The 124,978-nt window shown below is 35.0% G+C and overlaps 2 protein-coding genes across 2 annotated transcripts; one reads left to right on the forward strand and one right to left on the reverse strand.

Annotated features, from left to right (window-relative positions):
• Nucleotides 1-371: 371 nt before the first annotated feature.
• Nucleotides 372-55,003, forward strand: LOC149786076 (mitochondrial carrier homolog 2-like). The gene is made up of 12 exons (XM_089976371.1): nt 372-507; nt 13,625-13,709; nt 18,739-18,845; nt 21,063-21,149; nt 26,431-26,488; nt 29,937-29,988; nt 39,127-39,186; nt 40,343-40,436; nt 44,864-44,896; nt 45,395-45,462; nt 46,437-46,503; nt 48,585-55,003. The coding sequence occupies exons 1-12, from the start codon at nt 424-426 to the stop codon at nt 48,690-48,692; spliced, it is 903 nt and encodes a 300-aa protein (XP_089832497.1). The 5' UTR covers nt 372-423; the 3' UTR covers nt 48,693-55,003.
• Nucleotides 55,004-68,763: 13,760 nt separating this feature from the next.
• LOC149786077 (cleavage stimulation factor subunit 2-like) lies at nt 68,764-110,187 on the reverse strand. Its single transcript, XM_089976369.1, has 11 exons — nt 110,093-110,187; nt 102,510-102,588; nt 97,637-97,841; nt 92,773-92,880; nt 88,116-88,235; nt 87,573-87,659; nt 82,526-82,562; nt 77,642-77,755; nt 76,508-76,746; nt 72,353-72,427; nt 68,764-69,842 (listed from the first exon to the last, which is right to left on the reverse strand). Exons 1-11 carry the CDS (start codon nt 110,154-110,156, stop codon nt 69,729-69,731), a joined length of 1,242 nt encoding a protein of 413 aa, XP_089832495.1. The 5' UTR covers nt 110,157-110,187; the 3' UTR covers nt 68,764-69,728.
• Nucleotides 110,188-124,978: the final 14,791 nt, after the last annotated feature.

A 124,978-nucleotide genomic window follows, 5' to 3' on the forward strand; every position in this document is an offset into this window, starting at 1 on the left:
GTTCTGGTTCTGGTTCAACAAGATCCCTTATATCACCAATCTCAGCACGGGCTTGATCGATACACTCTACTGCTTGCTGTTTTTCTTGCCGTATTTGTGGTTGAGCAGCAGTTATTCAGCGTTTTTTTACTCTTGTAAAATAATATTAGCATTAAATGAACCAATATAAACTCAGGAATAATTATTTTATTTTCTAATGCCTCAAACAGCATTATCATTTAGCTGTCCCTGTCCCCGTATAATGCGATGAAGTTATTAATTCAACTTTTTTCTTCTTCCCGAGTCCGTGTTTGCGATTGCGAATAGCCCCAGTCTGGGTCCGAATTCTGAATTCGATCCTTTTTATATATAGACAATTCGACATCCTTGGTTTCCTCTTCCGTTTTCAATTCCGGCCGGTCGAAACGAAAGAAAGATTTAATCATGAATAGCTGGCACGTGTATGGTGTTGGGGCTGGAGTAACCACCTTATTTCATCCAATTGGATATGCTAAAGTCCTTATTCAGGTTACACATTTTAGTTTTCTTTCGAGTTGTGTTTAGACAATGCACCAAGACCAACACAGTGCCCGACGCGCTCGATGCGAAACTTGACTTAACTTGACAGGTCACGTACGTCTACTGTGCTGTACATGCGTGTGGTACAGGCTATTTCAGCTATGTAGGCGCCATTTGGAAGAATTGTATTACACATACATTGTTTCAAGTTCAGCTTCTTCCCACGTACAATAGGTACTTGGAACAAATTACCATCAATAATTGCAGTAGTCCTACAGTGTAAGACGTATCACATGCTATTTATGTTTTAGTGCTACGTCTTACACCCCAGATAACAGCCTTGTGTAGCGTGTTCCGATGTAGTCAGAGTTTTCGGAGTATCTCACACACTTGTCAGTCCATATCGACACTCTTCCACAAATTGATATGTTATTAATAGGGTGCATAGAAACACCGAAACGCCGGAACGCACTAAAGTTATATCGTATATACCATAGTTTATATTGGTTGTGTAATGCATAATTCATATCTGTGACATTTAATATTAGCTATATAATAAATTAATATGTACTTTTCTGTAAGTGATGCAACATCAAACTAAAAAGAAGCTGCGCATTTTGGCGACAGTTCTTAAAGCAACAAATTAACAGTGTGTATTGCAATTTATACACGAGTTTAGTGTTTCAGCTATTAATAATAAACACATATTAATATTGATTTCTTAACCCTTTACCTCATGCAAGCACTTTTGGACACCTCTACTCCATTCGCATGGAAGCACCTTTTGACGTCTCTACTCCATTCGCATGGAAGCGCCTTTTGATGTCTGCTGTAAACATCAGCCATTTTAAGCCAGTTTTCATGTCACCACCTTTGGGGAAACCCCTTATTAAATACTACATACATTTCTGCGAATGACAATTTTGTCAGATCACGTGGTCATTGTTTATGCTCTGTTTACCATCAATAATTGCAGTAGTCCTACAGTGTAAGATATCTGCTATTTAAATTAACTGGTTCGCAATCTACACTCGCCAAAATAGAGGTCGCGGATTTCATTCAGTACGTAAGAAATTTTCATGATTAGAATCACAGCTATGAAAGCGTCAATAACTTAGATAAAGGCTCTGATATTGATGTAGGCAGCAATTAGTTTTTATAAATTATTAAATTCAGATGACTTGGTGATGTAGACATGGACAAAAAACTTGTAAAGTTCGAGTGTGAGAAATGGCAGCTACGGTTGGTCACGCGGTCTCACTGACTTGACGGTGAATGAGTTCTCTCAAGATTTTAATGCACATAAAAAATTGTTCCATGAAAAATAATTACTCAGTTATAACAATCGGACGTTACTCTTAAATTTTTCCACACATAATAGATGTGTACCAAAAATGTAAAATGGTTAAAATTGCTGTTAAACTAACATACACTACATTGCTTAACAGTTAACAGGCAGGCCTATACATATAGAGTCGAATAGGTAACAGTGTTCTATTTATAGCGTGCTGCACTTTGTAACTATGATCTATGAGGTTCTTGTTGTTGTTCTAGGGTTTAACGCCATTTTTCAACACAAGATAGGCTATACATGGTGGCCAGTCTAACAGGTGGATCAAGAACCCTGGAAAACCCAGGGAAGAACCGCCAACCCACAAGAAGCTACTGGCAGGCTTTCCCACGTACCCATGCTAGCCGAGCCTTGGACTCGAACCCACGCAGACAGAGGTGAGATGGCAGCGATCTGGAACGGTGAGCGCTTTAGACCACTCGGCCACTTGGGGTCCCACTCAATGAGGTAAAGGGTTAAGTTGATTATTATATTGTGGCTATTAATAATTACATTTTTCTTATTATCTTAAGTTCTGGGATGTGTAAGATTTGCGCAACCCAGCAGGAGAAACAGCTGTTTAGTTTAAGTGTAACTATCATGAATTATGAGCGACAATGATCTAACTGCAAAGAAACCTGCGAGAATGGCATGTCAAAACATTTCTGTCTTTCGTTGTTTTTCAATACCTATTCTACTATTGGAAGAAAAGTATGGAATACTGGATAGTGGCAGAAATGGGTTTAATACACAAAGACAATTTTTGGAACATTTTTCAAAATGTATTTGTTTCATATAACACAAATGTTTAAAAATTAATATAAAAATAAGGCAAGTCGGACTTGCCCACTCGGAAAGAAAATAAGAATAAATGTAGCAACAACAGGAATAAACACACCTCCTAAGTTACATCAATTACACTGATAAGGCTTTGGCCTCAGCATACAGCCTCATGAACAAAAAATGACATTGTGCAATTTTACCAAACATGCAACATTAGCTGACATGGTGGTATATATATACAGTAATACCTCATGCATTCGCATTTCTGGATTCGCGAAATTTTCATTGGTACCCTCTACGTACATGTATTCTTTATTTTATTGAATTGTACCTTCGTTATATGACTTCTGTGACATATGAAGTTTACCTAGTTTACCTTCCTGACAATGACAAAGAAAACGTCAGTCATTAAGTTTACAGTCCCATTCGTTACTTGGTTTTACCTTACTGTGAGTGCAAAAGAAAACGGCAGCCAATGAATTAGTATAGGGGTAATATAAGTATACATGTACCATACTGTAAATGCGCTAGTGTGGCAAATACCATTAGGCGATACTGTACTCTATTTTTATGTCAACCATTTATTTCTCTTTTTAAGGGTAATGTATTAAGCTAACTTTTAAATGAAATTAAAGTGCTTTGGGAGCATGATTTGGGTCATATTTAGGGTTTAAACCCTAGAAATAAGCATTTATTAGCATTTTTAGTGACTCGTACCAAACATTCGCGATTCCTCCTGATCCACGACTGGTTCTGGAACCTAACCTCGCGAATGTTCGAGGTATTACTATATATATATATATATATATATATATATATATATATATATATATATATGTCGTTTGCTAAAATATAACAAGTAATTAACACGTTCCCATACTATATATTCCAAAGGAGAATTTGCTAGTTTATACCTGTTTATATACAAAGCATCACATAACCTACCATTAAATAATGACACAAGTCCCAGAGGTCTCAATAGGATTTTAAAACTAGGAGTCCAGGATTCCCATGTTGGTAAAAATAGGAGTACCACCATCAAAAGTCGCAGTCACTTCTTTCCTACAGAATCAACAGACGTGAGTGCATATATTTATAGATGGAGAGGTTTTCATAATGTAATCACTCAATATAATATAGCTTTATTTCAACAGTCCATTGACAGGATCACAGATTTATGGATTATTTATTTGTATACGTACTTGTAGTAATTTTAGGCAAATAAATAGTATCTGATTTGCTGGGTTTTTTTGTGTATTTTCACAAATACCTGTCAAGTAAAAAAAACTTAGACCTAAAGCGCATCTCGCTAATTCCACAACATAGCATTGTCCCATACGTTTCTGACCTACATAGTTTGCATTTTAAAGTTAAATCTTTAATAAAATAATACCTAGGCTTTGGTTTCAATGATTTGTATATTTTTTCTGAATATATTTGCCATATGATTTAAGAAAACAGACAATCTAATAAACTGGTACATTCTCAAAAGTGTGTGCCATTTCTTCCTTAACATGTCCCTGTGACATGCTTCATTTTCCCTCAGGTCATGCCCCATTTTATATTTTGGACAGCCATGGATGAATTGTTGTATAGCGAAAGGCTAGACTTAAGTAAACAGACTTGAAATTAGTGGGACTAATTAACACTTAGACCTTGTTACTGTACTTACCTTGTGAAAAGGACTGCACATCTGTAGGCTACTCTGATGTGACTTCAAAGAAAAGAAACGTGTTCTGAGTGTGTATGTAAGCACTCTGGTTGTTTGGCAAAAAAAGAAGTCCCATTTTTGTTGTAACACTATTTAAATTAAATTCATGTCAACACTTATATAAATTGTGAAAGTAACCTTGAGAGTAATAAAAATTTTCTAAGAGTTTGATTCTGACAATATTATCAAATGATCAATATTTCTTAATTATAAGAACCGCTACATTAAGTTTATGTGGGGGCCCTGAGTGGCCGAGTGGTCTAAAGCACTCTCCGTTAGGGATCACTGCCATCTCACCTCCGTCTGTGTGGGTTCGAGTCTCGGATTCAGCCAATGTGGGTATGTGAGAAAGTATGCCAGTAGCTTCTCATAGGTCAGTGGTTCATTCTGGGGTTTTCCCGGGTTCTTCCTCCACCATTAATACTGGCCGCCGTGTATAGCCTATCATGTGCTGAAAAATGGCGTTAAACCCTACAACAACAAAATTTATGTGATTTTGACTTGGGCACTTACAATAGCAGTAAAATCTTTTTAAAAGAATGCAGAAAAGCATGTTAACTCTTAAAAATCCGTCTGCAAAAGCAGTTTTTATTTTTCTGGAAACAGACTTGTCATGTAAAGAATACTAATGTCAAAATAAGGAAAAAGGTCTGTGAGAGTGCAAGTGAAGACAAAATGAACTTGAACTTGGAATGTGCATCTTGTACAGACTGTTTCCTAATTCAAGTGAACTGAACTGCAAAAAGTGGTGGCAGAACTAAGGAAGTAAGAGCTTGGAGACCAGAGTGGGAGTGTGTGATTTGGATTTTTAATGTAGCTTTTTAAAAAAATTCAGTCATATCACTGATGTCTGCAGTGTGGCAGTTTATAGTGATGTCGAGCACTGGGGCATCATGCCGCAGACATGTAGCATGAAGTCCCACCCAGTCACATTATCCTGACACCAGGCTGACCAGTCCTAACACAGTCTCTTAATGCTGCACGCCAAGTGAGGCAGGTGTTAGTACTATTTTTATAAGTCTTTGGTATGCCTCGGCCAGGGATCGAACCCATGACCTCCCACATCTTAGGTGGATGCTCTAACCATTAGCCCACTGCAGCAGTCCGGAGTGGGAAAAGTTCCCATGGTTGAAAAATGTGGAAGCTGATGGCTTCTGAAAAGTAATTTGTGAGTGGTGTAAGACTGATGGAAAGCAAAATCCTTTTACACGGAAGTAGTAACTTGCAGCTATCAACATTTGGATATCACAAACTGAACTTGATCATTTACCTCGGTTTAGGGACACTGCTGTGCAAAAAAGACAATCACATATAAAGTTGAAATTTTCTGGGAAATTTCTGTGGAAAATGAGAACTGCATTGCAACACAGTTCCGTACAGCATGTTCATGATCAGTCCAAGGTCTATGCATGTGAAGGATTAAAAATGGAAATGTTACAAATGACTATTCGGGAGACTATTGAGAATGATTTTGCTGTCTTCTCATTTGATCATTTGCTGATGAAACAGCTGATTTTACAATTCACAAAAAGCGTAATGTTTACTTCCAGAGCTGATTCTAATGAGCAAGTTGTACATTTTATAGATTGTATATCCATTCTAAATGGTACAGGCGACATCGTGGTGGAGGAAATCATGAGAGAATATAGGGAATGGGAATACTTTGCAGACAATTTATGGTGAACTGGCCATAGCAAATAGTGATTGTAAAAGGGCCTAGAATAACTGACACACAAAAGAACATATTGGAGTTTCAGACAGTGTCCAGGATGGGTTGTTAATAATAATAATCATAATAATGACATTATTTAAAGAGGGTAACACAATTAGCTAAGAACTAATCTAGCTTGAGGCCATTATACAAAGGAATTTATTTTAGCTGCATCTCTGAAGCCACTGGATATATAGGGTTTGGAAGAAGGAAATAGAGTTGGCATTTCTAATCTCATCCAGAATACTACTGGATCGCAGGTGGGGAGTATTGCCAGGTAACCTTTACTGGAATAGTGATTGTAAATATTCAGGAGCACTATTATTGGATATCCTGTACATTAATTTGGCTTTTCTCAATGGATTCAGTCTTTAATAGGTAATATTTTTAACTTACCAGCTTAATTTTCCTTGCTTTCTTTCTGGATTAATATTGAAGATGTGTCAGCTTTGTTATGTTGTTATCATCTGAATTACCCCATATTGTATTACATTAGTCTAATTCGGGTTGTATGTAACTTATAAAATAGTTTTCTGATCCTTTCAGGGAGAAAGTGTCTTATCCTACTGAGAAGTGTAAACTTGAATTGACTTTTTTACTGATATGTTTGATATGTTCAGTCCATGATAGGTTATTATCTACCAAAACACCAAGTTGTCTGTCATGAGGACCATATGAATGAATGAGTCATGGACATGTTTTTCAATCAATTTTGAAAAGTTTGTTAGTATTGAGATTGGCCAGTAGTTATCAGCAATCATCCTTAGAACCAGATTTATGAATAGGAGTTACTTTTGCAATTTTCCATATTCTGGGGATGGATGAGGTTGCAATACTTAATTGATTATGAATGTTATGCTTAACAAAAACAGGTCTTACAAAATCTGTCAGGCATATTTAACAAAGACATGTCTTGCAGACTGAATCCTGTCATAATAAGAGGTAAAGGACATAGAGCAAATGAAGGGTGAGGTATGGGATGCTTATTAAAATTACATATATTTGGATTGAGTCACATTTACACACTTGCATTCATTCCCATAATTAGTTAATTGTTGTATGTAGCAGGGATGGTCCTGGCTTTTAAAAAGCTGTCGCCAAAAAAATCGCCAACCTCAATATTCTGTTGCCAATTTTCAAAAAGTGTCGCAAGAACAAGTAGTGTACATTTTTTCAAGTGTTAATTTAGTCTATTAATGTAACAGGCAATGAAAATTACAAAAGATGGGTTAGTTAATACTCTAATTACAACAAGCATTAACAAAATGTTACCAAGTGTTACATGAAGATCCATCGCGATTTTAGGGCTGCCCACTTGTTGAATGCAGTTTCAAAGTCTAATTTTTCACATCTGTACATGCTGATTCTTATTAAATTCTCGAGAGATGAGATGCAGAGTTTATTTCTGATGTCAGTTTTTATGAGGTTCATCTTACTGAATCCACGTTCACAGTCTACAGTGCTGACAGGTGACACCAGTAGTCTCTCAGCAGCCCCCACCCCCCCCTTATGGCTAGCTTCACAAAGCTTGTAGTGAATTGCTTCCTAAATCCCAAGAATGATCACTGAATGCTGTATACATTTTCTCGACAAGCAAAATAGGATCTCCATTCCCACGAATGAAACTTACATGAGTCAACACCTGGCAATATTGGACCGTATATATAAGCATAAATTCACACCCAATTTAGGGATTCTTTCACTCCTGTATTTTGAGAAATAAATAATTATTATTAATTATGCAAAACTGTTTGGTTTTTTTTAGCTGTTTCTTGTTGCGGAGTTTAAGTCTCTGCAGCCGTAACACGGATTGGTGGCAATAGGAAAAGATCAATGAGTAAAATGCTGTACGGGCGACAGATATAATTGTGATTGAGATTTTTTCCATTTGCTTTGTATTTATACTCAGTAGTCGGTACTTAAAAGGTTATCAGTTTTCTATGAAGGTTCAACAAAACTACTGTATAGGTATATGTAAAAAAAACAAAAAAAAAAACAGAAGGATTAGCCATTCAATTAATTGTATCTGTTCTATTGGCGTCTTCAGAAGTCGGTCAGTTGTAGGTATAGTTCGGTAACATGATTGACTGTAACACAGCATACAGTACTCCGCTCAGATGTCAGCATAAGCAGATTATGATGTAACAATGCACTGTAAAGATGGGGTTGTCAATACGAACAAAGGATCGTTTGTGTAACAGATCGATTCCAGTGCATTGCTTAGTCAAGTTTGTGGCTTCCTTTCATTCTCCCTTTTAATTTATCCAGTCCAAATCCATGATTGTATGTACATATTAAATAACCAAAAAGTCTGTCGCCAAAAAAATCGCCAGATGGGATATTTTTGTCGCCAATAAGGAAAAAAAATCGCAATTTGCGACATTGGCGAAGCCCAGGACGATCCCTGATGTAGCCAGTATTCTGTCCATTGTAAAAATGTAGTAATGACTGCCTACAAATTTGTTTTTTCTGACTTTGCTGATTTTGCCGTAACCTTGTGTTCTGCCTAAACTTAGTGCCCTATTATTATTTTTTTTTTTTTTATCAGTCTCAGCCATTCTCATTCAGTATTCTCTTAATCTTGTCTGTGTTATCTGTTACATGCATTACTGACAATGGGCTTAAATTAGATGGTTACCATAAGAAAACTTAAATGTGATCGAGTATATTTTTGGATTGGGTGGGAAACGGTATATACATCACAAAAATGTGATTTTCAAACCATGTACCAATTTGTTTATGTGTAATCTTGAAGGGATAGGGATAGAAATATGTGTAAAAGGAATGAAATATCAGTTACTTGTAATCTACTGTTTGTCATCTATATCATCATATTTATTGGACTCAGTGAATATCATCATTGAGTGGGAAAGCAGTGTCTGTGAAAATATTATAATCATGGATGATTTAATTGAGGACCTACCTACTCACTGTTGAGTTCATGGAGTTATGAGAGGTGACGATGTTCAGTGACATGCAGAATACAATAACTGAACCAACCCGAGTAACAGAGCTCCACAACTCTGTTAGATTCCATTTTTACATCTTCAGTCATATATGCTTACCTTTCTGGAATTATCTCTGTTGGTACAAATGTTAGTGATCACTAAGGTCTTATATTTAATTACTCAGTTGCATTAAGAATCTTCCCACTGTTATACATTAGAAGTATAATAAAATGGAATTTAAAAAATTTATAACAGATATATACTGGACAACCAAGTTAGTGTCAGTGTTGATGTCATTGACACTTTGTTGCTTATTCAGTTTTCTAACGTTATACCATAACACACAATAATTGTTTGACTGGGGCATGAATTTTGATATGATAGCACAATATGCAGACCAAGCAGGAAGCTTGATCACATGAAACAAAATAGCTATTAATTGTCATGATCCAAGACATTGGGGAAAATGCAAAAAAACTACATAAACTAAATAACCATAAAAAAGAACCAAGGAAAACTTTATTTGTGACATTGAGAATGGCATGAAAGATTATTGGAAACTTGTGCATCATTTTGTCAAAGAAAGTTTTCAACCTCAATAGCTCCACTAAGAAGCGTTAATGTGAATGGTTTGTTAGTTAGCATTTTCAGATGTTGACAGAGCAAAGTGTCTTAATTCCTTTTTTGCTGTGACAAAGAACGTTGATGATACCAATGTCAAGCTACCACATATACACTTGAAAACTAATTAGTTAACTAGTATAATATTAATAACAGAACAAGACATTTATGTTAGGTTTATTGCACATGTATCATTTGATTTTACAGTGAACATTAATATTTATTTATTTGACTTCTTCCAAACATATATTAAACAATTTATGTATAGTAATTAAGATTGCGATGACTGTACTCAAATTAATTATTAAAATTTTGATAAAGAAAGACATGTTCTAAATTTTTAGCAGTTCATTTTGGTGCATGTACTCCTGTCCAATTTTTGCTATTATCATTAATTTTTTCATCTCACTCACCCATCACCTCCACATTTTCCCTGAATTGTATATGTTTACATGTAGTTGTATGAAATTAAGTGCCACAATCCATGTAAATTTCTTACCGATGGCAGAGGAAGGATTTAATCTAGGTTGTGAGAATTTGTAGCCTGAACCCAGTTATCAACATTTATGGCAATGCAATATATTTAAACAAAAGAAAGGACCTTCAGAGACAATGTACTGATATCTAGCAAAGAGTGAATGTACATAAAACCAATAGATAAATGTCCCAGCATGCTTTATTGGGCTTCAGTACGAAGTATGAATATCTTTATATTGCATATGATTTACTATATTCAGCTGAAAAATATTTCTAGAAAATATTTGGTACTGTTTAAATACTTAATTTTAGGGTTTAAAAACATACATGTTCAGTTCTTAAATTGTGGTAGACATATGTAACAACATCATGGTAATGTTAAAACCACATTAAGTTCTTAAATTGTGGTAGACATATGTAACAACATCATGGTAATGTCAAAACCACATTAAGTTCTTAAATTGTGGTAGACATATGTAACAACATCATGGTAATGTCAAAACCACATTAAGTTCTTAAATTGTGGTAGACATATGTAACAACATCATGGTAATGTCAAAACCACATTAAGTTCATGTTTTAAGTCAACAATTATAATAATGTTCATTTTTTATTACAGTAACCAGACAATGACATTGGAAAATTGATCCAAGTTAGTACTTTGAGCCCTTGAATATCAATTATTTCAGCATCAAAATGCAATTGTTTATTTTATAGCAAAAATAAATGCTAACTCTACGTAAAAATATCTAGACCAAGCATGTAACCTTATATGGTACAGCAGACTACATGCATATTGGAATTATGCATTAGAGTTATGCAGCACTGGCACTGGAAAGGTTATACTTACCTGTGTGCAACTGTATGCAACACTTGATAATAAAACGCCTTGGGTAACATGATATTCTTCAGTCACACAGATTTATAGACAATAGTATAGTTAGAATCAGCTGTTAGAATCTTAAAGTACCATGATATGGTAGAAAATATTCTAAAGCCCTCCCCAAAATTATGTGCATTTCCTATTGCACTGGTTTTAAAATTATGGTAGGCGGGTCTTTATTTTTTAAACATATCTGTTTAATGTGACATTTTTAATCATGTGGGGAAAGAGTACTAAAATAAATAAATTGGCATCTTTTCTTTTAAAGTGAACCACAAATGTACATTTGTTTCACTTTTAAAAAAGAAAAGAACCATTATGAAAAGTTACTCCACACTGAGTGGCCTGGATTCATTTACCATTATTAACCACAAAATGGTTACTGTAAAACAAATAAGAGCTTGGAGAAAACAATAGAACTATGAATATCTCATCACTTATTGTACTTCTTTTTTATTATAAATTATTTAATGCACTATTATTGTACAGTTGCATTATGTGTATCATGAAAATAAAACCTCACTTATTTAAATTATATGATTTGCTTTGCAGTCTTGTTATTTTTATTCAATTTGTATTGTGTGTTGGCTTTTCCCCATGAATATATTTTATGTATATATTTAATTTGTACTGTGTGATTGACCTTTATCCATAATTGAGGGAATGTGTTGGGCCTGAATGTCATGTAGGATAGACATGTTGGCTAAGTTTGAGTTCTGGATACAGCCATGATTCTGACCTTAGAAATTTCTAGAAGCAATTCTATTTACAGTTTGATTGAAATTTTCTTCAAGATGACAGAGTAGTATGGATCTTTATTATATGCTCATTTTTTCCCCCATTAACTTTACATTGTCAGAATCGTTCAGTACTCTCCAATATTGAACACGCACGACAATACACATATAGCATTCACGTGCATAAAGGAACTACTTTCTATTGTAAACAAACAATAGACACAGACGCCAGCACTTTTGATTTGTACACAAATCATGTACACTTGCGTAAGAGGCTCTTTACGTTGTGGTTGTTTAAATTTGTTTCTGAATGAACTAAAACATGTTTCGTGGACTGCAAAAAAACTGTTTTGGCACATTCCGCGTTGATACAATGTTACGGATTTAGGCTAGCTACATTATATAAATTACGGAAGATAAGGTCCTTACAAATAACATACAAGTGACAAGGTATATACAGTCTTCTTTAGCTGGTGATAAGAATGGCAAAATGAAATATACTTACAGTTTTACATCCTGAATTTCCTCAAAATGTGTTTTCTTAATTCTGCAAATCCGAATTACATGAACCATGCCATAGGTTTTTAATCTGGATTACACATTTTGAAATTGTGCTGTAATTTCGGTGATAAGTGATGTTGCATCCTGCTTACTGCACTCAAAATGAAATAAGCATTAAGTTCCATAGCGTCTTTTTGATAATTGCAATTGAAAGACTTCATATTTTTCCCACATTATGATTTCAAACATTCAGTGACAGAAACAGAAACACATTTGCAGACGTAAACATGCTTCTCCCGCGCCACTTCAATCCGATGTACTTCATGTATAATTTGCACAGATGAATCCAGTCCAAAATCACAAACTTTCGTCGAATCGAAACAAAATACAAAAATATATTCATTCCAGATCAAATGGAAAAGTTGTTGCAATGCGCATTCATTCACAATATGACTGCAAATTTCAATTTTAACTAGATACACCATTTTTTTTAGAAAGTTATGTCGAGCACGCAACTAAGTTCAAATTTATCTGGGCGGAGTTATGTGTGCATTAATAATGATGTCATTGTGTAATGACAAATCTGCGCTTGTGTATTTAGTTTGGAATACAGCATTCATTCATTTATGTTGTTTCTTTTAGTGTATTTTGTTTGTATAATTAAACCTTAAACTTTTCCCTAGCCCAGATAGCCAAGACAGCCACATACATTTTGGGGTTAGTGTAATTTCATTTTGCATATTAAAAAAATGTTAAGTTATGGATTTCGTTACCACTTTACTATGCATCATGCTTATCTGGCTAGTAGATTGGAACTGTGAGCAAACTTGGCTTTAATACTCATGCTAGATATATGCACCAGCTGCACAGAGCCAGTTACTGCATGATTGTTATGTGTTCTTGACCCTGTGCAGGAGCTTCTGAACAAGCAAAGAAAATAAAGGATATTAAAAACACTATCAAGATATGGGGCCTGGCACTATAATTATGATTCCTGCTAGTAGTAGCCCATTTTTAAATCTGTGAATCCTACCTGGAAGATAAACTTTAGTCAAGAGTGTACAGTTTTGCTCAGAAAAATGTTCATGTGTCAGTTGGACTGAAATTTCTCAGATGTGATCACTTTTGTGTCCAGTATCAATTGAATATGTAATAAATGCCATCAGCAGTCTTCATTTCCTCTTAGAATAACTTTGCTCTGCAGAAAATGTTGGAAAGATGTTTGTTAGCCCTGGAAGGCATTTGTTGAGATATTTGCACTTTTAACAAAAGTATTTATCAGTGTCATAAACTTTAGCTCGTTATGTTTGTTTTGGAGTTTTTTTTTTTGGTGTTGAAGAATATTTGACACATGTCAAAATCATCTTGTTGAAAAAGCAGAGTTGAGAATGAATGTATACTTAAATCTGTGTCTTATTTTTCAGATTGGACATGAACCCATTGAACCAACTTCAAGCAGTACAATATTTGGCAAAGAAAAGCTCTACTATCCAAATGTATTTCAGTACAGTGAGTTAATTTTCTTTTCCAGAAATTTAATCCATGGCAACACGTCACATAAAAATCGGCTTTATTCCATATTGCAACTATTCTTACCAAATATGCCTTCATAATGATGATTGATCCAGGGACAGATCCAGAGGGATTGCATGGGGAAGCTTTCTTTCACACACCCTTATTTTTCCCAAATTTATTTCAACAAAGTGAACCACCTCATCTCAAAAATCAACCTTGATATTAAAAAGATCCTTTATCTGCCTCAGTGAGGATTTATTTTTATATGCCTGTCTTAAGTGAGGCATTGTCCATCCATGAATGTGTATATCCATCTGTCCATCTGTTAACTTATATGTTGTGTAAGTGTGTTACATACCTTTGCCATTACCCCTGCCTCTGTGTCAAGGTTATGGTGAAGAAAATGTAATTCCTTGACTTGATTCCTTGTCCAAAGTAGGACTTTTGAATCACTGAAGATATTTTTATGAAACATTAGCTACTTGTATAACATATATCAACAGTGTATATCATAGCCAGACATCCTTCCTCGTGAACAAGTTCACAGCAATGAAAGATATAAATCAGTTACCTGTATCCATGTACAGCTTTAACTTTTAAATCAAAGAGGCTCTTTTGAAAGAAACTTAAGCCTTTTTTATTGTTGACAGTGTCTCTTGTCTTCAGTCATGCCCAAAACCTGAAGGTCAAGGTCAAAGCAATATATAATTTAAATTATTGACCCATTTGCTTCACTTTTTGACTCTTATGGAAATTTGTAAGAAATTTACTTATGTCCACCCCTTATACAATAAATAGTCAGGTCCCTAGCTCAGAGGTCAGTGTCATTCATATTGAAAAGGTCATGCAACTGACATGTAATGTACATTGTTGTAGTCTTGTTTCAATCCTTTCATGGAGAGTTGTGCATTTTTGTATACTTCCCAATTCTTGCATCTTGTTTTTGTGCTGTCCAACCATATGTCCATACTTGTTCATCCATCTGTCCATAGAAGATTGTTAACAAACTTGTGCAGAAAAATACTCAACATAGACATATGACATTTGGCTAGCATATTTGTATGCATATGTTGATGATCTGATTAGATGTTTGGGCCATTACAACTGTTTCTATTTAATTTACATATTTAGTTCTACTGGTCATAGACCAGAAGAGCTTATGAGATGGTCTGTTGTCTCTGTCTGTCCACCTGTTAGCACAAGTTTGTTATCACTACTTCTAAGCTTTGTGGAGGATTGCCTTGATACTTTACACACACATTCATTGCATGGTCTAGTTGGTTCTAAATGAAAATGGTGCTACTCAGGCATCCATTATGGCCACTTTATCATCAAAATCTTATCACTACTTATCCACAATGGATGGTCATATCAACATGAGGTTTCCAGCATAAGACTTCTTATGATGTCTAGTTGTTCTCAAAATAAAATGTTGCCAGTCTGATGCCCAATATGGCCAAAACAGCAGCCATTTTGAAAATCTTGTTATTGCTGCTCCTTCTGGATGGGATATGCTATCATCAAAATATCACTACTTTTCTCCAACTAGATGGCTATATCAACATGAGGTTTACACCAGTAGGCCTCACTTGATTCCTAGATGGTCCTAAATGGAAATGATGCTAGTTATACATCCAATAGAGCTGCCATAATGACTGTCTTAAAAATCTTGTTGTCGTTACTCTCCCTGAATGGATGATCATCATCGTGTCGTGGGGTTTTCACCAAAAGACTTCTAATGATTTCTTTTTTGCCCTAAATGAAAATGATACTCTGCCAAAATCTGATATGTGAACCACAGCAGCTAATTTGAAAATCATATTGTCACTGAAGAATATCAGAGATGGTTTCACTACTCATCTGTTAAAAGGAAGAAATAGTCTTATCTTAAATTCCTATAAGTCTTTTTTGCCCATTAGAGGATTAATAGCTTTGAGGGACTCTTGTTTTGAACTTGTTTTGTTTATACCTTTTTGGATGGGCCCCTGGGTAGCCAAGTGGTCTAATGCACTCGCCTTTACTGATAACTGCCATCTCACACATTTTGGGTATGTTTCTTCCTCCACCACTTAATCTGGCCACCATGTATAGTCTTATCTTGTGCTGAGAAGCGGCATTAAACCCAAAACAACAATTAGCAAATTAGCAAAAACTCTATTAGCAAAAACTATTTGAGGTAGATAACTAAAAAGTTGGTGAGGTGATTTGTATTCATGTTTGAATGAACTGCTTGGATTTTTGGATCATATCAACAACTTTTTGGTTTATTTTGCACATTTTTTCACCTTGTTGGATTGAGACTTTTTTTAAAACAAAAAGCTTGCTACCAAAATGAAACAAAGACCGCTCATGGTGCATTGTAAATAGTCTGATTAGAATTTTAAGTCATTCCAGCAATTTTTTCACAAATGTCTGAATTTGTTAACTTTTAGTCTCCAGAGGGGATATACAAATTGTGCAAACACAAATCTAGTTCTTTGGTAAAGTAGATTTGAACATTGTCTCTTTCCATTGATGCTATAGTTGTTTACATCTAGACATTATTTTCTGATTATAATTAGGTCTTTTTTTATTTAATCAGTCTATCATTAACTAATTCTATGTTTTTAAAATGGTTATGCATAAAAATGTATTTGTCAAAATCATTTTAAAAATTTATAATAAAGTGAATAATTGATACAAGAGCACAAACATTTGAACAGGTAGTCAACATATGCCTCCAAACATTTGAACAGGTAATCAACATGTGCTTGAAAACATTTGAACAGGTAGTCAACATATGATTGGAAACATTTGAACAGGTAGTCAACATATGCTTACAAACATTGAACAGGTAGTCAACATGTGCCTCCAAACATTTGAACAGGTAATCAATGTATGCTTCCAAACATTTGAACAGGTAGTCAACATATGCCTCCAAACATTTGAACAAGTAGTCATTGTATACTTACAAACATTTTAACAGGTAATCAACAAATGCTTACAAACATTTTAGCAGGTAGTCAACATATGCCTCCAAACATTTGAACAGGTAGTCTATGTATGTTGGCAAACATTTGAACAGACAGTCAACATATGATTGGAAATATTTGAACATGTAGTCAGCATATGCTTACAAACATTTGAACAGATAATCAGTATATGCCTCCATACATTTGAACAGGTAGTCAGTATATGCTTGGAAATATTTGAACAGGTAGTCAGCATATGCTTACAAATATTTGAACAGGTAGTCAGCATATGCTTACAAACATTTGAACATGTAATCAACATATGCCTCCAAACATTTGAACAATGTTAATGTATGCTTGGAAACATTTGAACAGGTAGTCAGCATATGCTTACAAAAATTTGAACATGTTGTTGTTGTTCTAGGGTTTAACGCCATTTTTCAGCACAAGATAGGCTATACATGGCAGCCAGTATAACTGGTGGAGGAAGAACCCTGGAAAACCCAGGGAAGAACCGCCGACCCACGAGAAGCGACTGGCAGGCTTTCCCACATACCCACGCTAGCCTTGGACTTGAACACACGCAGACAGAGGTGAGATGGCAGTGATCCGGAATGGTGAGCGCTTTGGACCGCTTGGCCACTTGGGGCCCCAATTTGAACATGTAATCAACATATGCCTCCAAACATTTGAACAGGTAGTCAATGTATACTGGCAGGTAGTCAACATATGCTTAAAAATATGCATATTCAGTTTCATATGTCCACCTAAAGTGGTTTTTGCTTAATCCTGCTGTTAATGTTTTTGTTAATGCATGTAAAGTTGAAAAGAAATGCTCTCATGATTTGAAAATCTAATCATGCTACATGTATCTACATAGGAATACAAATGTGCCTACCAAATTCATTTGTGTACCTCAAGTGGCTTTTTGCTTAATTGTACCAGTCACATTTTGCTAAACTGATTTGTTTTACCTAGAGTGTTTTTGTGCTTAATCATGCAACTAAATACTTTTGAAAAGTCCCAAAAGTTACAAAATGTGAAAAGAACTGAACAGTTGCTGTAATAGCCACAAAATATAATCAGGTCATCTACATATGGATACAAATATACTTGCAAAATTCCCAGCCAAATCAGTCTCTCTTCTTCAGTGTAAGAATTAAATATTTCCTATACTTAATGTCATATAACAGTTTATAATTATTTATATTTTTAGTATTAAAAATTGATATAAGTTTTTAATGTTATATTGTACAGATTGTCAGTACTGGCATTGGAGAGAAAGGATCAGTGAAAACTGATCTGTGTTTGTGATAATTGAACAGAAACATTGTTGCAAAAGAATGATGTTTTGATTAAATTTGTGTAACTATGTATTTTAGACAGACAGACAATCAGAGACTGTCGGGGCATGTTAACGTTGTAAATGTAAGAATCCTGATATGCATAAACAATAATTCATGTACTAGATATTTATTACAAAGATAAAACAGACAAACATATAGCTTTTTCCTAAGTGATACTCTCTGCCACAGCGTTATGTAGATTTTATGAAGCTGCATTTCATTTCCAAAATATTAACTTATGTTGTTGACAGCAGAATTAAATTAAATTTAGCAATTTGTTTCTTTTAACCCCAGGAAGAATCTACCAGCATTGATTTAGGGGTCAGTAGCATCAAGGTCAGGGTCATTGACATAACAAATAACATTGACCATTTCATTTTATTTCCAAACAATAACTTCAGCACTACACGGTGCATTTGTAAAAACTATGTATGTTCCCTTCACCCCAAGATAGATTCCTATTAATTTCAGGATGTATCTCTTGAAGTTCAGTTTCACCGTTATGAAGACAGTTCAGTGTGGACCTAATCTTAAGTCACATCAACCAATTTTCAGCAGACATTGGTACATGAACTCTAATCTATTTCCTTAATACGTTGTACTCTTGTTTCAAGTTTAGAATAGATTTCCCAAAATTATTATTGTTTGCACTAAAGACAGATGTACGTATAACATAGAATACACTTCGGTTACATTCAGTTTGCAGTATTATTGTTTTATCTATAGTCAGTTACATCAGGAGAACAGATGGATTCTTTGGCATGTACAGAGGACTTTTTCCAAGGGTCCTTGGTGGATTGGTGGGAACTGCTGTGCAAAATACAGCAAATCAGGTAAAGACTATCAACCAGAGAATGTTTACAAGCCTTGTTTTTTTTAAAAAAATTCTGAGACAACATAATTAGGAAAATTTTCACAATTACAGTAATACATGAATATATTAAATGGTTTTTTTTTTGTGCAAAAATATTTAAACAGCTTCCATACTTGCCAACCATTACGCTTTTGGCGTAAACATTATGCTTTTTTCCACCAAATTATGCATTACACATAATTTGTTTTCTCATTTTTATTAATATCCCATTAATCCCACAGATGTATTCTGTGTAACTACGACATAAGAGTATGCTTGTCTGAAGACTTACATGCACTTTCCTAACAGTATTATGTTCTATTTAACGCAGTTGCCCTACTTCAAGAAACAAGCTGGTTTCTACTTTCAACTTTTGACGTCGGTTTCTATTTATAGCAGCTGTATGGCTTAGTGAGGAGAGAACAGACTGGTTTTCTAACTTTTAATCTTTGCTTGGAGATTCTTTGTTCTAATTCAGAACAGAACAAGTCTGTAGGTATTTGGTGCTAAAAGTCAAGTCAGATTTATTTTAGTTGGTGCTTGTTAGAGCAAAAATATTTTTCTAATAATTTCACAGATGGATTAGGAAAAGATGAAAAACTGATTCAGAGATGAATACATGAATTACACAATACAGCATTCTATTCTAGGGATCTTCATGCCCCTTGCAGGCTGTATGGAAAGGATTTTAATATTGTTTATGGTGGTAAAATAAGAAACCTTGCATTAGCTTGTTTACTAACTCCAGTACTGAGGTAACTTCTTTTTATACAGCAGAACTAAATTGTGGACACGAATTTTATAACTGCAGATGCATTATCTACTGAGTTCTTAATAAAACACGGATAACCTCTAGCAGTAGAAGACGACATTGGTCCTTTGTTCAGACGGGTGTTTCCTAATTCCAAAATTGCAGGAAATATGCATGTGCAAGAACAAAACCATCTACTATTGTTGGGTGTTTAGCAGAAGATACTTCACTTAAAACTGCAGAAGCCATGAAAATTGGGCTGTTTAGTATTGCACCAGACAGGAATAGTGATTGTGACAAAAAGTTGTACCCAGTCTGTGTAAGAGACTTTGACAACGAAAAGGACAAAGTCAGAGTGCTCTTCTTTCATTGCCAGATTTAACAGTAGATTCCACTGGAGAAAACATTTAATTTATTTGCTTGATAATACTTTGAATAAATTTAAGTTGGCATAAATGTATGGGGTTTTAAGCTGATACTGCATCTGTGATGACTGGAATTCATAAAGGAGATGCATTCTGTATTTTGAAAAATTTCTCCATCTTTGTACATATCAGGTTGTCTCTGTCATATGATGCACCATGTTGCAGAAAAAGCTGCTGATAAATTAGAACTCCTGAAGTATCAAGTTGGCACTCCACTCTTACTTGACAATGTACTTCATATGGATAGAGTTGATTTTTTCATGTTATTTCCCAGCAAAAGACCCAATAACTGTAAGATATAAATTTCCTCTTCTTTGTCAGGTTATGAAAGGAATATTGGTTCTTTACCATTCTAATGCTGACTGAGAGATTGTTCAGTATTGTTCACAAAAATAAAACTGAATTCAGATCCAGGCTCTCTAACCCAGCACTTAGTACTTTATTGCTGCAAAACTTTCATAATGTCAGCTGGTACAAAGTGTTTTGAAATGTAATATGAGAGTTGGTTGCTTTTTAAAGCTCAAAGTGTTATATATGAAAACTTGAAGCAGTAATTGATGTTAAAATTCCAGAGGGATAAATAAATCATTTTGTACATATGCTCATTGAATTTTTATCTGTTATATGTGGATTACTCTTTTTCTGCTCGGATTACTCTTTGTCCACTTTGATTACACTTTTTCCTCGCCAGGGTTTGGCATGTACGAGCTTCTCACTCAAATGATTTCACAGAATTAATATTCGTGTGGGAATTTTAAGGTAAGGTTCCTGAACATTTGAGATTTGTTAATGACTTTTTAAAGTTTAAAAATATGTTACTGTAGTATTTGTCTGATCTGTTCAGTTTCCTGGAGGCTTGTGATGGGTAGGTTGTGGTTGTGTAATTTCATACTTTTATTTGGTGAAAAAGTCATTTTCATCCATGTAAAATATCTACTATATATAGAAAAATAAATTGGAATGGAATTATGCATACTACATTTGATCTATTCATTAATCAACTAACAATTATATTTGTCAGTACTTCAAGCCTGCAAAAGAACAAAAAGAAGAAACAGAAAAGAAAGAGGAAGACTTGGTAGACTGGCTGAAAACATTTGCAAAGGAGGTAGACTGGTTTCATTTTTGTTACATCAGCCATGCATAGGTGTATCATTTTTAGCTCAACTGGTCATTGACCAGAAGAGCTTATGGGATGACCTGTTGTCTGTCGTACATCACAGCAGCCATCATGAAAATCTTGGTATTTCTACTCCTCCTAAATGAAAAGTCATCAACATGTTGTTTTTACTGCAAGATATCTGTCTAGTTGGCCTTAAATGAAAATTATTTTACTCGGAGTCAACCAGTGTGGCCATCAGAACTGCAGTGTTGAAAACTTGTTATTGTTACTCCTGGTCACCATGGCAGCCTTTTTGAAAATCTTAATATTGCTACTCCTTTTGAACAGAATGCCATTTTAGTGTGGATTTTCACAAGAAGACTTCTTTTGATGTGCATTTATTGAACATCCATAAATGCCACCACAGTTGCCATATTGAAAATGTTGTTGCTACTCTACATTAATGGATAGTCATATCAGCATGGGGTTTTCAATAAACAACTTATTATGATATATGGTTGAAAATGGTGCAAATCTGATGTCCAATATAGCCACCACAGCAGACACTGAATGAAGTCATATCAATATGAGGTTTGCACCAGGGTACATTTTATAGTGTCTGGTTTTAGTTTTAAAAAATTGTGAATTTGTTATCCAATATAGATGCCACAGCAGCGATAATTAAAATCTTCTCACTGTTTCTGCTTTATGGAAAGGCATATTAGTATTGGGCTTCCACCAGAAGACATATTTTAATGTCTAGATGATACTAAATGAAGAGGTTCTAATCTGACAGCCAGTATGAGCTCTGTGGCAACCATCTTGAAAATCTTGTTATTGCTTCTTTTCCTAAATGGAAAGTCAAATCAACATGGTATTACACTAGAAGTCTTATTGTGGTGTCTAGTTGGGCCTGAATGAAAATAGTACCAATCTGACCTCACCTATGGTTGCCACAGAGAACATGTTGAAAATCTTGTCACTAATTCTCATATCGACATTGGGTTTTCAACAAACATCTTCTAATGGTGTCTAGTTCATCATAAGTGAGAACACCATCTTTCATCCAGTATGGCTAATTTGAAAATATTGTCACTGAAGAATGTCACAGATGATTTCAGTACTCAACAGCTAAAAAGATTAAATTTTCTTATCTTGAAGTCCTGGAAATTTTTATTGAACAGTAAAGTGTTTTGTGCCTTCTAGGTACTTTCATTTCTGTGATGTTGTCATTATTGTTGTTGGGATAGGCATAGTTTATTTCATGAAATCTTGAAGGGTTATAGCTATGACAGATGAAAGTATTGTACAGTGACCTCAAGTGATTCCTTTAAGTTTTTGTGTTTAGCTCCATTTTTATGAATTTCATAATTTAAGTTAGCTATTTATCACAGAATTAAAAAAATTGTGGATTTCGTGGTTGCTACAAATTACAAATTTGAAGCCCAAAAAAGAGTGATCATGCTGTGTCAACAATATGAAATCTTATTCAATCAGTAAAAATTTACATAACAGTGATAATCTAATTTCCCTCTCCCCCGCCAAAAAAAAAAATACCTAATAAAAATATATGCTAATGAAGATAAATGGTTCATTATTTACAGCCACGATACCTGATTTCTGCATTAATGTTAAAGGTACTGCCTATCATCAACAATAGTAGCTCACAGTGACCTAACTTTAGTAACTTGGATGGTATGACCATTTGTCTTCCATCCATCTGCCTAACCATTGACACATGCTTGTGAACATTCTTCTGGAAGCTTCATTTCTGATCACATTTGACATTTGAACTTGTATTATCAAGACCTTAAATTATGTTATGAGTGACATCCATGTATATTAATGAAGTTATCTTGCTTCTAATTGGCTGAACAAGTAAAGACTGTAGAGGCTATTGATTGGGTGAGAGATTATATTATCACCAAGCTATTAAGATTGCTACCATGTTGTACCCTTAAGCATAGTACTCTACTCAAATGGCCTCAGCACCAAACTAAAGTCAATAACAGTAAGTGACAATAACTAATTAAAAATGCAATACAGAGTTCTTAACAATGGGTTTAAAGGGAAAATTATTGGATGCTTTTGGTGTGCTCAGTTATTTCTTGTTTATTTTTCTTTCTTTGTAATGTTTCCATTGTGAGTAAAATAAAGACTTAGAGATAGGTGCACATTCCTTATATTTATATAATATTCTTATAGAAAACATTCAGAACAAACACTGAACAGTTTTCTTTTTCTTCAAATACGTTACCTGATCATCATGCCTTAGAAGTACAATCACTTCCTTGCAGATCCAATGCTTCAAGACTAAAATTGTTGGCTGTAAAGCTAAAAGCTGTCTACTCTGATATGTGGCATTCACACAGAGTGATCAGTGTTTGGTATAGAGATTGGTACAAAATCCTATATGTACCCCATGTATTACTTCCATTCATGCCAGATGGTACATTGTCTTGAATGATTTTGGAGACTTGTGTCAGTAGTTTGTACTCAACTATAGAGTGTCTGATCGCAATGAAGTATTATATTTCCAACTATTTCTTGCTTTTACTATCCAAGTTGAAGTTTTCTCTGTATTGTAGAAGTACAGCTTTTGTGGTAAATATGCATATTAGGCACCCTTTTGTTGTTTCCTGTGCAGGTTGTTATGATGTGCAGTCAGATAATTGTACTAAACCTGTAATACAGATAATTTTTTTGTCTGAAGAAGAATTTAACTGTTTGCAATGTAAGTTTAAATGACAATGCATGTATGTCGTCTTCTGTGGATGTGCAGTCAGATAATTGTACTAAACCTGTAATACAGATAATTTTTTTGTCTGAAGAAGAATTTAACTGTTTGCAATGTAAGTTTAAATGACAATGCATGTATGTTGTCTTCTGTGTAATATTCTGCTTATGTTTGGATACATAAAGGTTAGTGTGCTTTTAATAGCGTCTAGTCAAAAGCATCCACTTCTTCGTGATAAAGCAATGCTAAAATGACTGTGTAATCTGTCACTTGCTTCACATGTAATATTTGATGAAATATTATAGTAGCTGAGCTTGAAAGGTGCAGACCTGCCACTTATCCTGATTTACTGTCGATCATCCCAAAATTTTCTTCAAAAATCGAAAAATCCCAATTTTCTGATTTATTTTCCCAACTCCCAAATTTTTTACAATGCCAATTTTTTTAAAAAAAATACCTTTTTGATTCATGATGGCTGTACAAAGAGAGTAAAAGTGATGCAGAAATTCTGTGAGGAATACACTACAGTCATACTGTCAAAATCTGTAATTTTTTTCATTTTTATCTTTTTTGCTGATATTTAATGTGTTAATTGAATTAATTTTATGTTAAGTAAATAGCATAATCTAGAGATATTGATTCTTTGGTAAAGCTTTTGTAAAAATTTGGTCACAAACACTAATCCTGAATTTTTTAATTCTCCAAATCCCAATCTTTTTCTATTGGCAACCATTGTAAGGTCAATCTTACCTTGAATGTCAGAGGAGGAAATCTCTTTATCCAGTATGTCTTTTGCTTGTTATGACCAAAATTTTGTCCATCTCTTGCTCCATAAACAGCTTGGTCCAGAGTTCCAACATCTGTTGATGTTTTGATCAAGAAAGACCAGCTGGCATTCAGACTGTTAAAATGGTCTGGAAAGTAGTCTGGATCATATAAAACAAGTCCTCAGAAACAAATATTTCTCACAAGTGGTGGAGAGAATCACTCAAGTGAGATGGCCAGTACTTTCAAACCATAGTAAGGAAAGTGGAGAGTTTTTGCACAGTGATACAAGCAAGGACACATTTGCCAGCTTAAGGCATCAGTACCCCCAAATGTAACTTTCTACTTGGCTTTTTGAAGTGAAAAAGTTAGATTTCATCATTATGAAAGGTTATTGTTCCACTATTTCAGATGTGCTGCATCATTATGAAAAAGTGAGGATACAGGACAAAGACATTTCCAGTCTTCTGGCTAGCTTTGATTTCTCATGACCAAAGGTGTTGGCTCTGTGTCAGAAGTGGAATCTATCATGGGTTCTAAAGGCGGTTTGAACTGCTTTAAAGAGCATTGATTGTTCACCTCTCATATAAGACCAACTTCTTGTCCAAGCTACTTCAAGTAGGATAGCGAAAAGCATGTTTTATCAGTCGACCCGAACTATCAACAGTTGTCAGATGAGTCAGTATCATCCTGATGATCACTGCTTTTGTTGTCAAAAACAGGCTCCCGCTCATGGGCAATCAGTCCTGTGAGGTGAAACCTTGTTCCAACATGGAGCCTTGAACTCTAAAAGCCATCTGCAGGACGTGGTGCCTAAAGGGAATTTGGCTTGCATGAAGACGGAAATCTCATCTGTTTTTATCTTTGAACAAGGAAAAGAGTGATATTGCAGCTCCAGTTTTGTCATCCTGGGTATGATGGGTTTTTTGTTCTGTATCCAGAGAAATAACCCAAGATCAAAAGCAGTTGTTATGCATTTTGGATGATATGATAAGGGCAGTCACAACAAGCATTGTATTCAAGTGGCATCGGTTGGAGTCATCTTTCTGTAGTTTCTACCTCCAAGATCTTTCATCCCATAAGGCTAACATGGATCTGGTGGGACCTGTTGCTGCAGTGCAATACACTACCATTCCAGGTTAATCAGCAGTTTCTTGACACAGCAATCTGACTTATATATATATATATATATATATATATATATATATATATATATATATATATATATATATATATATATATAAGGTCAGTGCTCCAGCTAGACATTGCAAACATTTAGAAAGTTCCCCACACACCTTAGGAGACTGGAGATGGCTGCTCTCGGCAGTAAGGGAATGTAAATCCCTCTTGTTCTGACCTATTCCTCTAAGGTATTTTGATCAGGTAACATATTTGAAGAAGAAACCAAGTTTTGGAGTTAAATGTTTCTTCTTTAATACTTGCCTGCTTATAATATGGATACGCCCTCCCAGCTGTAGTTACATTCTGCTTGGAGAGCACATATTCTTATCCAGTAGTAACTAAGGTGCAGCTAGGATTTGGCACCAATCCTATATAAAGGGGGAAATCACTCTGTCTGACTGCCATATATGTGGGCAAACGAGTTTAGCGTTATAGCTGGATTTGCAAGGTAGTGGTTTTACCCCTAAGGTATTATGATCAGGTAATCATTTTGAAAGAAAGATAATTGTTCCAAATAGTGTCTTTTACAATGGACATGTTTTATTGCATGGATCATATGAAAGTAATAAAAATAATATTATGAAAAGTCTCTTTTTGTTGCAGACCTCACAAGAAACAGTAACAAGATGTCTAGGTCTAATTGCCAGTCAACCTTTCCATGGTAAGTGATGCAGACATTTATGATAAGATAGTGACATTAGGAAAATATGTGAATACCTTTTTTCATACTCAAAAAACACAAATATCTGTAACACTACAGGAATATGATGTGGATAGATATGCAAAAAGTTGGATGTGTAGTCTAGAAGGTGAGGCTCAGAGGTATAAAAGGCATTTGCTGATGTTGCAGTTTAGCTTCAGGTTTAAAATGGACAGTTGGTGTGGAATGATTTATGATCAGAAATTGTATCTCTTTGTAGATTATACTCTCCAAACCTAATTAACACAGCAACGGTCAGTATTAGCCATTTCAGCAACATTTTGTCTTGAAATATGACATTCTGTGGACATCATATGTTGTAGATATGCAAAAGAAAGTGATTTATACTCAATTTATTGGATATTCTTATAATATATATGGTACAGATATTATATCCCACATATTAAAATGAATTCAATTATTCCTTTTGGCTATCCCATTCTATAGTGATTTAATGGTTAGTATGGAAACAGAAGTGTCTGGATTTGAATCCAGACCATACCAGGCTGGTTTGACTGCCATTGTATGTCTCTAGGAAAGGCACTTAATTCCATTTGCCTTAGCAGGACATAATCTTTCATGTATTAATATGTAACTAAACACAAATTGATCAATAAATCATTTCTTCCAACCTGGTTAAAATGATATCTGTGTCATAAATTTGACAAGCTAACCTTTCAGTAAATAGTCTCAGTTGTGCAATTAATAAACAGATTACTACATTTTCACAAGGACTTATAAAAATGGTAATAACAGCTGCCTTGCTAGGTGCTCAGCATTAAAAGGTCAGTGTTAGGACTGATTGGCTTCATGTCAGGATAATGTGACTGGGTGGGACATGCTACATGTCTGCGGCATGATGCCCCAGTGCTTGACATCACTGCCACACTGCAGACATTGTAGCAGTATGACTGAAACGTTTTTAAAACTACGTTAAAAATCCAAATCAGACACACACTATATTTTCATAGCTGCCTGTTTCATGGACTTCTACACTCTTAACAAATGTAGACTTATTAACAGGGTCTGTTATTTAAAGGTCACTGGCCATACTCCAACATTTTTCTATTTATATCAGAATTGCATTACATGTTTAAAAATAGTTATACTTGCACAAAAAGAGCAAAAAAATTATCAAGTGTAAAGAAGAAATAATAATTTAATTACTCGAAATAGAAGTATACAACGCTGTTACTTCCCCTTAGTTATGATTTCCCACCTATAGAGGACGCCAGCCAGAAATGATGTACATTTATCCCTACAGGATGAAGTACATGCTTCTTGTTGTCAAAAAATAAAACACTATAAACTATGGATAGGGAATATTTGGATGAAACTAATGAAAACTTATTTACTGTTCAGCCTTATATTGGTATGTGAGCATGATGGACTAGATCGTGTCGCTTTCAAAACTGCTCCATTGTTTCAATTTATTTTGAAAATTCCTGTTAATACAGGTAAAAAGAATCAATGCTGGCTTCCCTGTGTCTGCAGACTTTATAATAAAAAAGATGAAAGAAATTGGCACACTTAAAGAATCCAAAGGAACCAAACTTGACTTCCATTTGTCTGCCAACTTCAGAAGAAAATATCGGCACACTAAAAAGATACCAAAGTCAAGTTTCTGTGGTTGGTTTGCATTGTAATAAAATAACCTGTGTATTTGATATCCTATTGGTGAGTTTATTGCTCCCTGCCAGTTGTGTTTATCACCTGGGCTTCTATTTGTTTGCCATATGTAATCATAATTGATGTTTACAGGGCAAATAGTATACACAATAATAACTTGCTTTAATAATACTTTTTTAACCCATGCTAGCAGAAAGATTATCATTTGCACTCACATTGAATGTATTTTAAAATAATGATTTTTTTTATTTGCAAGATACCAATTTATAGTTAACCTGGATACAATACAATCTGGGTCAGTTTGCAATAAGTAACATATCATGCATAAATGTCAGGTGCCTTCAAGCAATCGGGTGATACTTTCGTCTCATTTGCGATTTTGTTATTTGACATAAAGTGATGCACACTACACTAAGGATGCATACGCAAGCCGGCATCTGCTACATATATGGAGTTTGTGGATATATAATTTTTTTCAATAATTTTCGCATGATGAAAAAAGAAGGAATATATGATAACAATGCAAGGTTAATTTCTTTCTTTTATTTTCAAACAAATGTATGTTTGTCAATTTATTTTGTACGGTGTGTGTATGTGTGTGTGTGTGGGCAAGTTAAACACAAAATTATTTCCTTTCTAATTTGTACGGAATAATTGAGCAAATATGATTGACGATATTGACCAGTAATGACAAGCTTTCAGTTAACACGCACACACACTAAGACAACTTGAAAAATGAAACAAACAATAAAATTAACTGGTAAGAGCTTCATATTGCAGCAACTAAATACTGACAAAATGCTCAACATTATTCTCTCTCTCTCTCTCTCTCATGTGCAATCTAGTATGGTATGCAGCTGTGTTACAATGTGAAGCCTAAAATTAAGAATATTTGTTATAATATCTTGTACACTACCCTTAGCAGAATGTATACGTATTATGTAGAATATTATCTGTTACGCATTTTTGTTTTATAAATGATTATTGATAATTTGACCGGGAGACTTAAATTGAGAATGTTGTTGTGCAGATGCATATATTTTTTAGCATAAAAAATGTATATAAATATTTTAATTAGAACAAGCAAGATATGTCAGTTTGTGTTTTCTCTCATAAAAATATGTATGTTACGAAGTATGATTACTTTCTTTCAAAGAATATCAATAGTTTTTTTAATTTAGTTTTTTTTTCCTAAAACCTATCTTACATAGCATCTACTTTTTTGTTGAAGAAAAAGAACGTACAAACTATTGTTAAGTTTGGCCAAATTGCATTTCTAGTTGGGCCGAATTGTCTTTGGGCCAAATTCACATATATATTCCGGCATAAACTTTCCCACCCCTCCCCTATTCAATCCCACAGATTAAATCCACTTTTTTCTGATAAACATGGTTTTTTGGAAAAAGAACAAATGCTTTTTTCCCATCATCACTCTTTTGGTTACATCCATATGCAACACAGTGCACCATATTTGCTGTACAAAAGCACGATCGTACACTATATCACATAGACATTTACGTGGGGAAATTAAGTACTTGAATGGCTAGGTTGAATAGAAGGGATAAATGTACTGCATATCTGGTTTTGGCACGTGGAAACTACCGATTGTTTACGGAGATTGCCGAATACTTTTTTCATTTTATAAAGTGGAGTTTTATGTCTAATTAAACATTTTTATGGTGTGCATAAAAAAGCAATGTGTTTTGTTTATGACTATAATAATATCACATGTTTGTACAATATAGGTGGCCAGTGACCTTTAACTGTTCATCTCTTACAGTGGTGATGCTAAGGTCCATGGCACAGTTTGTGGGTGGAGAGAAGCAGTACAGGTTTGAAGTGTTCATAACTTATGTTTTTTTTTTGCACCATATTTTGTTGATTGAACGCTAAATAGAATTCGGTATATAATGACAAATCAGCATGTACTGTACAAAGGGGAGTGACATAATAATTGCTTTATTACATTTTAGTTATGAAATCACTTGTAATATCTATCATAATGCTGTGAACTCAAGGAAGGATTTGAAATAGGTTTATTTGATTGTACCTACTGTTCTTCATTGAATAGTAAATAGTAAAATATTTTCAGAAATTTTAAACATTGTGTGAATGAAAATAAAATGTGTTCAGCTTAATCACAGGAAATTTTTTAGATGATTTGCAGATATGCGTTTTTCAAAAATCTAATTTCATAATTCCACTGAAGTCCTTTAAAATGAATGGTTAAAAAAATTCTAAGCCACATACATTTTTCTGTACTGAATACATTCATCAATCACATGAACATTAAGAAATAAACTCTTCTGCCTCTCAAATCAAGCCCTTCCGGAAAGAAAAATGTTTTTCATGTCTATATTCCATACATTCAAAAGAGAAGAAACCTATTATCTTCCCATCCCAGCAACCCATATACCAGATGTGTACCACTTTCCCAATGGTACAATCAACATCACACTGCATGGTCTCTGTCTTTTCATTATAAAGTGGCTTGATTCTGCACAGCCATCTAGAAGTATTTTGCAGCATTTTGGCAACCATAGTTTTGTATTTAACTCCATAATTGTCTAAATGTTTTGCAGTTTGTTGACATGGTTTTCTCAACTTCTAGTTGTACTCAGTGTCATTGGTACTTGCTGTCTAATTTGTCAGTTCCTGAATGTTTTTTTTCTTGTTTACAAGCAATTGCATTATTTTTATAGTTAACACTTATGGGTTATTATTTTCCATTGTTTTGTCATTCTTGTTGTTTCAATTATACAGTGATGACTAAATTATGTCAGTTAAAAAAATTAAGGGTCATTGAGGACACAGAAGATTTGCCTCACTTGTATAGTAAGTGTTCCTCAGCTTCACTATGGAGAGTTTATATTAGGTTGTCAATTGGAATGAGGTCCATGGTCCTGCACAAACATTAGAAAAGCAAGGAGAGACTGTCAAGAGTCAACTAACAGTGACATTTTGAGCTGTCACTCCAAGACATTGTTGATAATTAGTGTGGTGGGGAATGCCATGATTGCCTTTTTCACATTTCATGCCAACAGGGATGGTATTATGAAGCCTGCTTTTTATGTTGTATCAGTGAGCTGCAGAGCTGCCCATGCTGTGCTCTCACCCCAGGTGCTTCTGGAGTTACCAGTGAGGAAATAGTGTGGTAGATAATGTTGTGGTTGCTAACTTAGAGGAGTTTCTATTTCTCTGTTCATCACATCAGTCCAGTACATTCTTGGAATTGATGGGAGTTCGATCTCCCAATATTGATAGCCAACAGGGGCAACCCCTCCAACTGCATATCCAAGCATGGTCTCACTGCCTGTAAGTCCATGTGAATGGAGTATAACACTGATCTCCCTGGAAAGTTTTATCAGCCATCTTTGTCATACACTGATGCTTTGGTTGCCAACTTACCAGTCTAGCCACCTGTCCAGCTATTCTTTTCACTTTGTGATAAGAGGTCATGCACGTTGGTGACACATGCCTTGTACCAGGTGATTTAACCATTCTGTGTGGGGAATCTATTGGACTAGTCAGTCCACCATACAGCTGCCCATTGAGCCACTTATTAAACCACCTGACCAGCCTACCTTCTGGACATCCATCCATCCCACCAAGACAAACTGTGTCAGTTGGATAGCAAACCTATGTTCATGACACATCCAGTGGATAGATGATGTGTTATGCCTGGCAATGACAACCCCATAGAGAGTGCAGGGACAGCTTTGATCAGTTGCTCACAGACCCCACCTTGGAGCATACAGAGTTTAGCTTTAAGCAGCAGTTGAGGGACAGCTGTTGTCTGCTCTAAGTGTTTACATGCCAGGCCTATAAGGTTATAGACTTAGCAGTTGAGGGAGAGCTGTTGTCTGCTCTAAGTGTTTACATGCCAGGCCTATAAGGTTATAGACTCAGCAGTTGAGGAGAGCTGTTGTCTGCTCTAAGTGTTTACATGTCAGGACTATAAGGTTATAGACTCAGCAGTTGAGGGAGAGCTGTTGTCTGCTCTAAGTGTTTACATGTTAGGCCTATAAGATTCTAGACTCAGCAGTTGAGGGAGAGCTGTTGTCTGCTCTGAGTGTTTACATGCCAGGCCTATAAGGTTATAGACTCAGCAGTTGAGGAGAGCTGTTGTCTGCTGTAAGTGTTTACATGTCAGGCCTATAAGGTTATAGACTCAGTAGTTGAGGAGAGCTGTTGTCTGCTGTAAGTGTTTACATGCCAGGCCTATAAGGTTATAGACTCAGCAGTTGAGGAGAGCTGTTGTCTGCTGTAAGTGTTTACATGCCAGGCCTATAAGGTTATAGACTCAGCAGTTGAGGAGAGCTGTTGTCTGCTGTAAGTGTTTACATGTCAGGCCTATAAGGTTATAGACTCAGTAGTTGAGGAGAGCTGTTGTCTGCTGTAAGTGTTTACATGTCAGGCCTATAAGGTTATAGACTCAGCAGTTGAGGAGAGCTGTTGTTTGCTCTCAGTGTTTACATGTCAGGCCTATAAGGTTATAGACTCAGTAGTTGAGGAGAGCTGTTGTCTGCTGTAAGTGTTTACATGCTAGGCCTATAAGGTTATAGACTCAGCAGTTGAGGAGAGCTGTTGTCTGCTGTAAGTGTTTACATGTCAGGCCTATAAGGTTATAGACTCAGTAGTTGAGGGAGAGCTGTTGTCTGCTCTAAGTGTTTGCATGCCAGGCCTATAAGGTTATAGACTCAGCAGTTGAGGAGAGCTGTTGTCTGCTCTAAGTGTTTACATGTCAGACCTATAAGGTTATAGACTCAGCAGTTGAGGAGAGCTGCTGTTTGCTCCCAGTGTTTACATGTCAGGCCTATAAGGTTATAGACTCAGCAGTTGAGGAGAGCTGTTGTTTGCTCTCAGTGTTTACATGTCAGGCCTATAAGGTTATAGACTCAGTAGTTGAGGAGAGCTGTTGTCTGCTGTAAGTGTTTACATGTCAGACCTATAAGGTTATAGACTCAGCAGTTGAGGGAGAGCTGTTGTCTGCTCTCAGTGTTTACATGTCAGGCCTATAAGGTTATAGACTCAGCAGTTGAGGGAGAGCTGTTGTCTGCTCTCAGTGTTTACATGTCAGGCCTATAAGGTTATAGACTCAGCAGTTGAGGGAGAGCTGTTGTCTGCTCTCAGTGTTTACATGTCAGGCCTATAAGGTTATAGACTCAGCAGTTGAGGGAGAGCTGTTGTCTGCTGTAAGTGTTTACATGTCAGGACTATAAGGTTATAGACTCAGCGGTTGAGGGAGAGCTGTTGTCTGCTCTCATTGTTTACATGTCAGGCCTATAAGGTTATAGACTCAGCAGTTGAGGAGAGCTGTTGTTTGCTCTCAGTGTTTACATGTCAGGCCTATAAGGTTATAGACTCAGCAGTTGAGGAGAGCTGTTGTCTGCTGTAAGTGTCTACATGTCAGACCTATAAGGTTATAGACTCAGCAGTTGAGGAGAGCTGTTGTCTGCTGTAAGTGTTTACATGTCAGGCCTGTAAGGTTATAGACTCAGTAGACATTGAGGAGGATGAAGAACACTCCCTTCTTCCATCTACTTCTGCACTTGGTGAAGATGAAAGAAATCTCTGAATGATTGTTGAACATAATCTGTGGAATTCAGTAGCTGTATTTTATGTCATTTACCAGTGCAAGTCTATTACTGGTGGTGCTGACGTTCAGGTGGTGTCACCATGTTTTCACAAGACATCCAAATTGGTACAGAATATGGTGATCAGTAGTCATGTTGAAGATGTACAGAAGCCGGCAGTACAAGAGCTGCTTCTCAGATTTCCATACCACCTCCTCCACATTTTGGCCATATCAATCTCATCCACAATGAATTGAAGAAAATTGGTAATAAGATTAAAGGCAACATGACACTCAAGAACAATACAGTCAAAGTTAAAGCGACAGGTTACCCCTCAGTTTTGAAGGCAGTGTAATAGGTTTCTCCTTTTCCAAGCCTTCCATTGATTGACTGTGTCATACTACCCTGAAGTACCAGTGATAACCTGCCAGTAAGTGCAAGACTCTGTCAGTTTCAGTAGACATGGATCAACCATTTTATGTCAAATGGCCAATCCAAATTGTTTCAAAGGGTCTTTGGATTTCATTTATACAGCTTCCTCCTCATTAGTTTTTTTTCCTTCCATGACAGGTTCTGGTCAATTCTGCGAAGGTAGAAATTGTACAGAAGGAGATCTGTTCTTTATTCAAGTTGGCAGTGGAGAGAGTTAACACTGCAAACTCTCCATGGTTCTTTCTAATAGGCTTTTCTTCATATCCAAAGCCAATAGAAAGCTCAGACAATTTATACACCTGAGATGACTCAGTAATTACACATGCCAAAGTTCAAAATAGAAACAGCATGGTCTGTCATCAGATGAAAGGGACTAGTTTGCCATCAGTTTACTTTCAGCATAATTTCATGTCCTTATTGATCCATCTTCATGCAAGTTCAGTCAGTTTGGTTTCAAGGAACTGGATATCAATTGCGTGTGTTTTTGTCCTGGTTTCAGTCGCAGTCCATGTGTGTTCATGAAGACCATCAGCTGCATGCATTGTCATCCTGTTCAGGCAAGCCTTGTCAGCTGAGACTGCATCGTACTTGGACAACATCCATCAGAAGCACATGGTGATATATACACATGGTGGTTTCATTTTTAGTGAAGAGGGCAGGAAAATATTCTCTTCCTTCCCTCTCAGCTGGGCTTTCTAGCAAATTGAAAAAGTCAGATCTCGCCTCCTGACAGCACTTTATCCATTCAGATATAGAATTCTTCTAAACCTTATTCTTGTCCATCCTGTGCACATAGCATGGATTTTTGAGCACAGAGTTGGTTACCAACAGGGAGTGAATTTCTGTGAGAGAGTTTTTGCATTCCTTGGCTTGCTTGATGCAGAAGCAGACTGGTTCCTTCTTGGTTGCCCTGATTCATCATGGTCAGCAGCAACTGGTAGACAGTGGAGAAAGCCCTTTACATACACCATCTGGAAATGGAGTCTATAGTTAACTTTTACTTCTGGAAGGATCAACTTTGCAGAAGGTTAAGACTTGTAATGTTGGACAACTTGGTGTTGTTGGCATACCTCATATAAAACAGGAGACCAAATCACCCTACCTCTGTGTCCAGGTTCCATGTTGGTGCTTTCAGCTGAAACTTTTGGTGCAGCTCAGGCATATTCCTGGCAGGCTTAATATCCTAGCCAATTCAGTGTCAAGAAGAAACCTACATTTCACACCAAGTGGTCCATTCATCTGTTGATCTTTCAGTCAATTTTGCACTTTTGGGGCATCAAATGATAGAACTCTGCATGATGAGGTGGAACCACAAATTGCCCCTTTCATATCTCCATTCCTGGAACCTAAAGTCTAGGTGTGGATGCTCTGTTAGTTATTTGGGACAGGTTCTGGGGCTATGCCTTCCCTTCCACTGCTCTGGTACTGCTCTGCTCTGATGAAGCAAACAATGAGGGGCCATACCTGTGCAGTGGTTCTGAAAGCTCATCTCAGATGGGTCAAATCTAGGTAAATGATCTACTCATTCTAATGATACATCTTCCCAAGATAATCCCTGCATCCACTGAACACAATCTCCATCACAGGTTTTACATCTCTGCCAAACAGTCCATTGAATTCATCCAAGTTTTTCTTGACAAGAAAATATTGTTTGTTTCTCATTACTGGTATATTGAATTGATGTGCCACATGGCCATCCATTGTGCTGCCTTTGTACTAGGTTTGTGGTTTATTCTTAGGATTAGGTTATCAGTCATATTTCCATTGAAAGGTAATCACAGTAGAGGTTAGATGTGCATGCATTTCCTCTTGTTACCTTTTCCCCTAACATTATTGTGATTAGGGAATGCATTTGATGGGGGAAAGTACATTTTTATTAAATTATGTTTCTCAGAGAATCCTTACCAAGTGATATTCCTGTAAAGCCCACTCGCATCTTCCCATCAAATGTGAGCATCCTTCTCAATGTATTGCACATCATCAAATGGTAGACATCAGGTACATGTGTAGCTCACCTTGTGGTGGGAGCAAAGGCAATATGTGAATGTTCCTCCATTTGGTCTCAATGGTATAATGATGGGAAGATGAAACTTGCATCTTCCTGTGAGGGATGGCTTCAAGCGGTAGCAGATTTTGCTCCTACCATTAATGTGGTTGAGTAAATATTCTCAATAAAAACTTTATTTACTAAAAACGTTTCTTTTTTATGTGTGATAGAAGATAGGATGATGAATGCGGGATTTTTAAATATTCATTTAGCTATAGTTTAATGTGAGTTTTGTGGCAGAGTACTATTCCGTATGCTTTTGTATGTAATCTATTTAATTATTTCCTATTACCATCATTTGTGCTTCAGAGATCCCCCAAAGTTTTATTGGACCCCCAGTTTTGATGCCAAAGTTTTTTTTTAATATTCAGTCTGACCCCTAGTTCTGATACCAATGGGCTTTTTGACTTTAACTCTTTCACTCCTAAGTGATACACTGGTATTTAATGTGAGTTTTGTGGGATGATACTGTTCTGTATTCTTTTGTGTGTAATGTCACTTATTTTGCGACATATTTTATTTAGTCCAGTGCATTAAAATGTAATAAGCTTATAAATAGTGTATTTTTTGTATTTTTTAATTGCTTATACTCTTGATCATGTGAAAATATCATTTGCTTAGACTCTTGATCATGTAAAAATATTTTTAAAAATACTATAGCATTTCATCTATCATTAACCATAAGAGTAATGTAGCATCTAAGGAAACTTACAAGAATTATATGAACTTTAGTCACTTAATAATGATTTATTAATATGCTGACAGTGCACAATTGTGTTTTTTAAATGACCAACTTTTTCAGTTGCCTTATAACACAAAGAGATCTAGTTTACATTACACCAAACCTTGAGAAATATACAAACGTCATGAATATACCAACCTCTGTATGCTAAATGTGTCCAATTTTGGTCCCAGGAGCTTATATAACTTTGCCCATTTTAAGTAAAACAGAAGTAAATGCATAAAGAGTGGATGGAAAGTGTAGGATTAGTTAGTTATTGATTCATAACTTTTTTGATGTCATGGAATATCTTAGGCATTATTCAGGAAATTATAAGCTTAAAGTTTCACCAGTGCTGCTCTTTTAATCATTCAGATAATCCAATCAGGCAATTTTTAATTAAACAAGTGATTAATTGCACATTGAATGGGCTATCTGTAGAAGAGTATAATGTAGCTAATTTTCTTTAGTTATCCATTCTTCACCAATCCTGACATTTCCTCCTTTTTTCTCCCACCTTCGGTGTTATCTAACGTGTAGAATTATTTTACACCCGGTATTCATTCCAGAAACTTAAATCTTGGGGCCTGTGGTTACCTACCAGGTAAAAATGTCATTTAGAAATAAGTGGGATTGCAAATATCTTTGCCTGTTTATTATTTTTTCAAGAAATCCAAACATATCATTATCACTTGATTTCACATCATGGATTAATTAATTTCTGCAGTTGTTATGTATATTTGAATTTAATTGTTTGTTAGTTTTAAAAATTTGTTATTCCATTACATGTTGAAGTAATGTAATTTTTTTCTCTCTGGAATTTGACATTTTCCAGAAATTACTTTGACCTGACTGTTTTTCATAAACACCTAATATTAGTACTTTGTATCTTAATGCTGACCTAGTTCCTGACCTTGTTTCAGAATTAGTAAGAGTTGGAGTAAACAACTTTTTTTAAATTTATTTTTATTGTGGGATACATTGGGTGAATCGAGACTGTAATGGAGTACGTGACCTTAGACATGTAAAGAGCTTCTAGAAAGTGATCAAGTGACCCTCATATGGGAATCTGCCTTGTGTCTTAAATTAGTGTGGAACATTTTTCTATAGAGATTATTTTTGGATTTGATTCTTAAAACAGTAAGCTCTTTTCCTCATTTTTACTTGTTTTTCTAGGGAAAAAAATTATTTGTTAAATTTTAAAAAGCCTGTTATTTTCACTTTTTCCTTGTTACTGTTTATGATAGCCTAAATACATAACAGAAAAGTCAGTTGTATGCTTTGAATCAGTCATTGTGGTTTTTTGCAAATTCCTAATTCCCTAAAATAACTGTGCCAACTGTACAGGCCATGGTTATTTAAGTTGATATGGTAATTGGAGCAAATTGCGCTAAAGTCAGACTTGACAGCAACTAATTTAGAGTATGTGATTCTAGAAGTGAATATTTTTTGCAGAAATGAATAAATCTATAAACTTAGGCTGTGGTCATTTATCATCTCCTGTCATGAGCAATACTCGGACTTTGAATTCCTCATGCTCTTTGGAATCATTCATTTCTACATAGAATATTATTTTGGACATTTGAGGCTACATTTGTTTCTCTCTGTACACCACTTTAATAATAAATGCTGCATAGTTTTCTGTGCAGATTTCATCAGTGATGGTATTGTGCGTCAGTTGGCAACCAGGCTAATCAAAATCAGTGAGACATTTCTGTCAGTGGATAATTTTATTTTTCCCTGGCAATGAGCACACTTTATTAAGTAAGCTTGTGATACATTCATTTCAGTTAATTAAACTGTAATGATCTTTGATCTTTATTTTTGTGGGTCTTTCTATGCACTCTCAAAGTGCCATGGAGGGAAAATTCTTGCTCCAAAGGTGACAAATAAAAGCCATTGGCACAAAGGTGCAGCCCCAGAATGAACCATTTCAAGGTTTTGTACAAGATTTTTGATGTCTGTATTGTAAATTACTGCATGAGTAAATAGGGAGTGAATGAATGATTTTATGTACATGCTTTGGCACATGTACTTTTATGACTTAAACTGTTACATTTAATATATTTAAAAATAACATTCACCTAACCTCAGTTAATGTGATGTGTATATATACATGTTGATGTCAGTATACCCTTATATTGTATCTCACTGAATAATGTGAAATCATATGGAGTACATGTTTTATTTTTAGTGGTATCTATACTGGCCTGGTGGAAATCTACCAAACAGATGGCATAAGAGGATTTTTTGCGTAAGTTGATTTTAACATCAGCTCTTGATGATGATTTGTGTAGGTTTAAGACAGAAATAGGAGTAAAAATGTAACCAAAAGAACATTAATTCATTGTGGCAAGAATGAAAATAATGTTGCAGCAGAAATAAAGACAGATTTCTTTGTAGCCATAAGTACAAGTAGATTGAGACATTTTCTAGTCATGCTGAATCTTCACTAGTCTTCTCCACGAAGACAGACTGGTGACAAATGAATCTTTACTAGCCATTGGAGTATTAAAATTATGAAAACTACTAGACCATCAGGAAATTTACTACCCACTAGCTATCAAACTACCACTAATTTTGGGCTGTGTCTGTAACATTAAAAGTTGAAGTAATCAATCTAAAAAGATTTCATTAAAAGTTTTAATATATTTTTTCAGTAAAGCTGACCTTAGAAAATAAATATTTGTATGTCTAAAAAAATTGGAAAGGTATCAATATTTGCTAACTCTTGTAAAATGGGAGATAATTGTGACCCCTGCAATGAGATAACTATCAAATGTGAGAAAATAAATTTTTCAAAGTCATTTGTCTCAGTCAGATACAAATTATTTTATGTCGCTGGTTGATTTAACAATTTGTGTGGCATATGGTAAAACCAAGAGTTATAGATTTGTATGTAAATGAAATTTATAGAAAAGTACAGTAGATACCTGTAAATTCAGGCTGATTAAAATTGTGATCTACTTATCAATAAGTTTGTCTGATTGATATGAGATCATGTTCTGCTTATTGTCTTTAACCAGCCAATCAGATTTGAGTATTTCTAATGAGTAGGTGAAAAAGTGATATTTGGAACATTAATAATGATAATTTGCAGTTGCATGAAATGCAAAGCTTTATCTGGTTGTCAGCTAAAAATACATCTATATCTCCTATAGATGTATTTTTAGCTGACAACCAGATAAAGCTTTGCATTTCATGCAACTGCAAATTTCCAGAGTTCACAAGAACATGAATTCCTATGAGGTCTATCCTATATCAGAGGTCAGATTTCATTAAGATTTTGGATTATTTATTATGCATATTTTCTCACTGTACCCTTTGTGATGTAAAATAACACTAGTTAGAGCATCCTATAGAGTCTGCAGGCAGTCACTGCAAAAACCAGATTCACACTTTGTTTTCAGAGGCATCATCCCAAGGATAATTGGAGAAGTTATTGCGATTTGGCTGACCAACTTCATGGCCAGTTTGTTGAACAAGTATTTCATTGAAAGCAAGGTATGTGTATAATTTGCAGACCATGTGTATGGACCTTATTTTGTATCACCTAATCATACACAACTTGCGCATTTTTAAATTAGTTATTCATTCCAATAATTGATATATCAGACATAAATTGAAGTTGTTTAGGTTTTACATGTATCTGGGAAGTAAGACTTTTCATGTTATGTTGCCAAACTTATTGATAGGTTATATTTCCTTGTCATAAAGAAAGACTAAAATAATGAACATTACCTGCATATACTTGAGGATTAATTTTTAGCCCACCATACTAAAGGCCAAGTGAGTTTGTGGTATGGCCCAATGTCCAGTATCCATTGATCAACAGTTATTTGTGAACACACTAGAGGCTTAATTTGTGATCAGGATTGGTTTATAAGTTTATAACATTACGATTTTGGATAAATTTGATTACGAGCAACAGCCATGCATAATAATGAGGTGATCAAAGGTCTGATTCATTGAGCTGGTGAACACCATAGAGGTCATATTTCTAATCAGATTTCATATGATCTTTTTATATGTAAGCTTGTGTCACTAACTTAAGTTTGATTACAAGTGATAATGGATGATTTTGCATCAGGTTGACTGAGCTTGTAAACACACAGAAGGTTTTAGGTCTGATTTTTCTGATCTGATTTTTATCAGATTTAGTTTGTTAAATTGTTGTTTGTTAGCACTTGTGAAATGACAATTCATGTCTTTTTTTCATATTGAAACCATAGTATAGTGCATGCAGTTACTTTCCAGAAGTTTTAGAAGTCAAGGGAAGTACCCAATGATACACACTATCGGAATCACATGTTTTAGGTTATGAATGGTTCTTCTACTTGCAGAAAAATTCAGACAGATGCAAAAGTCACTTTTAAAAATGCATAATACATAAATTTCAATAGAATAAGTTATAAAAGGAACAAAATATTAGAAATGATGGATTATAATAGATAATTTGTAACTAAAGAAAATGTGAAAAATAATATAGCAGGTAACACTCGAAGTTGATAATAAATTGATATGTATTTATATATTTATAAGACTAGTTTGTAACATTGTTGCATATACAGCAATTGACACTGTATCCTTCATCCTCAAAGTTTTTGGAAAACAACTTGGTGGGATAAGTGAAAATAGTAGTATATAAAACTAATAATGGTATAAAAATGAGATGATCTTGGTTATACTGACAATTTTGCCACCTTGACTTTGTGGTGAGCACTGTTCTATCATATTTTCCGTGGACACTTACATCATTGCAATAAATGTTTTATCACTTGCTCAAGTAGCTGATTAAAACATTAACATGTTCGATTATCTGGTTAACCTGGAGTTATCTACCCTGGATCATGCTTTCATTTAACTTCAGTTACAGTTATTGTCTACCACCATTTATGGTAAAACAATGCCTGTGTTTTCCTAATTACTTTCCATCCCAAACCAGCAATCATTAATTAAATGACATCTTGTGTATTTTGCGTAAACTTAGTCTCTTTTATTATTATTTCAGCCTCAAAATAAATTAAGTCTTCCTAGCCATGGGGATAACAATAACAGCTGTCAAACACTTTACATTGCATCTTGGCTGATTACCACAAATCTTGAATGCTTTCATTGGAAGATGCATTGTTTTAAAATATATGTTGATTGGAATCTTAAAATTGTATCGCCTTTTGTGACAGGTAATTGCTCGCACCATCAGAAACATGGATGGACATTTACTAATGAAAAGTTGTAGGCATGTTTTTCGATTTTCTTTTCTGATGATGAAACAAAAATGCATCCATTGGGGTGCACATGATTAAGATTTGGGAACATGGGATGATAATTTGGGAAAACTGTGAGCCTGCACTCAGTCAGGGTTCTCACAGTCTTTGAAGGTCTTGGACAGTGGGAAAAATGAGGTAGCATTTTCAAGACCTTGAAATTTTGGGAAAATCAAGCAGATTACCCTGAGGTCTTTAAAAGTCTTTGAAAATTGAAATAAACCCAAACATTTTAATTTCTTTCCATAGTCACAGATAAAAGTGTCCAAGGTTGTTAGATTTAGATGTAGTTTTCTGGTTTCTTTCTTTTGATTAATTATAGTTTGAGTTTCATCACTAAACAATATTCTAGTACTTTGCATTCTTTGTTTTCTCATATAACATAACTTGTATACAAAATGTTAGCAAAAATAGGTCTTGGAAATCTATGTTTGTGGTCTTTGAAAGTTTTGGAAAAGTCTTTGAATTTATTATTCAGAATTCTGTATGAACCCTGTCAGTGTGTAAGACTGTTGTAAATACCTGTAAATTATTAAAATCTTGTGATGAAGAGTTTCAGAGGTTAGCATCCTGGACTTCTACACAGGAGTACTGGCTTGAACTGAGCTAGATTGGCTGGTTTTTTTGTGTGTCCCTGGGCAAGATGCTTCCTGGGCAGACACTGCTGTCATAGCCCAGCAAAACTAAAGCCACTAAATAAAACACTAAAGCAGTCTCAGCCAGACTAAACCAAAAATGTTTTGTCATTGATGCATACCAATCTCTTGATTCAATAAGGCAAAAAGCTGTGTGGGAGTTTACTAATAATTCAGTGTGCCTTGTATACGATAGAACCAAAAGTGTCTCTGATGCACACCAGAGACATGCCAGCAAAGAAATTCCATGACTTTAAAGTAAATCCTTAGAAGATTGATAATTAATCCTGGCTGAACAGATGGTGGGACTTGGACCCACAGTCTTCTGGTCATGATTCTAATGCTTTAACCACTGAGCCGCCTCATGTCTGTTAGATGCAGATCATAATTATTTTTAAGTTATGCTTCGAAAGTGGTTAGGATGAGGGTAAGGACAAATCCAGGAATCCATGCTGACTGCACAGATTAACTCCCTAAGTAATGTCAGCTAAGTGTGTGAGTGTCTGGTCCTCAGGGAGAAGGAGAGATCCTGGAGACTATTCTGGTTCTATAAATGACACCAACATTAACAGACTATGTAACAACTAGGTTATCCATGCTTCCCCCCCACCTTCAGTTTTAGAATATGTATGAATTTGCATTTACAAACTACCCAAATGAGTGAAACTGGGTATATGAATGAATTTGCATTTACCCAGACAAGTGATACTGGGCATATGTATGAATTTGGATTTACAAACTATCCAGATGAGTGATACTGGGTATATGTATGAATTTGGATTTACAAACTACCCAGATGAGTGATACTGGGTATATGTATGAATTTGCATTTACAAACTACCCAGATGAGTGATACTGGGTATATGTATGAATTTGCATTTACAAACTACCCAGATGAGTGATACTGGGTATATGTATGAATTTGCATTTACAAACTACCCAGATGAGTGATACTGGGTATATGTATGAATTTGCATTTACAAACTACCCAGATGAGTGATACTGGGTATATGTATGAATTTTGGATTTACAAACTATCCAGATGAGTGATACTGGGTATATGTATGAATTTGCTTTTATAAACTACCCAGATGAGTGATACTGGGTATATGTATGAATTTTGGATTTACAAACTACCCAGATGAGTGATACTGGGTATATGTATGAATTTGGATTTACAAACTACCCAGATGAGTGATACTGGGTATATGTATGAATTTGCATTTACAAACTACCCAGACGAGTAGTACTGGGTATATGTATGAATTTGCATTTATCCAGACGAGTGATACTGGGTATATGTATGAATTTGCTTTTTAAACTACCCAGATGAGTGATACTGGGTATATGTATGAATTTGCATTTACAAACTATCCAGATGAGTGATACTGGTTATATGTATGAATTTGCATTTACAAACTACCCAGATGAGTGATACTGGTTATATGTATGAATTTGCATTTACAAACTACCCAGACGAGTAATACTGGGTCCACCATAACTTCTTGTTTAAAGTTCATTGACACCTTTTTAAATTGAAGAGTGTAATAGCATGATTAGCAAGTAAATATAAATCTTTTCTTCAAGATAAAATGTGACTCAATTCTCTTTTTTTCTCCCAGTAATATGACAAGTGCATGTAGCAATATTCCATATCCATCGGTCACTCCATCCACCTGTTGATTCATTTCTTTTCCGTTTCACCACAATATCTTGCGAAACTATTATTAGAGCTTTTGATGGATTGAATTTTGTAGCTAGATGGATAATATGATCACAACACTCGTGCATGTATATTGTAAGTCATGTTATGACATGTTGAGTCTTTTAAGAGTTAGGACCATTTCATCAGTATGCTATTGTCAGATGTATCTGTGTACTATGGACACATTTTGTGTCATTTCTTTCGTACCATCTAAAACCCATGTTTCTGTGTGATGGCTTCTGATTCACCATGTATCACTAAGTGCTTCCAGTCTTCACGATTCTTTGTAGTGTAGCATAATTATATTCTGATACTTTTTTTCAGGAAATGAAGTCCTATACTCATGCATTGTGTGGGGTAAGATTTCTCTTTTTGTTAATAGATAGAAAAAATGTTGATTTTGATTTGAAGTCATTTGTTAGGACTTTTAGAATAATGTTCTGTATGGACTGATTGCTGTACCTTACCTACCCAAACAGTTGAAAGGTCTTAAATATACCAAATGGATCTACAAGTTTTAAAACATTCTTTAGTTGAAATATAAGTACAAACATGTGCATTTTATAGTTTTTATTATTTTCCCATTTTGATATTTTGTTCTTCGCTATCATTTTTATATGCCTGCCAAGAGGTCAAGAGTATATTGTTATAGCATACATCCATATTTTACTTTTTTCATTTCTGCAGAGTAACTTGACTCCATGGATGGTTTTCATTTATTGTAAGGAAAAAACTTATGTGAATTTATGAACTGACTAAAATAGTACTTTTTTCAAAAACTTCAAAAATTGATGTTTCTGATTAAATAAATGATGCTAAAATGATTTATTGTACTTTTTCTGTTTTTTATTTCAGCTGTTTGTATCAGTGATTACATATCCATTCCAGCTTGTCTCAAATGTCATGGGAGTAAATGGAGCAGAGTTAGTAAACTTTATTAAATTGTCTTAACAAGTCAGATGTGCTTTTCATTGTCCTTCTAATCTTTTATGATCACAATGTTTGTTTCTTGTACTGTCACTTTCTATGTTTGTTTTACTAATTAAAAGTATGCTACATTGTGTGCACTCCATTTATCAACAAAATGAATGGTGCAAAATGTCCTCAACAGACAGTTCTTGTTGTGAAGGACTATTTTGTGACCATTATCCCAGATTTTTGTATGAAGCTTCCTGTGTTTATCAATGTATGTATACATTGAAACTTTCCTAAACCATTCCCTTTGTAACCCAGCATCCTCTGTAGATTGACCACATAAATGTGTTCCAGTAATGGTGTCCTAATACTAGACCACTCCATCCGTAACCCAGAATCCTTTGCAGATTGACCACATATATAGGTTCCAGGAAGGCTTGTTCTAATACTAAACCAGTCGATCAGTAACCCAGAATCCTTTACCGCTTGACAATGTCTATAGGTCCCAGGAAAGCTGATCAAATACTAAACTGGCCCCTCAGTAGCCCAGAATTTTTAGCAGATTGATGACATATTTTGGTAACTGTAAGGCTCTTCTAAAAAAAAATACCTCTTTACAGTGTCATATATATAAATCCACAAGGTTTTTTGTTCCAACAGTGTTTCGTTTGGGAAGATTTACTGATGTTATAATCAAAAAATCAAGAAAGTAAATGTTTCAGAAATTTACTGGCCTGAAATACAGATTGTGTATTTATTAAGATTAATTCCTTCCTTCATGTTATGATTTTTTCACCTACTACACATATCCTTATGCCATGTGTATATTTCTAGAACCAATGCATTTTATCATAATCAGTATATTACGATATTCTGTTTTTCACAAGGATGGTTGATTTATCTGTAATAATAATACGTTGATGATGATGATGATTCTAGTTGTTCCTAGCAGTAGTAGTGTACCTACTTTTATCTTTTGTAGACTTGTAGCCTCTCCATCTCCCAAATACAAAGACTGGAGAGACTGCTGGTCACAACTCAGTCAGCAGGTAAGTTTACCTATCAGTTGTTTTTTCATATATTTAAATTTCAGACAATTATAATGTCCTTCCTTTTTTCTGAAAATATACTTCACCCAATTTTAAAAAATGGTAATAGTTCGCAATTATATATTGGCAGTGGAGAATTTTGCATATTGGTTTTAGAACGGCACAGCAAATGGTTCTTAATCAGTGGAATATCCTTTTCTTAAAATTTAGTCCCTTTTCTGTCCATTCTTTTATAATTTGAACAATCTGAAACTGGTTGTAAAGATGTGTTTTCAAATAATGACAGAGTACCAGTTATAACCACACTGTCTTAGAGAAACTTGTTTAATTAGTAAGAAATTTTCATTGAAATTACATTTGTCTGTTTGTGTCCTACTCTACCATGCCTTGTTTTTTATGAGGTGCATATAATGTTACCAGCTGTATATACTCGTTCATAAGATAAGCCCAACTGCAAATTGCACTGACCCAGATCTGCTGTTGCATAATGTACTGGCAGATCTGGTTCTGTGTAGTTTGTTGAACAAACAACATTGATCCTAATCTGAAGGTGCAGTATAATAACAGCAGATTAAGGTCTTTGGTGTTTGCAGTTTGGCTTGACTTATAAGCAAGTATATATGGTATATACATTCTTTGTGTCCTTGTGACATCATATCATGTCTAGTTTATTGCATATGTCATTCAAAATCAGCGACTATGAAAGAACTATATTATAAAGTGGTAAACAATGCCTTCTTCCTTGGATCTCTGTCCGAGGCCTTCCCAAAGGTCCTTTTCTGTTTGGAGAGACTTTGGTGATGATCTGATCCTCTGTTGCTTTCCTACTCAGCTTTGGTAAGATGCATAGTACTGAAGTTGCAGCCCCCTCTTCCACACTTTGGCTCCTTGTTGCAGCATGGAGCTTCAAATGCATTTGCCCATTTAGCTGCATAAGCCTCCTGCATTGGAATAAGGAGCACCCCAAGGAGTTTTACCGATGTGTATGCTTGGAGTGTATTGCATGAACCTTGTTTACCATAGTTTCACATGCAGATCTCATTATGGCAGCCTTGTTCACATAGAGACTTCTGGAGCCAGCTAGACTTTCTTTCGGTGTCTGTGGCACTTTCAGTGGAGATTCTCCACCTCTGTAGGTGTGTAGCTTTAGGTACCTAAAAGATGGGTTATCCTCTCTGCTTATAGGAGTGAACCTAGAACCAATGCATTCTTGGATAATCAGCTCATGAGATTAGGGCAGTTGCCACTAACATAGCATTGAGGCATAATTGCCCCCCAAGCTGTGTGATGACAGTCAGAGATGACATTCTTCAACTTTTTCTTCACAGATCTTTCATCTCAAAGAATTCAGTTATTATAAGCGCAGCAAAGCAGGCTACCTTCTCCAGAGCAATGGGGTGTAACTCTCTTCACTATTTAATGGTTCACTTAGTGTGTTATGATCAAGTAACATTTTTGAAGATTAAACAAGTGTTTATGGTTAAATATGTTTCTTCAGTAATACTTACCTGATTATATGGACACACACTTCCAGCATCACTGCAGTTTCACTAATACCTGATAGAGCATGCACATCTTCAACAGCAGCAACTGACACCTTTTGACAATACATAGCTTGAAAAATACTTTCAGAAGGATAATAAGCAGGTTAAAATGTAGTCTTCAACCTAATGGTTTCATATTCACATGTCTTCTTTGCATTTTTTTAGGATGTGAATTTATGTTGGACTACCATATTCTTTTCTGGTGTCACACTGGTAGATTTACTGACTTTTCCTCTAAGCTAGCGTTATGTTTTAAATAGGGACACCATGTGATTTTCAAGTTTTTTTTGGACAGAGTGGTATATAACACTGTTCATGTAAAGCATAAAAGTGACCTTCATCTGCCTTAAAAAAAATGGACATGTGAGATGTACTCCAACAAGTTTGTGTCATAATATTTTTTACTTTCAGATGTGGGCTATTCAGTAATGGGAAACCATGTGATACAAAGCTTAAATTAGCAAAGAACAAGAAGTAACTCAAATTTAACCAGTTTAATTGGAGTAATGTATTTATTTGAATTTTTGCCTTTTTTAGGGACAACTCAAGAGAGGAAGCAGCATATTCTTCAGACAGTACAATGGACCTGTGTTAAACAGAGGCGGAAAAATATACCCAGCCAGAGCTCACATGTTTATACAGTAACATGGTTACTTGTTATCAGGGAATCTGGACATGCATATTTAATCACTTTGGAAAAAATACATACTTTACACACCAAATATTGTGACTCGACTCAGTTGGTTAATGAGTGTTCTGAACATATGCAACCAGGGATTTTTTTAAGGGTTTGCAAGTGCCAAATGTGAGCCTGCTCTCAATGAGAAAGCTGTCAAGATCAAGAAGAAATTTTGCATTAAGTCCTAAAATTGGTTGGAATCTTTACCAAACTTTTGGTGCCCAGGCAACACTCTCACTTACTGAAGAAAAATCACTGATAACCATTGTGCTAGGAATACAAAAAATATTGCTCACAAATGCTAGAAATCTTTAAATTTGTATGCATCTATATATTTTAGTATTGTTATACCAGGACTTTGGAAATGGTATGCTTGAGCTTTTCACTTAGAGCTGAAGATCAGTACAAGTTTTGTGTATTGACATTTGAACTTTGTTAAATAGGGGAAGGAAAGGTTGAAAGTCGTGAAAGTTGAGCTGAGGCTTACACTTGGCAATTTATAAATTAGCAAAAATCATTGATCAGGGATTTTGCAGGTAGATAAAATTACAAGTAGATTTAAATCATCACTAATATTTTAAACATGATCTTAAAAAAAAATAATATTTTTGGGATAAGATAACAGAATCTGAAAAATTCTTTGTGAGGCTTTTCCTATCAGCCCATCTCCATGCTTGCCAATACAGAATGTTTCTAATCTTTTTTTTCTCTACATCTCCAGAAACAAAATAGTTTATATGACAGTGTACACGATGAAAATGTCACTTTAACTTATTTGAAAGGTTGTGGAAATTTGTGACCAGTAGGTTTGTTTTCATTGATAACAAGAGTTGTTTTATTTTGAAACTTTTCTCCCTCTAACCACTTAGTGTTATCTTTTTTTCACTTTTCTGTTTAAAGGGAATTAAGACTGTGTGAATAATCTTTATTGTATTTTTGTATAAACCATTAAGAAAGATAACAGATGGTTAGCGTTATTTTCATCCCATTGATACATATCTCTTATGAGCTGTCCATCATCAGATCTCTTGCATTGAATTAAACAGCAAATGTCATTAGCAGCAAACAGCTATTAAATATGAAAAATAACTAGTAAAGGAAGTGTCAGCAGCAGCAATTAGCCAATGAAAATGGAAAATATCTAGTAAAGGAAGAGTCAGCAGCAGCAAATAGCCATTGAATATGAAAAAAACTAGTTAAGGAAGTGTCAGAAGCAGCAAATAGCCATTGAATATGGAAAATAACTAGTAATGGAAGTGTCAGCAGCAGCAAATAGCCATTGAATATTGAAAATAACTAGTAAAGGAAGTGGGGGCCCCAAGTGGCCAAGTGGTCTAAAGTGCTCTCCGTTACGGATCACTGCCATCTCACCATGGTCTGCATGGATTTGTGTCTCGGATTCAGCCAATGTAGGTATGTGAGAAAGCTTGCCAGTATCTTCTCGTGGGTTGGTGGTTCTTTCCATGGTTTTCCTGGGTTCTTCCTCCACCATTAATACTGGCCGCTATGTATAGCCTATCCTGTGCTGAAAAATGGCATTAAACCCTACAACAACAACAACAGTAAAGGAAGTGTTAGCAGTAGCAAATAGCCATTGCATATGGAAAATAAACAATAAAAGGCATGTATCAGAATCCAGATTTATGTGCTAAAGTTTTTCAAAGTTAACATACATAATTGTACATCAATTTGCAGAAAGAGTCATCTGCAGAGCCCTAATTTTGTTCCGATTTGTCCATTTTACACTATAAATAAATGATATCGAGGCATTTTCTTGACAAGTGATTAATTATTCATTAATAGCAGTTGCTTCAGCCCATCTGAATATGAGGGACAACATATTTTATGTAGGCTATGACAGGAGAACTTTCAGGAATGGATACTACACATATTTTATGTAGGCCATGACAGGAGAACTTTCAGGAATGGATACTACACATATTTTGCAACATATTTAAATTTAGAGGCAGGTTCAGTATGAAAACATTTCATATTTTTCCTTATTTGTAAAAATTGAACAAATTTTAAAAATTTTATTGCTACCACAAAAATAGATTGCTTTATGTACCAGGCTGTTGTTGATGACATTATGCACCTGGATGAACTGCTGTCACATTGGTAGATTTCATTTGATCCTTTTTTGCACTGAAGATTTGAATCTCTCTAGGAATACTCTATTGAAAAGGCAATAGAATATTAGTTTTGCTAATTTGAGAAGGGACATCTCAAACATGTTAGTAATGATGTTTTTTATTATTCTGTGGAATTCTTTAAATTATGTATTAACTGTTATTCTGCGGAATGCATTTTTCAAGTAAATGTATTCATTTCTATAAATCAATTACACAAATTACAATATTGATTATATGTACTTTGGACTGTCTTTGCTATTTTTACAGAAGACTCATTTCAGTGTAAACATCTTAAGAAAACATTAGATGACAGTTTCCTATGCACAACTAGCTCAGGTAACAAAGATTTGTTGTTGGCCATGTCAGCTTTTTGTGAGTTTCGCCTGGGTTTTTTATAGAACCAAATACTAATTTGAGATGGCTTTCTACACATCCTTATTCCTGGGCTAGCAGGTCAGTATTGGAATTGCTGCTTCCATTCTTTTAAGAATTTGTACATTTTGATTTACTGTTGAATACAGACTGGGTTTCATCTCAGTTTCTTTTTCATGCCAGTCTTTAGTTGTTATTAGGATCAAATATGGTTTGTTAAATATACATATTTTAAGGAACACATGTTTGGGGAGATTAATGATTATAAGACTAGTCTGTATAGATCATACTCGTGTTGCTGCATGCAAATGTTTCCTGTAACTAAATGGAAGAGATTCAGCTTAAGCATTCAAAGGCATTTAAAACTTTTCCCAAGTGCTTGGGTAGATATTTGCAAAAAGTACATTATAAATGATGGTTATTCTTCTATGATCGGTCACATAATAAATAAATTGTACCCCAAATATCTGTTGTAAAAACATCCCAAAAAATTGACTCAAGCAGCTTTGTGATTCTAATTTAAGAATGTTCTGGCAAAATTCTGTACTTATGAACATGCATATGGTTGTACTTCTTACATGAACATGTGATTCAGTGAAAATTTAACTTTTCATAGCCAAAGAATGAACAGTGATCTTGTGTAAATGTAATTAGTGATAGGCTATGGAATAAACAGTGATGCTGTGGAAACTACTAATCCTACACACCTATAAATGATATTGTTGTCATTGGAATAAAAATGATGAAAGTTTTGGGAAGAATTCCATACAATATGATGCATTGCATTTTGAAGTCACTGCTTTTTTTAATATACATATTTTATAACTTTTATTTTGTGCAAGTCACAAAGAGAAAATAAATATGCCAGTTACCTGTTTTGGGGAAATGTTATTGGCACTAGTTCTCTGAGGATACACTGTTAACTTGGATGGTAAATAAAGCCCGCCTTCTTACTGTCACCCTATAATTCCTAACATGATCATTAACTGTGCTTGATTTGATAATTGGAACATTGTTTTCTTCTTAGTTCATTAAAGCAGATGTTAAAAGAAAAACTTAGAAATGTGTTTTCGGTTTAAATTTCTGTACCATTTGAAAAAAGAACTTTTTTCTCAATGTTCCATCTCTCCGTTTTCTGCTATCTTGAAGAAAAGATGACACCAAGGTTGCTATGAAATCTCTCTAAATTTATTCTCAAGTTTAAAAGGATTAGTGATCACTTTAATTAGGCTTGGAATTAAATTTAGAATGAGCAGTACTAGGATAGCTTTAAATGATTCTTCCCAGTTAGACTATTATTAAATCAGTTAATCAATATTTTCTCTGCCACTCTTCCCAACAAGCTTTCAAAAAAAGCAGTTGCTGCATTTTAGATTATTTTATCACAGACCACAAGAAATGTTATTTGCACTAAAATGGTTATTCCATCAATACACAGATGCAATAGTAGATGCTTGTCTCATTCTAAATATTGCTCATAATACCAAAACTTAGTATTAAAAAAAGGGTGATGGTGCCATCATTAATTTTGGACAGTCTGACTTTTCACTAATTTTAACACTCCATTTTTGGGATTTGGGGATGTATATTATGTGGGAGCAATGAATTTTGATTCACACAGTTTAAAAAAAAAAGTTACTACAAATTTTCTAATCAAATGTTTTCTCCATATTTGACCTTTCAATAAGGAGGCCAGTTTAACTTGATTGGCATGTTATGTCACATCTACTTTACTTGGAAACTGGAATCAAAAATACCAATTTCACCTGGCCATAAGGTTAAGTGAGCTTATAAAGGGCTTCTAAATTGATAAAAATTATGCTGATCCATGGTCAGATTGGGTCAATGGTTCCTGAAAGGAAACCTAATTATTTTTCAAAATACACTCTACAGTAATTTACCAAAGCATCTTAGCATGTATGGCTTTCAAGCATTTACCAATGATGCCAATCTGCCATCAAATATGGACATAATTACTACAGATTTAAAAAATACATGTAGACAACACTTTCTTAGAAACTTGCTGAACAGAAATTGACCTTGCTTGGTTTGAAGGGCTTCATGGCTGCACAAATGATGCTGATCTGTCCTCAAATATGGCCATTATCACTAAAAACTTTAAACATAGTAAAAACCACTAAACAACATTTGACCAACTTGGATAGAAATCATTCAGGCATAAAAGCCTTCTAATGCTGATGTGCTATGAAATGTAAATGAAGATACAGAGGAACATCAAAACAATTGTTTTCATAACATGAACAATCCACAGTGCTGGAATAAATGTCAACACAAAGCATTCTACTGACCTATAGTTCTTGGCCAACTGATCTAGCATTTGGTTAGCAATATCATGCCCACTTGGGCTTTTTTTAAATAAAAATATTTATAAAATCTATTGTGGTGGTAGTTCATTGCAAATATTTATTTCATAATTTATTTTATGAAAATAATCATCATGGTATATCGTTTATTAAAATCAGACCATCTCCCAAGTTCTTGGTAAGGACTTCACACCCTTAGATTTATATTTTCCCCTTATACTTGGCAGATGTTTATCACATCATGTACAGTCCATATAATAACCATGGTCCTCAGAGCTGCTCATCCTTCTTGCAGCAAAGACAAGAATCTTTGGTATATATAGTGTTGCCAGGAGAAAAATATTGTGCAGTAAAATGTTTTGTACTGTTGGCTGTTAGATCAGAGGTTCTTTGAACAGACTTTTATAAGCACTGAAAAATGCATTCAGTGGGCCACAAACACCACTAAAGTTAATTTTAGTTGTCTACTATGTTTGACCCTTTCAGTACTCATTCAAAATACTTAACATAAAAAATGATAACTACAGACCTTGATAACACAAGAGCAAAGTTAGTTACAACAGCTAAATGAATATATAAATGAATGTCAGTTTGAGCTAAAGTATTGTTGATAGCAGATGACAGTAGATGCAGATATCCTATACAAATCAGCCATTTTTTAAAAGCATTTTGGGTAATTTTCCACAAGGTATTAGATTATGACTGTGAATAGATTTTTTATTTTGCAAAAATTTTCATTACTATAGTGTTAGAACTCATAAAAGTATAACATTTTACCAGTTTTACCTGCAATACCATGCAGAAAATTGCTATCAAATGTCCGATTGGTACTGGAATTTCCATGTCTACCGGCTGTTGTAAATTATGCTTCTGAAACGGACATTCATTTACTTACAGAAAACAACTAAACTTTCATGTTGTCAAGGTTTGTAGTTTTAAATTTTAATTTGGTGAAATATTTTTTTAAAAGTTTACAAAGAAATTGAGGTGCCTGAAAGATCATGTTGTAATGGGCCATGGTGCTGGATATCTATTATAGTGAACTAAATTGTACGGTACTGGATGGCTACACAGATAAACAATATATGCATACATATAAACTCGTATAACTTTTATATCACTACCAAAGTATAAATCACTAACATTTTGTAAAATAAAGGACAATTTGAGAAATGTGTGTCATTGTTTGTTTGTGGAATTATATGTTGCTTTGATTTTTAGCTAATCGTTTCTAAATTGAGGTATGTAAAAATGTGTCAGTTGGCAGCTGGTCATATTGCTATATAAAATATACCACAGGATTCCTCTGATGTGTCTTTTAACAAGTAAGCTGTCAACTAGCCAATTTTTACAGACTTCCATTTCTAACAGTTAGCTAAGAACTGATAACAATATTTATTTCCACAAATTAATACTGTGGTGCATTTCCCAAATTGTAGGAATTGATAATGGACTGGTTTTTGTCTTTATTAATAAGTAGATTGAAATGTATCAGTATCACTTTGCTAGTATTGATTTGGGCATCAACAGTGTTATCAAGGATAGCAAGATATCAGTATCACTTTGCTGGTATTGATTTGGGCATCAACAGTGTTATCAAGGATAGCAAGATATCAGTATCACTTTGCTGGTATTGATTTGGGCATCAACAGTGTTATCAAGGATAGCAAGATATCAGTATCACTTTGCTGGTATTGATTTGGGCATCAACAGTGTTATCAAGGATAGCAAGATATCAGTATCACTTTGCTGGTATTGATTTGGGCATCAACAGTGTTATCAAGGATAGCAAGATATTAGTATCACTTTGTTGGTATTGATTTGGGCATCAATAGTGTTATTAAGGATGGCATTAGAAATTGGATACAATAACCTGGCACAAAACATGTACCTAAATGTTTGTCAAAGGTAAAGTTTGCTTATTTCCTCTTTTAAGCTGTATACATTTAAGAAGAGTTGCAGCTCTTGAAACAGTACACTCTATCTAGTCTCCATCGATTTGGGCATCAACTGTGTTATCAAGGATAGCAAGATATCAGTATCACTTTGCTGTTATTGATTTGGGCATCAACAATGTTATAATGGATAGCAAGATATCAGTATCACTTTGCTGGCATCAACAGTGTTATCAAGTATAGCAAGAAATCAGTATCACTTTGCTGTTATTGATTTGGGCATCAACAGTGTTATCAAGGATATCAAGATATCAGTATCACTTTGCTGGTATTGATTTGGGCATCAACAGTGTTATCAAGATATCAGTATCACCTTGCTGGTATTGATTTGGGCATCAGTAGTGTTATCATGGATAGCAAGATATCAGTATCACTTTGCTGGTAGTGATTTGGGCATCAGTAGTGTTATTAAGGATATCAAGATATCAGTATCACTTTGCTGGTATTGATTTGGGCATCAACAATGTTATCAAGGATAGAAAGATATCAGTATCGCTTTGCTGGTATTAATTTGGGCATCAATAGTGTTATTAAGGATAGCAAGAAATCGGTATCAACCGCTGCGGTGGCCTATTGGTTAGAGCATCAGCCTCAGATGCGGGAGGTCATGGGTTCAATATCGGCCTAGTCATACCAAAGACTTACAAAAATGGTACTGTTACCTCGCTTGGTGCTCAGCATTAAGAGGTTAGTGTTAGGACTGGTTGGTCTGGTGTCAGGATAATGTGACTGGGTGGGACATCATGCTACATGTCTGCGGCATGATGCCCCAGTGCTAGACATCACTATAAATACCACACTGCAGACATTGTAGTGATATGACTGAAAAATTGTTAAAGCTACATTAAAAATCAGAATCACACACACACACACACAAATCAGTATCACTTTGGTGGTATTGATTTGGTGCATCAACAGTGTTATCATTGATAGCAAGATATCAGTATCACTTTGGTGGTATTGATTTGGGCATCAACAGTGTTATCATGGATAGCTTTAGAAATCGGATACAATAATCTGGCACAAAACAAAACCTGTACCTAAGTGCTTGTCACAGGTAAGTTTTGCTTGTTTCCTTCTTTAAGCTGTATACATTTAAGAAGAGTTGTAGCCCTTGAAACTAAACACTCTATCTAGTCTCCAAAAATGTAAATTATTTCTGATAAATACGTTTTGGCTTTTATTATCACTTAAGCATGTAACTTGGTATGTAAGAATGCAGCTTGAGTTATGACTGTCTTGACTTTCAAAGATGTATCAGACCAGAATAGTTGCTATTTCCACCTTGTTATTAAGGAAGAAACTCTTGTAAGAGCCACCCAAATATTTCTAGCCCGTTTCAGTTGTCCTGAAGTTAAAAATGTGTTTTCTACAAGAAGCATATGGAAGACACCTCACTGTCTTGGGATCCACCTCAGATGCATTTCAACATGTCTTAGCAATCATTCCTGCCAAGTCTGATCAAAATTAGCTAGCCATCCTTAAGGTTCTTAAGTAAATCACACCATTCCTTAGGGAGCCACCCCAAACAAAAGTTTGCGCATATCCTTAAAGACATTCCTACCAAGTATGATTGAAACAGGCTCAGCTGTTATTATGGAGAAGTTGAAAATAGGTTTTCCATCTTGCTGCTACTGTCATTCAAGAGAAGTAAAAAAAAAAAAAACAAAGATTTTTCACCTGGTTGCCAAAGGAGCAATACTTTTGCTAAAGTATGCAACTTCTCCCAAGCAATTTTGTTAGAAAGCATATCCAAACAAATATTTCATAACAAGTTTAATCTAAATTGGTGCAGCTGGCTAAGCAATGTTGGATAAGTAAAAATTAGGTTTTCCAATGGATTCTTTGGAAGCCACAACATTGCTAGTAAAGTCATCCCTGATACAGTTTTGACTGAGCCAATCTTAAGAAACATGCAAGCCAAGTTTTATCACAATTGTCTGAGCTATTATGGATAAGACACTACAAATATTTATCATTATTGTTGCTATGGAAAACATAATTGTTGGAGAAGTCAATCAAAACACACAGTTTTGGTACAGGAAGCTCACATCATCACACAGTGATCAGTTGTTGAAATATCTTGACTCAAGTGGTAATATATTACAAGAAGGAATTGAGAGCTAATATATATAGGTTTTATGACTTTTGCACCCATAGGTTCAAAATAAATGCCACAAACATGCGAGTTTTAAAACAAAGTACTTGGCATTCAAACTTATTTTTGTGCAGAATTTTATAACAATATTTTCTTAATTTCCAAGTATTTATAGTTTCTGAACAGCTCCATCATATTCAAATATTTCTGTCCAAGAGAGAGAATTCAAATGTATTCTGGTATTCTGAACTGAGATGGCATGATTTGCTAACAGGTTTGCCTAATGCGGATACCTTGCATAAATATTTTATCCCCAAAGCGAGTTTTTGAAGTGACATATGTTGTCAGAATAGCTCTGTTCGATATGTAGAAATTATTATGGTTAACAAGTTTAAACACACCAGAAACCTAGTACTGTAACATTTTTAGGTATATATTACCTTGATTTTATAGTGATTCGTTTTCCCTGTTATGACGGAGTTAAGGATAAACACTCCATATATGTAACTGTTTTCATTGTTTCCTGTAATTAAAAAAAAAACAACAATAATTCCATGGAATGCTGTGTCTTATCTGCTCCACTGTGACATAACAGAAAAACATGCATAGTCACGTCTTGCCAGCTCCACTGGCGTACTACAAAAACATCGCAGTGTCACATGATACAGCATTCAAAATTGCCAATGCCAGTGAATTTCATGGCAGACTGGGTCAAAAAATCAGTAGCCAGTCCTTTTGGCCAGCTGGATTTTTAAGCATACTGTGTAAATGTAAGAACCAAGTGGAAAATAAATAATTGTGAATTGTTTCTTATGACCACTCATGAATCTGGGTTATATGAGAAGACAACTCTTGTTTAATCTGCATACACTAGATGCTTGTAACCCCAAATAAAGACTCTTCTGCATCTATTCAGTCTGATGACATGTGCTACATTCAGTTTTCAGTGTCAACACGTGGAGGTATTTGGATACCTGGAAGCCACCTGAGAGGAGTGGGGAAACAGCCACAAAAAAAAAATATTCAAAAGGAATTTGACACTGTCAAACAAAAGTGATAGTTGGGTTAAATAACTCACTTAGAATATGGGGTGCATGTTTAGACCATGACAATATTGTTATAGTTTGTTCAGTTCATCATCATGAATGATATCCAAGACTATAGCTATGTAATTTTCATGTAAAGATCTCATAATGTAGCTTAAGTGACTGAATTTGTTTCACTCAACAATGACCGCTCCGGTGGCCTAGTGGTTAGAGCGTCCACCTCGGATGCGGGAGGTCATGGGTTCGATCCCCGGCCGAGTCATACCAGAGGCTTAAAAAATGGTACTAACAGCTGCCTCGCTTGGCATTCAGCATTAAGAGGTTAGTGTTAGGACTGGTCGGCCTGGTGTCAGGATAATGTGACTGGGTGGGACATCATGCTACATGTCTGCGGCATGATGCCCCAGTGCTAGACATCACTATAAACTGCCACATTGCAGACATCATAGCGATATAACTGAAAAATTGTTAAAGCTACGTTAAAAATCAAAATCACATCACATCACACTCAACAATGATTTCAACACCATTTATACATACAGAGCAACATGATTCATTCGATAATCCTGAAAAAGAGTGGTTTACTCTTTGGATAAATTGTATCACATACATACAGTAAGTAAAACTATAAAGTAGTTTAAAGAAAACTAGATGATGTTTTAAGCTATGTAACAGAAAGAAGTGAAGCCTGCAAGTTTAGTACGAATATTGTATTTCTCTAAGTTATAAAGTGAAAGTTTAAGAGAGACAGTATTGTGAATTAATTTCCAAATAATTCTAATTGTTCTATCACAAGTCCTCAAGTATAGAATATTCTGAATGAATTGCAGTAGTCTCTAATGCCCTGATGCACCACAATGATACAGTCCACACCATCTTTAAATGAGTTCTCAATATCAAATTAGTGTTTTAGTCGCAAAAGTTGATGAGCACTTTGTAATTGCAATGAATAATTTAAATAATTTTTCTCAAATTATATCTGAACACAACTGAAATGGATTCCATAGACTGAACTTAATACAGGTATGAATTATTTTGTTTGTCAACCTCTATACAAACCAATTTCACTAGACCTAAGACAAAAAAGAATGTTCAGGAATTACCTAGATGCAAGTCATTTCAAAAGTAAAATTTCCTCAAAGTGTACACAAGTTTTCTTCTAGAAATTAGGCCTTGAACTCAGATTTTAGTAAGTATCTTGTTTACCATTTTTGATCGTGACCAAAGTCAGTTACGCAAAACTCCATTTGCAACCTTCAATCACAGACATAAATTAAGTACACTATATAGATATACCCAACAAGTAGGTAAAATTATCTACACTTCATGACACTGAGGTGAAAATTCACTGAGCTTCAAACACCAATCATGATAGTGAGCTGAATGAACTACGTGTAATCAGTTGCATCCTACAGGTGTGGATTTATTTGATCCAGTTCCACTCCCAGCAATCCACTGCTGGAACTCATCTTTCTGCAAATCTAATTTCATGAGCAGCTAGCTGTACATTGGATACCACAGACTTGTCTATGGAGGCTGGGTCTACTTCTGATACTGTCATTGATGAAAGTCATTGGATGAGGATCTTGATCGTTATTCTGACTCTAATTCAGAATGTTCATCATTTGTTGGATTATGATACCCAGCCTCTAAACAAGTTACATATGGATCTTGATTATCTATACATTGAGCATTGTTGTCCTGGTCAGTAATTAATGATCATGTTATGCTAAATTTAATAAAATTTGACAAAGTTGACATATGATTTAAGTATCTTATTTTGTGTTTCACTTTATGTTCCATAATGTTAATAAGAACTAATATTCATATCTACCTAAATTTATCATTGAGTAATTGATTACATTTTGTATGATAAAAAGTCGGACTAGTTGCATATGGACTGTATCAGTAGTAATTTTAGATTACTGGTCCTGTGGGCCTGCAGGAATTTTTGGCAAGTTTCACACACTGGTCCCATGTCTTGCCTTCTCCATTGTGGCATAATACCAAAACACTGCAGTGTCACTTCTTGCTTGCTCCATTGTAGAATAATACATGTCTCATCTTCTCCATTGTGGCATGATAACAAAACATTGCAGTGCCACATGTCTTGCCTGCTTCATTATGGCACAATACAAATACATTGCAAGGTCACTAAAGCAAGAAGCATGCATCTGTTCATAATAGTAGACCACTGATGTGCTTTTAATGTCCATAATATATATGCCCACAACATTTTTTGACTCCACTCACTACAGCATTTAAGCAACTGAACATAACTGAACAAACTTGATCCATTGATGGAAGCATAAACTTAGGTCATTGTAACATGCTTTGTCTCATGGTGTCTTGTATCATCAAAGATAAATGCACCCATGATGTTTCACAACTGTACATTCAACTGTTTCCGAGAAATTGAGCTTAACTAACTGGAGTGTTAAAGGTAGGTCCCTGTCATTTTTGCATGTGGTGCGTAGCATGAATCGAGTTCAGTGGCTGAACATAATGACAGTAGCAGAGAAAATGAGCTAAAGCAAAACTTTCCGGCAAGACAGTAAGTGCATGGCATCTATGTAATGGTAGGTTGCAATTAACAAATATTAAGTTATTGCTTAAACTAAACCAACCAGCACCCACTAGCCATGTTAACATGAACCAGCCCATTTTAGTAAAGACAAGCAGAAGTACCATGGTTAAACTGATTGCTGAAAACAAATTCTGCAGCAATATGAAGAGGATTATTTGTCATTTGTCACAGATTATCATTAATGCTGGTTTGACTTTATATAGTTTTCATATCTTCTGACAGGTAAATTTCTGTTAATGTTTACTAAATCTTGCTATACTAGGAGGCATAACACACATACGTCATAGTGGCTGTAATGAGCAAAAAGGTTTTGTCATTTTTAATACTGAAATTTTGATTTCATGACAGTGAAATACAAGTTATGCTAACTCCGATGAATGTATATATAGGGTTTAAATGCACATCTGTACCATTATGGCTATAGAGTGACAAGCAAAAACTAGTTATCTAAAAATAGCAAATTAAAGTACCTTAATAGAATCCCCTGGAAGACAAACTCCTATAACCAAAGTAAATATTCATCATGACACAAAATATAAAAGGTACAGATGTTGGGGGAAAAAACCCAATGCATAGGATGTCACATGTTTTCTGCATAAACTACAATCTTTCTAAAGATCAAAGACTTCTCAGAACACCATCTCAGGATGCATCTGGCAGCAAACAATTTATTTCCCTTGGTCACCTTTTGTAACAGCCAGGTGGATGCATCAGCCCTATTTTATGTCCCCAAACCAGATGGGGGAAAATACTGATGAAGAATAATTTCAGTGAGCAAAAGAAAAGGCTGCTAACTTTTGCAATTTCTGTGTATAAACCAAATGCAAAAGCCATTGGCTAACAAATCTCAGTCAGAAGAATGCTTTCTGTGGAAATTTCTTCTATGCTGTTGATTACATAGGTTGTGAAAAATTGATTTCAAGGTTTCTCTAGTTTTGTATTATTATTTAAATTCAATATTAAACCAATACTAAAAGGCTTCTATGCCAAAATGCTTCGTCAAAGTTGGTCATATTTTGTTCAGCACACTTTTAGTTAAATGTGAATTGGTCGAATGTTATTTTCCTTTTGGTCATGGCAGCCATTGTTAATGACAGATCTGCATTACCTGTATAAGCCTGAAAGGTCTTCAAGTCACTTTTTGTCAGAGTTGGTCAAATTATTTAGTTATTAAAGGTTTTTCTATTTTGAATAACAGAAGCCATCTTTAACAACAATTTGGTATTGTTTGTACAAACTTAAAATACCTTAATGTCAGGTTATTTTTTCTGTCAAATTTGGTCTCATTGTGTTCAGTGATTTTTGAGATGTCATTTAAAGAACTTTCTAGTTTTAGCAATGGCAACCATGTTTCCTGGTAAATCAGTACCATTCATTTAAATATGAAAGCCTTTAATATCAAAATGCTTCTATCAAATATGTTAAATTCTGCTAAGCAGATTCTGATGTCATTTCAAGTTTTTCTATTTTTAGTAGCTCAGTCATATCCAGCAGTGGAAAAGCATTTGCACAGTATGAAATGCCCTTAGGCCAAGATGCATTCCGTAAAATTTGATGGACACATTAGATGGTGGCCAATATGCATTCCGTAAAATTTGGTGGCCACATTGGATGGTGGCCAAGATGCATTCCATAAAATCTGGTGGCCACATTGGATGGTGGCCAAGATGCATTCCATAAAATTTGGTGGCCACATTGGATGGTGGCCAAAATGCATTCTGTAAAATTTGGTGGTCACATTGGATGGTGGCCAAGATGCATTCCGTAAAATTTGGTGGCCACATTGGATGGTGGCCAAAATGCATTCTGTAAAATTTGGTGGCCACATTGGATGGTGGCCACGATGCATTCTGTAAAATTTGGTGGCAACATTGGATGGTGGATCAGCATCATGTGAATCAGATTGAAAGACCTTCAAGCCAAGAAGCCATTTAATCTGGTTAAATTCTCTTATACCTTTTTTTTTCAAAATGTTTAAAAGTTTTTACATTGTTAATAATGATGGCCATATTGCATAATGAATTGGCATCAAAAGAACAAATATGAAATGTGATAAATGTTTCTTTGAGAGGCTTTTGTACTATACTGTAAGATCACCTGGACTCATGGCTAGGTGAGCTAAAAAAAAAAAAATTGTGGGAAAAGTGATACCTGTGCCTCACATTTGTAAATTAAGATAACAAGAGACCCAAGTGGACCTAATATTGATCACCAAGCTTACATAACTTCATAGTTGACCATTTCACTAAGCTGGCTTTTATGGCATTGTAAGTACAAAATCCCATGTAAACTCCCCATCTTTATATCATGCCAATTTTACTGATTTTACTTTAGTATTAGCACACCCTCCCATTTTGTTGTACTCCCCTACTGATGTTAAAAATGAAAAGCATCAAGGATATAAAAAATGCACAAAACAGTCATTTCATTCGTTGATTTTTAATTTCTAACCTGATTGTTGCCAAGAGTTCCCTAACACTGTTGACTTATTGGCATTTCAAGGCATACGGAAGTTCTTAATGTAAACAATCAGACTGCTTGCTGTCCATTTCTGGTTCCTATAATAGTCAATTTCAGTTAAAACTGTCATCTGTGCCCAATATTTGCAATGTCTAGTTTTAATATTTCTAAATAAATTGAACAAAGAAGGAGTAACTCTGGTATACATGTGTTCAAAGAGATGTAAATCCAAAATATATGGAATTACTGAGCTTTTCAAAGACAGATAACTACAGTACATCTGTTGCTTGAAAACGGACTGACTCGAGCAAATATAGTGACTGTGTTGCTAAAGAAACTCCCATTTGATTTGAAACACCAACAAGTTGGCAGTATTTGGAACTAGCTGGCGACAATCAGGTTAGAACTTATAAATCAATGAACTAAATGATTAAGTTTTGTGGATTTTTTATATCCTTGATGCCTTGTTTTAAAAAATCAGCGTGTGTGGGGGGTACAAACTGAATGGTGTGAGAATACTAGCCTGATAAAATTTATTTCCAAAAATAGAGGCATAATTCATAAGCAGCATGATCTCACCCCCAGTAAAAAATCACCCAAGATTTTAATGATATAAACCTATTTACAAAGTTTGATCAAAATCAGAAAAAAAAGTCTCATTAGGTAACAAGACCAGAAAAATCCTATAAAAGATTATTATTACTATTATTATTGTGCTCACCTCACTAGAACCTAGGAGCACAATTATAAAAAGCCTGTTTATAAATTATGAGCAAATTCAGATCAAACTTCAGACTCCATGAGTAACAAGATGCACGATTACCTGAGAAATATGTTGATTATTCAAACATGCACATTTTTATATAACACTGTTTTCGCAAGTCTTGTCCAACAAGACCTCAGTACAGCATTAGATTTTTTTTCTCTCCAAAAGCTGGACCAGATTTTAGTAAGGTTTAGCAAAATATCATGTACTGCAGGTAAGCTGGAAAACATGCATTTAAAAGTCCAGAAGTGTGATTCATGACTGAAGCAGTGACGGTAAACATCATGTCATGAGAAATGGTGATGGCAATCATCTTTCCAACCATGTGACACTCAATTAACACATTATGTCAGCTAAATGTAATTGTTACCCTTCCCGCTTTATTCTCACAAGAATCTGAATATTCCCTTTTATGTCTGCACTATTAGACACATTTAAGAGGTTTTTTGCCCCTTTTGTCATAACATGTCATGCCATTTTAAAGAAAATAAGCAATATCTTGATTCTGCAGACATTTTGCATCACAAAATATGTACGGTCTAAAGCATCTGAGGTACTCCAGTAAAGTTAGTCTGGTTTACCTAACCAATTCCACTGAATCTAATATAAAAACCCAAATCAGAATCAAACCCAAACTAGCCAGTATTCAGATCTGACAGCAAATAATCCATTTCCATAATTTGCGCCATAATTCCGTAAGTTCATATTTTAAAGACTTACGGTAAAATCGTAAAGGATGGCATGTCTGGAGTGGCAATAAGCTCAGAAAAGACTGCCTCATTATTATGCATAGGTCTTATAATCTCATAATAAAATTCATCCAACATCTTTACAATACAATGAAACTCCCATCAAATTGAAAACCCTTGGGACTGAATTTAATTCTCAGTTTTGAGAAGATTTCATTTTACTGACAGTATCACAGATGTAAAAAACAAGATTTTATATTATAATCAGATACATTTAACAAATATTGTCTCCGTTTTCTGAGTATATGGCATTTGATTAACTGGGAAAAAATATGGTATTAAAGAAGAAAAGTTCAGGACCAAATAAAAATTGCAATCTTTTGGGGATTTAGATATATCGAGGGTTTCACTGCATTACAGTATTTGCCGGCTTATAAGACAATACTTTTTGACCACAAAATCTTAGTTTCATCTTGTACTACAAATCTACTTGTATATGGATTTCGTCATCTGAATCGCTTTATCATATGTCACATAATTTTTTGTATGGAAAAAATTCTCCAAAAATATGAAAAATAACGCATAAAATAATATTTCATTTGGGGAAGAGATCGTGTATGAAAACAATGAAAGAGAAGGATTTTAAACAATTACATGATGGTCACTATTAAAAATTAACATACATCAGATGTAATTGCACTAAAGAAGCATGCATTAGTAATATACGTTGTTTGTAATATACATTAACTTTGATATATGTGCATTTGAATTGACAAGTTAGAAGATGAATAAACATGACAAAGACAAATCAAATATTCCTTTACAATTTTCTTATTGCACCTCATGATCAAATAAAAATGAAGCCCCATTATGACAGAAAGAGAGATTGTACAGTAATATGTATTGTTCACTTAGCAGATGTCCGTTATCTTATGAGTGTACAATAGTGCAGTACCATATTCCATTATTCACTAATACCACTAGGTAGGCAATTCCTTCTAGTTTTAGTTATCACTTCCATTGTCCAAGAATATTGTGGCTTTGAAGTAGCATTTACTTGCTAATTAAATATGCTACAGCTATAGTCATGTTTTCTTAATCTGACACCTGTTTGAGGTCAAGATTTGGTAGACCAGATCAGATTAGTGAGGCTACCAATAGGGAAATGAGGCTACCCATGGGTATTATGAATATGGTGCCATATAATGAAATGCCTGGTGGTCACTCGTGTAAATTTCTCAACCAATGACATCTTTTGAACTTGCCAATAGGATGACAGCAATTTAAAGTAACATATTGCACGAGCAAAGATCAAAAACAATTGCCACCTAAGTACAGGATGAGTACATGCACTTAAAAAAAATATTCTTATTTGTTGGGAATGGAGAGGTTGTTATACTTGCAAAAAAAATTAGCATGCAAAATGGTAATTCTTGCGACTTAACCTAAAATTGAGTCTATATGGGTATAACTGGATGTAACTATTGTGAATATTTAAACCCTGAAGTTGTATCATATGTATTTTCTTAGTTTACATTTACTATTTAATTTATTAATGTTTTCTATCGTTGCCAAAAGCTTCAGCTAAACAGGGGCAACAAGGTAAAACAAACACGAAGAGCTGGAAGCTCTCTCTTTCTCTCGTATATTGGGCCATATTTGATTTTGATCACGAGGTGCAAGAAGAAAAATGCAATGGAATACATATGCATCTCTCTTCCACCAAAACTGTGGAGAAAACATTTAAGCATTAATGATGCAATTTCCCTATTGCTGGTAATCTGAAATAGCATACAGTGATACCTTTAATATATATGAAACTGGAAGTTATTATAGTTTAATTCCACACAGATTGCAAATTTTTATCCAATCTGTAACTCAATAAATTTTGAGGTCAGCATCATTATATGTAGCTAAAAGTACATAGTACATTTCAAATACTTCATGTGAAACAAATCAGATACTTCTAATTACATTTAATGATCCAAACTGGAAAGGTTACTGAGTTACTGATAGGATAAAATTCATGATGCTGTGTGGAATGAAGTGAATAAGATGAAGCTGAGATGTCTAGCCTTGTCTTAGCACCATCTTATATATGGATGAAGGAAGGAAAATTTACCAAACTTGCTCATTCATCTTATATTCTGCCTCAAATGGAAAGCTCAGCCAATCACAAGAACGATTACCTCATTAATATGCACAAATCTCACTCGTAATAAAACTCATTTAACAACTCGATAATATGTGCCTGTTTACCAAGTCTGATCAAGAACAGTCAGAGTTAAGATCACCTCACTAATATTCATGGATCTCACACATAATGGATTGTGTCTGAGATCTTGATCATATAATCTTATACATCAAGCAAGATAAAAACTGGACGAGAAATATGGTCTCCAAAGTGCAACAATCTTAGTCAGTCTGATGCAAGATCACCTCATTAATATGCATTTGTCTCATTTTACAACTCATCCAAGATAATATAATCTTATGTTCCAAGTTTAACCAATAGCAGATCAGAAATATGGCTTTTAGAGTGGTAACTATTGTTTATGGACAATGGTGAAAAAACCATAAGCTCCATTAATCTTAAAGATGATGTAAGCTAAAAGAGGCCCATGTGATACTGAGATGGCCGTATTGTACATCTGCCTAATCACCAAATGCAGAAGACAGTAATCTCCAACACTGTTGATTACAGTTATGAAAACTATTTCACTATTTTGGGGGTATCTTCATCCAATTTGACGGCACACAATCATCATTTGCCCAATACTTCAACTCAGTATCAGAATGCTTAAAGTCGAATTAGGTCAAATTCTGTTAAGTAGTTTTTAAAAATAAAAAAAGTTATTAAATAATGTTTTTCTAGTTTTAGTTATTGTGGTCATATTTTGGTGGTTGATCAGCAACATCTTTATATCTGAAAGGTCTTAAGGATTCTGTCAAATTTGGTCAAATTTTGTTAAGTGATTTTTGAGAAATTAAGAAAGGTTTCTATTTTTAGTAACATCAGGCATATTTGACATCATTTGTAAAAATATGCCTCATGATATGATGCTTTCTGTCAAATCAGGTCAGATTTTGTCAAATGGTCTTGTACAAGTCCTTTTTTTGTTTATAGTAACAGTCATCATATTTGATGGTGGATGAACATAAACTGTACAGATCTGAAAGCCAGGATGCTTTGTCAAATTTAGTCAAATTCTGTTGAGCAGTGTTTGAAAAACCATTTCAAATGTTCTTCTATTTTTAGTAACAGGGTCTTATTTGGAAAATTCAGCAGATCAGGAATCATTTGTACAAATTTGAAAGGCCTTTATGTCAGGGTGCTTTCTGTCGAATTTGGTCCAATTCTGTTGAGAAGATTTTGAGGAGAATTCATTTAAAGTTTCTTTCAAGTTTTAGTATTGGTGGCTATGTTTACTAGCAGATTTGGAATTATTTGTACAAAGCTGAAAGGCCTTCATGCCAGAATGCTGTCTACCACATTTGGCTAAAACTGGCATAGTGGGTTTTGAGAAGTTGAAAATGCTGATGGATGGAGGCTGGGCAATACCATAAGCTCACTTGGCTATGTGAGTTAAAAATCAGAACAAGATTACTTAAAAAGTAACATTTATTTTTTTCTGTATGGTTGTATGAATGACATAACTGACTGATTTCTAATGAACACATTTCAAAATAACATGACTGATGTGATGATTTTCACAAAGTTCTTATAACTCTGCACTAAATTATTGTATTCCGACCAATAACATGACTGCTATTCATTGATACAGCTATATACAGTGTCTCAATGTTACCAACTCTTCCAAAAAATTGAAGGTGATCATGAACATAAAATTTAAACTAGTTTTAAAAAGCCAAATGAGGTACAAAACTCAGGTTTTAATCCATACACAACTCTTCTTTAGGATTCTAGTGCAAGTGATGTCATGAGAATATAACAAAATATTAAAAGTAATGCATCTGATTAGGACTTTTTTTAATGCATTTTGGTAAATAGGAGAACGAGACATAAAATTAAGAAAAAAGTTTGCAAACCAACAACTGGGAATAACCCAAGTTTAAATCATTTCTATGATGGAAAGAAAATGATTATGAAACGTATGCAATTTGTGATGAAAAAACCATATTGTAGTTAGTTATATTATGCATCTGATTAGGGAGTCATGTTAAATAATGGCAGGGTTACTTGTTTGCTAACAAAAAAAAATCTCTGTTTTCAATATTCAAGGAATAACAGGTACAACAGATCTCCATTATATTATAAGACAGTACCTGAGAGGGGGATGGGTCATGTTTTATAAGTACCTTTTGGATTGATTAGGTTCATGATTCTTTTAAAACAGTACAATTAGACCAAACCAGAAGGTAGTTGAAAGATACAAACTCGTTTAAAAAAAATAAAACCTATCTATCTGAAGAGACAGAGATGTGGTAATGAAAAACTCAATCAGGCAATATGCTCTTTCAATCAGCACTGTCCAGATGACTCCACAAACACATTAATGACAAATTACATGATAAATGTACATGTAATGATGATAATAATGTGTGATGCCAATTATTGACTTTTTGAGATCTGCTCTTTCAAGATGAGAATACTCTGTCTCTGTTCTGGTGGCAACATGGCAATCTGCTGGTCTGTCAGCTGTAACACTTGCATAATCAGAGCAGCCTGAAGTAGATAAAGAGGCAATCTTGATTAAAGTAATGTACTGTACAAAATGGATAATAAGTAAATATGTTCATTTTTTTTAAAACATTATATACCAACCCCATGTTACTAACAGGGCATAGTTGACTCTTGAGATTAATGACCAACAGGTATCAATGACTTTGGAATTGATCTATGTATGTAACTCTGAACAGAACTTACTTACTGTGCAGAAACAATTAAATTTCTAATTACACTTACCACAACTACCCTAGAATCTATAATTTTCATTATTACCCTAAGTGCAAAGCATCCACAAAGTTCAGTAAGAAAACTTACTAAAGACTGTGTTTCTGCTCCAATGGTGCAAATTTCTTTAATGACTAAGTCAAATATGAAAGACACACACATATGTCATAGTGTCAATAATCAGCTCAAATTTTGCATCTGCACCTGCCATGTTCCTGGTTGAGAATTTGGCCCTTTACCTGTCATGTGCATTATGCAGACAATTGTTTCACTTACAGAGTCTGGTGGTTTAGTTAGACTGGTTACACTGGCTTATGCCTGCAAATTTGTAATTAACATGGCAATATATGGAAACCTTACAAACACAACACATGAAAACAGACACCATTATGAGGTGATTCATGATTTTGTTGACGACTTCATGGACAATGGACCAAAATTAATAAAAAAGGAGTACCATCAAACTGAAATTGTCTTAAGAGGATTCCTCTTTTCAGCCATTCCACCGCTAGAAACAAATAAGATTCACTGTTGCAATGAAATCTGATTTGTAATCAAGTTTGCAGTCCACACATTATGGCTTGCTATGATCATGATAAGAATCTTGTCCAAGCTGAAGTCAAAATTTGTTGCTGTTGTTGTTGTTGTGGGGTTTAACGCCATTTTTCAGCACATGATAGGCTATTCATAGCGGCCAGTATTAATGGTGGAGGAAGAACCCAGGAAAACACCAGAAAGAACCACCGACCCACGAGAAGCTACTGGCAAGCTTTCTCACATACCCACACTGGCTGAATCCGAGACTCAAACCGCCACAGACAGAGGTGAGATGGCAGTGATCCATAACAGAGAGCGCTTTAGACCATCAAAATTTGTAGATTTGGACATCCTATTTTTGTGCAGCAGGTCTATCTCTATTGTAAGTGTGAAATTTTAAAGAAAATCCAATTTTAAGAAAAAAATCAAAAAAAATTTGGCCCATTAAAAATATGATCTGGCCTCTTTAAAAAATATCTAGGGAGCCACTGACCTTCTATCTCTGAATCTTTCACTGAACCCTGAAAACCATTTTTCTTTGAGCCACAATGACCTTTCTCTTTGCCTACTTGACTCCAAAATCAATCAGGGATCTCCCATATCTTAAGTGAAAGCCCTCCACAAACATTTGATCAAGGTATGTGATCTAGAACTTAAATTACTGTGTGGAAGCTATTTGTTCCTCTTAGTGGCTGTAACCTGTGACCTATTAAACCCCTAAATCACCAGCCTTCTTTCTTACTCCAAGTGCAAGCCAGCCACAAAGTTTGGTCCAGGTATATGATGTAGAACTTATTGCTTTGCAAACCATTTTTTCTTTGTTTAATCACAATAACCTTGACCTTTTAACTCTAAAATGATACACTTCTTTCTTGCCCTAAGTGTAAGCTATCCCCAAAGTCTGGTATCTGAAGATCGTGGAGTACAGTAGCTGTTGTGCATCAATTAAATTGGTAACAGATGGATGGAGGAATTTCATAACACGATACTGCCTTAAGGCGGGTGTTTACTATGTAAACTTAAGTTCATACACAAGCTTATTATCCAGATTTGAAAGTACATAGCCTTGTAGAAAAGTTACAACAGCTTATTCCAGGTGTTCTGGTTGGACCAAAATGTTGAAGATGTGGTCTTGTTGCTCCAGCCCCAACATTGTTCCTGCAGAAGCAGCCACTTATCCTTATATGTTAGAAATGGGCATTTAACATGGAACCAGAATGGTGCCAAGAGAGTGTTATAATACTGCATACACAAATGTCCATGTATTCATGTATACAGCTTGATGGAGTGTTATTGAAATTATCCAGCAAAAACTGCAACTTTTAAAGCATTAATGTCTGCAATGAAATTAAACTTTTGCAAACACATTTAGGTTCATGACTGAAGTTGGGACCACTCAATTCCCTTGGGTGTGGTTACTTTTGTAACATGCAACATACCAGTATTTTTATGCTAACTAACAACCCTGAAAAATAACTGCTGTTGACAAAATAAGGTCCCATATGCCCTGAAAAGATTGCATACATCCACATATCACTAAATGTTTCCAATATAGCTGCTCAGTAAAGACAAACAGTATTTATAATAAATTCTGAAGAATCTGGTATCACATCCACATTGGTATGCTTGTCATAAACTTTACTGCAAAACTGTAACATTTTTATAATAACAAAGACATGACTGGAAAGTGACTATATCTCACCATGCATATTAAGATGAGACAAAAAGATTCAACATTTACAAACCTTTTCCTGGTCCTGAGCTGAAATTCCTGGAGACTGCTGGCCCAGACTTGCTAGACCACCTAGATTTGGTAGGCCCTAAAAAATAACAACTGTCTTGTGTCAGTAAAAAGCCTTCAAAAATTCTCAATAAAAACTCAAAAAAGTAAAATAAATATTAATCATGTTTAATTTAATTTCTATAGTAAGATTTGCACTAGGATAACTCCCTAAATTGTTGAAAATAAATTTCATAAAACAAGAATTTCATTTATCAGAGGACAACAAAGCTCACCACTGATTTGTTAAGAAAGCATTTGTTTTGGCCAACACTCAGGATAATAATTACTGAGTGATGATGAAGACAAACCAAGTCTGTTTGATGTAGGTTGCTGTTCAATTTTCACAGTTTTGCTTATTTCTCAATATGAATGTTCATACATGGCTTAATGAGTGTACAAACACAAGAAAAAAGTAACCCGAAGTTCAAACCTGTTGATGCAATCAAACCTGTCATTAGTGATCATTCGTGGGAAATGAAAAAAACTGGTCACTGCACACAGGTAACCACTGTACAGAGGTTCATGTTTTAAAACTGATCTTGAACAAATACCATGCACAGAATATTATTATTAACAAGATTGTTTTATGTGGACTGTACAATAAAGTCGTAATTACAGATACGTGTGTATGTTGTTATCTCCCAAATTTATGTTCCACACAAGATTAATGTATCCTATTCACTATAATCCATCCTATAAATGAAATTATCAATGACTTTAAAATATACACACATCTTTGTTCACAGTATAAAAAAACAATATCTACATTAATCAGTTGCTCAACTCACCAATATCAAACTATGGCCAGCTTATGTGAGAAGCCTATGACCAACAGAAATCAAAAGAAGCCATATATAACTAATTGTTGTGACTCTTGAGTGAAACTTTGCCTGCCTTTACAGACACATTTTAATTATCAAATGACACCTGACCCTATCACAAGGGATGCAACTCATATATTTTCTCCAAGGCAAACTTTTTCTTCAGAGATAGCTTTAATTCACAGGCAAATAGATGAAAGGATCTACCTATACATGTCACACTGACTTTTATTTCTGCTGCAATAACATACCTACTTTTCCCACCATCCAGCAAATGATATTGCTTCAATGCTCTTCAATGCTCTACTCTAATGATAACCACCTCCTTGCTTTCAAATTTGACATACTGACACCCTTGGGTTACACTGTTAATGTGACTGGAGTTACAAGTACATGCGAAATAAGAAATATCTGCACATTGCTTTACATGATATTCCTTGATCTAAATAATGCCTTTCTCATGAAGTAAAAATTAATTTTGATTAGACTGAATAGTCAATGTAGTTATGCACTAGTAACTGCTCAAGGCAAAGGAAAAACCATTGTTTGTTTAGGAAACACCTTGCACACTGTATAGAATCCAATATATTAATTTTTGATCTTCAGTGACCTTTTACCTTTCATTTTTTGGAGCAGTAAGCAAAATATTGCTGCCATAAAAAGAGCATTTTATCTTTGAAAATTAGGGCAGTAAATATAAATTATCTGACAGAAACCCAAATCATCAATTAAGCCCAAGTAATTAATCTTCATTTCTTGATCTTCAAGTAACGAGGGTGCTGCTATAATGCAGAATTGCTGTAAAGCTTGATTAGAACTGAGTGCAAAATAACTGACTCTTTAGAAAACAGGAGACAACCATCCCTTGGTTGATTTCTATGACTGTTTTACCCCCCACCTGCAATGGATACAGTGAAATATATGACTCTGCACTATGTTTGGTCAATGCAAGCCTAACCATTATTCTGATACTGTCTTATATGGCTAGGTGTTTAAGTGAGTAACAATTAAATTTTCACTGAAAATTCTCAAAAAAAACCCACTTGTGGCCCTGGTCTATGAATTTAACAGTAAACCTCAACTTGTTCAATAGGTAACCCTTTGTCAATCAGCACATTTTCAGGTCTAGATCATAATATTTACCAAGTTTAATGGCCATCTGTCAAAAACTGCAGGACAAGTTACCATCATACACTGTTACAAGATAAAAACAATAGTACTCTACAAAATATTGCATGAGCAAAGTGAGTTGCTGAAATGCACTTGTTCAGGTGATGAATAAAACATTTCAAGACAATACATCAAAAACTGTAGGACTAGTTGCATTAACAATATTGTGTCACACACTGCTACAAGACAAAAACTGTAGGACTAGTTGCATTAACAATATTGTGTCATACACTGCTACAAGACAAAAACTGTAGGACTAGTTGCATTAACAATATTGTGTCATACACTGCTACAAGACAAAAACTGTAGGACTAGTTGCATTAACAATATTGTGTCACACACTGCTACAAGACAAAAACTGTAGGACTAGTTGCATTAACAATATTGTGTCATACACTGCTACAAGACAAAAACTGTAGGACTAGTTGCATTAACAATATTGTGGCATACACTGTTACAAGACAAAATCTACGTAAGTGACTTGATGACATGTACATTTTTTGGTCACGACCATACCACTTAACAAGTTTAATAGCAATAACTCAAAAACTCTCGGACTAGTTGTGCTAACAAGATTTTATCATAAACAGCTACACAATAAGAAGGGCAATAACTCAATAATAGTTGTAGAAGCAAAGTTGATAAGCACATTTTCTTTTGATGACCATTACACTGACCAAGTTTTAAGGCAATCCATCCCAAACTATGACTAGTTATGTTAATGAGTGCTGGATGGAAGGGTGGGTGGATGGACGAAGATTACTATATATCCCTTCCCATAAAACAAAATCATAAATTTACAGTAAGTTAATCAACAGTATCAAAATAACATGTTCCAACAGTATCAAAATAACATGTTCTGAACAGAATCAATATGTAATAGCAGTTATTGAAATTAGAATACAAAAGCATTTGATGTCAAAAATAAGTCTTGAAGATGTAAATTCAAAAGAAGGTTGACAATTCTGCATTCTCTGTATATAGGGGCGTGGGGGGACTATTTTGCCTAAATTGCCTCTGTGATGGATCCTGTTAAGCAGTATGTTTCCAACATATACATTTGTGGAGTAAGTAAGCAATACTTTTTCTTGCCTTGCAACCAATGACTCTGTGGCTGACAGTCCTTACCTCATAAATTTACAATACCCTGAATGGTGCATTATACACCTGTTCCATGTTTAATAGTCCTCTATGCTGACATTAGTAAGGAATGCTTGACTTTGAAGAATACTAACCAATTGGTATCAATGATCTATGGTCAAGCTAAGTACTCTGGAAATCAACTTACTTTGCTGAAATAATTATCTTATAAACTCAACTTGCGATGACTATGACCTCAGAATCTACAGGCTTTCTTAGTGCCCTAAGTGCAAGCCATATACAAAATTCTGTCAAGGAACTAACTTTAGAACAAAAGAGTTAACTGGCAAAACACATTTCCTTTCTGCCACAATGACCCTAACCTTTGATCTTTCTGAACCCTAAAACCGGTCTCTTCCATACCTAAACTGCAAGGTATCCAGAAATATCTTGAATGTATATGGTCAAGAACTTAAATTTCAGTTACAGTGATCCTAACCTTTGTTATGAAACTTAAAACCTAAGAAACAATATCAGGTAATTAATGACAGCTCATGAAGACTCTCTCTGTCCTTGAATTAAACAGCAACAAATTTTGGCTAACAGTGTTGCCAAAAACTTACAGGAGTGTAAACATGTATTTAAATAAGGTTGGTTCTTCTTCAGTGCCCAAAGGTTTGTCAGTTAGCATCAGTTGGGTTGGGCTAACTCAAATTCCTGCAGCTACTGTTTCAACTTTGCAAACAAATCCAAAGTTTTCTTTTCAAAATGCCTGTGTCAAGGAAGGAGAATTTCCAAGGCAAAGGAAAGAGGATTAAGATCCTCAAACTTTTACTTGTAATTTCCTTATTTTAAAAAAAATTAAAAAAGTTCTGAAGACCCAAATTTTTAAGATAAAGATGTGTTCAATATGTTGGCAAAATTCAATAGTTTTAAAGAGATTTAAAACTAAGTTATTCAAAAAGAATTTCATATTTAGTTCAGTTTGGTGGATTTTCTCCTAATGGCTAAATAAAATGAGAAAAAATAATAATAATCAAACTTACCACCATCGAAGGCCTCTGCATAATCTGAGGGCCTGGGCCCGGGCCCATACCAGCAGGGGGACCCAAACTTGCTGGAGGTCCTAAAATTGGGGGTCCACGTGGGTCCTGCATCAACCTTGGATCCTGAAGATCTGGTCTTGGCTGATTAGGGCCTGGGCCCATGTACGGCCTTGGGCCTGGGCCCCCCATATCAGACCTCGGACCTGAGCCACCCATGAGAAGCTGACCTGGACCTGGACCTGCATTGAGTGAATAGTGTAAATATTATGTTCAGGCCTTCAAGCACCACATCTTGAAACAGAAGGGACAAGGTACAGCTATTTTACTTTAAAAAGAGAGAACACATGCCCACCTCATGTTATGAGTCCTCTATGTGGATGACTTAAATTCGTGTACAGAAATCATTTGAATCCAAAGTCAACAGGCTTCTTCCTTACCCCAAGTGTAAGCCATAAACGTTTGGTCCAGACCTGTGACTTAGAACTAAATTATTGTGCAGAAACCATTTTTCTTCTCTAAGTTACACTGACCCTGATCTTTAACCTTCTTAACACAAAATAAATAAGCTTCTTTCTTATCCTGAGTATCAGCCATCCACAGTTAAGTCCAGGTATATGATGTAGAAATGTTTATGTGCAATACCCATTTTTCTGCTTTCAGTCATTGACCTTGACCTTTGACCTTTATACCCCACTCCTTGCCTCACGTTAATCAAATATTTAGTTCCTTGACTAAAATAAATCTGGAATCATAAGGTCTAGCCTGGGCTGATAAATGTACATGAAAGGCTCGGTTCTCAAAAAATCAAAGACCACAACAGGTTCATTGTGAAGACAGACACTTGTCCACAAACACTCTACTTAATAAAATACTTTTAATGCATATACAATGGCAATATACTATAGCTTGGTCCAAAATTAAATTTAAACCAGACCTGCTCCATACAAAATGTGCAATCAGCAGAGTGAATGTGTTGTGGAAATACATAAAATCAATAAATTTACAGTCAGTGTGATTTTGTGTCAAAGTTTAATATCTATGTCACCCATGTCTTTTACCATGCATTAATGTTATGTGCTTTTTATAATCAACAGAACTAAACGGATGGATTACAAATAAAAGAGGATATCTCACCCAGTAGAGATCCCCTCTGAGGGCCTCCCATCATAGGCGGCCCCATGCCAGGCCCTGGACCCATCTGTTGTGGGGGCTGGACTCCACTAGGCATCGACATTGGCCCTGGACCTCCTGTTGCAATAAAAGGTAAGACAATTATATATTTATAGCTGCCAACCTTCCAGGATCACAATTAGTGAAAATAGGGAAAAAAAGTAGTGAATTTGGACATGAATTAGTGAAAAATACCATGACAATAACTCCACCCACTCTGACCGTCAATAATATTAATAATAATAATAATAATAATAATAATAATAATGAGGAATTTGTATAGCGCCTAATCTTTAGAAGCTCTAAGAGCTTTACAACATTAGACAACACCTGTAAGATAAAAAACATATAATGATATGATTACAAAAACAAACACCATGAAATCAGAAAACATTAAAAAACATGCTGAGAATATTTAAGGTAGGAAACATTATTGGGTCTTTAAGTTGTTCTTGCAGTCAAAATAAGTGAGTTTTGAGAGCCCTCTTGAATACTACACTATATCAAGATCGCAATATAAAACTAAAACACTACATATATGCAGAAATATATCTGCATTTCTATTTATTATGGTATTCATAAACTTCACCTGTTCTTGTGGTTATTTATCAAAACATGATACAGTGGCAGACTTGAACTTCCTCAACTGCTTGATTGTAAATTTGTTTTCTAAACAGTTCAGACTTCTTGCCTGCTGGTTGATGTTTGTGACTAAAATTGCAGAAAAATTTTCTGCAGCTAAGGAGGCGCTAAAGCCTGTCTTATATTTCCTCATTAGAGAAAATACTCTTTCACTGTCACTGTTGCTGTGAGGAATGCACAGGAGCTGCAGCACTTTTGGTTCTTCCACAGGAAAATTTGGAAATGATTTTCGAGTCTGGGAACATTTGTCAGAACAAATGGTTAGCATGGTCTCCAGCTGATAAAGGTAGATTGTGTTCAACAAGAAAACTCCTAAATAATGCTTCAGTGTTGGCAGCTTGCAGGTCTTCCACCAATGGCTTAAAATATTCCAGAGCAGAAATCTTCGAATTCTTAATTTTCCCAAATGCTAACAGGCTAAAATGCTTGCTACCAGGCCAACTGTACCAAGCAGCTGTAGGTCTACTAATATCACGACCAGCAGTAGCGGACCATTTCGGCAACTGCCAATATCATGACTAGCGCTTAACAAGAAATCGGTTATTTTATTAAAGATTTAAAATAATTGAGAATTGGAGAATTTTTGGCTTGCGGCATGAATCCATGAATCGCTGAAAAAGTCGTGAAATTCACGCCAAATTCGTGAGGGTTGGCAGCTATGTATATTAATTACACATAGTTCTTATGTACACATAGTTCTTATGCAATAGTAATATATGTTGTTTGTAAGATACATTTAAATTTGATATATGTGTGTTAGAATTGACAAGTTAGAATAAGAATAACCGTGATAAAGACATTTTCCATCATAATTTCCTTATTGCACCTCATAATCAAATACAACTTATGACCCATTATGAGAGAGAGAGAGAGAGAGAGAGATTGTATGGTAATCTGTATTGTATTGTTCACTTACTTGATGTCTGTTATCTTATGAGTGTACAAAAGTGCAGTACCATATTCCATTATCAAATAGCAATCAATTCCTTCTAGTTTTAGTTAACATTTCCATAGTCCAATAATTATATCGCTTTGTAGTGGTATTGACTCGCTAATTAAATATGCTACAGCTTTAGTCAGGTTTTCTTAATCTAACACCTGTTCGAGGTCAAGATTCGGCAGACCTGATCAGATTAGTGAGGCTACCAATAGGGAAATGGGGATACCCATAGGTATTATGAATATGATACCATATCATGAAAGGAAATGCCTGGTGGTTACTTGTGTAAATTTCTCGGCCAGTGACATCTTTTGAACTTGCTGATAGGACTGACAGCAATTACAGTAACATATAGCATGAGCAAAGATCAAAAACAAATTGCCATCTAAGTACTGGAAGAGTACAAATACTTTAAAAAATCTTATTTGTTGGATATGGAGAGGTTGTTATATTTGCCAAAAAAAATTAGACTGCATGCAAAATGGTCATTCTTTGGATTTAAACTAAATGGAGTCTATATGGATATAACTATTGTGAATATTTAAACCCTGAATGAATATGGTATGTATTTTCATAGTTGATATTTACTATTTAATTTATTAATGTTTTCTCTCTTTGATTAAAGCATTAGCTAAACATGGACAATAAGGTACAAAAATACATGAAGAGCTGGAATATCTCTCTCTCTCTCAAATATTTCAGGCTGTATTTTAATCTGAGCATGAGGTGCAAGAAGAAAAATGCGATGGAATACATATGAATCTCTCCATGTATCTCTCTTCCCCCACAAATGTGGAGAAAACATCTTAGCATTAATGATGCAATTTCCCTATTGCTGGTAATCTGAAATAGCATACAGTGATACTTTTAATATTTATGAAACTGGAAGTTATTAAAGTTTAATTCCACAATGCATTGTGAATTTTATCCTATCTGTAACTCAATAAATTTTCCAGTCAGTGTAATTATATGTAGCTAAAAGTACACAATGCATTTAAAATATTTTGTGTTAAACAAATAAGGTACTTTAAGTTACATTTAATAATCCAGACCGTAAAGGTTACAGTGTTTTACAGATAGGATAAAGTTAGCAATGGTGTGTGAAACAAAGTGAAAATGATGAAGCTGAGGTGTTGATCTGGTCTTGTCTTATACTTAGCATAGACTCGTATATGGATGAAGGATGGAAAATTGACCAAATTTGCTCTTTCGACTTATACTCTGCATCGACTTATAGGCCGGCAAATGATGTAATTGCTAGGTGTCATGTGTAAGAAAAATCAATCATGGGTGTTTAGATCTATACTAATCACTGGATTCACATGTAAGGAAGGTTAATGGTTGATATTTAGCCTCTAAAGTAATCACTAGGTATCACATGTAAGGAAAGTTAATGGTGATGTTTAGCCTCTACATTACTCACTAGGTTTCACATCTAAGGGGGGGGGGGGTTTTGGGGTTTAATGGTGGATGTTTAACCTCTACACTACTCACTAGGTGTCACATGTAAAGAAGGTTAATGGTGGATGTTTAGCCTCTACATTACTCACTAGGTGTCACATGTAAGGAAGGGTTAATGGTGGATGTTTAGCCTCTACATTACTCACTAGGTGTCACATGTAAGGAAGGGATAATGGTGATGTTTAGCCTCTACATTACTCACTAGGTGTCACATGTAATGAAGGTTAATGGTGGATGTTTAGCCTCTACATTACTCACTAGGTGTCACATGTAAGGAAGGGTTAATGGTGGATGTTTAGCCTCGACATTACTCACTAGGTGTCACATGAAGGAAGGGTTAATGGTGATGTTTAGCCTCTACATTACTCACTAGGTATCACATGAAGGAAGGGTTAATGGTGATGTTTAGCCTCTACATTACTCATTAGGTGTCACATGTAAGGAAGGGTTAATGGTGGATGTTTAGCCTCAACATTACTCACTAGGTGTCACATGAAGGAAGGGTTAATGATGATGTTTAGCCTCTACATTACTCATTAGGTGTCACATGTAAGGAAGGGTTAATGGTGGATGTTTAGCCTCGACACTACTCACTAGGTGTCACATGCAAGGAAGGGTTAACGGTGAGTTTTAGCCTCTACATTACTGACTAGGTTTCACATGTAAGGAAGTACATTACTCACTAGGTGTCACATGTAAGAAAGGGATAATGGTGATGTTTAGCCTCTACACTATTCACTACGTTTCACATGTAAGGAAGTACATTGCTCACTAGGTTTCACATGTAAGGAAGGGTTAATGGTGATGTTTAGCCTCTACACTATTCACTAGATTTCACATGTAAGGAAGTACACTACTCTCTAGGTTTCACATGTAAGGAAGTACATTACTCACTAGGTGTCACATGTAAGAAAGGGATAATCGTGATGTTTAGCCTCTACACTACTCACTAGGTTTCACATGTAAGGAAGGGATAATTGTGATGTTTAGCCTCTACAGTACTCATTAGGTGTCACAAGAAGGTAGGGTTGGTGATGTTTAGCCTCGACACTACTCACCAGGTTTCACATGAAGGAAGGGTTAATGGTGGACTTACATGTTCTTTGTATGTTTCATTTTAATGATAGATGTTTACACTAACTTGTGCTGGTTTTATTGGTTTTACTGTAGACTGTAATACTATATCAGTAAAACTGTTTAATATGAACATACCCTCATAAGTGAAATCTCTGACTTCAATAACTGCTGTGCTTTTTTTAAAAGAAAAATATACTTTCTTGGTCAGTGCTTGTAATGAACAGAATTTCATTAACATTCCAACAACAATTATGATTAGCAGGTAGGTATTATTTCTCTTCAAAACAAGGGTTGCACATAATATGCTGTCTCACCTGTGATCTGTGCAATGATGCATTCACCCCACCCCCTCAAACCCCCACGCAAATCAGACCTGAAAAAACTTGATCACAAAATTTAACAAAGAATTTTAATGCCTGTGAGTTCAAGGCCATCACTGTGCTAAAGTGATATGTATGTCACACCAAGTCTTCACAGGCAAAAGAAGAAAAAAAAGAAGAAAAATGGACATAATTTAAGAGTTTCCTTTGTATGAGGGGAGGCATAGTGACTCTGTTTGCACTGTAAGTCTTGTAATCCAAGGGTTGCAAATTCAATACCAATAGAGGCTAGCCATTTCAGTGTGTCTTTGAGGAAGGAACTTGACTAACCTTTCCTTCGTGTGACAGCCAAATAAAGAGCTTTAAAGTGCCATTCAAATCAAAGTTCCATGTAATCAGTACACTTACCTGGTCCCATCGAATTTGGTGGCATAATAGGTTGATTCTGAAATAGACAAATATAAGAAAATCCGCTACACTACTAAACTTCAAAAGTCTGCTGTCTGTCATAACTAGGCCAATAACAATTACTTTCACAAACTAAATGGTTCCCCATGTAATAAAGATAAATAAATACCATTTTGGTCACTGTCCTGCAAGGCTTAGTACTTAAACTTAAGAACAAAAATATGCCTGTATGCCACAGATATGATACAATTAACGGGTATAGTTCAAAATTCTAAAAGGGCAAAAATTTTATAATTTTTTTTCTATCCAGAAAACAGTACAAATCAAACTTGACTAGGTTTTCTTAGGTTAAAACTTCATAATAAAATTTACTTAAATCCACAAAGTCCTTCTGCAGTTATTGAGCAAAAACAAAATCTGTGGTGGACATGACATGGAGAGATTCACAGACATTAGTAACACTATGTCGCTATTAGTAAAAAGGCTCATAGGAGTCATAAAAGTGTGCTACATTAAAAAATTCTTTCCAAGTCAACTTGCACATGGGCACAACAATTGATGATTTTTACTGTATATACTTGCTTACAAAGTCAAGTAAAACTGCGCGCAAAAAAGATCTTTATCTGCTGTAGCATAACGCACCTGCAGATTAGGGTCTTTGTTTTTTTGTTCTCCTGATTACTCCTAACAAACTACATGGACACAGATTTGCCAGTGTATTATGTGATGGCAAATCTGGGTCTGTGCAGTTTGCAGTTGGACGTGACTTATAAGCGATATATGGTACTCCACTTTTCAATACTGTTTCTCTGCATAAGTATCTTACGGAAATGGAGAATATATGCTTACAAGATTACAATGTTCATTTCATCTCAAACAGCACATTACATAATGTTTCATGCAAGTCCTTGTGCAAGCCAAAAATCGGGGAAGTTACTTAACCCTTTAGCTACTACAGCTGTTGTGTAGTTTCACTACTGCTGAGTGCTATCATATCAGTTGCTGAGACTACTGAGGCTGGTTGCTAGGCTGAATACTAGAGCATCATCAAGGCTGACTACAGAAACTGACAATGAAAACATGGTTACATTTATATTCATTATTTCATTAGTTTTTGCTGGATTTCAGTGAAATAAAAAACAGCTTACCTTGTATGGTGTCTGTTATTCATATATATTTCCACTTTATATTACAAAGTTGAGAGTGGTACCTCTCAAAACAGTCATTATCCACATATAATTGACGATGTATATTCCAAAATATGCCCACATCTCCATGATGTTAATTTCATACCATTTCAGCCCCAGGTCTTGCTTTTGGTCCCCCATTTTCTTGAAATAATTGTTTGTTTCTATCCCAAGCTTTCCACCAGATATACAGGAAAAAACTTGAGAGAAAAAATCGTTCTCATTGCTTAGTCCAAGCTTGATTGTTGAACCAACATGAGAATCAAAATCACTGATCTCGAACATGGGGAGGTCATAACTCCATTGTGCAAGTGGGACTATGTCTGCCTCGTCCCAGATTAAAAATCTCTTGCATCTGGTGTTGAAACGAGACTAATATCAATATCCGATCCATTTTCTAAGAATGATCTATTAAACTCTTCGATATTGCTTGCAATGAACCCTATAAAGTTGTTCATATCTGAATCGGAATCCATCTTTGTTTATCTCAACTAAATGTGTTTCATAAAATGCGGAATCCATCTTTGTTTATCTCAACTAAATGTGTTTCATAAAATGCAGAAAATCCCCGACAATGTTGTCTAAATTTAATCTCTCGGCTTTCACACTTGTATCAAAATGTTGAGTAAACAGCTTTCTCATTGGTTATGATAATCAAAAATATGTAAACTTCTGTAATTTCAACCAATCAACATTTAGTTAACATAGCAGTCATGTCCGCATAGATGCGACACTTGGGTTTTGAGAACAGCTGAACTATACGCACATAAGCGACATTGGGGTAGTAAACTAGGTTTATCGACACTGAATATATACATCAGTGGGGTTCAGGAGCTATTTTACAGGTGACGCTTAGATGCGGTAGTCGTAGCTAAAGGTTTAATAGGTAGTATTAGATTTCACCTCCCCCAACACGTAATTTTCTCATCTGAATATCTGCTTGCCTGTATGAAAAATTTACATTCCCTGGGCAGCAGGAGATGGGAATTTTTTGAACTTGTTAAGGTCACCTTATACTGAAGTATACAGTCCAATCATGGCTATGTAATCATGGTGCATTTGTACATACAAGCATAAAAGATAATTCATGACATGAAACCACAAAATGATTGATTTTCATCATGCAAGATTTAAAATGAAGGTTAAACGGAGTCAGCAACATTCAATTAAGCAAACTGAATGGATTCCAGTTACTCTGTCTGTGTTACATAAGGGACAGAGGTACATGAATACTGAGTTTTTTTTGTGAGGGACCATTGTAAAAAATGATAAGAGAATACTGATCTGATTCTTCATGATGCAACAATATCATATAATATTATCGATTCAAAACATGCTCTGACTGGAAAGCTCTCCCTGTTTTTGCTTTTGAAAGGTGACCAATAAAGACTGAAACTGTACTGCTCTGGTGTCATTTTTGGGGAAATTGTTTATTGAGAAATACTAAATATACAACAAATTAGGCATTTTAATGCAAATTTACAACTTCTGATAAACTTGTAACATGTGTGCCTGTCTAAACAGGCACTGATATTTAAGATTCTGGATGCTAAATTCTGCATGAACTCTACTATATCCAAATGAGATAGAAAGAGTGTACAAATCATCAACTCTCTGGCTAACACTGATGTAGCTATTTTTTGTTAATATAAACAGATAGGTAATTCCTTCCATTTCATTTAGAGTATGGATGCTAAGAATGTCCACATTTGTTGTTTTGCTTATGTATATAACATCACACTCAACTGTTTGTTTTATTTTTTTGTACAAAATATTCCTTTTTATGGCATGTTCTTTGCAAAGGTTTGGATACATTAATTGCAAATCAGTATAAAAGCTGTAATTCTGCTGGTTAATTAGTTGGAAAAAAACATAACTAAAGTCTGAAAAACAGAAATGTCTCACACATGGATCTGTCTCTCAGAAGATGTTATATTGACCATAGATCGATGTGTAGGGGAGTAAACCTTGAAATAGGACCTTAAGAGTCAGATATACTCTGACAATACTAGAAAGGTTTACAGTCATGATGAAAATTACCTCATTTTTAAAATAAAGGCGGGATGCATAGGAAAAAGCACAAACACTAAAATGGATAATTCTGTAACACCCTCAGACTAAACAAATTTTTACTTCCTTTAAAAAGTGCTTGTTATTGGCTGTATTGTACTTGTATAATGTTTCAAAATATTAGAGTTCCTTAGAAAGAAAGACGGTTCTAACATCACTGAAATGCAGTTACTATAGCCTTTATGAAAAAGTTGGTCCTGAGGCCACAACCTGGTTTCTTGAAATAAAGACAGGAGGTAGGCACCTGGAAGAGAACACCTGCCATAAGCCAAGTCAGGTTCTCTTATTTGCTAAGATGTGTCCTTGTATAATTGGGGGTTATGAATGCCCGTTCCATAGCTGCCAACCCCCAAATACAAAAAAACTGACTGCTTGTGACAAAAATACTGATTTTCAGGAACAAATACCGATTTTTAAAACTTTATTGCATATGTTACTATTTACAAATATACAACTATCAGTAAAGTAGGACAGTAACTTACTTAATTATTTAATGTCAAAGATGCATGTGTTGTACATGTTCCATTCGGGTGCCCATTCAGAAGGTGCAAGAGTGCAACACACTCAGACACAAGCTGTTTATAGTAGCCTTTTCCACACCTTATTTTTTTCCCAATCATTATCGATCTGAATGTATCAACTTTCATGGATGATCTCAATTCTGTGTGATTTTCTTATTGAATTGTTTTCGTTCTAGCATACGAATAATAATTTGCGATTTTACTGTTTGGAAACGTGTGAGAAATAAATCGCCAGCAACACTAGTAACTGGAAGAAGAAGGTTAATTTCCAAAAGAAATTTAATAAACCGAATTTTGATTGAATTACATCAAGGTTCTCTCTGGTATTTTTATACGTCGTTAAGTACAGAGTTGTGTAAGATGAAGCAGAAAGCTGATGTTTATTAGCTTTATCGTGCTCTTTATTTCATGGGCGCCTCCATGCCCAGTAGAGAAATCACATTACAAATTTGCAAAACAGTCTCCTTTTAATTACTAGATGGTTTCACAAATCTAAACAAGATGGCACAATTGTCCTTCCAGTTCAGTTTTCTTGTCTTTCCTGGAGAAAATTCTGAATATTCTGCTTTCCTATTCAACATGATTAGAAGTTGAATATTACAAAGATGAGATGTAGTGACATCGGTAACTGATTGCAAAATCCAATATGGCAGATAAAGACAGGCATTGTAGCCTCAATTTCGAATGAACCAATCATATTGTAGAACTGTATTCCTATATACATGTGATACATTTCTATCAGAATGGAACCGAGTGCCCGTTCTAAATTGAAAATTGCAAGGAAAATTTTTAATAATCTTTTTAAATAAATAAAAACCTACACTCATATTCAGGTCCAAAATATGGGACAAATACGGAGAAAAGAGGACACTTGGCAGCTATGCTGTTCCTGTATGCAAAACTTTTGTTGCCACTGACACAACAAGATCATCTGCAATGGTCTTATGTACAGGCAACTCAAGATCAAGAGATCCACTGCTGCACTGAGGAGAGCCAGAAGTCCTCAGATTAATTTTACCCTGGGATTTAACAAAGTAATGATATACATTTAAGCCCAAACAATAAATATAATTACATATTTTTATCACCTTTATTGACAAATTTCTTTCCTTACTGACTTAATTTTGCTTACTTTAATATGTGTTTGTCAATGACTGTGCTGTGTTTGTCAATGGGTTCACTGCAAGGATAGTAATTTAGAATATATATATATATATATATATAAAGTAGAGAGAGAGAGAGAGAAAGAAAAAGACGGGAATACCATACCTGTAAAGGATTTGGCTGAGAAGAGGGTACACCTGAAGCTGGGCCACTAGACGGTGGAATCTGATGGGTGTCTCTGTGAAGCATGGCCTAAAGGAAAACTTTTACAATTCTAAAGTGGTCAACTACAGGATATTTGTAGCAATAATGTTCATGGCCTCAGTAGGAAAGACTGAGCCCATGCTTAAATCAATATTCTGAAAATCAGAAACTGTATACTTAATATCACTGAAATAGGACACATATATTTATGTAGATAAACAAAGAAGGAGGAGGACCATCTCCTAGAGCATACATTGCACTCATTGAATTAATGTGGATTATAATGGTATTTTCATAACTGCTTACAGGTAAATCATGCTATAACATTTAATTTTCTAATAATTTATTTTGTGCTGATACATTCAATTAGGGTAATGAATTACTGTATGCATTTATATACAAGTCATGATCCCAATGCAAATTGCATAGACCCAGATCTGTCATCACAAATGCACATACAGATCTGGGTCAATACAGTTTATTATGAGTAATCAATTTTTTTACCATGGCAACTTGAGGATCAACAATTTTCATGACAATCTGTGCTTGTAAGAGAGCATAGGCAAGTTGTGGATTCTGTAGCAGCATGTTGCGTGCCTCTGTCGGGTTGTTCTGAATACATAACTGAAAAGAAAAGAAACTTTTTTTGTGGTCTGAAACTAATGTCAAGGATTCAATGAACTCTATCTACAGATTATTTATTCTCAGTTATGTCAAAGAATAACTGAACTGTGCATACAAAACTGAAACAGATTTAAATGGCAACAATTAGACAAAATCTGAGTCATATGAAAGCATGATAGGAACAAATTGATTTAATACATGCAATGTTACAGCCAAGGGTCCAAATGGCCTGTCTATAATATAAACCAGCAGTCATTTTTTTTATCTGTGAGGCATGGGAACTTACAAATGAAAACAATGCAGTAAATACTGAATGCAGTCAGTCAAGATATATGAATGCATTGGATTTCTTTTATGGATCATGTAAAAAGGGGCTCATATATATGTGAGTTGGTATAAAATAAATCTATCTATTCAGTCAACAAGGGTATACAGTCTGTTTTGTTGCAAACAACTGCTATATGGGCATTTCTCATTAGTTTGAGTAAAGAAGACTGTGATATATACCCAATCAAGTGGTAAAGTCATGAAACTTGAAGCAACTGTCATAAAAGTAACCAACATACGGGTCCACAAGACACAAGACTAGATACTAACTCTGGGTAAATTCCAATTAATACATTATGAAGAGAATGTACAATTTAAACAGAACTGATCTTGCCAGAAACCTGATTTAGGTTTAGATAATGGAAATTTACAAAAATATGACTTAATTTTTTATTGCCAAATTAAATGATTATATTCAAAATTATGTACATTTTAATTGTGTGTCATCTCAAGTAAAATAACACAAAAGCACTGGACCTAACAGTGTGTGTGTGTGTGTAAATTTCCAGGATTTTCCCAGGACGAAATTAATTTTTTCATGGTTAACAAATGACCATTACTGAATGGAATTAAAGAGCATTTTGGATTATAAAATATGCATTTTCCATATCTGAGGATGTTTCTCTTTCAACACTCTCCAAAACATGTCAGAAAAGATGATCATGTAAAAAACCACAAAATGAGTCACATGAAACAATTTGACTATATTTTCATAAACTGGCATTTAAAGCCATTTCAGTGTACAGAATACAAAGTCTATCTTTACTTTGATGACCTGCATTATGTTGCTACATCGAAACAACATAATGAGCACAACTTATTTTGTTTCCTTTCAAACCTTTAATTCTAAAGAATTCAAGAGCAATATGTATGCATGTTATACAAAGTAAACATTTCCTATCACAGTATGAAAAAACCCAATAAATGCAAAGTATTTGAATCTTATCTTGTAATAAAAAAGTTTGACCTTGAAATTATGAGTGCCAATAAAATCTCAAACAAGATTTTTCAACCAACATAAACTCCATAAGATGATTTGGTTATATATTCCATCATTTGAGGACATTTACAAAAGGGTTGATTTAAATTTTGACAAAACACCTTCAAAATTATATATTGCTGTATAAACAAGGACTGAATTTTCTGTAAAAGCAACTTGTATTCTTGTAGTTCAATAAACCAGTCCCCAAACCTGTACTGATACATGGGAACTTATCGTTTCTTAATATATAATAAAAGAGACAACAGTTTCCAATTTCTCCTGAGTTCCATTTAAGATCTGAAACCACGAAAGTTCAGCTCAGTGATTCAAAAATTTTCTAATCGGGGATCTGCCGAATATTCCAACCCCATTTTTCACATTTGGACATTTTGGATGGAGTATGGGTTCAGAGCAATTACATATCAAAACTCCTTTTTAATGTTGCTGTACAAAATTTCAATTATATAAAATGAAAGTCTATTACCTTTTGTAAAAACCAGAAAGAACATATAATTCTCAACATATTTATTTCGAGAACAACTACAAGAAACTTGGCCAGTCTGATTCATCAAAAAGAGTAGTCGGGTTCCTGCTTCGTATGCTCACTGCATGAGAGAGAGAGAGCACATGTCATCGTTGTAGTTAGTCTCAGAATAAATATAAATTTTGTGCTCTTTCGTTTTTGCATTTTTATTACAACCAGTTTCTTTCTTTTAATATTTTTTCTACAATATTTGCAAATGGCCGTTGTGAGATTCTGTGTGCTTTTGCGACATGCTATCGAAATCGCTAGTAAAAGCTCAAGTTTCATTAACACATTAGTTACATCCTCTTTCAGCAGATGAAAGACATAACAATTTTAATACTCTTGCAATTTCTGAGAAAATAATTTTCACATCTATTTCATGCAGGTATAACTTGTTTAAACAAAATTTAAGTTTGCTAGCCCATCTGCTAAGCAGCTATGCTTTAACACCACCATGTTGGCCTCTTGTGATGCAAGACTGGTTTTCATACCTTCCATAAAAAAAGAATACAGATATCGAGCTGTATATGAAACAAAAAGTCTACTAGATGAATCTAATCCACTGAGCACTTGGATTGCCTCCACAAATAAATATATGGCAAACAGCCAAATGATCATTACCGCAACCTCCTTCTGGTTAGAACTCAATCAAGTTAACTCACGATCAGATCAGTTACGACTCAATTATGTAATTGTTTTGGGCTCCATGTTGTGAAGGAAAATTCACAGGTTTTTCCCAACTTTCGTCAATATTTGAAAAATTCAAAGACTTTTCACAGTCGGGGGAAAAATATCATTTTCCCTGACTTTTTATCGATAGCGTGGGAACCCTGTGTGTGTGTGTGTGTGCATATATATACACACTTATATATATATACACAGTAGTCCCCCTCTTGAAGGCATCCCCCCTGACCAGCAGCCGCCCGCTCTTTACGGCCAGAATCCGTTGGCACCGACGAGTTTGTGTTCAAAAGTACCCCTCACGAAAGGCCACCCGGCTAACGCAACCAGCATATTAGTGCAATAATATAAAATTTACCCCTCACAAGCGGCTTCATTTTATTTTAATATGTATCCAGAACCAGTATTTTATTCATAACGTGTGCTAAGTAATCCGATTTGTTTCCCGATGTTAGGTTTTCATTACTGAAGGAAGTGTTGACTAAAGTACATGTACCACTAAGGTTAATATTATATCATTTACACCTCACGAAAAGCCACATTTATTCCATAAAGCTCAAATTTTAATCCAACAAAAGGGTAAGTACATGTAATCTAATTAGCCTTACTGCTGTGTTATCATAAGATGTCCGGTTTAGTCACTCTGAGAGTCTGATAATTGTTAAGATTACAATTATTGAACAGTAGGAACAGCTGAGAAGTGGCAGTATCGATGTACAATACCCAAGTCAGCAGGAAAATGGTTTGATAGCCTTTATGGCTTCCTTTAGTAAGATGTTGAGCTTGTTCACTTTGATAATTAGTGGCTATTACTACTGACAATAATTGTCAAAATTACAAATCCTAACGGTCGCGAGGTCAAATCTGCATGCTGTTAATGGTACATATCGAAGCCGTTTTGGCTTCTCTCAGTGTAAAGAAATGTATAAAAACAATATGGTACCAGACTGCAACTAACAAATCACGTGACAAGATCACTTCCTTTAAAAACACATGGCAATTTGTTTAGATGCATACAAAATTGTTTTATCATTAATTTAGTTGGCAACATGAATAACTTACTGCAAAAAGATCAACATGTCATCGAGGAAAAGAAAAATTCTCAGTTTAGAAGTGAAAGTAATTCAACTCACAGCGGGAGGTGGGAGGGAGGGGGAGGAGGAGGAGGATCCTTGCAAAAAACTTATGTCAGAAGGACTCAGATAAATAATACTGTAAAAGATAAGGAAACAATTATGCAGAAGTGGGAAGGTGAAATAGACGGAGAAAGGAAGATTGTTTGAGCCTGGAGATGTTTGTATCCTGATTTGAATGACAAGAAAAAGCAACAATTTTGTCAGCTGAATTGGGATATGACGACTTTACTGCAAGTAACGATGGTTGCACAGATTTCAAGTGTGACACAATATTAAGTTTTTCTGTCCTTAGTGGAGAATCAGCTGATGTTAATAATGAAGTTGTCGAAGATTGGAACAAAAGACTAAACGATATATGCAGGGGATATGACAGCAAGGATAATTTTAATTTGTGATGAGACTGTTTTTTTTATTTTATAGACTGTTACCAAGAAAGTGACAGATGATGTGATCTGTAACATAATTATAAAGACAGTTTTTAAAACTATATCAATGGCTTGAAAATGATGAAACAGTTTGTTTTACATTTATTTCACAACGTGCATATGATCTTTTTAATAAAAATATTAAATGTTTTAGAACTGAATGTACTTGTGACTTTCTTCATATGTATTTACTATTTGCATTTGTCATCCCCCTCTAGAAGGGCCACCCTCATTATAAGGCCACTTCCCTGCTGCAATAGGGATGGCCTTATAAGAGGGGGACTACTGTATATGAACACTTTTAAGATTATATCATGCTGTGGCAGTTAAGGTAAACATTATGGTAGCTAATCCAAGTTTATCTGATGATGGGAATTAACCTGCACAATCTCATTTTGAGTCTGACACTAACCTCCATGTCTTCTTTTTTTAAGGATAATATTACTTATAATCTTTTTACCTTCATCTGTTTCATCAGTTCAAACATTTGCTCGGGTGGCAAACTAGCAACAGCCTTTGAGATTGCTTCAGGAGCTTTCTCTGGTTCCACTGCATCACCATATGGACTCTGAAAAGATCAAGTCAACATATTTTAAGTTTCTCATATTTTCACAAGTATAAAATCTTGTCAAAAATGAGCTCAGACATCATGAATACCTTGCCACTCCATCCCTGCACAACTCTGTAGCCAACTGTACATTAGAATCTGGAACAGCTAATGGACAAATTTCATTAAAAATTACTTTAACATTCATACTAATCAAACAAATTTATGATTCAAATGGTCACTAATGGTCAAACTGAGGGCACATAGATATATCAGGGAATGCAGTGGTTTGAAAATCCAATCTGTGGTAAGCATGTAATATGTACAAATTCATCATGCATAATTTATTCATCAATGATGGCTTAATTCACATTGCTTTCATTGCTAATATCCAAATATATAATTTGCCAGGAACAGCCCACTTGTTTTACTATTTAAACTTGCTGAGGGTAGCAATTCCTTAATTTATTCAGCCATGACCTCAACAACAGACCCATTGCATGTATATTTCTGCAATTTTGAAGCCAACATACTTATCTGCAGTCCTAGACGGATGGGTGGATGGTCGAACATACAGTACAATATGTGGACATCTGAAATGATGAGTCATGGAAACAGCTCTAGTACAGCTCACATGTATTTTTGGAACACCATGCAATGTGGTGGGGAACTTAACCCCTCAACTTTCACTCCATGATAACATTTTGCAACAGAGCAATCAAATACTTAAAAATCACCACAATGCCTTGGCCGGCTTGCTGATGGCATCTACATTGTGGAGTGGCTGATCGGCATTACTGACTGATATTTGAACAGCCAATCAATAAAGACCACCAATGGAAAGCCTGTTGTCATGAGTGATTGACAATCAAATACCATTTCAGCAATCAGTGATCATATATATGGACAACAGAAATTAATTTTATAAGTCTTTCATATTTTGTACATTGAAAACGCGTAAGCACTGACTGGACAAGACACCCACCTAGTTGAGCTCCTCTTGAACAGTGTAAATTTATCCTACTGTTTAAACGTGAAAAGCAATCCACTAAAGAAGGGACATTTAAATTCCTGATAGCAGCAGATTCTGTTTGAAAATGCAAACAACAAAAAATGAAACAATGAATTAACACTTAAATGCGAACCTTGTGTTTAGTCCTTAAGCAGTAATGGCCTAGTTATGAGACTGAATATACATGCAAAACCATCAACTAGTTAAATTCTTGAATGGATATGTACTGTAAGTGACTGGCCATTTAATTTTATGGGGCTAAAATTATTATTTCCGAATGTGGAATTTTTATTTCATTTATCACATGATAATCTGGTTTCAAGTAAAGCAAAGAATGGCATAGTGGCCTTTTCTATACCACAAATCAGAGTAAGATAATAGTTTTCAAGCACACATCCCCTTTAGAAATTTAAATGGTCTCTCCCTAGAAAAGACTTGGCTTCAATGAGTATTCAGCAGAAATCAAGGCAGTGACCATTGTAAACACTGTTCTAAAATGTTAACAGAAGGTGTCAATTTCAGCATGGGAAAGGTGTGTTTCTATCACATGACTTGGCACTTAATACATGTGGCTGAAATTATGGTTGAGTCATTAACAACGGAAGTTTTACTGATTGACATTTGAACAGTCAACCAATGTGGACCACCCATGGAAAAGATCCAAATGTCGTGTGATTTAAAATCAGATACCATTTCAAGTATCAAGTGATCTTAATTTCTATCAAATATATTGGGACAGTACAAAAACAAAGTAAAATAGTCTTTATATTCTGCATATTTAGAGAAGACTGATCGACTTCTTTTGCAATATGTTTACACTTTTACTTTATTCAAAGAATACTGAACAAATTTATGCAATGACTTGACAAGGGGCACACCATTAAGATCTTCTCTTGAACAGTGTCAATTTATCTTGCTGTTTAAACATGAAAAATAATCCTCTAAGTATAGACAATTTAATTCCAGTTAACAGCCAATTGTTTTTTTTTTTAAAAAAAGCCCAACAAAGACAAAAGCAAATTCTGAAATTATGAACCACATAATGACCCATATACAAAGCTGAATATACACACTTGTTCAATTTTAAATACATGTTTACTGCAAGGCCATTTAAGTTATGGGGCTAGATTGTTCTTTCCAACTGGGAGATTTTTTTGTTATTTCATTCATCACAGGATAAATTTATTTCAAATAAGAAAAGGAATGCCATGGTATCCTTTTTATAATACAAATCTCAAGTTTAAATAACCCCTCAATACCCATGTGACTGAATGTTAGAAGAAATAACACAATATATTACTGGGAACTTGTCAGGGCCAGATCACCCCCCCCCCCTCATAAATAGTACATATAACACAAATGTAGTCACTTGTCTCTTGAAATTAATCAGTTTATTCTTGCACACATTTATTAGGTATAATGCATATTTTGAGTAAACAGACACACATACTTTTACCTTGGTGCCCTTACAAGGAAATTTTGGAAACATCCCCCCAACACCTAACACTTGACCTGATCCAGCCCTGATTCATTGTGCTAAATGTTCCTGAAATAGATCCATTAGCATTTTTTCAAGTTTTTGTTTTGTTTTAAGAGGGTTCCATAATATGCATGGGGACCCGAGTGGCAGAGTGGTCTAAAGTGCTCTATGTTACGGATCACTGCCATCTCACCTCTATCTGCATGGGTTCGAGTCTAGGATTCAGCCAATGTGGGTATGTGAGAAAGCTTGCCAGTAGCTTCTTGTGGGTCGGTGGCTCTTCTCTGGGTTTTTTCCGGGTTCATCCTCCACCATTAATACTGGCCACCATGCATAGACTATCGTGTGCTGGAAAATGGCGTTAAACCCCACAACAACAACAACATAATATGCACAAGAGAGCACTAAACCAATCTAAGACAGATGCAGAGATCAAACTTGGTATCACTGCCACTAATAGGTCTTTTATTTGCATAAAGAAATTACATCATGTGAGAGAAATACAAATTTATGTCATCATTTTATCAATTGATTGAGAGATACGAAGAATCAATCCCATGTCTTCCACTTAATCTATTTGAGCTGCAAAGCAGTATACCAAAAACATAAATCATCTAAATACTATTTTAAACAATTGGCCTCCATGTTTTATTTTTTTTGTCTCAATAGCCAAATACTCTAATAGTCACAAACAGACATCTGCATTGAGAAAATTAAACATCTTAGATCCATAGTACGATTAGGTTATTGATGCATCACTTCCATATGACTGATTAGGTTTTTTATATCATAATAAAAATGTTTTTATATTTTTCCTTACAAGAACAAACAAATAATAGAACCATGCAGAATGTCTTAAATTTCTTTTAACATTTAAGAATTGAAAATTTTCAGCATTATTATTCATTTCAAGAATATGTTGAGGTCAGATAATTAGAAACAATTACTAAATTTAAGCTGTTAATGACAAGGCTGTTGTTGTTGTTGTAGGGTTTAACGCCATTTTTCAGCACACGATAGGCTATACATGGCGGCCAGTATTAATGGTGGAGGAAGAACCCGGGTAAACCCGGAAAGAACCACCGACCAACGAGAAGCTACTGGCAAGCTTTCTCACATACCCACATTGGCTGAATCCAAGACTCGAACCCACGCAGACAGAGGTGAGATGGCAATGATCCATAATGGAGAGCGCGTTAGACCACTCAGCCACTCGGGGCCCCGTGACAAGGCTGTAATTGGAGGTGCAAAGTACAATGCACCAAGTCAGATGGCTTCATATTAGAAACGCACATTTCCCATGCTGAAATTGACATAGCCTTCTGATACTAAAAGTTTATAACATCCACTCTAGGCAATTCTTTATTAGGGAGAGACCATTTGAGTTTCCAAAGGGTTATATTATTTGAACTTGTTTTTATCTTGTGATGAATGAAAGAATAAAAAATACCCCAACTGGACAGAACAAAAAATTAAAAGACAAGTCCCATACAGTATAAATGCAGTCAGAACTGAAATAAAGTTCAAAACTGTGTACATGTATACTCAGACTGTACATACTCGTGACCGGGTCATTAATTTCCCAGGATAAAAACATGCGGTTCGCATAAAAGTGTAAATTCAGTGTTTTCAGTTAAGTTGGGGTCTTTTTAACAGAAGTGGCTGTAATCGGGAATTTAAATATACGTACCTCAGAGGAGACTTTTCATTTTAAACAATAGGATAACTTTGCCCTGTTCAAGAGAAGATCAACAAGTGATTACATAAGTTTGTTCAGATTTCTTTGAATAAAGTGAAAGCATATTCTTGTTGCAAAAGGTGTCTATCAGCCTTTTGTAAATGAAAAAATGACAGTAGTATTAGTACAGTTTTCGAGGCATTGCGACTTTATGTTAATATTATCTAAAATTTGATTTGGCATTATACTTATTACATAATCTTCATACGAACAAGGACATGTATATAATCATCTGATAACACTGTAGATAAACTGGCGCCTCTCTCTCTCTCTCTCCATAAACCTCTAAAGAACATGCTTGCTGTGGTCATATAGTAAACCATGTCCACTCCTCAGTGGTCATCTCCACTGACTCTGCAAGAAAGCGTGGTGTAAGAGCATTTATTTGCAAGCTGCTGTGGCAGCTCTGTGGTGGAGTTTTTTTCCTTTTAAACCCTCTCCACCCCCAACATGATGTGTCAAGTTATGAAAATACACATGAGCTGTACTGTATATTAAAATTACAAAATTATCCCCATTTAAATATCTCCTGCTCAAGATAATTCACCTCTATCAGTGGACCTCCTAGAGCCTGCTGCATGCCCTGCATGTCATCCTTATTCTGCTCACCTGCTGCCACACCCACACGGAGAGGACGCCCATTGAAGTCATAGTTGTTAAGGTTGCGCAGGGCACTTTGGGCTGTCTCAAGATCCTGGTATTCACAGAATCCATAGCCTTTGGGCTTTCCAGTCTCCCTGTCATACACTAACCTACAAATTAGGATGAAATACCTGATAAATGTTTGCTGGTGCCATATGCACATTTGATCAATAATTGGCAATAAAAAGTTACATCATCCATTAAACTCAAGGTAGCAGAAAATGATGAGCACTAGGAGAAATTTTATTCCATCAGAGGTTTGTCGCTGCTATTAAATAATGAAGGAATTTATAGCTTTCATGTACAAGAAAAAGTTCACTCTCATTTAAACCCTGTCCACATGAGTCATACTATACTGCCAAAGAGCAAGATTGCCTTATAATGAGGTACCGTATTTTCCGGCGTATGAGTCAATACTTTTTGACTTGAAAGTTCAGTCTTCGTCTTATACTCCGAATCGGCTTATATATGGATTGTGTCATTGAAATTCCATCGACATATATATGGATTACAGTATGCTACTGACATTGCTCTATAACTGGCATAATCGAAAACAGGTCACATAGAAGTACAAATTCATGTTAAATTACTATGTCAATAAATTGTCATAAACTAATATGACTGTGTTTATGTTTGTAAGTTTTGTCATTATTTATTTTGCATTCTGCATGTTTTTTCTTATTTCTCAAACATAAAATAAAAGAAAACAATTTACTGTACCGGTAAAAACTTCACCAGGCCAGTCTATACTCTACAGTGTACTGTACTAATTCAAAGCATATTGTTTGTTCCTAAAAAAAAGATATGAAATAACTGGTCCATTAATATTTGAATTTCCAGTATAATGTTGGACACACGTGAGCAATTACCGGCATAGCTTTTTAATTGATCCAATTGATCCTACAAAGGGATGTAATCCATATTAACTCGAGCGTTCTATGTTTATTTATAAAATAATGATTATACAGGTTGTTGATAAATTGGTCTTTGTTTTCAACAACAATCAAAGCCAGTTACTGCAATTGTTTAGACCTTGATATTGGCTTTAGCTACCGATACTAGTTACCATATTGCCGGTACCCCATTGTTCTTTATCATTAATCCACATCAATTACGCTACCTGTTTTTAATATCAATGGGATTAAGTACAACAGAAAATGATGCCCACTCCCTTCTCTAGATGTAAATAATGAATTTAGCCATGGGCATTGTTTTCATTGCTATAGTACGGGCACATTTTAATGAGTTCGGTATATTTTGATCAATCTTTTCATAGCATGCACAGCCACGTGGCTCTTGTTGCAATGGATATCATAATTAAAACAAATATGGTTTAAACTAAACTAAAATCAGATATATTGTGAGCGCGCGCGTGCTTGTGTGTGTGCGCACGAGAGAGAGAGTGAGAGATGAAAAAAATTGTCCGTGTACAAGATCGTTCTTTTATTCAGGGCGGTTTTTATTTGCAGCTTTTGCAAAGAGAAAAAAGACGGTATTTTGAGTTACCTGACGATTGTGATAATCCTCATGTATTACGAGCCTACTATATTCCATTATTAATAAACACCTCTAAATCAACAATTTATTCTTGTTTTAATTACAATGTACATTGTCACAACAACCACATGGCTATGCAGTGTTATTTACACGGTAATTAAACATGCTTAGCACTTTGGCTATAACTGAAACCAGATTGAGGGCAAGAATCGACAGAATAGGTCAAATCAGTGAGGCTGCCAGTAGGGAAATGAGGCTTTTTTTAGGGAAATGAAAATCTGTCAACATTTTACTGAAGTCATTGTCCATACAAAATTTGTTATAAGGACAAGAGATCATACCCATTACTTTGTATTCAAACTCGCCAATAAAGATAATAGTGGGGTATAGCATTGAATAGATTAGTAATAAAATGTTAATTATATCCAAGTCCAAACAGAACAAACACTTAAAAAATAGTATATGTATATATATATATATATGAATCGATTTAACGGAGTCCGTGACTTTCAAACTTACGATAGAAAATGACAAGTTTGTATAAGTTACGTTCGTAACTACAGATAATAAAATGAACTACAACATGGATGTGCTTTCAATTATAATAAGACAAGCATGGACTGTTTATTCAGCTGTGTCAATTGATAACAAAATACAGCAGTTCAGAAGTAAAATCACAAGCATGTTAGCATCGGTAATGCAATTTCATGATTGCTGGTAATATGGAATATCATACAATGATACCATCAATATTCATGCAACCGGAAGTTACTACCGGTAGTACAAAATACAAAGCCAAGTTATTGACCTGGTATTGTCTTATACTCCAAATCGACTTATATATGGACGAAGGATGGAAAATTTACAAAATTGGTCAATTCGACTTATACTCCGCATTGACTTATACGCCAGAAAATACGGTATATGACACAAATGTTTCTAATCCACCTTAATGAAATCGGATTCATGATCATGCTCACCTTATAATTGGAACCCTTTTATAATGAAGGGAATTATAGAGAGAGAATGAAGGGAATAATAGAGAATTACGAAACTTTACAAAAGCATAAAAATATTTATAATCTGCAATAAACCTGTTGCATACACTTCCACTGTCAATGTAATCACAAGAAGACAGTAACTATTATACAATAGTTGACCATCCAAAAAGCAATCCACTTTTTCCATCATGGATTCTGTGCATTTTCTGCACTGCACCAAAACAACAATGTGAAGATCATAAAATCGTTATTTTCTACATAAAATAGTCAGGTGTTTTAATGTTTATTATGCACAATGCAGGGTTGTGCTGTGATAAGTGACAAGGATTTTTAATGATGCTTTAACAATTTTTCAGTAATAATGCAGGGGTCAAGCTAGATTTGAATTTTAGGGAGAAGTGACTTCTCCTTTTGGTCATAACAGGGAGAAGTGGGAGTGTTGTTTTTGTTCTATTTGAATTATGCTGTCTAATTCCCAGTATGAATATTTGCATTTAACATTGCTTTTCATATTCAGTGTATTTTGGCAATGACTTGAAAAAAAAGAGAACAAAAGAAGCTATATGTTGTAAAGAATTTTAACTGAGTAACTAGATTACAGTATTGTAATTGCAAGTTAGTACAAATGCTTAATCAATTTTTTTCTTATACTTTCTGAAAGTTCATTATAAAATGGCATCTAAAAAGATTTCTAGACTTGCTTGAAACAACCCTGCACCATGTACATGACAGAAAAGGCACACACCTTTCAGATCATACTGTTCATCCAAATTTCTTTGTTGCTGATAAAACTTTACCATAACTGTTCGCAGACAATACAATGAAGAATCAAAGTCAGGATATGAATGAACTAAACCCTTTTTTCAACTGAAATGACACAGCCAACATGCTAGTGCATCTATTTTTAGAAAGAGTTTTTTTTAAATGTAACCACTCACTTTATAGCTTCATTACAACAGTCCATTGATAGAATTGCAAATGTAAGATTGTTATTGCTGTTGTTGGGTTTAACGCCATTTGTCAGCACAAGATAGGCTATACATGGCCCCAAGTGGCCAAGTGGTCTAAAGCACTCACCATTACAAATCATTGCCATCTCACCTATGTGTGGGGTCAAGTCTCGGGTTTGGCCAATGTGGGTATGAAAGAAAGCTTGCCATTAGCTTCTTGTGGGTCAGTGGTTCTTTCCAGGATTTTCCCGGGTTCTTCCTCCACCGTTAATACTGGCCGCCATGTATAGCCTATCTTGTGCTAAAAAATGGCATTAAACCCTCCAACAACTTCCCAAAACAGCAATGTCTAACATTATGGTTCCTAACAGATTTTTATCAAGAAAATAATGTACACACGGCAGTTAAAATATTCATGTTACCGATTTTATTCTTAAAACTCAAATTGCTATTTACATAAACTATAGTTTCGAAACACATGTATGTTTTTATCATCAAAGGATAACGTGCAGAAATCAGGCAGCAATAGTTGCTAACTTACTCAGGAAATGGTTAATGGTCAATCAGCTATCAAAACACATGTCTGTGCATGCAGAAAGAGTTTGTCGGAGTAAATGATATCAACACCAACTATTTGAAGCATATATTTTGCCATGAGCAATATATAACTTGACTCTGGAACAAACCTAGCCAAGGCGAGGGAGCATCTCAAAAGGACCATCACTAAAAGTTCCTCAAAAAAAGATCACAGGGCAAAGTTGTTTTCACGTTCCTATCAGAAGAAGGCAAAGTTTTTAGATGACTTAGTCGCCCACTTCACCTGGTAGCGTGGCCCCTGACAATGTAGGTGTTTTTTCTTCAATCTACCTAGTAAACTAGAGTGGACCACAAGCCTCTAAACCATTAGTGAAGTAACCTTGTTTCTTAGGACACAAAAGAACATGATGAGAATTAACCAGATGAAGAAAGAAACATTTCTTTGCATTAAGCAATTTGATATACAAGAATTGCTGCAAATCACATTAAACAATGATAAAAAATGTAAGCGACATTTGCAAGTGATAATTTCAAGATTGCATCAACAAATGTAAAATCTACCTTGAAAGGAATTAATTATTAGATCTAGAATATAAATCACTGGAGGTAAATAATAGAACAAATAGTACCAGACATTTGGTGGAGAGCTGACGACTGAATTTTATTTCATAAATGGAGAATGTAGTCCTTTTCTTGTACATATAGCTTATATAGAACTCAATACATTTCTCTAAAGCAAAATCTGGAATTACAGTAAATACCCTAGCTCTGACCTATATAAGGACATGGTTACCTGAAACTGACAACAGGTCCAGCTTGTGTAAATATATCTTTCAGCTGCTCTTCTGTTGCTTCATATGGAATATTGCCAACTGGTGATAAAAAAAACAAGAAAAGACGTCTATGAAAAATTATGCTTTTCAATACAAATCTAGTCAGAACCTTATATCTTGTACATAAACATTTTCTAATGTACTGCCAATAAACTACTATTTGATGCTCTTAGGTTAATCAAGGGTTGTAACTCCACATAATAAGGACAAAATCTGTTCATTATCAAATTTATACAAATCTTTATGAGACAAGTTTTAAATAAAATCTGGATCAGTGCAAAGAAAAATATGGATTCAACAATACTAAAAAGTCATTTTAATGCATATTCTAATCTGATCAAGGGATATACGTCTAAACAATGTGAACAGAACTTCTCCAGGACAATGGAAATGGTCTCCTCATAAGAAGAAATTTTTATTAAGTGGAATAAAACAAAAAAGAAGTAGGTGTAAACCATTAAAATTTGGACATTTCACATGGTAGGAAAGATGGGGTTCAAATTTTTGTATTTATGGTCACTGAAAATGAATGAACAAATATTCAGACAGATATGTCCAGTGCATCCCATATTTTAACACTTTGGGGTTTACACTGACTTCTATATTTGCCTGGTGCTTCAAGCCATCTAACTTTTACCATGAATCTGCTTTGTAACCATATTCTTCCCAAGTCTTTTTTAATTTCATTTTCAATAAGGCATTTATTCCAAGTGATCTTTTTGTATTGATTAAAAAAAGTGAACATGAGCAAAGTCTACATCAATGTATGCAGATGAGGCAATAATTCTCTTGCTTTTAACACTTTTCAGTTTTAATGCTCCAAATAAATTGTAAAAAATAGTTTTATCAATTCATTTTCTGTATATAATGGTGGATTAAGCAATGCTGAGAATAAATTAATATAATGGGTAAAAATCAATGATTTGATGAGTTACTTTTTTGATAAGGGCAGATTTCTCCTAATCCAATAACCCAGCTGTTTTGTAACAGCTTTTAATTTATTCACACAATTTAACTCAAGCATATCATCTAGGTTTCAAGAGAATTCTGTTCCTAAAAGTTGAAAAAAGTTGTCCAAGTGATTTCAATGTCTGGTCATATTTTTCTTTTGAAATTTTGTTCCTTCTTATCCAAATGGCTTTTCATTTAATACATTATAATGCAAATTATAGACTGATGCAAAAGCAAACTTTTCAGTAAATTGTGTTCATTTTAATGAAAAATTTATATGAGTGTTATATAAATTATACAGCGCATAAACTATACATATATTTTATTTATATTACATACAAACATATTTTTCTTTTGAAATTTTGTTCCTTCTCTTATCCAAATGGCTTTTGATTTAATACATTATAATGTAAATTATAGACTGATGCAAAAGCAAACTTTTCAGTAAATTGTGTTCCTTTTAATGAAAAATTTATGAGTGTTATATAAATTATACAGCGCATAAACTATACATATATTTTATTTATATTACAAACACATATTTTTCTTTTGAAATTTTGTTCCTTCTCTTATCCAAATGGCTTTTGCTTTAATACGTTATAATGTAAATTATAGACTGATGCAAAAGCAAACTTTTCAGTAAATTGTGTTCCTTTTAATGAAAAATTTATGAGTGTTATATAAATTATACAGCGCATAAACTATACATATATTTTATTTATATTACATACAAACACATATTTTTCTTTTGATATTTTGTTCCTTCTCTTATCCAAATGGCTTCTGATTTAATACATCATAATGTAAAATATAGACTGTTGCAAAAGCAAAATTTTCAGTAAATTGTGTTCCTTTTAATGAAAAATTTATACGAGTGTTATATAAATTATACAGCGCATAAACTATACATCTATTTTATTTATATTACATAACAAGCACATATTTTCCTTTCAATGGAGTTAAGATTAACTATAAGCAATTGTGTACTGACTGAGTGAATGAACTCTTAACATCCATGCCCAGTATGTCTGCTACAAAATGTAGTTCTTTTCCTTTGGTGGCTATCTACAATCCCTTTTGCGGGGCCCCAAGTGGCCAAAAGCACTCTCCATTATGGATCACTGCCTCTCACCTCTGTCTGCACCGGTTTCGAGTCTCGGATTCAGCCAATGTGGGTATGCAAGAAAGCTTGCCAGTAGCTTCTTGTGGGTCGGTGGTTCTTTCCGGGGTTTTCCTGGGTTCTTCCTCCACCATTAATACTGGCCACCATGTATAGCCTATCGTGTGCTAAAAAATGGCGTTCAACCCCACAACAACAACAATCCCTTTTGCAGAATCCTAAGATGGTTGTTTTCTAGTATTTCAGCAGCTATTTTCATTCCTACTGATTAAAAAAAATAGTCACTTATAATTTAAATATTAACAATGGTTTTAATGATGAAAGTAAAGCACTAAAAACACTCAACCATTCACCTACTGGCTAATGTATGGCAATGAATGTGGACTATAAACTAAGCAAAATGAGGAACCAGGTAATTCAAAGATTTTAAGGTATTTACAATTGATCTAAGTCATTATTCTGCTTTAATTAACATTATTAACAACCAAAAAATTGTTTTTATCCTACATCTCTCTCTTCTCCCTTTCCACTGGTCAGTTTACCACCATTCATATGTCCAGAGACATAGTTGCATTAAACAGGCAAAAAAGTATTTTGCTACAATGATCCAGAGAGAGAATGTGGTAAAACTGATATACTAACAGATCAACAGAGAATAGCCATAAAATCATTCTTGTTCTTTACCATAATGACATTTTTGTTATTGTAAATCCCTATGTTTCTCTGTTGGCAGGGGGCCAGCAGAATTATTTTTTGGGGTGGGTGTAGGGTACAAACATGGAATGGTCAGCTATTTTTATAGATGTAGGCCAAAACATGTTTAGCAGAGAAATCTATGTAGGTGCCATTATTGTTGGTCAATAAGTGTGCTGAGAGTGGCTCTTCATACATTTTCATATTTCAAATAATAGGTTTTTAGAACTTTATTATATTTAAGAACAAATATTTTTTAAAAAAACAAAACAAAAAACCCCTAACAGCCTTTAAACAGATTACAGTATGTGTGCCAAGTAACCAAGAAATTTACTGTATAGTGTTGACAGGCTAATGCAACTCTGACTCACTGATATTATGAACAATGTGGATAAATCCCAACACACTCTTACGATGAAGCAGGTTCTTGTAGGCTACTCATTGGAAGTTCAGTTTCAAAGATCAAAATTTATTTTCTTTTTCACTCCAGATTTATACATATTTTGTCCCTTATGCAAAGGGGGGCAGGGTGTATAAGGGAAAGCAGAAAGGGTTGCGATGAAATTGTCCACCATGTTAAATTCTTTTAGAAAACAGGGATTATTAATATCTTTGTTATTTTCTTATGTTGCTAATGATTAATCAGTAGAAATTCATCACTGATCTATAGAATCAATAGCAAACAGCTGAGGGGCCCCGAGTGGCTGAGTGGTCTAAAGTGCTCTCTGTCACCAATCACTGCCATCTCACCTGTGTCTGCGTGGGTTCGAGTCTCAGGCTCGGCCAATGTGGATATGTGAGAAAGCTTGCCGGTAGCTTCTCATGGGTCAGTGGTTCATTCCAGGGTTATCCCGGGTTAATCCTCCACCATTAATACTGGCCGCCATGTATAGCCTATCTTATGCTGAAAAATGGCGTTAAACCCTATAAAAACAATAACAGCAGCAAACAGCTGAAACCACATTTATACAGTAAAACCTGCTATGTGCGACCACCTATCATTTCTGACCACAATCGTAATGCATGGATCAATTTTATAGTAAAGTATAAGTGACATGGGTTATGTAGGTATTCAACACTGATTTTTTCTGTAATGGGTGTCATTTTTTAGACTTTGATTCTACATACCTTTAAGTGGCAAGTATTCACTTCATTTGGATTCATATACATCCATATTCCTTTGGAGGTCATTATTGAGATGCCATAAGGCAAAATCAATATTAAAGTATGCAGATATTTTTGGATGAAATGAACCTAAAGATATGATCCAGTACGTTCTGGACTGAATAAAAGATATATTGTGCCTATTGGAACTGTAAGCAATGTTTTGTTTTGTTCAAAAAACATATCCACCACATAATCCTACTTAAACATACTTTGACTACTGTTGTATTGCAACAAATTCAAATATGTCAACGGAACATGAAAATGCATCCATTTGCTAGTGTCATATTTTCATTCTGCCAGGATCAAGACAACACAATAAGTATATTAATTACTCATAAATTAGTGGAAGTGTGTTGATATAGGCAGCCAGTGTGTGAGATATTCCTGAAACTCTGACTACTCATTCCGATGTCAACCAACATTGGAACAGGCTATACAAGGCTATTATTTGGGTAGTAAGACATAGCACTAAACCAAAAACATTACATTGTAGTACTATGGTGAACCAATGATTTTTTTATTATTTGAAAGACAACTCAATCAAAATTTGCACACATGTAATGCTATTACAAAGAAGCATATAAAAGTTTATTTTATGAAAATATGTCTGAGATTGTAATTTTTTATGAATTTTGTTCAAACAACATTGACAATACTGTTTAACAATTATTTTTGTGTCAAAAAGTGGTACCATGTGCACCATTTTTTATTTGCAGAGACATCAAAACCTTTTTGGCACATTCATAAAGATTATTTATCTGCATTTAACTCGGATATAAACATTTTTGTTCTCAATCCATTTTGACAAAATCTATGTAAGTGCCATGTGTAACTTATTTAAATTCATTGATGTTCAAATAAATGTAATTGTTTTATCAAACATACTATTAAGTAGTCACAGTACTTTCTGTAGAGGGTTCAGATTGTCAAATATATCGTTGAATACCTTTTCCTTACTCAAATATGTTCAGCGCATATCCGAATACTTTTTCTCATTCTCTTAGATGATCCTACACTAGGTTCTAAATTATATTGGAAATATTGCCATTATTTTCCATCAGTGCTCATCTCTGACAGTTATACAGCAAAACTGTTTCAATATTGGTAACAAAAAGTATTCGTTTTGAAATCCTTACTTTATATCATTGCTGAACTCTTGATATTTATATTGTAAAATTATATTAGCATAGGCACTGGAATAATTCTCAATTTTTTTTACTCTTTTTTTTCTCCATCTTTAAAAAGTAAGAAATTATCCACCAAAGAAATAACATGAAAGACATGTTTACGCTTTTGCATTCAATGTTTCCAAGATCAATTTATTATGCACCTTTGATTTTGTATGCAACTGCATTGATTGAATATGCATTTTTCTTCCACACTTACGTTCAAGACTGTTTTCCACTTGTATAATAAACCCTTCCTTTCCATTCTGCATTCATCTTGTTTGTGTAATGTTGATAACAGAAAAATAAATCACTTATAATTGAAAGTCTGTGTGCTCATATAAACTTGTTATATTTCTTATAACAACATACACCGGAACACCAGAAGAAATTTTTTAAAACAAATATTACTGTTAACTTTCTGGATTTATACATCTATTATACTAACATTGTTCATTAATGTGGTAAGTACTCTCAAACTCAGACCAGGCTGATTCGGTACAAATTACTGACTGATTCGGCCCAGATTTCTGGCTGATTCTCAAAACTTCCAAGCTGATTAAGACCATGTGAAATATTATTCAATTTAGTAAAGGATTTAAATGTGACATTTAAATTTGTTTTTAAAGATGATTTTCTCATTATGTCCCAAGTTTGTAGAGCAGTTCAAATATGCATTTAAGGTTACAAAATCCCATTAGTACGCATGATCACGGCATTGTTATATATAATGAAATAACATAATACAGTTTATTTTGCATTGGCAATTTAGTAGTGAAATATTTGTTTAACTTCTTGTTCAACTTTAAACAGTTTGTTTTATTGAGAAATAATAAAATTTAGTACACTGACAAAAAATAAATAAACTAAATGATGGGCATAATACATGTGAGCTTTCAGAAATCATCAGAATTATGCACATGAGCCATGATGTTGAACTCAGTAGCGACCGTGTTTCCTGAGTAAGCATCAATGATGCTTTTTATCGAGTTCAAGTATCATTCATCAATGGTTAGCAAATTTCAATGAAAAATCTGATTAAATTGTTCAGTTAGAGAGATAATACTATAACCCTTTGGCTTACTGACGGTCAGCACCAATTCAGTCGATTTCGGGTTATAGAGGTATATGCCATAATTTAAAGTAATCTCAGGATGACTTTGGTTATTAGGTTGGAACCCTTTTATATATAAAACTGCAGACGTCATACACCCGCTCTATTTCTCCAAATAAAATGCATCAAATAATTTGAAGAGCAGAGCAAAAGGGACAGATAACATTTCTTTTTCGTTAAGTAAAGAAGCGGAGTTGATTAGTACTAATGTTAGTACCCTTACTCGTACCTCGTGGACAGGGTACTAACATGAGCATATACGTGTTAATGGAGCAAGCCGGGTGTGATTCACACCCGGCGTTCCTTTAGCCTAATAATAAAACTTTAAACATATTCCTTGCATGTAATCCAATAAATTGAGTAGTCCTCTTATTTAATACCGGAAGTATCGAAAATCATTGTAGAAATAGTTGTAAAATCTCGTTTACCTTTTTTAGCCGATATTTTCGTTTAGATCATCCACCATATTATTTCAAATAATGATTACTTCCGTTCTCAGCCTCGTTTGTTTGTGTGCCATATAAGGACATTGGCGCCTTTTTGAAAATGTAAACAAATCGTAGTAAAATTTTGGCGCCGTTTGGGTCAGAAATTCTGCGCATTAAAAGTAAATACGGTTTACCCGCAACTTTGAAATTCCACCAAGAAGCGATTATTCGCACTTAATTGATAATTGTATAGCGTAGAAAATCCAAAATATGGTCTGGCAAGACTTACGTAGAAAAGGGGTCACGGCGAGAGTCTCGCGTTATCTGTCATGGCGGACAGGATAAGGTTAGAGTAACCATGCCAATTTATTTTATCGCGTAAGGGCTTAATAAATTCAAAATAAGCCAAATTTCTTCCACAATATGATTATACTTATGTATTTGATTTCTACACTATTTGTTTTTCTGACTTTAGTGACGAATTTTTTTGCTCCATTACATGATATGGAATCAGTTCGTAGCCTCAACCACAACAAATCAAGTTGAGGCTACGACATCGTAGCTAGAGTTGATCAAATGGAAATGTTGAAAAGTTGCACATTTTATAGATTTATTAAGTTATTAAGTTGAAGTAAAACAGCAATAAATAAAGCCTTAACAACCATGTGGCGACATCTCAGAATTAGTATATATGATACTAGGGGCGACTTCTCCAGGCGCAGTGGGGCGACTTCTCCCGACACCTGGGATGAGTTCTCTCAGGGCGAGTTCTCCATAATTTGTGTAACAAATAAAAACACTACAATGTATTTTGCTATAATAATGATAATCAATATAATCGTTTGATTTGAAATGGAAAATATACAGAACTGTATCATATTTCAACAAATTATTAAGTTCATACCAAACACAGATCTGGCCGCTCTTTCCGACGCAGAAATAGGTTGTTGAGGTATAACGGCTGCCATTTCTGCCGGTGCTGCCTGTAATCTCAAAACTTTTATAAGTCAAATGCTTAATTCGTCATAGACAATTTCGGTATTCAAGATACATGGAAGATACATTTTTATTATTAATTTGTATTTAAGAATGATTATATATTAACAGACTATCTTTGCTTTAAAATAATGATATATTCCTGTATTATACTCTTGAAGCAACGGGAAATTTACTGGTTCCCTGTTCTATATCCTCAATGATAACGCAGGAAACAGGGAACCAGACAACGGGAAATCTTGGGGTCGATTTTTGACATTGAAGATTAGATGGCCAGTTCAGCGACGAGGTTGATTCAGTATTTTGGAACTAAAGAGTTCAGATCATGGATATGCAGGTGAATTTCATTGATAAATGAGAATGTAGAATATAAATATGCAGGAAAACACACCGATATATCGAGATTTCAGTCTTGTACAGTATAGTACTCAGTAGAGTGCTTACGGTAATCACCGATCGAAAGCATCATAACGAATCCACAGGTGCTCGACGCGAGCGTGATGTTGAGAAAATACAAACAATGATCTGAAGGGAAAAATTCATACAGAGTGACAAAAAGTACCTTAGATTACCCCCATGACCCGTTCTGAATTAGGACCCTCTCTATCATAATATATAAGAAAGAAGGTACGGAACTTCCAAATACTTCGTTCCACCCATGACTCTCGATTTCCTTCAGCTATTTACGTCTTTAAAGGCACACGACCATACTATATGGCTTGTTTTACTCCTGAGATATTTTTCTATCCATCAAGCCATCATTGACTTTTCTGCGTTGTACCGAACTGAAGTTACGGGCTCCAAAACGTGCGATCTTCGTGAATTTTTTCATTGTGGACACTTGAGTGCACATGTGAAAACCGGTGACAATAGCTATATGGACAATGTTTTCAACTCTATGGTGCATCCCTTCTTGAATTACAGAACAGCGGTGGATGCAAAAGTAAGTTTTTTACTTACCATTAACTCGATTCAAGTTTTGGAATCCTGTTCCATGCAAGAATTATACATTGTCTTCTTCGCTGCACACACATTGTATACATGTGACTATATTTTCAAAATAGGTAAACTATGCGGCACACACGTCAACGCCGAAATATGATTGGCTCAAAAGATTATACTTTAATGTACACTGTCATTAAGATAACACATTCAGATGTTTCCTAACATGATGTGATCATGTTATTACCTGTTTTTGCCAGGATAAAAGTCTTTATCGTGAAATGATTCTCTGATCCATGGATGTTATTTAAGTATACCCATTTGAGCCTATCATATTTTGGCGTTGACGTGTGTGCCGCATAGTTGACCTATTTTGAAAATAGAGTCACATGTATACGATGTATGTGCAGTGAAGAATACAATGTCTAATTCTTGCTTGGAACAGGATTCCTAAAGTTGAATCGAGTTAATGGTAAGTAAAAAAACTTACTTTTGCATCTATCGCTGTTCTGTAATTCAAGAAGGGATGCACCATAGAGTTGAAAACATTGTCCATAAAGCTATTGTCACTGGTTTTCACATGTGCACACAAGTGTCCACAATGAAAAAATTCGCGAAGATCGCGCGTTTTGAAGCCCGTAACTTCAGTTCGGTACAATGCAGAAAAGTCAATGATGGCTTGATGGATAGAAAAATATCTCAGGAGTAAAACAAGCCATATAGGATCAGGGATGGTCCTGGCTTTTAAAAAGCTGTCGCCAAAAAAATCGCCAACCTCAATATTTTGTCGCCAATTTTCAAAAAGTGTCGCCAAAACAAGTAGTGTACATTTTTCCAAGTGTTAATTTAGTCTATTAATGTAACATGCAATGAAATTAAAAAAGATGGGTTAGTTAATACTTTAATTACAACAAGCATTAACAAAATGTTACAAACTGTTACATGAAGATCTGTCGCGATTTTAGAGTTGCCCACTTGTTGAATGCAGTTTCAAAGTCTAATTTTTCGCATCTGTACATGCTGATTCTCATTAAATTCTCGAGAGATGAGATGCAGAGCTTATTTCTGATGTCAGTTTTTATGAGGTTCATCTTACTGAATCCACGTTCAGTCTACAGTGCTGACAGGTGACACCAGTAGTCTCTCAGCAGCCCCCCCCCCCGCTAGCATCCCAAAGCTTGTAGTGAATTGCTTCCTAAATCCTAAGAATGATCACTGAATGCGGTATAAATTTTCTTGACAAGCAAAATAGGATCTCCATTCCCACGAATGAAACTTACACGAGTCAACACCTGGCAATATTGGACCGTATATATAAGCATAAATTCACACACAGTTTAGGGATTCTTTCACTCCTGTATTTTGAGAAATAAATAATTATTATTAATTATGCAAAACTGTTTGTGTTTTTTTTTTTTTTTGCTATTTCTTGTTGCGGAGTTTAAGTCTCTGCAGCCGTAACACGGAATTGATGGCAAAAGGAAAAGATCAATGAGTAAAATGCTGCACTGGCGACAGATATAATTGTGATTGAGATTTTTTCCATTTGCTTTGTATTTATACACAGTCGGTACTTCAAAGGTTATAAGTTTTCTATGAAGGTTTAGCAAAACTATTGTATTGGTATATGTATAAAAAAAAACACAGAAGGATTAGCCATACAATTTAATTGTATCTGTTCTATTCGCGTCTTCAGAAGTCGGTCAGATGTAGGTATAGTGTGGTAGCATGATTGACTTTATCACAGCATACAGTACTCAGCCCGGATGTCAGCATAAGCAGATTATGATGTAACAATGCACTGTAAAGATGGGGTTGTCAATACGAACAAAGGATCGTTTGTGTAACAGATTGATTCCAATGCATTGCTTAGTCAGGTTTGTGGCTTCCTTTCGTTCTCGCTTTTAATTTATCCAGTCCAAATCCATGATTGTATGTACAAATTAAATAACCAAAAAATATGTCGCCAAAAAAATCGCCAGATGGGATATTTTTGTCGCCAATAAGGAAACAAAATCGCAATTTGTGACATTGGCGAAGCCCAGGACGATCCCTGTAGGATGGTCGTGTGCCTTTAAAGACGGAAATAGCAGAAGGAAATCTAAGGTCATGGGTGGAACGAAGTATTTGGAAGTTCCGTATTTTCTCTCTTATATATTATGATAGAGAGGGTCCTAATTCAGAACGGGTCATGGGGGTAATCTAAGGTATTTTTTGTCACTCTGTATGATTTTTTTCCTTCAGATTAATTTTTTTTTTTTTCTCAACCTCAAGCTTGCGTCGAGCACCTGTGAATGAATCACCATGTCATTTTAGTCCTACAGTGTAAGACATAGCACATGTCAGTTTTGTTTATGACACCCAAAACATAAATATCAGCATCAAGGTCTTACATGAAGGACTACATTTCATTCATGCATATACATAGACAAATTCTGTTTAAAGTCAGAAATGCATTTACATTATAACAGTAGCTCATTAGCTCTATTTTACCGACTATAAATAATTATCGAACGATTAACACTTTAAAAATCGGACATAAGTTGCTTAGCCTGGAGTCCATGGTTTTTTATGCACTTGTGCATTTACTATCATATTTGCAAAAGTATACTCCTTTCATAGCGATACCTCTCATTTAAGAAAAATGTTAGATATTTTTACAAAGCATGCATATCAAATGATATGTTCTGCATACTTATTTTTGACATGCTTCGACCAGACCAGGAAGTTCATGTATACATCACTTTGTTTCTTTTGATGTAATTCACAGTAGTCTTTTTCTGCCTGAGACGCCATTGTATATATGTAAAGAAATATATATTGCAGAGCAACGTAACATGCAAATTATAGAAAAAGCAAGTTTATGGGAAAACTAGGTAAAGAAGCTTAATTTTTAATTCATAATTCTGGTTCGTAAGAGTCATACACTTCTCCCTAGTCCTACAGTGTAAGACATAGCACATGTTTTTGTTTTAGTGCTTTGTCTTACTATCCATATAACAGCCATGTATGGCCTGTTCCAATGTTGGTTGACATCAGAATGAGTAGTCAGAGTTTCAGGAATATCTCACACACTTGGCCGCTTATAGAGACACTCTTCCACTAATTTATGTGTAATTAATATACTTGCTGTGCTGTCTTTATCCTGGCAGAATGAAAATATGACTAGCAAATGGATGTATTTTCATGTTCCATTGATATACATTTGAATTTGTTGCAATACAACAGTAGTTGAGGTATGCCGAAGTATGTTTAAGTAGGTTCATGTGCTGGATATGTTTCTGGAACGAAACAAAATGTTGCAGTTCCAATAGGCATAATATAATTTTATTTGTTTCTTTAAAGAATAATATTTCAACTTAACCCGATTTTGGCATTCCTGGCTTTCATCGCTTCCCAGCCAACTGAAATGTAGGCCAACAAAACTTGAAAACAGGTCTATTTCTTTTGTGAGAATTTGAATTTATTAGAGAAAAGACATCAGGGTAAGTAAAGTCTGGCAAAAACATTATAACTTTCCTTTGTAGAAAAGCATCATTATTGGTTGCCAGTTATGTGTGATATTCCTGAAAATTTGACTTTTGTTACACTGTTAGTCGACATGAAAACATGCTACACAGCACCGTTAGTTAGGCAGTAAGACCCATCACCCCCACCCCCAGAACAAAAACATCGGATGTGTCTTATGTTGTGGGACTAACCTCTCCCTTGATAACTCATTGACAGTGGGTCCAAAAACATAGAGCACACTATAAAGAGAAGGTGCAAGTTACTGAGCAGCCTTGAAAAACCAAAGATTTTTGGATGTCAAGAAAAACATGGCTGGGTAACAGGGATGTTTAATGGCAGAAGACATGTTTGATAATTATGTTGAGAATAAATGTCAATAAAGAGCTTTTTTTCCTAATGAAGTTGTTTGCTTCTTTCTTTATTTTCAAGATACCCAACCTCAGAAATTTGTTTACATCATTACTCCAAGAGGTTTCAAAAGTAGTTATGAGTATGCAAAGCATTGTGCATTACATCAATGCTTTTTGTTGTTGATGATGCAGAACAAAACAACATTCATTTTCTAAAAATAATATGGTCATTTATTTCATAAAAAAAACCTGTCAGCGTCATAACTCATTTTTTAAAATTGTTCTGTTATTAAAATATTAATGTCATGATTTCATTGCAAATGGATAGGTTACTTTAAGGTAGTTTAATTATATCAATAGCATAATATTTATAACTCTGTTCAATTGGTCAGTTGAAATGACCTAACCTGAACTGACAACAAAACCATGACTGTAATGCATTTAGGATTTGCATGCCTTATTCATTTTCTTTTATTACATTCCCTTTATTTGATTTGAAACAAAATATGTAATTACCATGATAACATTTGTTATGTATATTTGATTTAATTTATATCTGATTTAATTGTTTGTAAACTTTAAAATCTTTTTATTTTTTAATTCCATTATATGTCAAAATAATGTAGTTCTGTTTACTTGGAACTCGATACTTTTTCCATAAGATAGTTTGACCATGACTGTTCATTGTTGTAAACACATAAAGCTGACCTAGTTCCCGACCTTAATACAAAATTAATAACATTCACGTCAACAAGTTTTTTTAAATTTATTCTTATTGTGGGAATAAAGTAAACAACTTTTTACACATTTTATTCTTTGAGTAAAATGATTGGTTCTTGTCAGGGCCATGATAAGAGTGTGTGATGTAAACATGATCACGTGACCCTGATCCAGGCGTCTGATTTGCTAGATATTCAAGTTTTAAACCATTGCTTATAGATCTCTCTGTTGGGCTTCTAAACACTAGGATGTAAAAGTGTTTCTTTTGTTGTGTCATTTTGGGAATTACATTTTAATCTTTATTCAGATTATTTGGATTCTAAAAGAATAATTTTTTCTCTGGAAATATGTTGAGTGCTCATACAGAATTCTTGAACAAAGAAATTTCGTTAATTTAAACACTGGATTATTTCTTGTGTTTCTACAGGGAACTGTAGACAACAACATTGAACAGGATACAGCATACGTCATCGCCTTCCATCTTGGATTCTTCATCGGGACTAGAACTTGAAATGATTTGAACATTTCATTATTAGGACTTCTAAAATCTGATTCTTGGATTATTTTTGGATTTGATTCTTAAAACCATTAGTTCTTTTTTTTTTTTTTACAGTATTTTTCCAGGGAAATAAATAATTTGTAAAATTTTTCAAAGCTTTTTGTTTTCACTCTTTCTTGTGTTTATTCGAGCTTAAACATGTAACATAAGACATTTGAATATTGTTAGTTTCATTGTGTTATGTTTTGAAAAAATACTAAATGAAATATTTGATTTCTTACTAAAAATATAGAATTTTCTGATATTGATATAAATCTTAATAGAGAACAACAACATTTGTGTGTGGTGTATGAGTACTCAGAATCTGCAAGTTTGGAATTTGGGTCTTGCCAAGGCCATTTCTGTTGGGGTAGCAGGTCAAAATGAAGTCAAGTCAGCATGTACCCAAGTCACAACATGCTCTAGCAAAAATGCACCCAAGGTGAAAAATTTCAAGTCAGAATGTAATCAAGTAATGAAATCATTTAATGCTCTTCCAAGTTCGTAATGGTTACAAAATCTAAAGGGTCCAAAATTGCACAAGATGATAAATGCTTGTGTTCAGAAATTTATCATCATCACATATGAAGACAAGTCAGCATAGTCCTGTTTGTTTTTAGGGTTGTCAGTGTATATACTTATGATTAATTTAACCCAAGCCAAGTTTTGAAGTATTGATACATCTTAGACCAGGTCAAGCAAACTTTGTTTTTGGGTTGTCAGTGTATATAATTATGATTAATTTAACCCAAGCCGAGTTTTGAAGTAATGATACATCTTAGACCAGGTCAAGCAAACACTGTTTTTAGGGTTGTCATTGTATTTACTTATGATTAATTTAACCAAAGCCAAGTTTTGAAGTAATGATACATCTTAGACCAGGACAAGCAAACTTTGTGGCAACTCTGATTGTACAAATTAATAAAAGCAAGTTCCTGAACAAACCAGATATGTGGAAAAATGAGAAAGTTGCTGTGGGTGAGATGGGAATACAGTACAACCTTTCTTTACAGACCACCCCTCCTGCAAACATATAATGGTCTTAAGATAGGTGGTCTCTCTTAACAGGGACCACTGGTGGCCTAGTGTTTAGAGTGTCCACCGCAAATGCAGGAGGCCACTGGTTCGAGCCCTGGCCAAGTCATACCAAAGACTTATAAAAATGGTAGGACTGGTCAACCTGGTGTAAGGATAATGTGACTGGATGAGACATCATGCTACATTTCTGCAGCATGATGCCCAGTGCTGGACACCACTGTAAATTGCCACACTGCAGACATTGTAGCAATATGACTGAAATTTTTTTAAAGCTATGTTAAAATTCCAAATCACACACACACACACACTCTCTCATGACAGGTCCTTACACTGCATAATCAATATCTATGCATGGACGTGGTTTCTCAAGACAGGTGATCTCTCACTGCAAGTCATCTTTCAAGATTATTATATACTTGCCATAAAAACATCATGCGAGAAAACAGAAATTTGTTCCCCAACCCACCTTGATCAGGGTCATGTGTTAAAAAGAAAGAACATTCAGATATCTTAGAAGAAAACAGCTTTTTGGACAGCCTTTATATATGCCCATAGGATTTAGTCAACAGTGACGTCCTTCCTGCATTGAGCCAATGTAAAAAAAATGCATTATACTTTATAAAGTAGATTATCATTGATGCAAGGTTATGCAATCAGAGATAAGTAACCACCATTTCATAGATTACATAATCATCTGAGAATGTTTTCATTTTCTGTGGGTTTTTTTCTGTTTAAGTTAAGATCTGAGCACATATTCTGGTTGTAACCTGTAGCAAATTGAGGCCCAAGCCATTTGTATGGAGAACAATGAGGTTGCCATACGGTAGTTTATAACAACAAAATTTACAAGAAACTCCTGGACTTAATTTTGACCCAGACTGGAGGGTATTGATCCCCTTAAAAAGATCTGAAAGGCTGTATAAATCTGAATTGGTGCAATAAAAGTATTGAGTTACTGATAACTACTTAATAGTTATTTAAGCACATGTTCTTTGTTAAACCTGTAGTTTGCTCAGAGAACAATGATTTTACCACAAAGTAGTTTCTAACAACTAAATGTACAAGAAACTCCATGACTAATTTCCATTCAGAATGGAGTACTGTTGCATTAAGAAAATTTTGAATGGGGAATTGGTGCAATAAAAGTGCTGAGTTAACAACTTAGCTTAGATGTGTTAGATAATTGATCAAAGATAGTAAACAGTATTCCTTAGAGCCCATGTTCCTATGAGCAGTTTTTAAAGTAATGGGGGGTGGGGGCCTGAGTGGCCATGTGCTCTAAAGCGCTCATCGTTATGGATCACTGCCATTTCACCTCTGTCTTCATGGGTTTGAGTCTCTGGTTCGGCCAATGTGGGTATGTGAGAAAGCTTGCCAGTAGCTTCTCATGGGTTAGTGGTTCTTTCTGGGGTTTTCCAGGCTTCTTCCTCCACCATTAATACTGGCCGTCATGTATAGCCAATCTTGTGCTGAAAAATGGCATTGAACCTTTTAACAAAAAGAACAACAGTAATTGGAGCTAGTAGCAAATTGTTGTTACTACCTCAATGTTGACACCACTACAGGCCCATGAGCCATATTACCTGTGTAGTTACCATTGATTGATAAACAAAGAAAACACTTCCTAGATTGAATTAATTGTAAGGTTAACATTTCTTTAATTATGCCAAGTATTCAGGGTCAAGCTAGAATTGAATTTTAGGGAGAAGTGGCTTCTTCTTTTGGACAGAACAGGGAGAAGTGAGAGCTCAACAGGGAGAAGTGTGTGTTCTCTTATTTGAATTGTGCCCTCTATTTCCAAGTATTCATATTTGCATTTAACATTGAATTTAAGCAGTACTTTATCTTCAAGTCGAAAATTTTGAGCTATTTTGGCTATATGACTTCAAAAGAGAATAACAGAAACTACATTGTAACAAATTTTAACCAAGTAACCAGATTACATTATTTTAATTGCAAGGTAGTAAAAATGCTTAATCCACTACTTTTAATCATTTTTTAAAAAATCCTTTCTTCAAGTTCACAATAATGGCACTAACAGTATTTGAAACAATCACTGTACCATGCACATGAGGGCAAATATACACATGTCTTCATATCATACTGTTAGTCCTAATTTCTTTGTTGCATATAAAACATTACCATAACTATTCATACATAACACACTAAAATGCATACAATTACAGACATGGCTACCTTATTGTCAGTATATGAACTAAACCCTTCTTTCTAAATGAATCAATACAGACATGTGATTGCATCTATTTTTAGTTCTTTTTAGGGCTTCAGAGACTACCTCGTGTTCCATCTTTTTAGTGGACACACATCCCTTACATATATACAAATCCCTGTGGTATGGGTAGGTCCTTCTGTTCTAAAGAAAAAAACAACTGGCCTGCCTCACACTTTGAGGACATCATTTTCCTTGCATACATAAAACACTGGTACAGGTAGGTCCATGTGTCATGAGGAAAATAATGATAGGCCCTGCCCAATGTTGCAGACATGTTTCCACTATCTTTAAATTCACATATTCTTTTTATTTGCTTAAGATGCAAATTGACATTGCATATATATTGAAATGTTGCTTTAATAAACAAGTTCACAGTTGAATTATCTTGTTTTTCAATTGGGAAAACTACATGTAATTTTTCTTGAGGTCAGCGCTGTTGTTTACTTCAAATGTACAGTGTTCTTAGTGCATATGCAGGTGTGCACGCAGTACAACATTGCATATAACCAGGTGATGCTAGCGGCAACATCATATTGTTCTTAGTGCATACACAGGGTTGTATGCAGGTGAGTTTTAAAACAACAAGTGATTTCATTATTTCTTTATTACAGGATAATGTCAAAACAGTCTGTGGGACAGTGTGGCTACCAAAAGGGCCCTTGGTATACTCACACAGGTTGCATAAGTGCTCAAAGTACACATGGAAAAATCATTACACTTCTTGCGAATTTGGTCTTATATCAAGGCTGGGGGAACCTTCCCTCTCTGTTTTGTTCAGAATTTTCAGAAAAAGAATCTCTTCCAGGTATCACATGTTGGGAAAAACATCTTTGGCGGCTGGTGGAACCCCTGCTGAAGGAGGGTTTAGAATTTCAAGAAGTAGATCAACTTCCCATGTAGGGATAAAATGAACATTTCTCATGTCTCTAGCAGTGTGCACACCTCAGGTTGTGGATTGTTCCCTCCTGTTGGAAAGGTAAAGCACAGTGGGTTGCACCCTCCTATTAGGGAGGTAGAGCACCACCATAGGTTGCATCCTCTGTTTAGGGAAGTAGAGTGCAGGGAGGTGAGCACTGCAATAGCAAATTGCACCCTCCCTTGGCAGTGGAGCATCGATACCATATGGTTGCGCCCTCCCCCGTTAGGGAGGTTGAGCACTCCATCATTGGGTTTCTTCTTCCCATCAGGGAGGTAGATGACCGTAATACATATCATGCTTCTGGCAGAGTGTTGCCTTCTTATTTTCGGAAGGCAAAACACTGTACCATGATGCACACAGTGATAAATCAGTTAGATTGAGGTCTTTCCAATTTATCACTCATCAGCCTCTTGGCATGGGGACAGGACAGTTTGACTAGAGAATCAGCCTTCCCACTTAAATGAAAAATTTAGCTATGCAGTAGCAGCAGGATAAGTAATTGCTATCAAAATGTAGTTTTTTGTGTGGGGGTAAAACTAATGTTAATTACACAATACTTACCTGGTGATATTGCCAAATGCCCTCCTCCCACCCCACACTGATGTCTTGCCTAATATTTGTCTGTGAAAAGATGACTTAATATCTACCTTCTGCATATAACCAAGTGACATAGAATGGTGTGCAAAATAAGATAGTGGAGTGCAAAAGGTTATTCTGGCTTTTTCTCCACTCCATGGGAGGATGTATTCGCATTGAATATATGGTAAGTTTTTGGCATGAAAATAAGTAAACTGGAACTTTTATTAGGGTGATGGGAATAGTTGGAGTCACTTGACATCTGCAGGTATCACCATCCTCCTGTACTTTGACTGGTTGATGCAGAAGATCCTCAGAGATTCTTTTCTGCAGTGTTTTCCTTTATCCTCATTTATGCATCACAAACCTTGTAGTTTTGACACCAAAAGGATTTTTTATTCTCAGTCTTGCACCTCTAGGGGAAACACTGCTTTTGATGACCAGTCCCTTTTTTGTTGACTTTGACATGTCTTTGTCTTATCTCAAAACCAGAGAAGTCTGACCTAAGGACTTAATATATGGGTGGATGAATTTCCTCACAAGGTCCATGGTTCTCCAGACAGGATCAACCAAATCACGTCTCTCACAACGGCTTTTCTGACCAAAACCTCATAGCTCACTTTTCCCTCTCTCTATTGGAAACTCTGAGCTGTGCTGCAGATTTAGTTCCCCTAGAAAGACTTGTGACATCTCTATTTTCTTGCTTATGTGAACTGGAAACTGTACAAGGATCCTTTAACAGCATAGATCCCCAGAGATCCAACTTTCACAATTATCTGCATTGGTGGCTAAACCAGGGCAGGTTTCTGACCAGAATACCAGTTCACACCCCAGTCCCCACTTATTTATGTACACTGACTCAGCAGATTCAGGATGGGGTGCTCACCATTCATATAAACAAATTGGAAATGCAAGCAGTGTTCCTAGCCTTAATGGAGCTTGTCACAGAGGTCTCCCTTGGATTTTAAAACTAAAAGTCCAGGACTCTTATTTTGGGAAAAACGAGTCCTTCCAGCAGAAGTTGCAGTCCGCTACCAGAAGCATTTTGGGCACACCTGAAGTGGTTAAATTACTAGATGAGTAGAACCAGTATTTGACACGAAGTTTAATTTTCTAACTTCTTTATGCCAGTGACATATAGCTCTTGATTGTTCATCAGAGTAAGAGTGCATTATGTCAGGAAAGGTCTTATTCCAAGCACTTTGCTAGGCATTACACATGTTTTTCCTTGCAAACAAATAGTCCTAGCAACTTTAGCACTCTGCTGAATCTCATTTCAGTCTTCGTCAATTTGCAAACAGCATTTTGTCTATATCTCAACATGTCTTGATTTTGAGGTCGCATACACTACTTATTAGACTACACTTGGAAATGAACACAATAATGAAAGCTCAAGTTGTTGATTTGATGTACTCTTATACACAAGTACATCACTGTTCAGTTCCTGTAAATATCAGCACTTTTTCCCACCACTCAGCAGCTAGTGAAGTCTTTGAATTTCCACCAAGCTATTGGGTCATGTTCTTCTGATGTACTCTTATAATTACAACATTTACATTTGGAGGCCTTTAAACCACTCAGTTTTCTCATTGTAAATATCAGCACATTTTCCCTTTCAGCAGGTGGTTGAAGCAGGGCTGGCAAGCAATTGCATGCATGCAGAGGACTCCAGCATAAGTGATTTTCTGTGTCCCAGATAAAAAGATTGTGTCCAGATATGCGTGATTAAGCGTTTCTGAGACCTCTTTGTCACCCTTTTAAGGCATCCTTGTGTTGTGCTGACTTCAGATGACAGGTCAGTTATAGTGTACCACACTTTTCAGGAAGGTATGGATGCTTTTCTCTTTACATGGGTATCTGGGAATTCCTCTAATGTCCAGCCACAAGGGAGATCATTCTCCAAGACCACTATTATCCTGGCAAGATGAATATCCTGGCAGAGAGTCTGTCCAGAGGGGGTTGTGAGGTCATGATTGAATGGTCTCAGGACCAGACTGTAACAGAGCCACCTTTTCAAATACGAGGGTATCCCCTAATGAATTTGTTTGCTATGAGACTGATCAAGTTTTTATGTCTTTGCAATATGAGATTAGAAGGCCTGGTGGTGGATGCTTTCAGTCTGCAGTGGGGGGACCATATGCACCTTCCCAACTTTCAAAATAATCCTGCAGGTGTTCCAGCCAGTCAGGATTTTCACTGCTCCTGTTAGCCCCAGTCCCAATGATCAAGGTTCAGTGACCTATTCGACATGTTAGTAGATGTTCTCAGGAGGTTCCATCCATTTGTTGCAGCAATAGGCTGCACATTCTACACTTTTGTAAGATTTGGGAATACAGTTTAGGAAGAAAAGTATAAGTATTTCATATAAATGGGATACATCTTATTAATGTTATATTTTTCTCACGTTTTTATATTTTGTCTTTTCCATGTCTGATGCCTGGTTCCTGTGTGAAAATTTAGTACGGTAAGTAGAGAAAATCATAAACTTAAATGCAGTATATGCTTTATGGGATAGAATGTAGATAAGTACAAGTGGATTTTTTTCTAGATTAATTTTGGATTGAATCTGAGCCAGTCATTTAACAAAAATCAATGTCTTTGAAATTAATATTCCAAACAAATTGTTACGTTGAAATAAGTTCTTTTGGGATTTCGACATATTTTTAGTCAGTGGGAACAAATTATAACAGTTCCTAAACAATCTTGTTTGTATTGCCTTTTTTGGAGAAAAAATAATGGTGATGTCATTTGTTGTGGTGATGACATCTACGCAACATTGTTCATGTTTTTTTTACAAGCCAGATTTTGATGTTTTTGCAAGCCCATAACTCCTGACAGTGTTCTGCTGCATCCTTATACATGTACATGTAGTAGAAACTGAGTCCACTGATGATATTCTATTTTCCAAAATATTTCAGTATTCATTAATCAAGGCAATTTTTGTTGAGCCTACATTAATACAAAGCAAGACATTAATACAAAGCAAGACATTAATACAAAAAAAGACATTAATACAAAACAAGACATTAATACAAAACAAGACAGTACAAAGCAAGACATTAATACAAAGCAAGACATTAATACAAAACAAGACATAAATACAAAACAAGACATTAATACAAAGCAAGACATCAATACAAAGCAAGACAGTATAAAGCAAGACATTAATACAAAACAAGACAGTACAAAGCAAGACATTAATACAAAGCAAGACATTAATACAAAGCAAGACAGTACAAAGCAAGACATTAATACAAAACAAGACATTAATACAAAACAAGACATTAATACAAAGCAAGACATCAATACAAAGCAAGACAGTATAAAGCAAGACATTAATACAAAGCAAGACATCAATACAAAGCAAGACAGTATAAAGCAAGACATTAATACAAAACAAGACAGTACAAAGCAAGACAGTACAAAGCAAGACATCAATACAAAACAAGACATTAATACAAAGCAAGACATCAATACAAAGCAAGACATTATTACTAGGCAAGACATTAATACAAAGCAAGACATTACTATAAAGCAAGACATTTAGGTATTTTTCCATTGGCATTACCATGAACATTTTTGTTAAGGTTATAGTTAAATGTTTTCATTTACATAAATTTCTATTTAAAAAAAACTTGATAAATTCTTTTTTTTTTTACATGCTCACCCTCCCTTTTGCTGCAAGGTCAAGGTCAAAGTCTTAGAACATTAGGTTTTGGTTAAAGTTTCATCATTTTGCTATTATTTCCTAAACCATTGATATATTCTCATAATTTGGGGTCAAAGTCACATTTATAGACAATTTGCATTAAGAATTTTAATAGCTTTTCGTTTGCTTATATTTGATGAATTTCTTCATCCTTTGGATGAATTGTCATTAGGTTCAGGAAATCTTTCTATGGCATGCACTCTTGTCCCTTTGATCTATGGGTCAAGATCACATTTAAGTTTTGCACAAAGTTTTTTTT

Source organism: Sinohyriopsis cumingii, chromosome 12 (genome assembly GCF_028554795.1).
Source record: "Sinohyriopsis cumingii isolate HCF-2022 chromosome 12, ASM2855479v2, whole genome shotgun sequence".
In the NCBI taxonomy this organism is placed as follows: Eukaryota; Metazoa; Mollusca; class Bivalvia; order Unionida; family Unionidae; genus Sinohyriopsis; species Sinohyriopsis cumingii.

Bases quoted from the DNA above. Each gene is read 5' to 3' on its own strand.
- LOC149786076 (XM_089976371.1), top strand. From the start codon at position 424: ATGAATAGCTGGCACGTGTATGGTGTTGGGGCTGGAGTAACCACCTTA. The intron at 508-13,624 runs GTTACACATTTT...CTTATTTTTCAG, and splicing joins ATGCTAAAGTCCTTATTCAG to ATTGGACATGAACCCATTGA. The intron at 46,504-48,584 runs GTAAGTTTACCT...TGCCTTTTTTAG, and splicing joins GGTCACAACTCAGTCAGCAG to GGACAACTCAAGAGAGGAAG.
- LOC149786077 (XM_089976369.1), bottom strand. From the start codon at position 110,156: ATGGCAGCCGTTATACCTCAACAACCTATTTCTGCGTCGGAAAGAGCG. The intron at 72,428-76,507 runs GTAAGTTTGATT...GTTATTTTTTAG, and splicing joins TGCAGAGGCCTTCGATGGTG to GGCCTACCAAATCTAGGTGG. The intron at 69,843-72,352 runs GTTTGTAAATGT...TATCTACTTCAG, and splicing joins CAGCTCAGGACCAGGAAAAG to GCTGCTCTGATTATGCAAGT.